Source organism: Anas platyrhynchos, chromosome 17 (genome assembly GCF_047663525.1).
Source record: "Anas platyrhynchos isolate ZD024472 breed Pekin duck chromosome 17, IASCAAS_PekinDuck_T2T, whole genome shotgun sequence".
Classification (NCBI taxonomy): domain Eukaryota; kingdom Metazoa; phylum Chordata; class Aves; order Anseriformes; family Anatidae; genus Anas; species Anas platyrhynchos.
Window position 1 is genome coordinate 678312 of NC_092603.1, and position 133898 is coordinate 812209.

At 58.6% G+C, this 133898-nt stretch overlaps 11 protein-coding genes and 1 long non-coding RNA gene across 20 annotated transcripts in view; 6 read left to right on the forward strand and 6 right to left on the reverse strand.

Moving 5' to 3' along the window:
• Nucleotides 1–3233: 3233 nt before the first annotated feature.
• Nucleotides 3234–4962, forward strand: LOC139998936 (uncharacterized). Its single transcript, XR_011803885.1, has 3 exons — nt 3234–4068; nt 4207–4787; nt 4866–4962. It is a non-coding gene; the product is annotated as an uncharacterized lncRNA (long non-coding RNA).
• A 5862-nt stretch (nt 4963–10824) lies between these two features.
• On the reverse strand, nt 10825–15250 carry LOC139998855 (uncharacterized). The gene is made up of 3 exons (XM_072024719.1): nt 15096–15250; nt 11740–13542; nt 10825–10851 (listed from the first exon to the last, which is right to left on the reverse strand). Exons 2-3 carry the CDS (start codon nt 13345–13347, stop codon nt 10825–10827), a joined length of 1635 nt encoding a protein of 544 aa, XP_071880820.1. The 5' UTR covers nt 13348–13542; nt 15096–15250.
• A 6376-nt stretch (nt 15251–21626) lies between these two features.
• Nucleotides 21627–26381, forward strand: PPP1R18 (protein phosphatase 1 regulatory subunit 18). The gene is made up of 3 exons (XM_072024947.1): nt 21627–22694; nt 24360–24564; nt 25213–26381. The coding sequence occupies exons 1-3, from the start codon at nt 21627–21629 to the stop codon at nt 25230–25232; spliced, it is 1293 nt and encodes a 430-aa protein (XP_071881048.1). The 3' UTR covers nt 25233–26381.
• A 172-nt stretch (nt 26382–26553) lies between these two features.
• DHX16 (DEAH-box helicase 16) lies at nt 26554–52809 on the forward strand. Its single transcript, XM_072024806.1, is given in 21 exon segments — nt 26554–26814; nt 27554–27801; nt 28932–29085; nt 30215–30271; nt 30351–30605; nt 33488–33712; nt 35600–35788; nt 37097–37207; nt 37623–37738; nt 38391–38601; nt 39051–39149; nt 39705–39857; nt 40309–40449; nt 41997–42159; nt 42988–43106; nt 43499–43566; nt 46014–46176; nt 48140–48301; nt 50317–50447; nt 50449–50467; nt 52546–52809. Coding segments are annotated over 21 exon segments (3135 nt in total). The 5' UTR covers nt 26554–26592; the 3' UTR covers nt 52675–52809.
• A 17-nt stretch (nt 52810–52826) lies between these two features.
• Nucleotides 52827–59108, reverse strand: C17H6orf136 (chromosome 17 C6orf136 homolog). 2 transcript variants are annotated; one of them, XM_072024870.1, is made up of 6 exons: nt 58892–59108; nt 56843–57409; nt 55942–56030; nt 55670–55870; nt 53136–53205; nt 52827–53034 (listed from the first exon to the last, which is right to left on the reverse strand). In XM_072024870.1, exons 1-6 carry the CDS (start codon nt 59006–59008, stop codon nt 52885–52887), a joined length of 1194 nt encoding a protein of 397 aa, XP_071880971.1. In that variant the 5' UTR covers nt 59009–59108; the 3' UTR covers nt 52827–52884. The 2 variants fall into 2 exon arrangements, with proteins under 2 accessions (XP_071880971.1, XP_071880972.1); XM_072024871.1 differs by lacking the exon at nt 56843–57409 and having other exon boundaries at nt 58892–59107.
• A 1198-nt stretch (nt 59109–60306) lies between these two features.
• ATAT1 (alpha tubulin acetyltransferase 1) lies at nt 60307–70561 on the reverse strand. 2 transcript variants are annotated; one of them, XM_072024900.1, is made up of 10 exons: nt 70296–70558; nt 68828–68888; nt 68618–68709; nt 68454–68514; nt 67459–67572; nt 65986–66087; nt 63495–63540; nt 62514–62585; nt 62199–62391; nt 60307–60462 (listed from the first exon to the last, which is right to left on the reverse strand). In XM_072024900.1, exons 1-10 carry the CDS (start codon nt 70391–70393, stop codon nt 60438–60440), a joined length of 864 nt encoding a protein of 287 aa, XP_071881001.1. In that variant the 5' UTR covers nt 70394–70558; the 3' UTR covers nt 60307–60437. The 2 variants fall into 2 exon arrangements, with proteins under 2 accessions (XP_071881001.1, XP_071881002.1); XM_072024901.1 differs by lacking the exon at nt 62514–62585 and having other exon boundaries at nt 70296–70561.
• A 739-nt stretch (nt 70562–71300) lies between these two features.
• On the reverse strand, nt 71301–73698 carry MRPS18B (mitochondrial ribosomal protein S18B). Of its 2 annotated transcripts, none has more exons than XM_072024884.1 (7): nt 73543–73698; nt 72941–73043; nt 72735–72832; nt 72036–72104; nt 71860–71926; nt 71696–71755; nt 71301–71578 (listed from the first exon to the last, which is right to left on the reverse strand). In XM_072024884.1, exons 1-7 carry the CDS (start codon nt 73630–73632, stop codon nt 71337–71339), a joined length of 729 nt encoding a protein of 242 aa, XP_071880985.1. In that variant the 5' UTR covers nt 73633–73698; the 3' UTR covers nt 71301–71336. The 2 variants fall into 2 exon arrangements, with proteins under 2 accessions (XP_071880985.1, XP_071880986.1); XM_072024885.1 differs by having other exon boundaries at nt 72941–73031; nt 73543–73667.
• Nucleotides 73699–74337: 639 nt separating this feature from the next.
• On the forward strand, nt 74338–94605 carry PPP1R10 (protein phosphatase 1 regulatory subunit 10). 4 transcript variants are annotated; one of them, XM_072024809.1, is made up of 19 exons: nt 74338–75375; nt 77050–77081; nt 79650–79767; nt 79855–79941; nt 80038–80173; nt 81164–81215; nt 81327–81404; nt 81485–81655; nt 82616–82718; nt 82804–82913; nt 83006–83106; nt 83196–83343; nt 83417–83572; nt 84705–84951; nt 87013–87088; nt 87225–87425; nt 87563–87674; nt 89338–89439; nt 92414–93222. In XM_072024809.1, the coding sequence occupies exons 3-19, from the start codon at nt 79661–79663 to the stop codon at nt 93181–93183; spliced, it is 2757 nt and encodes a 918-aa protein (XP_071880910.1). In that variant the 5' UTR covers nt 74338–75375; nt 77050–77081; nt 79650–79660; the 3' UTR covers nt 93184–93222. The 4 variants fall into 4 exon arrangements, with proteins under 4 accessions (XP_071880910.1, XP_071880909.1, XP_071880911.1 ...); XM_072024811.1 differs by lacking the exon at nt 77050–77081 and adding an exon at nt 94438–94605 and having other exon boundaries at nt 74343–75375; nt 92414–92842; XM_072024808.1 differs by lacking the exon at nt 77050–77081 and having other exon boundaries at nt 92414–93221.
• A 2414-nt stretch (nt 94606–97019) lies between these two features.
• On the reverse strand, nt 97020–113380 carry ABCF1 (ATP binding cassette subfamily F member 1). The gene is given in 27 exon segments (XM_072024721.1): nt 97020–97310; nt 97405–97477; nt 98449–98513; nt 100316–100484; nt 101342–101374; nt 102190–102260; nt 103148–103222; nt 104916–105087; nt 105167–105279; nt 105358–105482; nt 105723–105806; nt 105885–106033; nt 106105–106244; nt 106322–106407; nt 106480–106580; nt 107046–107165; nt 107265–107357; nt 107513–107587; nt 107676–107744; nt 107844–107912; nt 107988–108086; nt 108763–108797; nt 109745–109775; nt 109777–109881; nt 110769–110852; nt 110986–111032; nt 113243–113380. Coding segments are annotated over 27 exon segments (2517 nt in total). The 5' UTR covers nt 113310–113380; the 3' UTR covers nt 97020–97143.
• Nucleotides 113381–113548: 168 nt separating this feature from the next.
• Nucleotides 113549–124899, forward strand: GNL1 (G protein nucleolar 1 (putative)). Its single transcript, XM_072024835.1, has 12 exons — nt 113549–113703; nt 115758–115881; nt 115957–116087; nt 116174–116334; nt 116971–117042; nt 117120–117312; nt 117396–117491; nt 119708–119902; nt 120977–121155; nt 123363–123510; nt 123584–123724; nt 124604–124899. Exons 1-12 carry the CDS (start codon nt 113628–113630, stop codon nt 124810–124812), a joined length of 1725 nt encoding a protein of 574 aa, XP_071880936.1. The 5' UTR covers nt 113549–113627; the 3' UTR covers nt 124813–124899.
• Nucleotides 124854–126345, reverse strand: RPP21 (ribonuclease P subunit p21). Of its 3 annotated transcripts, none has more exons than XM_072025039.1 (5): nt 126264–126345; nt 125486–125577; nt 125320–125391; nt 125097–125201; nt 124854–124993 (listed from the first exon to the last, which is right to left on the reverse strand). In XM_072025039.1, the coding sequence occupies exons 1-5, from the start codon at nt 126276–126278 to the stop codon at nt 124870–124872; spliced, it is 408 nt and encodes a 135-aa protein (XP_071881140.1). In that variant the 5' UTR covers nt 126279–126345; the 3' UTR covers nt 124854–124869. The 3 variants fall into 3 exon arrangements, with proteins under 3 accessions (XP_071881140.1, XP_071881141.1, XP_071881142.1); XM_072025041.1 differs by having other exon boundaries at nt 124871–124993; nt 125321–125391; nt 126219–126343; XM_072025040.1 differs by lacking the exon at nt 125320–125391 and having other exon boundaries at nt 126219–126343.
• A 7-nt stretch (nt 126346–126352) lies between these two features.
• Nucleotides 126353–133898, forward strand: part of TRIM39 (tripartite motif containing 39) — a 10257-nt gene continuing 2711 nt past the window's right edge. The window contains 4 exon segments of the mRNA XM_072024856.1: nt 126353–126488; nt 127481–130604; nt 131962–132057; nt 132158–132388. Coding sequence (XP_071880957.1) covers nt 130182–130604; nt 131962–132057; nt 132158–132388 — 750 coding nt within the window. The 5' untranslated portion in view covers nt 126353–126488; nt 127481–130181.

The following is a 133898-nucleotide window of genomic DNA, read 5'->3' on the forward strand; positions in this document are numbered from 1 at the left end:
ATGGGGGGGGTGGGGACACTGGGGGGGTTGGGGACACTGGGGAGCACTGGGGGGTACTGGGGGGTACTGGGAGGTACTGGGAGGTACTGGGGGGTACTGGGGGGTACTGGGGGGTGGGAAGGGGGTGGGGGGGGTTGGGGACATTGGGGGGGGTTTGGGGACACTTGGGGGGGGTTGGGGACATTGGGGGCTACTGGGGGGTACTGGGGGGTACTGGGAGGTACTGGGAGGTACTGGGGGGTACTGGGGGGTACTGGGGGGTGGGAAGGGGGTGGTGGGGGGGTTGGGGACATTATGGGGGGGTTGGGGACATTGGGGGGGGGTTTGGGGACATTGGGGGGGTTGGGGACATTATGGGGGGGTGGGGACACTGGGGACACTGGGGGGTACTGGGGGGTACTGGGGGGTACTGGGAGGTACTGGGGGGTACTGGGAGGTGGGAAGGGGGTGGGGGGGCGTTGGGGACATTATGGGGGTGTTGGGGACACTTGGGGGGGTTGGGGACATTATGGGGGGGTTGGGGACACTGGGCACACTGGGGGGTACTGGGGGGTACTGGGAGGTACTGGGAGGTACTGGGGGGTACTGGGAAGGGGGTGGGGGGGGTTGGGGACATTATGGGGGGGTTGGGGACACTTGGGGGGGGTTGGGGACATTGAGGGTGTTGGGGACATTATGGGGGGGGTGGGGACACTGGGGACACTGGGGGGTACTGGGGGGTACTGGGAGGTACTGGGGGGTACTGGGAAGGGGGTGGGGGGGGTTGGGGACATTATGGGGGGGTTGGGGACACTTGGGGGGGGTTGGGGACATTATGGGGGGGTTGGGGACACTGGGGACACTGGGGGGTACTGGGGGGTACTGGGGGGTACTGGGAGGTACTGGGGGGTACTGGGGGGTACTGGGAAGGGGGTGGGGGAGGTTGGGGACATTGGGGGGGTTTGGGGACACTGGGGGGGGGAGGTGGCAGCGGGGCCATTGTCCCCAGACCTGGCAAAGGTCCCCCCCCTGTCCCCACCCCCCCCCCGTGTCCCCTCCCAGGGGACGTCCCCGTCCCCATCCTATAAAGGGGGGGACGCTGGGGGGGGGGGGGGGACACGCAGGTGGCACCATGGGGGGGACGGGGACACGAGCGGTGGCCTTGGGGACGCTGCTGCTGCTGCTGGGGGGTGAGGGGACGGGGGGGGGCAGTGGGGACATTGGGGGGGCGTGGGGGGGACATTGGGGACATGGGGGGGGGGAATGGGGGGGCAGTGGGGACATTGGGGGACATTGGGGGGGACGTTGGGGACATGGGGGGGGACATAGGGGACATTGGGGACATTGGGGGGGCATTGGGGGGACATGGGGGGACATTGGGGGGATGTAGGGGACATTTGGGGACATGGGGGGGTGTGGGGGACATTTTGGGGGACATTGGGGGGATATTGGGGACATTTGGGGACACGGGGACATTGGGGACACTGGGGGGACATTGGGGGGATATAGGGGACATTTGGGGACATGGGGGGGACATTGGGGACGTTGGGGACATTGGGGGGACATTGGGGGACATTGGGGAGATATAGGGGACATTTGGGGACATGGGGGGACATTGGGGGACATTGGGGAGATATAGGGGACATTTGGGGACATGGGGGGGACATTGGGGACATTGGGGACATTGGGGGGACATTGGGGACACGGGGGGACATTGGGGACGTTGGGGACATTGGGGGGACATTGGGGGACATGGGGGGGATGGGGGGGACATTGGGGACATGGGGGGGACACTGGGGGGACATTGGGGGGACATTGGGGACATTGGGGACATTGGGGGGACATTGGGGACACGGGGGGACATTGGGGACGTTGGGGACATTGGGGGGACATTGGGGGACATGGGGGGGATGGGGGGGACATTGGGGACATGGGGGGGACACTGGGGGGACATTGGGGACATTTGGGGACATTTGGGGACATGGGGGGACATTGGGGGACATTGGGGAGATATAGGGGACATTTGGGGCCATTGGGGGGCCATTGGGGGGATGTAGGGGACATTTGGGGACATTGGGGGGACATTGGGGACATGGGGGGACATTGGGGGGGGTGTGGGGGACATGGGGACATGGGGGGACACTGGGGGGACATTGGGGACATGGGGGAACATGGGGGGGACATGGGGGGACATTGGGGGCATAGGGGGACGTTGGGGACATTGGGGGGACATTGGGGACATTTGGGGACATGGAGGGATATTGGGGGGACATTTGGGGACATGGAGGGATATTGGGGGGGACATTGGGGACATTTGGGGACATGGGGGGATATTGGGGGACATTGGGGACACTGGGGGGGACATTGGGGGGGTATAGGGGACATTTGGGGACATGGGGGGGACATTGGGGACGTTGGGGACATTGGGGGGACATTGGGGGGGTGTGGGGGACATGGGGACATGGGGGGACACTGGGGGGACATTGGGGACACTGGGGGGGTGTAGGGGACATTTGGGGACATGGGGGGACATTGGGGGGGATATGGGGGACTTGGGGACATTGGGTGGACATTGGGGACAAGGGGGGACATTTGGGGACACGGGGGGACATTGGGGGGACATTGGGGGACATTGGGGACATTTGGGGACATTGGGGGACATTGGGGGGCCATTGGGGGGATATAGGGGACATTTGGGGACATGGGGGGGACATTGGGGACATTGGGGACATTGGGGACATGGGGGGACGTTGGGGACACTGGGGGGGACATTGGGGGACATTGGGGACATTTGGGGACATGGGGGGACATTGGGGGGACATTGGGGGACATTGAGGACATTTGGGGACATGGGGGGGACATTGGGGCCACGGGGGCCACTGGGGGCCACGTGGCACGGGGACACAAAGGGACTTGTCCCCATGTCCCCCCCCCGTCCCCATGTCCCCCCCCTGTCCCCCCCCTGTCCCCCCACAGCCTCGTCCGAGCGCGCCCCCCCCGGTGTCCCCGTCCCTGTCCCCAAACAGCCTTGGGACCGGGCGCTGGCCTCGCTGCTCCGCCTGCTGCTGCCCCCGGGGACAACGGGGACCCCAAAACCGTCCCCAAATTTGGGGACAGCGGGGACATCCCCCAGCTCGGGGACCATGCCCCAAGGAGCGGGGACCGGACCCCAAATTTTGGGGACGGGACCCCAAGGACCTGGGAAGGGTCCCCAAGGACCTGGGATGGGTCCCCAAATCTTGGGGTCAGGTCCCCAAAATTTGGGGACGGGTCCCCAAGGTTTAGGGACGCGTCCCCAAAATCCAGGGATGGGTCCCCAAAATCCAGGGACGGGTCCCCAAGTATTGGGGTCGTGGCCCCAAGGTTTGGGGACGCGTCCCCAAGGACCCCAAGGACCTGGGGTGGGTCCCCAAGGCTTGGGGACGGGTCCCCAAAATTTGGGGACACGGCCCCAAGGGTTGGGGACGGGTCCCCAAGGACCCCAAGGACCCGGGGTGGGGTCCCAATTATTGGGGTCGTGGCCCCAAGGATTTGGGATGTGGCCCCAAAGACCGGGGACGCGTCCCCAAGGGTTGGGGACGGGTCCCCAAAGTTTGGGGTCACGTCCCCAAGGTTTGGGGACGGGTCCCCAAGGATTTGGGATGGGTCCCCAAGTTTTGGGGTCATGGCTCCAAGGGCTGAGGATGTGGCCCCAAGGGTTGGGGACACGTCCCCAAGGTTTGGGGACACTTCCCCAAGGTTTGGGGTCACTTCCTCAATTTTTGGGGTCACTTCCTCAATTTTTGGGGTCACTTCCTCAAGGTTTGGGGTCGCGTCCCCAAGATTTGGGGTCGCGTCCCCAAGATTTAGGGTCGCGTCCCCAAGGACCCCAAGGACCGGGGATGTGGCCCCAAAGAGCGGGGCCGGGTCCCCGAGGCCGTCCCCAATCTTTGGGGACGTTTCCCCGAAGGTTGGGGACGTGGTCCCGGGATTTGGGGCCACGGCCCCAAAATTTGGGGTCACGGCCCCGCTGCCGGGGGTGCCCCGGGAGCGCGGGGAGGAGCTGGAGCCAGGAGGACCTTGGGGACATCGGGGACAGCGGCAGCCGAGGTATGGGGACAACGGGGACATTTGGGGTCGTGGGGGGACAATGGGGTCGTGGGGGGACAATGGGGACATTTGGGGACAATGGGGACGTTTGGGGACAATGGGGTCCCGGCCCCGTCCCTCACCGTGTCCCCTCTGCAGGTTGGGGACATTCGGAGGAGCTCCTGGACCGGTCGTAGGGACGGCCCCAAAAACGTGGCCCTAAATCCGTGTCCCCGTGTCCCCATCCCAATGTCCCCAACCCCATGACCCCAAACCCGTGACCCCAAACCCGTGACCCCAAATCCGTGGTGGCCCCATGTCCCCATCCCAATGTCCCTGTCCCCATCCCAATGTCCCCATCCCAGTGTCCCCAACCCCGTGGTGGCCCCGTGGCCCCAAACCCGTGACCCCAAATCCGTGGTGGCCCCGTGTCCCCAACCCCATGTCCCTGTCCCCATCCCAGTGTCCCCATCCCAGTGTCCCCAGTAAAGGAGGAAGCAGTGTCACTTGTGGCTCTTCTTAGGGTCATTTATGGGGTCAGGGAGGTCGTGGGTCTTCATGGGGTCATTTATGGGGTCAGGGAGGTCGTGGCTCTTCTTAGGGTCATTTATAGGATCAGGGAGGTCGTGGGTCTTCTTAGGGTCATTTATAGGATCAGGGAGGTCGTGGGTCTTCATGGGGTCATTTATAGGATCAGGGAGGTCATGGCTCTTCATGGGGTCATTTATGGGGTCAGGGAGGTCATGGGTCTTCATGGGGTCATTTATAGGGTCAGGGAGGTCGTGGGTCTTCATGGGGTCGTTTATAGGATCAGGGAGGTCGTGGGTCTTCATGGGGTCATTTATAGGATCAGGAAGGTCGTGGCTCTTCTTAGGGTCATTTATAGGATCAGGGAGGTCATGGGTCTTCATGGGGTCATTTATAGGATCAGGAAGGTCGTGGCTCTTCTTAGGGTCATTTATAGGATCAGGGAGGTCATGGGTCTTCATGGGGTCATTTATAGGATCAGGGAGGTCGTGGCTCTTCTTAGGGTCATTTATAGGATCAGGGAGGTCATGGGTCTTCATGGGGTCATTTATAGGATCAGGGAGGTCGTGGCTCTTCTTAGGGTCATTTATAGGATCGGGGCTCCCCGGGGCAGCTCAGGGGCGCCCCCCCCGTGTCTCCTCGCGGTTTGGGGGGGGCTTGGCCTTGTCCCCGTCGCTGTCCCCATTGCTGTCCCCGCTGTCGTCCCCGTTGTCCACCCAGGCGGGGAGGGGGGGCCACGGGGCCACGGGGATGCCGGGCTCCTCGGGGCCGGGGGGGGCTTCGGAGGGGGGGGGACGCGGCTGGGGGGGGGGCGCGGGTCGGCGCTCGGCCATGCTGGGGAGGGGGGGGCAAAAAGGGGGAGTCAGGGGGGGTCTGGGGTGCACGGGAGCCCCCCCAGTGCCCCCCAGTTTCACCCAGTGCCTCCCAGTTCCCCCCAGTGCCCCCCCCCAGTGACACCCAGTGCCTCCCAGTGCCACCCAGTGACCCCCCCAGTTCGCCCCAGTACCCCCTAGTGTCACCCGGTGCCCCCCCAGTGTCACCCAGTGCCCTCCCAGTTCACCCCAGTGCCCCCCAGTTCCCCCCAGTGCCCCTCCCAGTTTCATCTAGTGTCTTCCCAGTTCACCCCAGTGCCCTCCCATTTCTCCCCAGTGCCACCCAGTGCCTCCCAGTTCCCCTCAGTGTCCCCCCAGTGTCACCCAGTGACCCCCCAGTTCCCCCCAGTGCCCTCCCAGTTCCCCCCAGTGCCCTCCCATTTCTCCCCAGTATCACCCAGTGACCCCCTGCTCCCCCCAGTGCCTCCCAGTTCCCCTCAATGCCCCCCCAGTGCCCCCCAGCGTCACCCAGTGCCCCCCCAGTTCCTCCCAGTGCCCTCCCAGTCCCCCCCAGTGCCCTCTCCCCCCAGCCCAGCGGCCATACCTTGGGTCAGCAGCAGCACTGGGAGCACTGGGAGCGGCACTGGGAGCGGCACTGGGAGCACTGGGAGCACTGGGCTCTTATAGGTGCCCCCGGGGCTGGGTGGGGTCAGGGTGGGGGTGGCGGGGGCCACCCCCACCCTTGGGTGCCCCCCCCCCAATTTTCCCCCTGGGTGCGGCCCCGCCAGCTCAGCCGGTCCTGGGGACGTGGCAGCTGAGTCAGGGCCCCTATAGGTCCTGCCCCTATAGGTCCTGACCCTATAAGCCCTGCCCCTATAGGTCCTGCCCCTATAGGTCCTGACCCTATACGTCATGCCCCTATACGTCATGCCCCTATATGCCCTTCCCCTATACACCCTGCCCCTATATGCTCCTCCCCTATACGTCCTGCCCCTATATGCCCTGCCCCTATAGGTCCTACCCCATACATCATGCCCCTATAAGCCCTGCCCCTATACGCCCCTTCACTTATAGCCCTGTCCCTATAGCATCCCCTATATCTTGTCCCCTATAGCTCGTCCCCTATAGCCCGTCCCCTATATCTCGTCCCCTATAGCTCATCCCCTATACCTCGTCCCCTATAACTCACCCCCTATATGTCATCCCCTATATCTCGTCCCCTATAGCCCGTCCCCTATATCTCGTCCCCTATAGCCCATCCCCTACATCTTGTCCCCTATATCTCGTCCCCTATAGCTCATCCCCTATAGCCTCCCCCATATCTTGTCCCCTATACCTCGTCCCCTATAGTTCATCCCCTATACCTCGTCCCCTATATCTCGTCCCCTATATCTTGTCCCCTATATCTCATCCCCTATATCTCATCCCCTATATCTTGTCCCCTATATCTCGTCCCCTATATCTTGTCCCCTATAGCCCAACCCCTATAGCTCACCCCCTATACCTCATCCCCTATAGCCTCCCCTATACCTTGTCCCCTATACCTCGTCCCCTATAGCTCACCCCCTATATGTCGCCCCCTATAGCCTGCCCCCTATATCTTGTCCCCTATATCTCGTCCCCTATATCTCGTCCCCTATATCTCGTCCCCTATATCCTCCCCTATATCTCGTCCCCTATATCTCACCCCCTATATCTCGTCCCCTATAGCCCATCCCCTATATCTCGTCCCCTATACCCCATCCCCTATACCCCATCCCCTATATCCTCCCCCCAGCACCCCATAGCCCCCCCACCCCACAGCACTCACACACCCCCCTTTTTTTTTTTTTTTTGGGGGGGGGAGGGGGGATCCAAACCATTTATTGAGCCGGGGGGGGTCCCAAAATTTCCACCCCCCCCCCTTTACTGGGGGGGGGTTCAGGGGGGGCTGGGGGTGGGGGCCAGGAGGTCGCGGATTTCGGGGAGCAGCTCCAGGAGGGGTTGGGGGACGCCCCCCGCCCCCCCCCGGCGCCGGGGGGTTTGTAGGGCCGCCGCCAGGCGCCCCAAAGCCTCCATCACGCGGCCTTCGGCCTCCTCCTCCTCATCTTCATCCTCCTCCTCCTCCTCCTCCAGCGCCGGTACCGGGGTGGTGATGGGGGCGGTGGTGGGGATACTGGTATGGACACTGGGAGCACTGGTTTGGGTACTGGTGGGGGTACTGGGAGCACTGGGGAGGGTGGTGGGGGGCAGGCTGCGGGCGCTGGCACCTGGGGACAAGGGGACAGAGATGGGGACGGGGACCCCCCGGGGACCCCAAGCCCCCTGACCCCATTTGGGGACCCCGGTGTCCCCGTCCCCTTGTCCCCAGTCCAGCCCAGTTTAGGGATGGGTCCCAGTTCCCCCAGTTCCCACTCCATCCCAGTTTGGGGACCCTGGTGTCCCTGTCCCTTTGTCCCCATCCCAGACCCTTCTGGGGACCCCAATGTCCCCACCCCATCCCAGTTTGGGGACCCAGTTTAGGTCCAGGTCCCAGTTTCCCCCATCCCCGTCCCAGTTTGGGGACCCAGCTGTCCCCATCCCAGTTTAGGGCCAGGTCCCAGTTCCCCCTCTCCCCATTCCATCCCAGTTTGGGGACCTAGGTGTCCCCATCCCAGTTTAGGGCCAGGTTCCAGTTTCCCCCGTTCCAACCCCATCCCAGTTTAGGGCCAGGTCCCAGTTCCCCCCATTCCATCCCAGTTTGGGGACCTGTCCCCATCCCAGTTTAGGGCCAGGTCCCAGTTCCCCCTCTCCCCATCCCATCCCAGTTTGAGGACCCAGCTGTCCCCATCCCAGTTTAGGGCCAGGTCCCAGTTTCCCCCATTCCATCCCAGTTTGAGGACCCAGGTGTCCCCATCCCAGTTTAGGGCCAGGTCCCAGTTTCCCCCGTTCTGTCCCAGTTTGGGGACCCTGGTGTCCCCATCCCAGTTTAGGGCCAGGTCCCAGTTCCCCCCATTCCCACCCCATCCCAGTTTAGGGACCCGGCTGTCCCCATCCCAGTTTAGGGCCAGGTCCCAGTTTCCCCCATCCCATCCCAGTTTAGGGACCCCAGTGTCCCCATCCGAGCTTAGGGCCAGGTCCCAGTTTCCCCCATCCCATCCCAGTTTGGGGACCCAGCTGTCCCCATCCCAGTTTAGGGACCCAGCTGTCCCCATCCCAGTTTAGGGCCAGATCCCAGTTCTCCCAGTTTAGGACCAGACCAGTTTGGGGACCGGACTGGGAGGGCACCTACCGAGCCGGCCGGGCCCCAGCAGGGCGAGCAGACAGAGCAGGATGCCGAGGGTCCCGGGAGCACCCATGGGTGCTGCTGGGGAGCACTGGGAGCACTGGGAGCACTGGGAGCACTGGTTTTAAGGGCGGACGGGAGGTGCCCCCCCCCCACGCCCCTGTTTTCGGCCCAGCCCGGGTGCGGCCGCCCACGGCAGGGTGGGGACTGGGTGGCACTGGGATGGAACTGGTCCCGGTCCCGAGAGCCTTACTGGGGCCTTACTGGGCCATACTGGGCCATACTGGGCCATACTGGTCTCTGTGGGGCTGTATGTGTCCCTATAGGGCTCCTACTGGTCCCTGTAGGGCTTTTACTGGTCACGATGGGGCTCCTACTGGGCCCTATGGGGCCATACTGGTCTCTGTGGGGCCATACGGGTCACAGTGTGGCTCCTACTGGTCCCTACGGGGCCATACTGGTCTCTGTAGGGCTCCTACTGGTGGTTTTGGGGTTTCTACTGGTCCCTATGGGGCCATACTGGTCCCTATGGGGCTCTTACTGGTCCCTATGGGGCCATACTGGTCTCTGTAGGGCTCCTACTGGTGCCTATGGGGCTCCTACTGGTTCCTATGGGGCCATACTGGTCCCTATGGGGCTCTTACTGGTCCCTATGGGGCCATACTGGTCCCTTTGGGGCTCCTACTGGTCCCTATAGGGCTCCTACTGGTCCCTATGGGGCTCTTACTGGTCCTTATGGGGCCATACTGGTCCCTTTGGGGCTCTTACTGGTCCCTATGGGGCCATACTGGTCCCTGTAGGGCTCCTACTGGTGCCTATGGGGCTCCTACTGGTTCCTAAGGGGTCTTACTGGTCCCTATGGGGCTCCTACTGGTCCCTATGGGGCCATACTGGTCCCTATGGGGCTCTTACTGGTCCCTATGGGGCCATACTGGTCTCTGTAGGGCTCCTACTGGTTCCTAAGGGGTCTTACTGGTCCCTATAGACCTCCCACCTGTCCCTCTGGGGGCTTACTGGTCTCTTTAGGGTTCATACTGGTCCTGACGGGGCCATACTGGTCCCAGGTGCCCCTGTCCTTGTGGGTGTCCCCTTTCTGACCCCAAAATCCCCGTCCTGTCCCCGATGTCCCCACCCCAGTGTCCCCGTTCCCGCCCCAGTTGTTGTCCCCAACCCATCCCATTCCCAGTGTCCCACCCCAGTGTCCCCATTCCTGCCCCAGTTGGCGTCCCCAGTGTCCCACCCCAGTGTCCCCATTCCCGGCCCCGTGGGCGTCCCCGTCCTGGCCCCGATGTCCCCGTCCCCAGGCGTGGGTGCGGACCGGCCCCGCCGGCTCAGCCGGTGCCAGGACGCGCGGGGACACGTTGGGGACATTTTGGGGACACGTGTGGCCATGGGGACATGTTGGGGACATGTTGGGGACATTTGGGGGACACATTGGGGACATTTTGGGGTCATTTGGGGGACATTTTGGGGACATTCTGGGGACACATGTGGTCATGGGGACACCTTGGGGACATTTTGGGGACATTTTGGGGACACATGTGGTCATAGGGACACACTGGGGACATTTTGGGGACATTTTGGGGACACATGTGGTCATAGGGACACCTTGGGGACATTTTGGGGTCATTTTGGGGACATTCTGGGGACATTCTGGGGACATGTATGGCCATAGGGACACACTGGGGACATTTTGGGGACATTTTGGGGACACATGTGGCCATGGGGACACCTTGGGGACATTTTGGGGTCATTTTGGGGACATTTTGGGGCCATGGGGACACATTGGGGACATTTGGGGACATTTTGGGGACATTTGGGGGACACATGTGGTCATAGGGACACCTTGGGGACATTTTGGGGTCATTTTGGGGTCATTTTGGGGACATTTTGGGGACACGTGTGGCCATGGGGAAACCTTGGGGACATGTTGGGGACATTTGGCGGACACGTGGTCATAGGGACACATCGGGGACATTTTGGGGTCATTTTGGGGACATTTTGGGGACATTCTGGGGACACATGCGGCCATGGGGACACTTTGGGGACATTTTAGGGACATTTTGGGGACAGTTTGGGGCCATGGGGACACATTGGGGACATTTGGGGACATTTGGGGGTCATTTTGGGGACATTTTGGGGACACATATGGCCATAGGGACACACTGGGGACACATTGGGGACATTTTGGGGTCATTTTGGGGACATTCTGGGGACATTCTGGGGACACATGTGGCCATGGGGACACATTGGGGACACATTGGAGACATTTTGGGGACACATGTGGCCATGGGAACATGTTGGGGACACATTGGGGACATTTTGGGGACATTTTGGGGACACGTGTGGCCATGGGGACACATTGGGGACACATTGGGGACATTTTGGGGGACATTTTGGGGGCATTTTGGGGACATGGGGACACATTGGGGACACATTGGAGACATTTTGGGGACATGTGTGGCCATGGGGACACGTTGGCGACATTTGGGGTCATTTTGGGGACATTCTGGGGACATTTTGGGGACATTTTGGGGACATGGGGACACATTGGGGACATTTGGGGACACGTTGGGGACATTTGGGGGACATGTTGGGAACACCTTGGGGACACCTTGGGGACATTTTGGGGACATTTTGGGGACACACTGGGGACATTTTGGGGACACGTGTGGCCATGGGGACACCTTGGGGATATTTGGGGACATTTTGGGGACATTTTGGGGACATTTTGGGGACATTTTGGGGACATGGGGACACGTTGGGGACATTTTGGGGTCATGTGTGGTCATAGGGACACACTGGGGACATTTTGGGGACATTTTGGAGACACATGTGGCCATGGGGACACCTTGGGGATATTTGGGGACATTTTGGGGACATTTTGGGGACATTTTGGGGACACGGACGAGGCGGGCTCCGAGCTCCAAGGCCTTTATTGGGACACACGAACGGGGCCGGGGGGGGGGGGGGCTCGGGGTGCCCCCTACTCATCGCAGCCCCCGCAGCCGGACTGGGTTTGGTCGGATCCCGCCCCAGATCCCCCCCCAGATCCCCCCCCAGATCCCCCCTGGGATCCCCCCCGGGATCCCGAGCTGTAGGTCCCGCTCCCCGATCCCGATCCCGATCCCGATCCCGCTCCCGCTCCCGCTCCCGATCCCGTTCCTGCTCCCGATCCCGATCCCGATCCCGATCCCGATCCGTGAGTGGATCCCGATCCCACGGGGGGGCCGCGGCGCAGGGGGATGTAGCCCCCGATCCGGGCGGGATCCCGCAGCCCCGGCACGAAGGGGATCCCGGGGTTCTTGTATACGGGGCGCTGGGAACCCCCCTGGGATCCCGACCCCCCGTAGGATCCCAATCCCCCGTAAGGTCCCGATCCCCCATAAGATCCCGATCCACCCCCATAGGATCCTGATCCGCCCCCATAAGATCCTGGTCTACCCCCATAGGATCCCGATCCGCCCCCATAAGATCCCGATCCACCCCCATAGGATCCCGATCCCCCATAAGATCCCGATCCACCCCCATAAGATCCCGATCCCCCATAAGATCCCGATCCGCCCCCATAAGATCCTGGTCTACCCCCATAAGATCCCGATCCGCCCCCATAGGATCCCGATCCCCCATAAGATCCCGATCCGCCCCCGTAGGACCCCGAATCCCCCCCATAGGATCCCGATCCCCCGTAGAACCCCGAATCGTCCCCGTAGGACTCGGGGAGCCCGTAGGATCCCGAGCTGCCCCCATAGGATCCCGATCCGCCCCCATAGGATCCCGATCCGCTGCCTCCTTGGGACCCGCTGCCCCCCTGGGATCCCGGTCTACCCGATCCCGATCCCGACCCAAATCCCCCATGAGATCCCGGTCTACCCGATCCCGATCCAAATCCCCCTTGGGATCCTGGTCTACCAGATCCCGATCCCGATCCGGACCCAAATCCCCCTTGGGATCCTGGTCTACCCGATCCCGGTCTACCTGATCCCGATCCAAATCCCCCTTGGGATCCTGGTCTACCCGATCCCGGTCTTCCTGATCCCGATCCAAATCCCCCCTGGGATCCCGGTCTACCCGATCCCGATCCCGATCCGGACCCAAATCCCCCTTGGGATCCCGGTCTACCCGATCCCGATCCGGACCCAAATCCCCCTTGGGATCCCGGTCTACCCGATCCCGATCCAGACCCAAATCCCCCTTGGGATCCCGGTCTACCCGATCCCGATCCCGATCCAGACCCAAATCCCCCTTGGGATCCCGGTCTACCCGATCCCGATCCGGACCCAAATCCCCCTTGGGATCCCGGTCTACCCGATCCTGATCCCGATCCCGATCCCGATCCGGACCCAAATCCCCCTTGGGATCCTGGCCTGCCCGATCCCGAGCCGCTTCCCCCTTGGGGGCCGTAGCTCCCCGATCCGGATCCACTCCCGTAGGGCAGCAGTCCATAGGATCCCGATCCCCCATAGGATCCCGATCCCCCGGAGGATCCCGATCCGCCTCCATAGGATCCCGATCCGCCCCCAGAGGATCCCGAGCCGCCTCCATAGGATCCCGATCCTCCATAGGGTCCCGATCCCCCATAGGATCCCGATCCTCCGTAGGATCCCGAGTTGATCCCATGGGATCCCGATCCTCCATAGGGTCCCGATCCTCCATAGGATCCCGAGCCGCCTCCATAGGATCCCGATCCCCCGTAGGATCCCGAGTCGATCCCATGGGATCCCGATCCTCCGGAGGATCCCGAACCGATCCCGGAGGATCCCGAGTGGCTGTAGGATCCCCCGGGGGATCCGGCCCCGCTGGAGGGCAGCTGGGGGCTGAGGAATCCAGCGGGATCCTTGCAGGGATCCACCCCGGCCATCAGCGGGGCCAAGCGCGATCCCGAATCGCAGCCGTCGGCAGCGCCTGGATCTGGGGGGGGGGGGTCACAGGGGGGTCATCCCAGTCCGTCCCAGTTCGTCCCAGTTCATCCCAGTTCATCCCAGTTCATCCCAGTTCATCCCGGTCCTTTCCAGTTCATCCCGATCCTTCCCAGTCCATCCCAATCCTTTCCAGTTCATGATTCTTTCCAGTCCCTCCCAGTCCATCCCAGTCCATCCCAGTTCATCCCAATCCTTCCCAGTCCGTCCCAGTTCATCCCGGTCCTTTCCAGTTCATCCCGATCCTTCCCAGTCCATCCCAGTCCTTCCCAGTCCTTCCCAGTCCATGCCAGTCCTTTCCAGTTCATGATCCTTCCCAGTCCTTTCCAGTCCATCCCAGTTCATCCCAGTTCATCCCAGTCCATCCCAGTCCTTTCCAGTCCTTTCCAGTCCATCCCAGTTCATCCCAGTCCTTCCCAGTCCTTCCCAGTTCCCCTCAATCCATCCCAGCCCTTCCCAGTCCCCATCCCAGTCCGTTCCCACCCATCTCTTTCTCTCCCAGTTCCCACCCCAGTCCCTCCCAGTTTGCCCAGTCCTCAGCCCAGCCCCTCCCAGTTCCCTTTCCAATCCCTCCCAGTTCCCATCCCGGTCCATCCCAGTTCCCCTTCCAGTCCCTCCCAGTTCCCATCCCGGTCCCTCCCAGTTCCCTTTCCAGTCCCTCCCAGTTCCCATCCCAGTCCCTCCCAGTTCCCCTCCCAGTCCCTCCCCATCCATTCAGGATTTACTTCCAATCCCTCCCAGTCTCCATCCCAGTTCTTCCCAGTTGCTCCCAGTCCCCATCCCGGTCCTTGCAAATCACACCCAGTTCCTCCCAGTTCCCCCCAGTTCGCCCAGTTCCCCCAGATTCCTTACCAGTCCCTCCCCAGTCCCTTCCCAGTCTCTCCCAGTCCCTCCCTAATCTCTCCCAATCCCTCCCAGTCTCTCCCAATCCCTTCCCAGTCCCTTCCCAGTCTCTCCCAGTGCCCCCCAGCACCCTCCCAGTCTCTCCCAATCCTTCCCAATCACTTTCCAGTCTCTCCCAGTCCCTTCCCAGTCTCTCCCAGTCTCTCCCAGTCCCTTCCCAGTTCCTCCCGGTGTCCCCCAACACCCTCCCAGTCCCTCCCAGTCTCTCCCAGTCCCTCCCAATGCCCACCAGCACCCTCCCAGTCCCTCCCAGTGCCTCCCAATCCCTTCCCAGTCTCTCCCAGTCCCTTCCCAATCCCTCCCAGTGCCCCCCAGTAACCTCCCAGTCTCTCCCAGTCCCTTCCCAGTCCCTCCCAGTGCCCCCCAGTAACCTCCCAGTCTCTCCCAGTCCCTTCCCAGTCCCTCCTAGTCCCTCCCAGTGCCCCCCAGTAACCTCCCAGTCTCTCCCAGTCCCTTCCCAGTCCCTCCCAGTCCCTCCCAGTGCCCCCCAGTAACCTCCCAGTCTCTCCCAATCCCTTCCCAATCCCTCCCAGTGCCCCCCAACCCCTCCCAATCCCTTCCCAGTCTCTCCCAATCCCTCCCAGTGCCCCCCAACCCCCCTCCCAGTCCCTCCCAGTCCCTCCCAGTCCCTCCCAGTCCCACCTGGGAGGCAGAAGCAGAGCAGCAGGAGCCCGAGGGCCGAGAGCAGCCGGGGCCCGGCCATGGCCGGGGCCGTCGGGGACATCGGGGACACTTTGGGGCCGGCGGGGGACGGCCCTAAATAGGGCCAGGGGTGGGGTGGGGCACCCATGGGTGCCACCGCCCGGGGAGGGGACAGCGGGGACACCTGAGTCACCGGGCTTGACCCGCTTGGCAGGGCCACCCCAAAATGTCCCCCAAGACCCCAAAATGTCCCCATGGGACCCCAAAGTGTCCCCCAAGATCCCAAAATGTCCCCCAAGATCCCAAAATATCCCCCCAGGACCCCAAAATGTCCCCTAGACCCCAAAATGCTCCCCAAAACCCCAAAATGTCCCCCAATATCCCAAAATGTTCCCCAGGACCCCAAAATGTCCCCATGGCACCCCAAAATGTCCCCCAAGATCCCAAAATGTTCCCCAGGACCCCAAAATGTCCCCATGGCACCCCAAAATGTCCCCCAAGATCCCAAAGTGTCCCCCAAGACCCCAAAATGTCCCCCCAGGACACCAAAATGTCCCCCAAGACCCCGAAATGTCCCCCAAGATCCCAAAGTGTCTCCCAAGACCCCAAAATGTCCCCCCAGGACACCAAAGTGACCCCCAAGATCCCAAAATGTCCCCCAAGACCCCAAAGTGTCCCCCAAGATCCCAAAATGTCCCGCAAGACCCCAAAGTGACCCCCAAGACCCCAAAATGTCCCCCCGGGACACCAAAGTGACCCCCAAGACCCCAAAATGTCACCCCGGGACCCCAAAATGTCCCCCAAGACCCCGAAATGTCACCCCAAGACCCCAAAGTGTCCCCCAAGACCCCAAAATGTCCCCCAGGACCCCAAAATGCCCCCCAAGACCCCAAAGTGTCCCCCAGGACCCCAAAATGTCCCCTAAGACCTCAAAATGTCACCCCAAGACCCCAAAGTGTCCCCCAAGGCCCCGAAATGTCCCCCAAGACCCCAAAGTGTCCCCCAAGACCCCAAGATGTCCCCCAAGATCCCAAAGTGTCCCCCAAGACCCCAAAGTGTCACCCCAGGACCCCAAAATGTCACCCCAGGACCCCAAAATGTCCCCCAAGACCCCAAAATGTCACCCCGGGACCCCAAAATGTCCCCATGTGACCCCAAAATGACCCCCAAGACCCCAAAATGTCCCCCAGGACCCCAAAACGTCCCCCCAAGACCCCAAAGTGTCACCTTGGGACCCCAAAGTGACCCCCAAGACCCCAAAATGTCCCCCAAGACCCCGAAATGTCCCCCCAGGACCCCAATGTGACCACCAAGACCCAAAGTGACCCCCAAGACCCCAAAGTGTCCCCCAAAACCCAAATGTGACCCCCAAGACCCCAAAATGACCCCCAGGACCCCAATGTGACCCCCAAGATCCCAAAGTGACCACCAAGACCCCAAAATGTCCCCCAAGACCCCAAAATGTCACCCCGGGACCCCAAAGTGCCCCCCAAGACCCCAAAATGTCCCCATGGGACCCCAATGTGACCTCCAGGACCCCAAAGTGTCACCCCGGGACCCCAAAATGTCCCCCAAGATCCCAAAATGTCACCCCGGGACCCCAAAATGTCCCCCAGGACCCCAAAGTGACCCCCAAGACCCCAAAATGTCCCCATGGGACATTGGGGTCACATTGGGGTCATGGGGTGCCCTTGACCCTTTTGGGGTCACCTGGGGACCCCAAGACCCCTTTGGGGACCCCAAATTCCCTTTAGGGTCACCCCAAGGCCACCAAGCGCCCGTGTCCCTTTTGGGGTCACTTTGGGGTCACCGGGTGCCCGTGACCCTTTTGGGGTCACCTGGGGGTCACCAGCGCCCCTTTTAGGGTCACCTGGGGGCGTGTCCCTTTTTGGGGTCACCCCCTCGTCCCTCCCCCCCCCCCCCCAAAAGATTGGGGTCAGGGCGGCGCCGGCAGCGCCCAGGGTGGGGTCCCCTGGGGCTGGGGTGGGGACGGGGGACGCGGGATTTGGGGTGGGATTGGGATTTTGGGGGGGGGATTAGGATTTTGGGGGGGGGATTAGGATTTGGGGGAGGGATTAGGGGTGGGGTTAAGGATTTGGGGTGAGATTAGGATTTTTTTGGGGGGGGATTAGGATTTTAGGGGTGGGATTGGGATTTGGGGTGGGGTTAAGGATTTGGGGTGGGATTGGGATTTTGGGGGGGGGATTAGGATTTGGGGGGGGGGATTAGGATTTGGGGGAGGGATTAGGGGTGGGGTTAAGGATTTGGGGTGGGATTGGGATTTTTTGGGGGGGGATTGATATTTGGGGGGGGGATTAGGATTTGGGGTGGGGTTAAGGATTTGGGGGGGGATTGGGATTTTTGGGGGGGGCTTGGGATTTTTTTGGGAGGTCCCAAGGATTTGGGGGAGTTCTTGGGATTTTTTGGGGGGGGTCTTGGGATTTGGGGGGGGTCTTGGGATTATTTGGGGGGGTCCTGGTGTTTGGGGGGAGTTTTGGGATTTTTTTGGGGGGGTCTTCGGATTTTTTTGGGGGGTGTCTTGGGATTTTTGGGGGGGTCCCAAGGATCTGGGGGGACCTTGGGATTTTTTGGGGGGGGAAATTGGGATGTTTTGGGGGGGGTCTTTGGATTTTGGGGGGGTCTTGGGATTTTTTTGGAGGGCCTTATATTTTTTTGGGGGGGGGTCTTGGGATTTTTGGGGGGGTCCCAAGTATTTGGGGGGGTCTTGGAATTTTTTTGGGGGTTCTTATATTTTTTTGGGGGGGTCTTGGGATTTGGGGGGGGTCTTGGGATTTTTTTGGAGGGCCTTAGGATTTTTTGGGGGGGGGGGGTCTCGGGGTTTTTTGGGGGTGGTCTTGGGATTATTTGGGGGAGTCCTGGTGTTTGGGGGGAGTTTTGGGATTTTTTGGGGGGGGTCCTAGGGACTGGGGGGGTCTTGGGATTTGGGGGTGGTCCTAGGGCTTTGGGGGGGGTCTTAGGATTTTTTGGGGGGGGTCCCAAGGATCTGGGGGGGCCTTGGGATTTTTGGGGGGGGTCTTGGGATTTTTTTGGGGGGGTCTTGGGATCAAAGCGGGGGGTCTGGGGGGGTCCCGAGGGCGTTGGGGGGGGGGTTAAGGGGGATTTTGGGGGGGTTTAGGGGGATTTTGGGGGTGTGGGGGGGGTTGGGGGGCTTTGGGGGGGTTTTGGGGGGGTTTTGGGGGTTTTGGGGGTTTTTGGGGGGATTTTGGGGGGGGGGTCCTGAGATGCTGTAGGGGGGGGGGCCACCCCCAAATCCCCCCCCCCCCCCTGCTCCACCCCCCCACGTCCCCACGGTGGCGCTGCGGGGGCGACCCTACAATAACAAACCCCTCCCCCCCCCAAACCCCACCCCCCAAAAAACCCCTCCCCCCCCCAAACCCCACCCCCCCAACCCCCCCCTAACCCCCCCCCCTTTTTTTATCCCCCCCCCCCTTCCCCTTCCCGTACACAAAGACCCCCCCCAAAATCCCTTTTTTTTTAATTTTTGGGGGGGGGGCAGGGATCGGGGGGGCCTCCCACACCTCATCCCCCCCCCCTGGCCCCCCCCACCCCTTTTTTTGCCCCCCCCCGGATGCCCGAGGCCCCCCCCGGATGCTCCCCCCCCCTAAAGCCGGGTTCCGGGCGGATTTTTTGGGCGTTCAAACCCCGCCCCCCCCCTTCCAAAAATTTTAATTTTTTTTTTTGTTTCAACCCCCCCGGACCCTAAAGGAAAGGAATCAAGGGGGGGGGCGCTTCTCGTGTCCCCCCCCCCCGGAGGAAAAGCCGCTTTTATCCCCCCCCCCCCCCCCCCTTCATCCCCTTTAAGCCGCAGCCGCTCCGGAGCCCGCGGGTGAGTTACGAGGGGGGGGGGCGGGGGGGGGGCGCGGGGGGGGGTCCGAGGGTGAGGGGGGGGGGTCCCGGGGGTCCTGGGGGGGGGTCCCCAAATTTTGGGCCCCCCCCGATTTTTTTTGACTAAAGGGAGGGGCGTTTTGGATGCGCCCCCCCCCCCCCCACGAGGCACGCCCTGAATTTTGGGGGGGGGGGGGGGAGGATTTTGGGGGCCCCCCCCCCGGGTTTAAATTTGGGGAGGGGGCACGGGAAGGGGGGGAGAGGTTGGGGGGGGGTCGTTGTCACCCCCTGTCCCCCCCCCGCCCCCGGTTTTGTCCCCATCTCTGTGTCCCCCCCCCCCCCTTTTCCCGGTGCCGCCACGCTGCCGGAGCCGGGCTGGTGGCCCCCGGCCCCCCCCTGGTAGCCCCCAGCCCCCCCTGGTAGCCCCCAGCCCCTCTTGGTGGCCCCCAACCCCTCCTGGTGGCCCTGGTGGCCCCCGGTCCCCCCCAGTAGCCCCCGGCCCCTTCTGGTAGCCCCCATCCCATCCTGGTAGCCCCCATCCCCTCTTGGTGGCCCCCATCCCATCCTGGTAGCCCCCGGTCCCCCCCGGTAGCCCCCAGCCCCCCCCTGGTAGCCCCCAGCCCCTCCTGGTGGTCCCCCGCCCCATCCTGGTGGCCCTTGTCCCTGTTTTACTGGTCCCTGTCCCCTCTTGGTGGCCCTGGTGGCCCTTGACCTCCTCCTGGTAGCCCCCATCGCCTCTTGGTGGCCCCCAACCCCCTCCTGGTGGTCCTTGTCCCTGTTCTGGTGGCCCCCGACCCCATCCTGGTGGCCCTGGTGGCCCCCAACCCCCTCCTGGTAGCCCCCACACCCTCCTGGTAGCCTCCATCCCCATTCTGGTGGTCCTGGTGGGCCCTATCCCCTTCCTGGTGACCCCAAACCCTTCACCCCCGACCCCCGTTGACCCCAAATCCTTCACCCCCACCCTTGATGACCCCAAACCCTTCATCCCCAATTTTGATGACCCCAAACCCTTCACCCCTGACCCCCATTGACCCCAAAACCTTCATCCCAATCATTGATGACCCCAAAACCTTCCCCCCCACCCCAGTTGACCCCAAAACCTTCCTCCCAATTATTGATGATCCCACCATCCCCATCCTTGATGACCCTAAAATCTTCAACCCAATCGTTGATGACCCCCAAACCCTTCAGCTCTACCCTTGATGACCCCAAACCCTTCACCCCCGACCCCCGTTGACCCCAAATCCTTCACCCCAACTTTGATGACCCCAAAACCTTCTTCCCAATCGTTGATGACCCCAAAACCTTCAACCCAATCGTTGATGACCCCAAAACCTTCAACCCAACTTTTATGACCCCAAATCTTCACCCCCAAGCCCTGTTGACTCCAAAACCTTCACCCCCAACCCCCATTGACCCCAAACCCTTCACCCCCAATTTTGATGACCCCAAATCCTTCCCCCCCAACCCCCGTTGACCCCAAAACCTTCACTTGATGACCCCAAACCCTTCACCACCAACCCCCGTTGACTCCAAACCCTTGATGACCCCAAAACCTTCAACCCAACCATTGATGACCCCAAACCCTTCACCCCCATCCTTGATGACCCCAAACCCTTCACCCCAAACCCCCGTTGACCCCAAAACCCTTCACCTCAACCTGACCCCACAGCGATGGCGGTTCCGGGCTGGAAGCTGCAGCTCCTGGAGCGGCGGCGCCGGGAGGAGGAGGCGGCGCGGCGCCGGGAACGGGAACAACGCGAGCGGGCGGCCCAGCTCCCCCCCTGGAAACGGGAGCTACTGGAACGGCGCCGGGCCAAACTGGGAGGGCTGGGGGGGTCCCGAGGAACCGGGGGGGGGTCCCCGGCGGCGGCGTTGAGCCGGAGCGCCGAGGGGTTGGAGAAGTGCGGGGACAACGAGGACACCCCCGGGGTTGTCCCCGGCGGGGGGGGGCGCGTCAGTCGCTTGCTCGGGCGTTTCGCCCCCCCCCGGCCCCCCGGGCGCTCGCTCAGCACCGAGGGGGTCCCCGAATGTCACCCCCCAGGGGGGGATGGGGACGGAGGGGGAGTGGGGGACAAGGAGGGCGGGGGGGGTGAGGAGGGGTTGGGGGCGGTTGAGGGGTTGGGGACAAAAAAGGGGTTGGGGACAGCGGAGGGGTTGGGGACAACTGAGGGAAGGGGGGCGGTTGAGGGGTTGGGGACAAAAAAGGGGTTGGGGACAGTTGAGGGTTTGGGGACACCGAAGGGTTTGGGGACAACGAAGGGTCTGGGGACAAGCAAGGATTTGGGGACAGTTGAGGGGCAGGGGACAACGAAGGGTTTGGGGACAACCAAGGGTCTGGGGGCAAGCAAGGATTTGGGGACAGGTGAGGGACAGGGGACAACGAAAAATTTGGGGACAACCGAGGGCCAGGGGACAAGTGAGGGCCAGGGGACCACCGAGGGCCAGGGGACAACCGAAGGCCATCAGGTGGCTGTCCCCAAGCCCCCCGGCGTGGCCACCAGCCCGGTGACAAGCGGTGGCCAAAGCAAGGAGCTGGGGACGGCCGAGGGGACAGTGAGGGGGCTGGTGAGGTCCTGGGCGGTGGCCGAGGGCCGGGGGGGGACAACGGGTGGCCACGAGGGCTTGGGGACAGCCGAGGGACAGGGGACGGGCAGGGGAGGTGGGGGGGCCACAACGGTGGCCATGACGCCCTCAACAGTGGCCGTGACGGCCTCAACAACGGTCGAGAGGCCTACGGTGGCCACGACGCCCTCAACGGTGGCCATGACGTCGTCAACGGTGGCCATGACGTCATCAACGATGACCGTGACGTCCTCAACGGCCACCACGCCCTCAACGGTGGCCACCACACCCTCAACAACAGCCGTGAGGCCTACGGCGGCCATGACGCCCTCAACGTCAACAATGAGGCCTACAGCGGCCATGACGCCCTCAACGGTGCCACCAACGACGTCCCCAACGCCCTCAACGGTGTCCCCGACACCCTCAACACCCCCAACTCCTTCAGCACCCCCGCCCCCCTCAACGACAGCCATGACGCCCCCAACGACGTCTTCGACACCCCCGACGACGGCGGCAAGGCCTACGGCGGCCATGACACCCTCAACGTCAACAATGAGGCCTACGGCGGCGGTGACACCCTCAACGGTGCCACCAACGACGTCCCCGACGCCCTCAACGCCCCCAACTCCTTCAGCACCCCCGCCCCCCTCAACGACAGCCATGACGCCCCCAACGACGTCTTCGACACCCCCCACGACGGCGGCGAGGCCTGCGGCGGCCACGACGCCCTCGCCAGCGGCCATGACGCCCTCAACGTCAACAATGAGGCCTATGGCGGCGGTGACGCCCTCACCCCCCTCGGTGCCACCCCCGGCGGCCGTGACACCCCCGGCGGCGGTGACGCCGGCGCCGGGGCGTGGGGAGGGAGGCGCCGGGGAGGGCCCGACGCCGGGGGGGCCCAGCGGGCCGGCGGCCATGCGAGGGGCTCCCCGCCGCGAGCCCGGCCCCCCGCCGCCGGCCCACCCGGCCCTTCAACGCCGCAGCGGCAACACCATCACCGTACGGCCCCGGCGAGGGGGGACCACCGAGGGGGGGTCCCCGGCTGTCCCCACGCCCCCCGCGCCCCCCGTCGCCCCCCCGGGGCCCCCCAAAAAGCGGTACCCCACGGCCGAGGAGATCCAGGTCATCGGTGGCTACCTGGCCCTGCCCCGTTCCTGCCTGGCCAAGAACGACCCCCACCGTAAAAAGGTAGGGGCACCGCGTCCCCCCCCCGTGTCCCCCCCCCGTGTCCCCACCGTGTCCCCCGGTGGCACCCCGAGACATCCTGGGGCCCCTTGTGGTTTGTTTTGTTCCCCTTTCCGTGTCCCCAACCCCATCCCGTGTCCCCATCCCCGTCCCCATCCTCGTTTCCCTGCCCCCCCCCCCCCAGTCCCCCAAATTTTATTTTTTATTTTTTTTGGGGGGGGTGCAACGGGGCCCCCCCGTTACCCAGAATCCTTTGGGGCACCCCAAAAACAGGAACCCACACGGGGGGGGGAGGATGGGGGGGGGGGAAGGAAGCGGTTGCGGTGGTGGCAGGGAGGGGACACGAGGGTCCCCTGCCCCCCTCCCCCCCTTTCCTCTTCCCATTCCCCGCTCACCGTAGGGCCGCGTGACCCCCCCCCCCACCCCCCCCCCGCTCGTTAATGGCTTGACGTTAATTGCGATTAAGCTGGGAGGGGATTAATTACCATGGGAATCCTTATGGGGGGGGGGGACACGTCAATGTTGGTCCCCGCTGTGGTGTCCCTGTCCCCATGGGGTGTCCCAAAACGTCCCAAAATGTTCCCAAAATGTCCCAAAACATCCCCAAAATGTCCCAATATGTCCCAAAATGGCCCAAAATGGCCCAAAATGGCCTAAAATGTCCCAAAACACCACCGAAACGGCTCCCAAACATCCCCAAACATCCCTCAAACGTACCCAAAGCATCCCAAAATGTCCCAAAACGTTCCCAAAATGTCCCCAACCCCATGCTGACCCCCCCGTGTCCCTGTCCCATGGCATCCCCATCCCCATGGGGTCTTTGGGTGTCCCAAAACGTCCTGAAACATCCCCAAAATGCCCCAAAACGTCCCCCAAATGTCCCCAAATGCCCCAAAACATCCCAAATGCCCCCAAATGTCCCCCCAAAATGTCCCAAAACGTCCCCAAAACATCCCCAAATGTCCCCAAACGCCCCCCAAATGCCCCCAAATGCCCTCAAACACCCTGAAACACCGCAAACCATCCCAAAACGTCCCCCAAAACGTCCCCAAACGTCCGCAAACATCCCAAAACGCCCCCAAAACATCCCCAAATGCCCCAAAATGCCCTCAAAATGACCCAAAACACCCCCAAAACATCCCAAACGTTCCCCCAAAACATCCCAAAACGTCCCCAAAACATCCCAGAAGTCCCCAAATGTCCCCCAAAATGTCCCCAAATGTCCCCAAACGCCCTAAATGCCCCCCAAACGCCACCAAAACACCGCAAACCATCCCAAAACGTCTCCAAACATCCCCAAACGTCCCCCCAAACATCCCCAAACATCCGTAAACATCCCAAAACGCCCCCAAAACATCCCCAAATGCCCCCAAAACATCCCCAAAACACCGCAAAACGTCCCCAAACGTCCCCAGGTGTCCCCAAATGCCCCAAAACATCCCAAATGTCCCCAAGTGTACCCCCAAAATGTCCCCGAAATGTCCCCGAAACATCCCAAAACGTCCCCAAACGTCCCTAAATGCCCCCAAACGCCTCCCAAATGCCCCAAAGCATCCCCAAAACGTGCCCCAAAACGCCCCCAAACACCCCCAAACACCCCAAAACGTCCCCAAAACGCCCCCAACCTCGTGCTGACCCCCCCCCCGTGTCCCATTTCCCCCCCCCCAGCTGAAAATTTGGTTCAGCGAGCGGGAGCTGGAGCGCACCTTCTGCTACCCCTCCGAGGGGGCTCTGCTGGCGGCCTGGGGCCCCCCCGAGGAACCCACGCCCCCCCCGGCCCCCCCCGGGCCCCCCGAGGAAGAGGAGGATGAAGACGACCCCCCCCTGGCACGGGGGCTGCCGGGGGGGCTGCGGGCCCGCGCCCTGCTCGTGGGTGAGTGGGTGTCCGGGGGGGGTCCCAAAGGGGTTTGGGGTGGGTTGGGGGTCTCTAGGGGGGGATTTGGGGGGTCTGAGGGGGGGGTTGGGGTCTCTAGGGGGGGATTTGGGGGGTCTGAGAGGGGGGGTTGGGGTCTCTGGGGGGGATTTGGGGGGGGTTGGAGGGGGTTGGGGGTGTCTAGGGGGGATTTGGGGGGTCTGAGGGGGGGCTGGGGGTCTCTGGGGGGGGATTTGGGGGGGGTTGGAGGGGGTTGGGGGTCTCTGTGGGGGGATTTGGGGGGTCTGAGGGGGGATTTGGGGTCTCTGCGGGGGGTTGGGGGGGTCTGAGGGTCCTCTGAAGGGGGTCTAGGGGGTCTTGGGGGGGTTTTAGGGTCTCCTGGGGGGGCTAGAAGGGTTCTGGGGGGGGTTAGGATCTGCTGGGGGGGTTTAGGGTCCCCTGGGGGGGTTTAGGGCCCCTGCTGGCTTTTTTTCTGGGGGGGTCCTGGGGTGCCCTGAGGGATTTTGGGGGGTCCAGCGTCCTCTGGGAGATCTGGGGGGGGGGCAGGGGGGATTTTGGGGCGGGTTTAGGGTTTCACGAGGGATTTGAGGGGGGGTCCTGGGGGGGTTTTTGAGGCGCTCACCCCCCTTTTTTCCCCCCCTCTTCCAGACGAATCCTGCCGGCGGTAACCCCAGCCCTGGGGGGGGGTCTCGCTGGTGGGACCCCCCCTAAACGGGGCAGGACGCGCGGACCCCGACCCCAAAATGTGGCTGGGGGGGGGGGGGGGGCTCAGCTTCCCCCTCCCCCCCCCCCTTTTTTTATAGCTTTCTTTTTTAATTAGCAGCATCCGGGGGGGGGGGAGGGGGGGGATTTTTCTTAACGAGGTTTTTAGCCTAATTAAGGGCTTTTTATAGCCGGGGGGGGGGGGATTTGTCAGTATTGGGTCAGCCGGAGGTGGCCCAGTTAGGAACTGGGCCAGGCCCAGTTTGGGACTGGGCCAACTGGGGCCAAAGCCAAGCAGTATTAATGGAGGGGGGGAGGATAATGGGGGGGGGGGGGGGCTTGTGGGCGGGGCCTTTTTTTGTAGGCGGGGCCACGGAGGGAGGCGGGGCTTCCTGGTTTATGTGGGGGGGGCTGGGGGGGGCTTCATGATGCGGTTTTGGGGGGGGGGAGGCGATGATGAAAGGGGGGGGGTGAGGAAGAGGAGGGTGAGGGGGCACAAAATGGCTGGCGGGGGGTAGGCCGCAGCCAAGCCTGCGGCCTGGTGTCGTTGCTATGGAAACGCAGCCTGAGGCCTGGTGTCGTTGCTATGGAAATGAAGCCTGAGGCCTAGTTCTGTTGTCATGGAAACTAAGCCTGAGGCCTGGTGTTGTTGCTATGGAAACGAAGCCTGCGGCCTGGTCCTGTTGCTATGGAAACGAAGCCTGCGGCCTGGTGTTGTTGCTATGGAAACGAAGCCTGAGGCCTAGTTCTGTTGCTATGGAAACGAAGCCTGCGGCCTGGTGTTGTTGCTATGGAAACGAAGCCTGAGGCCTGGTGTTGTTGCCATGGCAACGAGGCCCTCGGCCTATCCCTGTTGCCATGGCAACGCAGCCTGCGGCCTGCTCCTGTTGCTATGGAAACGAAGCCTGAGGCCTGGTGTTGTTGCCATGGCAACAAGGCCCTCGGCCTAGCCCTGTCGCCATGGCAACGCAGCCTGCGGCCTGCTCCTGTCGCCATGGTGATGGAGCCTGCGGCCTGGCCCTGTTGCCATAGCAACGCAGCCTGCAGCCTGCTCCCATCACCATAGCAACGCAGCCTGTACCATGAAAAACACCAATAAAAACGAGACAACGGTGGCCGTGCCGAGTCGGGGAGCCACGGCGGGGCTGGGGTCGCTTTTTACTATTGTGGGGGGCTCAGTTTATATGGGGGGGGGGGCTCGGTTTGCGCGGCAGCGCACTTTTCTCATTTTATTGCGCTCCTACACGGGGTATTACGGTAGAGGGAGGCGGCGCGGCGCATGCGCGCTGCGCTGCTACGGGGGGGCACGGCGCATGCGCAGCCAAGATGGCGGCGGCGGCAGGGGGGCAGGCGGCGCTGGAGCGCTGGGTGTCCGGGGAGCTTCAGGAGCTGCTGGGGCTCAGCGGCCGCCACGTCCCCGCCTTCCTGGTGGCCCTGGCGAAGCGGAGCCGCAGCGCCGAGGAGCTGCTGGAGCGGCTGCGCGACACCGAGGCGCTGCGGGTGGAGGAGCCGCGGGTGCAGGCCTTCGCCAGGGAGCTCTGGGGGAAGGTGGGGGGGACTTCCGGCGGAAGGGACGGGGACTTCCGGTGGGCGGGGTCAAGGTGGGAGGGGGCGGGGCTTGGGTTGGGGGGGAGGGGGCTGAGGGTGGGGGGTTGGGGGCGGGGCTTATGGGGGTGGGCGTGGCCTAAATGGGCGTAGCCAATAAGGGGAGGGGTTTTGGTGGAGGTGGGCGGGGCTTGAGGGTGGGGGCGGGGCTTGGGGGTGGGGGTTCGAAGGTGATTGGTGGGCATGGGGTGGGGTGGGAGGGGCTAGAGAGAAGGGGCGGGGCTTGAGGGTGGGGGCGGGGCTTAGAGGTGGGGGCTTGAAGGTGATTGGTGGGCAGGGGGTGGGGTGGGAGGGGCTAAAGAGAAGGGGCGGGACTAAGAGGTGGGGGCTCGAAGGTGATTGGTGGGCAGGGGTGCGGTGGGAGGGGCTAGAGAGAAGGGGCGGGGCTTAGAGGTGGGGGCTTGAAGGTGATTGGTGGGCAGGGGGTGCGGTGGGAGGGGCTAGAGAGAAGGGGCGGGGGCTTGAGGGGGCGTGGCTTAAAGGGGGCGTGGTTTGCATAATTAGGGGCGGGGCTTGTGGGCTAGAGTGGCACCGAGGATAACCAATGGGGGGGGGGGAGTGTGGTTACAAAAGGGGCGTGGCTTAAAGGGAGGGGGCGTGGCTTAATGGGAAGGGGCGTGGCTTAACAGGAGGGGGCGTGGCTTAATGGAGGGGGCGTGGCCTGGCCTTTTTCCCCCCCCAGGTCCCCCGGGAGCCCCCCCGGGAGCCCCCCGGGCGCGCGGCCGAGAGGGCGGCGCTGGAGCTGCAGAGGCGGAGCCGCGGTTACCGATTGGTGGAGAGCGACGAGGAGGCGGGGCATGGCGGGCCTGGCCCCGCCCCCGACATGGCCGCCTCCCGCCACCGCCACCACCGGCGCCGCCATCACCTGCGGCGACGCCGCTCCTCCCAGTCCCCCGAGGCCGACAGCCCCGAGCCCCCGCCGCCGGCCCCGTGAGTTAATTGGGGTCCCCCTCATTAATTGGGGTCCCCACGGTTTTTGGGGTCCCCCCCATTATTGGGGTCTGACCCCATTAATTGGGGTTCCCCTGGTTATCGGGGTGCCCCCCATTAATTGGGGTCCCCCCCATTAATTGGGGTCTGACCCCATTAATTGGGGTTCCCCTGGTTATTGGGGTGCCCCCCATTAATTGGGGTCCCCACGGTTTTTGGGGTCTGACCCCATTAATTGGGGTCCCCCTCGTTAATTGGGGTCTGACCCCATTAATTGGGGTCCCTCATTAATTAGGGTCTCCCCAGTTATTGGGGTCTGACCCTATTAATTGGGGTCCCCCCAGTTATTGGGATCCCCCCAATTATTGAGGTCCCCCCCAGTTATTGGGGTCCCCCTGGTTATTGGGGTCTGACCCTGTTAATTGGCGTTCCCCCATTAATTGGGGTCCCCCCCAGTTATTGGGATCCCCCCAATTATTGAGGTCCCCCCCAGTTATTGAGGTCCCCCCCGTTATTGGGGTCTGACCCCATTAATTGGGGTTCCCCCATTAATTGGGGTCCCTCTTGGTTATTGGGGTCTGATCCTCTTAATTGGGGTCCCCATCATTAATTGGGGTCCCCCTGATTATTGGGGTCTAACCCGGTTAATTGAGGTCCCCCCCATTAATTGGGGTCCCCCTGGGTGTTGGGGTCTGACCTCATTAATTGGGGTTCCTCCAGTTATTGGGGTCCCCCTGGTTATTGGGGTAATTTTTAAACTTTTAGGATCCCCTTAAACTTTTAGGGTCCTAATAAACTTCTGGGATCCCCTTAAACTTTTGGGGACCCCTTAAAGTTTTGGGGACCCCTTAAACCCTTAGGATACCCCTTAAACTTTTAGGATCACTTAAACTTTTGGGATCCCAATAAACTTTTAGGCTCCCTTCAAACTTTTAGGATCCCCTTAAACTTTTAGGGTCCTAATAAGCTTTTGGGATCCCCTTAAACTTTTGAGGTCCCCTTAAACTTTTAGGATCCCCTTAACTTTTCGGCGATCCCTTAACCTTTCGGGCTCCCCTTAACCTAACCCTTTTAGGGCCCTCCCTTTGACCCGGGACCCTCCGAAACTTTTCGGATCCCCTCTTTTTTAGGGTCCCGGACCCCGAAGAGGAGCCGGAGGCGGAATGGGAAGCGTCGGAGCGCGAGCGCCTGCGGGATTTGGAGGAACGGGACGCCTTCGCCGAGCGCCTCCGCCGCCGCGACCGCGACCGCACCCGCCACGTCCTGGCCCGCCCCGACGCCAAGGTTCGCCCCCCCCCCAAATTTTGGGGTCTTTATGGGGCCGGGGGAGACGTTTTGGGGTCCCCCGTGGGGGTTGTGGGGTGCCCGGGGTGGGTTTTGGTTGGGTTCCGGGAGGTTTGGGGGCGTCTTGGTGAGGTTCTGGGGGGTTTTGGGGTGGGGTTTGGGGTGCTTGGGTGGGGTTTGGGGTCCTTGTGTGGGATTTGGGGTGCTTGGGTGGGATTTGGGGGCGATGCGGGGGCGTCTTGATGAGCTCCTGGGGGGTTTTGGGGTGGGGTTTGGGGTGCTTGGGTGGGATTTGGGGTGTCTGGAGGGAGTTGGGGGGGTCTTGGGTGGGATTTGGGGTCCTTGGGTGGGATTTGGGGTGTCTGGGAGAATTTGGGGCGTTGCTGGAGTGGGATTTGGGGCCCTTGGGTGGGATTTTAGGGGTCGCTGGTTGGGATTGGGGCTCCTGGATGGGATTTTGGGTCTCCTCGATGGGATTTTTGGGCTCCTTAATGGGATTTTGGGGCTCCTGGTTGGGATTTTGGGGGTCTTGGATAGGATTTTGAGGGTCTGTGGTTGGGACTGGGGCTCCTGGTTGGGATTTTGGGGCTCCTGTTTGGGATTTTGGGGGTCGGGTAGGATTTTGAGCGTCTGTGGTTGGAACTAGGGGTCCTGGATGGGATTTTGGGGTTCCTTGAAGGGATTTTGGGGGCTTCTGGTTGAGATTGGGGCTCTTGGATGGGATTTGGGGGTCTTGAATAGGATTTTGTGGGTCTTTGGTTGGGTCTGGGGCTCCTGGATGGGATTTTGGGGGCTCCTGTTTGGGATTTTGGGGATCTTGGATAGGATTTTGAGGGTCTGTGGTTGGGACTGGGGCTCCTGGATGGGATTTTGGGGCTCTGGGATGGGATTTTGGGGCTCCTGTTTGGGATTTTGGGGGTCTGTGGTTGGGTCTGGGGCTCCTGGATGGGATTTTGGGGCTCCTGGTTGGGATTTTGGGGTCTCTGCTTGGGATTTGGAGCCCTCACCCACCTCCCACTCAAGATTTGGGTTCCCTGGGCGTGCAACTTGAGTTTTTTTTGGTCCTTTTAGGGTTTCCTTCTCTTTTTAACTAAACCCATCCCCGTAATCCCCTTTTTCCCCCTCCCAGGCATACGAAGAAGCCCAAAAACGCCTGAAAGTCGCCGAAGAAGACCAAAAAACCATGGTGAGCCCCAAAACACCCCACGGGGGTGACATCCCTCGAATCCCCCCACCCCACCAACCCTTCCCCTTTTTGTCCCCAGGTCCCGGAGCTGCGAAAAAAATCCCGCCGGGAATATTTAGCCAAAAGGGAACGGGATAAATTGGAGGAGCTGGAGGCCGAAATCGCCGACGAGGAATATCTTTTTGGGGAGGAAACGTTGACGGGGGCCGAGCGGCGCGAGCTGGAGTACAAGCGGCGCGTGCGGGACCTGGCCCGCGAGTACAAGCGGGCGGGCGAGAAGGAGAAGCTGGAGAAGAGCAATCGGTACTACATGCCCGAGGAGACGCGGGGGAAGGTGAGAAAAAGGGGGTTTTTGGGGGGTTTGGGGGGTTTTTGGGAGGGTTTGAGGACTCTCGGTACAAAAAATCCATGGGATCGGTGGGTTTTGGGGTGATTTGAGGGGTTTTGGTACTGAAAATCCATGGGGTTGGTGGGTTTCAAGGTAGGTTGGGGCTCTAGGCAAAGAAAACCCATGGGGTAGTTGGGTTTTGGGGTGGTTTGGGGACTCTCAGTGAAGGAAATCTATGGGGTGAGTGGGTTTCAAGGTAGGTTTGGGGCTGTAGGCAAAGAAAATCCATGGGGTGGGTGGGTTTTGGGGTGATTTGAGGGGTCTTGAATGAGAAAATCCATGGGATGAGTGGGTTTTGGGGTGGTTTTGGGGCTCTCAGTACCAAAAATCCATGGAATGAGTGGATATCAAGGTAGGTTTGGGGGTCTAGGCAAAGAAAATCAATGGGGTGTTTTGGTTTTGGGGTGGTTTGGGGACTCTTGGTGCAGAAAATCCATGGGATCAGTGGGTTTTGGGGTGATTTGAGGGGTTTTGGTACTGGAAATCTACGTGGTGGTTGGGTTTCAAGGTAGGTTTGGGGGTCTTGAATGAGAAAATCTATGGGGTGGGTGGGTTTTGGGGTGATTTGAGGGGTTTTGGTACTGAAAATCTACGTGGTGGGTGGGTTTCAAGGTAGGTTTGGGGCTGTAGGCAAAGAAAATCCATGGGGTGGGTGGGTTTTGGGGTGATTTGAGGGGTCTTGAATGAGAAAATCTATGGGATGAGTGGGTTTTGGGGTGATTTGAGGGGTTTTGGTACTGGAAATCTACGTGGTGGTTGGGTTTCAAGGTAGGTTTGGGGGTCTTGAATGAGAAAATCTATGGGGTGGGTGGGTTTTGGGGTGATTTGAGGGGTCTTGGCACAGAAAATCCACGTATTGGGGGGTTTTGGGGTGATTTGAGGGGTCTTGAATGAGAAAGTCTATGGGATGAGTGGGTTTTGGGGTGATTTGAGGGGTTTTGGTACTGGAAATCTACGTGGTGGTTGGGTTTCAAGGTAGGTTTGGGGGTCTTGAATGAGAAAATCTATGGGATGAGTGGGTTTTGGGGTGATTGGAGGGGTCTTGAATGAGAAAATCCATGGGATGAGTGGGTTTTGGGGTGGTTTTGGGGCTCTCAGTACCAAAAATCCATGGGATGAGTGGGTTTCAAGGCAGGTTTGGGGGTCTAGGCAAAGAAAATCAATGGGGTGTTTTGGTTTTGGGGTGGTTTGGGGACTCTTGGTGCAGAAAATCCGTGGGATCGGTGGGTTTTGGGGGGATTTGAGGGGTTTTGGTACTGAAAATCTACGTGGTGGTTGGGTTTCAAGGTAGGTTTGGGGGTCTTGAATGAGAAAATCTATGGGATGAGTGGGTTTTGGGGTGATTTGAGGGGTCTTGAATGAGAAAATCCATTGGATGGGTGGGTTTTGGGGTGATTTGAGGGGTTTTGGTACTGAAAATCCATGGGGTGGTTGGGTTTTGGGGTGGTTTGGGGACTCTCGGTGAAGGAAATCCATGGGGTAAGTGGTTTTCAAGGTAGGTTTGGGGCTGTAGGCAAAGAAAATCCATGGGGTGAGTGGGTTTTGGGGTGATTTGAGGGGTCTTGAATGAGAAAATCCATGGGATGAGTGGGTTTTGGGGTGGTTTTGGGGCTCTCAGTACCAAAAATCCATGGGATGAGTGGGTTTCAAGGTAGGTTTGGGGGTCTAGGCAAAGAAAATCAATGGGGTGTTTCGGTTTTGGGGTGGTTTGGGGACTCTTGGTGCAGAAAATCCATGGGATCAGTGGGTTTTGGGGTGATTTGAGGGGTTTTGGTACTGAAAATCTACGTGGTGGTTGGGTTTCAAGGTAGGTTTGGGGGTCTTGAATGAGAAAATCTATGGGGTGGGTGGGTTTTGGGGTGATTTGAGGGGTTTTGGTACTGAAAATCTACGTGGTGGGTGGGTTTCAAGGTAGGTTTGGGGCTGTAGGCAAAGAAAATCCATGGGGTGGGTGGGTTTTGGGGTGATTTGAGGGGTTTTGGCACTGAAAATCTACGTGGTGGTTGGGTTTCAAGGTAGGTTTGGGGGTCTTGAATGAGAAAATCTATGGGATGAGTGGGTTTTGGGGTGATTTGAGGGGTTTTGGCACACAAAATCCATGGGATGAGTGGGTTTCAAGGTAGGTTTGGGGCTCTAGGCACATGAAATCCATGGGATGAGTGGGTTTTGGGGTGGTTTTGGGGCTCTTGACAAAGAAAACCCAAGGGATATGTGGGTTTTGGGGTGGTTTGCGGGCTCTTGGCTCAAAAAATCCATGGGATGTGTGGTTTTTGGGATGGTTTCGGGGCTCCTGGCACAAAAAATCCATGGGATGTGCGGTTTTTGGGGTGGTTTTGGGGCTCTTGGCTCAAAAAATCCATGGAACATGCGGTTTTTGGGGTGGTTTTGGGGCTTTTGGCTCAAAAAATCCATGGGATGTGTGGTTTTTGGGGTGATTTTGGGGGCTCTTGGCTCAAAAAATCCATGGGATGTGTGGTTTTTGGGATGGTTTTGGGGGCTCTTGGCTCAAAAAATCCATGGGATGTGTGGTTTTTAGGGTGGTTTTGGGGCTCCTGGCACAAAAAATCCATGGAACGTGTGGTTTTTGGGGTGGTTTTGGGGCTTTTGGGTCAAAAAATCCATGGAACGTGTGGTTTTTGGGGTGGTTTTGGGGCTCTTGGCACAGAAACCCCATGGGACATTTAGGTTTTGGGTCCCTTTTATGTCTTTCACCCTATCAAAACCCCAGAACGTGCATTTTTCGCGCCGTTTTCGCAGCTCTTCCCCCCAACCAACCCTCCGATAAGCCAGTTTTGGGTCGTTTTCCCCCTTTTTCCCCCTTCCCCTAGAAAATCCCCGAACGTGAGGAGCCGGGGATGGAAGAGGAGCGCCTGGCCCCGCGGGACGAGCAGCGGCGTTGGGAGGAGGAGCGCATGGGGGCGGCCGCCCTGAGGTTTGGGGCTCGCGACGCCGCCCGCCGCCGCCCCTCCCGCGACTACGATTTCGTGCTGGAGGAGGACGAGATGATCCAATTCGTCAGCGCCGTGCAGATGCAGGGCACCGAGCCCGATAAGGTGGGCTTGGGGGGGATTTGGGGTGATGGAGGGGGGGTTTGGGGTCCTGGAGGGGGTCCTAGGGGCACCTGGGTGTGAATAAGGGGGGATTTGGGGTGATGGAGGGGGTCCCAGGGGTGCTGGGGGGCACCTGGGAGTGATGGAGGGGAGGTTTGGGGGTCCTGGAGGGGGGATTTGGGGTGATGGAGGGGGGATTTGGGGTGCTGGAGGGGGTCCTAGTGGTGCTAGGAGGGACCTGGGAGTGATGGAGGGGGGATTTGGGGTGATGGAGGGGGGATTTGGGGTCCTGGAGGGGGTCCTAGGGGTGTTGGGAGGGATCTGGGAGTGATGGAGGGGGGATTTGGGGTGATGGAGGGGGGATTTGGGGTGCTGGAGGGGGTCCCAGGGGTGCTGGGGGGCACCTGGGAGTGATGGAGGGGGGATTTGGGGTGATGGAGGGGGGATTTGGGGTGATGGAGAGGGGATTTGGGGTCCTGGAGGGGGTCCCAGGGGTGCTGGAGAGGGTCCTAGGGGCACCTGGGAGTGATGGAGGGGGGATTTGGGGTGCTGGAGGGGGGATTTGGAGTGATGGAGAGGGTCCTAGGGGCACCTGGGTGTGAGTAAGGGGGGATTTGGGGTGATGGAGGGGGGATTTGGGGTGCTGGGAGGGACCTGGGAGTGATGGAAGGGGGATTTGGGGTGCCAAAGGGGGTTTTGAGGGCCCTGGGGACCATAAATGGGGGATTTGGGGTAGACAAGATGGGATTTGGGGTAGACAAGAGTGGATTTGGGTGGCCAAGAGGGGACTTGGGGTGGAAAAGAAGGGATTTAGGGCAACCAAGAGGGAATTTGGGGTAGCCAAGAGGGGATTTGGGTGTCCAAGAGAGGATTTGGGGTGGAAAAGAAGGGGTTTGGGTTGTTCATGGGGGGTTTTGGGTTGGCCAAGAGGGGATTTGGGGTGGCCAAGAGGGGATTTGGGGTGGAAAAGAAAATATTTGGGTTGGCCAAAAGGAGATTTAGGTGTCCAAGAGGGGATTTGGGGCGGAAAAGAAGGGATTTAGGTGTCCAAGATGGGTTTTGGGTTGGCCAAGAGGGGATTTGGGTGGCCAAGAGGGGATTTGGGGTGAAAAAGGTGTTTGGGGCAACCAAGAGGGGATTTGGGTTGACCAAGAGTGGATTTGGGGCGACCAAGAGTGGATTTGGGGTGGAAAAGAGTGGATTTAGGTGGCCGAGAGCGAATTTGGGGTGGAAAAGAAGGGATTTAGGTGTCCAAGAGGGGTTTTGGGTTGGCCAAGATGGGTTTTGGGTTGGCCAAAATGGGTTTTGGGTTGGCCAAGAGGGCGTTTGGGGTTGAAAAGATTGGATTTGTGGCAACCAAGAGTGGATTTGGGGCAACCAAGAGGGGATTTGGCGTGTCCAAGAGGGGATTTGGGGTGAAAAAGAAGGGATTTAGGTGTCCAAGGGGGGATTTGGGTTGGCCAAGATGGATTTTGGGTTGGCCAAGAGTGGATTTGGGGCAACCAAGAGTGGATTTGGGGCAACCAAGAGGGGATTTAGGTGTCCAAGAGGGGATTTGGGGTGGCCAAGAGGGGATTTGGGGTGGAAAAGAGGGGATTTAGGTGTCTAAGAGGGGATTTGGGGTGGAAAAGAAGAGATTTGGGGCAGAAAAGAGTGGATTTAGGTGGCCACGAGGGCATTTGGGGTAGAAAAGAGGGGATTTGGGGCAACCAAGAGGGGATTTGGGGCGGAGAAGAGTGGATTTGGGTTGGCCAAGAGGGGATTTGGGGTGGAAAAGAAGGGATTTGGAGCACCAGAGGCTCCAACAGGACTTCAAAGATGACGCCGGGGAGGACTCCACCGCCTCGGGGTGAGTTTTGGGGCTAAAAATGGTGGTTTTGGGGTCTGCAGGAGGCGCCGGCGGCGGTGCCGGAGGCGGAGAGGAGGCGGCAGTCGGCGCAGGAGGCTCGGCGCAGCCTCCCCATCTTCCCCTACCGCGACGAGCTGGTGGCTGCCATCGCCCGCCACCAAATCCTGGTCATCGAGGGCGAAACGGGGTCGGGGAAAACCACCCAGATCCCCCAGTACCTGCACGAGGAGGTGAGGGGGGGGTTGGGGGGGTTTTGGGGGGGGAATGGGGGGGTTTGGGGGGGGTTTGGGGGGGAGATGAGGGGGTTTGGGGGGGAAATGGGGGGGGTTTGAGGGGGAGATGGGGGGGTTTTGGGGTCATTGGGGGGGAAATGAGGGGGTTTGGGGGGTAAATGGGGGGGTTTGGGGGTGAATGGGGGGGTTTGGGGGGGAGATGGGGGGGGTTGGGGGGTAAATGGGGGGGTTTGGGGGGGAAATGAGGGGGTTTGGGGGGCATCAGGGGGGGAAATGAGGGGTTTGGGGGGGGCTGGGGGGGGAAATGGGGGGGTTTGGGGGGGAAATGGGGGAGTTTGGGGGGGTTGGGGGGGGAATGGGGGGGTTTGGGGGGGAGATGAGGGGGTTTTGGGGTCGTTGGGGGGGAGATGAGGGGGTTTGGGGGGGAAATGGGGGGGGTTTGGGGGGGAAATGGGGGGGTTTGGGGGGTAAATGGGGGGGGTTTGGGGGAGTTTGGGGGGGAAATGAGGGGGTTTTGGGGTCGTTGGGGGGGGAAATGAGGGGGTTTTGGGGTCGTTGGGGGGGAATTAGGGGGTTTGGGGGGGAAATGGGGGGGTTTTGGGGTCGTTGGGGGGGAAATGGGGGGGTTTGGGGGGGAATGAGGGGGTTTGGGGGGGAATGGGGGATTTGGGGGGGAAAGAGGGGGTTTTGGGGTCGTTTGGGGGGAAAATGAGGGGGTTTGGGGGGGTTTGGGGGGTGAATGGGGGGGTTTAGGGGGGGAAAGAGGGGGTTTTGGGGTCGTTTGGGGGGAAATGAGGGGGTTTGGGGGGGAAATGGGGGGGGTTGGGGGGGAATGAGGGGTTTTGGGGGGGGAATAGGGGGGTTTGGGGGGGAATGAGGGGGTTTGGGGGGGGTTTGGGGGGGAAATGAGGGGGGTTTGGGGGGAAATGGGGGGGTTTGGGGGGAAAATGGGGGGGATTGGGGGTGGTTTGGGGGGGAAATGAGGGGGTTTGGGGGGTAAATGGGGGGGTTTGGGGGCATTTGGGGTAATAGGGAGGGAATTAGGGGGGCAGATAAAGGGGTTGGGGGGCAGATAAGGGAGGTGGGGGGGTCAATAATGATTTGGGGGGGGGGCAATAGGGCGCCTATAGGGGACATGGGGCATTTATAGGGCACGCTGGGGGGGATTGGGGAGTGGGGGGCAAAAAAGGGGGCACGGGGGGCAATGGGAAGGACCTGGGGGGGTAAAAGGGGACGAGGGGACCCCCCCCAGGTGTCCCCAATGTCCCCCCCGGTCCCATTGTGTCCCCCCCCCCAAATTTTTAGGGTTACACGCGGGAGGGGCTGAAGATTGGGATCACGCAGCCTCGGCGCGTGGCTGCCATGAGCGTGGCCGCCCGGGTGGCCGTGGAGATGGGCACCAAACTGGGCAACGAGGTGATACTGGGAGGCACTGGGAGGAACTGGGAGGCACTGGGGGGGCGTGGGGACAGGGGGTTATAGAGTGCGAGGCGCCCCGAGGGGTGGTTTGGGTGGCCAAGGGGGGGATTTGGGGGTTTTGGGGTCGTGGGTTTGTCTCAAATTCCTCATTTTGGGAACAATGGGGGCGTGTCCCCAATTTTGGGGACAATGGGGGCGTGTCCCCAATTTTAGGGCCACCCAGGGGACATTGGGGACGCGCCCCCACCCCAAAAACCCCAAGCTTTGACCTCTCCAAGGGACCTTTTAGCATCCTAGGGGGACATTTGGGGACCCCAAACGACCCGAGGGACCCCGGGAGGGACCCGGGGGGGGGGTTTAGGTGACGTTGGGGACATTTGGGGACATTTTGGGGACATTTTGGGGTCCCCAGGTGGGGTACAGCATCCGTTTCGAGGACTGCACGTCGGAGCGGACGGTGCTGAAGTACATGACGGACGGCATGCTGCTGCGGGAATTCCTCACCGAGCCCGACCTGGGCTCCTACAGGTGACACTGGGGACACTGGGAGGGACACTGGGGACACTGGGGACACTACTGGGGACACTGGGGACACGGGTTTTGGGGTGTTAAGGGTGTTCTGGTTTTGTTTGGTGGGTTATTGGTGGCCGTCCCAGTGTGCCTGGGGATGTCCCCACGTCTGTCCCCTAATGTCCCCAAATGTCCCCTAATGTCCCCAAATGTCCCCAAATGTCCCCCCAAATGTCCCCAATGTCCCCAGATGTCCCCCAATGTCCCCAAATGTCCCCCCAATGTCCCCCCAATGTCCCCCTGTATCCCCTTGTGTCCCCATGTCCCCATACCCCCAACATCCCCATGTCCCCTAACGCCCCCAATGTCCCGAATGTCCCCAACGCCCCCAATGTCCCGAATGTCCCCAATGTCCCCAATGTCCCCAATGTCCCCAACGCCCCCGATGTCCCCAATGTCCCCAATGTCCCCAATGTCCCCAATGCCCTCAATGTCCCCAATGTCCCCAATGTCCCCCCAATGTCCCCATATCCCTCTGTATCCTCCAGTGTCCCCCCACCATCCCCATGTCCCTGTGTCCCCCAACGTCCCCAACGTCCCCAACGCCCCCAACGTCCCCAACGCCCCCGATGTCCCCGATGTCCCCAACGTCCCCGTTGTCCCCCCGCAGCGTGCTGATGGTGGACGAGGCCCACGAGCGCACGCTGCACACGGACGTCCTTTTCGGGCTGCTGAAGGACATCGCCCGCTTCCGTCCCCACCTGAAGGTCCTGGTGGCCTCGGCCACCCTGGACACCCAGCGCTTCTCCGCCTTCTTCGACCACGCGCCCGTCTTCCGCATCCCCGGCAGGCGCTTCCCCGTCGACATCTACTACACCAAGGTGTGGGGGGGGACATTTGGGGACGTTTGGGGACATTTGGGGACATTTGGGGACGTTTGGGGACACGGGGACATCAGGGGACATGGGGACATCAAGGGGATGTTGGGGGCATGGGGACATCAGGGGGCATTTGGAGACATTGGGGACATGGGGACATCAGGGGGACATGGGGACATTGGGGACATCGGGGGGCATTGGGGACATTTGGGGACGTTTGGGGACATTTGGGGACAAAGGGACATGGGGACATTGGGGGACATGGGGGGACACGGGGGGGGGACACGGGGACACGAAGACCCCGCATGAAGATGGGACCACCGGGAGCGAAGGGACAGAGGGACTTGGGGCCACGGGGGGGGGGACACCCGGCTCTGATGTCCCCCCCGGTGTCCCCCGATGTCCCCCGATGTCCCCCGATGTCCCCTGATGTCCCCCGGTGTCCCCCCCAGGCTCCCGAGGCCGACTACCTGGAGGCGTGCGTGGTGTCGGTGCTGCAGATCCACGTCACGCAGCCCCCCGGGGACATCCTCGTCTTCCTCACCGGCCAGGTGGGTGTCATCTCCCTGTCCCTTAATGTCCCCAACCCCCCCCCGATGTCACCCCCACCCCGTGGAGGGTCCCCATGTCCCCAGGGTGTCCCCAGGGTGTCCCCAGGGTGTCCCCGTCCTTCTCGTGCCCACCGTGTCCCCGTCCATCCCGGTGTCCCCATGCCCCCAATGTCCCCAATGTCCCCAAGCGTTCCCACGTCCCTGATGTCCCCAAGGTCCCCAAGTGTCCCCAGTGTCCCCAGGGTGTCCCCATGCCCCTGATGTCCCTTTGGTGTCCCCATCACCACGGCGTCCCCATACCCCCAATGTCCCCAAGCATCCCCATGCCCCCAATGCCCCCGATACCCCCAATGTCCCCAATGCCCCCAATGTCCCCAATGTCCCCAGGATGTCCCCATGTCCCTGGTGTCCCCGATGTCCCTGGGGTGTCCCCATCACCACGGCGTCCCCATACCCCCAATGTCCCCAAGCATCCCCATGCCCCCAATGCCCCCAATACCCTCAATGTCCCCAATGCCCCCAATGTCCCCAATGTCCCCGATGTCCCCACACCAGGAGGAGATCGAGGCGTGCGTGGAGCTGCTGCAGGAGCGCTGCCGGCGCCTGGGCTCCAAGCTGGCCGAGCTGCTGGTGCTGCCCATCTACGCCAACCTCCCCTCCGACATGCAGGCCCGCATCTTTGAGCCCACCCCCCCCGGAGCCCGAAAGGTGCGCGCTGCCCCTTTAAGAGCGGGGGTGGGGTCAGGGAGGGGGCGGGGCTAGGGAGGGGGCGGGGCTAGGGAGGGGGCGGGGCTTAATGGGGTGGGGTCTTAGGGGTGGGGCTTAATGGGGTGGGGTCTGGTTGGGGTGGGGCTTAATGGGGTGGGGTTGGAGGGGGTGGAGTTTAATAGGGTGGGGATTAATGGGGTGGGGTCTTAGGGGCGGGGATTAATGGGGTGGGGCTTAATGGGGTGGGGTCTTAGGGGTGGGGATTGATAGGGTGGGGCTTAATAGGGCGGGGCTTAATAGGGCGGGGCTCAATGGGGTGGGGCTTAATAGGGCGGGGCTTAATGGGGTGGGGCTTAATAGGGCGGGGTTTATTGGGGCGGGGCTTAAGGGGGCGGGGCCCAAAGGGGGCGTGTCCCCAAGGGGGCGTGTCCCAGGAGGTGGCCGCCCGCAGGTGGTGGTGGCCACCAACATCGCGGAGACGTCGGTGACGATCGACGGCATCGTCTACGTGCTGGACCCCGGCTTCTGCAAGCAGAAGAGCTACAGCGCCCGCACCGGCATGGAGTCCCTCGTCGTCACCCCCTGCTCGCGGGTAGGGGACCCGTGGCCCCATGTCCCCATGTCACCTAGGACCTCATCCCCATGTCCCCATGGACCCTGTCCCCGTGGCCCGTAGGACCTCGTCCCCATAGGGCTCGTCCCTGTGTCCCCATGGATCTCGTCCCCATGGCCCCATGGACCTTGTCCCCAGGTCCCCATGGATCCCGTCCCCATGGCCCCATGGACCCTGTCCCCATGGCCCCTAGGACCACGTCCCCATGGCCCCATGGACTTTGTCCCCATAGAGCTCATCCCTGTGTCCCCATGGACCTCGTCCCCACGGCCCCATGGTTCTTGTCCCCATTGCCCTCATCCCCATGGCCCTCATCCCCGTGTTCTCGTGTCCCCATGGATCTCGTCCCCATGTCCCCATGGACCCTGTCCCCGTGGCCCCTAGGACCCTGTCCCCATAGACCCCATCCCCATGGACCTCGTCCCTGTGGCCCCATGGTCCCATGGATCTCATCTCCATGGCCCTCGTTCCTTTGTCCCCATGGCCCTCGTCCCCGTGTCCCCATGGACCTCGTCCCCATGGACCCCATCCCCGTTTCCCCATGGACCTCGGTCCCATGTCCCCATGGACCTTGTCCCCAAGGACCTCATTCCCATCGCCCCATGGACCCCGTCCCCTTGTCCCCATGGACCTTGTCCCCATGGCCCCATGGACCTCATCCCCTTGTCCCCATGGTCCCATGGCCCCATGTCCCCATGGACCTCATCCCCATGACCCCATGGACCTTGGCCCCATGGCCCTCGTCCCCGTGTTCTTGTGTCCCCATGGACCTCGTCCCCATGGACCCCATCCCCGTTTCCCCATGGACCTCGGTCCCATGTCCCCATGGACCTTGTCCCCATGGATCTCGTCCCCATCGCCCCATGGGCCCCGTCCCCATGTCCCCATGGACCTCATCCCCATGGCCTCATGGCCCCGTGTCCCCATGGACCCCAACCCCATGGCTCCATGGATGCCGTCCCCATGTCCCCGTGTCCCCATGGACCTCATCCCCATGGCCCCATGGACCTTGTCCCTATGTCCCCGTGGACCTTGTCCCCATTTCTCCATGGACCCCGTCCTCATGTCCCCATGGACCTTGTCCACAAGGACCTCGTCCCCATTGCCCCATGGACCCCGTCCCCATGTCCCCATGGCCCTGGTTCCTATGTCCCCATGGACCTCGTCCCCTTGTCCCCAGGTCCCCATGGCCCTTGTCCCTGTGTCCCCATGTCCCCATGGACCCCAGCCCCATGGCTCCATGGACCCCGGCCCCGTGTCCCCATGGACCTTGTCCCTATGTCCCCGTGGACCTTGTCCCCATGTCCCCATGGACCTCGTCCCCTTGTCCCCATGGCCCTTGTCCCTGCGTCCCCATGTCCCCATGGACCCTGTCCCCATGGCCCCATGGACCTTGTCCCTATGTCCCCATCCTGCTGTCCCCTGTCCCTTGGCATCCCCTATCCCTTGATGTCCCCTATCCCCCCGTGTCCCCCCCGGTGTCCCCAGTGTCCCCAGCGGGTGACACCGGGTGCCGTTGTCCCCAGGCGTCGGCGAACCAGCGGGCTGGCCGCGCGGGCCGGGTGGCCCCGGGGAAATGTTTCCGCCTCTACACGGCCTGGGCCTTCCAGCACGAGCTGGAGGAGACCCCCGTACCCGAAATCCAACGCGCCGACCTCGGGGCCCTCGTCCTGCTGCTCAAGAGCCTGGGTGAGAGCGGGGGACGGGGGTTTGGGGACCCAAAGGGACGTCCCGGGGGGGGGTTTTGGGGTATCTCGGGGGGGTTTATGGCATCTTAGGGGTCGTCAGGGTGTCTTAGGAGGCATCTAGGGGGGCTTTGGGGTATCTCAGAGGGTTTTGGGGCATCCTAAGGGCCATTAGGGTGGTCAGGAGGCATCTAGGGGGGCTTTGGGGCATCTTTTAAGGGGTTTTGGGGTATCCTAGAGGCCATTAGGGTATCTCAAGAGACATCTTGGGGGGTTTTAGGGTATCCTAAGAGCCATCAGGGTGTCTTAGGAGGCATTTTGGGGGGCATTGGGGCATCTCAGGGGGTTTTGGGGCATCCTAGAGGCCATTAGGGTTTTTAGGAGGCATCTAGGGGGGCTTTGGGGCATCCTAAGGGCCATCAGGGTGTCTTAGGAGGCATCTAAGGGGGCTTTGGGGCATCTCAGGGGGCTTTGGGGCATCCTAAGGGCCATTAGGGTATTTCAGGAGGCATCTAGGGGGGCTTTGGGGAATCTCAAGGAACTTTAGGGCATCCTAAAGGGCCATTAAGATTTTTAGGAGGCATCTGGGGGGGCTTTGGGGCATCTTTTAAGGGGTTTTGGGGTATTCTAGGGGCCATTAGGGTTTTTAGGAGGCATCTAAGGGGGATTTGGGGCATCTCAGGGGGTTTTGGGGCATCCTAGAGTCCATTAGGGTTTTTAGGAGGCATCTGGGGGGGCTTTGGGGGATCTCAGGAGGCATCTAGGGGGGCTTTAGGGCATCTCAGGGGGCTTTGGGGCATCTTTTAAGGGGTTTTGGGGTCCCCCTCCCCAGGCATCAACGACCTGATCCACTTCGACTTCCTGGACCCCCCCCCCCACGAGACCCTGGTGCTGGCGCTGGAGCAGCTCTACGCACTGGGAGCCCTCAACCACCTGGGAGAGCTCACCACGGTACTGGGAGCACTGGGAGGCACTGGGAGGGACTGGGAGGACTGGGAGGGACTGGGGGGGTGGGGTTGGACACCGTGGATGGGGTTGTGGTGGTACTGGGGGCACTGGGAGGCACTGGGATGGTGGTGGTGGATCCTATGGGTGAGCACACCACGGTACTGGGAGCACTGGGAGGGACTGGGAGGGACTGGGGGGGTGGGGTTGGACACCATGGATGGGGTTGTGTTGGTACTGGGAGCACTGGGACGGTACTGGGAGCACTGGGAGGAACTGGGGGCGCTGGGGGGGGCTTACTGGGAGCACTGGGGTGGGTAACTGGGAGCACTGGGGCGGGTAACTGGGAGCACTGGGGCGGGTTACTGGGAGCACTGGTGCCCTGACGCTGTCCCCAGCTGGGCCGGCGCATGGCGGAGCTGCCGGTGGAGCCCATGCTGGCCAAGATGATCCTGGCCTCGGAGCAGTGAGTGTCCCCAAATGTCCCCAAAATGTCCCCAAAATGTCCCCAAGTGTCCCCAGGGTGTCCCCAAATGTCCCCTTGGTGTCCCCAGGTGTCCCCGGGTGTCCGCAGATGTACCCAGGTGTCCCAAAATGTCCCCAGGTGTCCCCAGATGTCCCCAAATGTCCCCGGGTGTCCCCAAATGTCCCCAGGTGTCCCTGGGTGTCCCCAAAATGTCCCCAGGTGTCCCCAGATGTCCCCTGGGTGTCCCCAGGGTGTCCCCAAACATCCCCAAATGTCCCCAGGTATCCCCAGATGTCCCCAGGGTGTCCCCAAATGTCCCCAGATGTCCCCCGGGTGTCCCCAAATATCCCCTGGGTGTTCCCATGTGTCTCCCAGGTGTCCCTGGGTGTCCCCAAATGTCCCCAAAATGTCCCCAGGTGTCCCCAGGTGTCCCCAAATGTCCCCAGGTGTCCCCCAGGTGTCCGCAAATGTCCCCAAACATCCCCAAATGTCCCCAGATGTCCCCAAATGTCCCTGGGGTGTCCCCAGGGTGTCCCCAAATGTCCCCAGGGTGTCCCCAGGGTGTCCCCAAATGTCTCTGGGTGTCCCTGGGGTGTCCCCAGGTGTCCCCAAATGTCCCCAAATGTCCCCAGGTGTCCCCAAATGTCCCCAGGTGTCCCTGGGGTGTCCCCAAATGTCCCCAGGTGTCCCCAAATGTCCCCAAAATGTCCCCAGATGTCCCCCGGGTGTCCCCAAATGTCCCCAGGTATCCTCAGATGTCCCCTGGGTGTCCCCAAATGTCCCCAGGTGTCCCTTGGGTGTCCCCAGGTGTCCTCGGGTGTCCCCAAATGTACCCAGGGTGTCCCCAAATGTCCCCTGGGTGTCCCCAAATATCCCCAAATGTCCCCAGGTGTCCCCTGGGTATCCCCGGGGTGTCCCCAGATGTCCCTGGGGTGTCCCCAGGTATCCCCAGATGTCCCCTGAGGTGTCCCCAGGTGTCCCCAGGTGTCCCCAGGGTGTCCCCAAATGTCCCCAAACGTCCCCAAATATCCCCAAATGTCCCCAAAATGTCCCCAGATGTCACCAGGGTGTCCCCAAATGTCCCCTGGGTGTCCCCAAATGTCCCCAGAATGTCCCCAGATGTCCCCAGGGTGTCCCCAAATGTCCCCTGGGTGTCCCCAAATGTCCCCAAAATGTCCCCAGGTGTCCCCAGGGTGTCCCCAGGTGTCCCTGGGGTGTCCTCAAATGTCCCCAGGTGTCCCCAGGGTGTCCCCTGGGTGTCCCCAAACATCCCCAAATGTCCCCAGGTGTCCCCAAATGTCCCCAGGTGTCCCCAAATGTCCCCGGGTGTCCCCAGGGTGTCCCCTGGGTGTCCCCAAACATCCCCAAATGTCCCCAGGTGTCCCCAAATGTCCCCAAATGTCCCCTGGGTGTCCCCAGGGTGTCCCCAAATGTCCCCAAAATGTCCCCAGGTGTCCCCAGGGTGTCCCCAGGGTGTCCCCAAATGTCCCCAGGGTGTCCCCATGTGTCTCCCAGGTGTCCCTGGGTGTCCCCCAGGTGTCCCCAAATGTCCCCAAACATCCCCAAATGTCCCCAGGTGTCCCCAAATGTCCCCAGGTGTCCCCAAATGTCCCCTGGGTGTCCATAATGTCCCCGGGGTGTCTCCAGGTGTCCCTGGGTGTCCTCAAATGTCCCCAGGTGTCCCCAAATGTCCCCAGGTATCCTCAGATGTCCCCTGGGTGTCCCCAAATGTCCCCAAAATGTCCCCAGGTGTCCCTGGGTGTCCCCAAATGTCCCCGGGTGTCCCCAGATGTCCCCTGGGTGTCCCCAGGGTGTCCCCAGGGTGTCCCCAAATGTCCCCAGGTGTCCCCAGGGTGTCCCCAGGGTGTCCCCAAATGTCCCCAGGGTGTTCCCATGTGTCTCCCAGGTGTCCCTGGGTGTCCCCCAGGTGTCCCCAAATGTCCCCAAACATCCCCAAATGTCCCCAGGTGTCCCCAAATGTCCCCAGAATGTCCCCAGATGTCCCCTGGGTGTCCCCAGATGTCCCCTGGGTGTCCCCAGGGTGTCCCCAGGGCGTCCCCAAATGTCCCCAAAATGTCCCCAGGTGTCCCCAGGGTGTCCCCAAATGTCCCCAGGGTGTCCTTGGGTGTCCTCAAATGTCCCCAGGTGTCCCCAAATGTCCCCAAAATGTCCCCAGATGTCCCCTGGGTGTCCCCAAATGTCCCCAAGGTGCCCCGGGGCTGTCCCCAAGTTGCCCTGGCACCGTCCCCGTGTTCTGGGGTGCCCCAAGACTGTCCCCAGGGTGTCCCCAGATGTCTCCCAGGTGTCCCCAAATGTCCCCTGGGTGTCCCCAAATGTCCCCAAATGTCCCCAGGTGTCCCCAAATGTCCCCAAATGTCCCCAGGTGTCCCCAGGTGTCCCCAAATGTCCCCAGGTGTCCCCAGGTGTCCCCAAATGTCCCCCCCCAGGTACGGCTGCACGGAGGAGGTGCTGACGGTGGCGGCGATGCTGTCGGTGAACAACGCCGTCTTCTACCGGCCCAAGGACAAGGTGCTGCACGCCGACAGCGCCCGCCTCGGCTTCCACGTGCCCGGCGGCGACCACCTCGTGCTGCTCAACGTCTACAACCAGGCACGGGGGGCATTTTGGGGACGTTTGGGGACGTTTTGGGGGTGTTTGGGGATGATTTGGGGATGCTTGGGGACGCTTTGGGGACGTTTGGGGATGTTTCAGGGGTGCTTGGGGATGATTTGGGGGTGTTTGAGGACGTTTTGGGGATGTTTGGGGACGTTTGGGGACCACCTCGTGCTGCTCAACGTCTACAACCAGGTAGGGGGGCATTTTGGGGACGTTTGGGGACGTTTGGGGACGTTTGGGGACGTTTCGGGGGTGTTTGGGGGCGATTTGGGGGTGCTTGGGGATGCTTGGGGACATTTGGGGACACTGGGGATGTTTGGGGACACTTTGGGGATGTTTGGGGACGTTTGGGGACGTTTTGGGGACGTTTGGGGATGATTTGGGGGTGTTTGGGGATGTTTGGGGACGTTTGGGGACGTTTTGGGGATGTTTGGGGACGCTTTGTTTGGGGATGTTTGGGGACGTTTGGGGACCACCTCGTGCTGCTCAACGTCTACAACCAGGCACGGGGGGCATTTTGGGGACGTTTGGGGACGTTTGGGGACGTTTTGGGGACGTTTCGGGGGTGTTTGGGGACGATTTGGGGGTGTTTGAGGATGTTTTGGGGATGCTTGGGGACACTTTGGGGATGCTTGGGGACATTTGGGGACACTGGGGATGTTTGGGGACATTTTGGGGATGTTTGGGGACGTTTGGGGACATTTCAGGGGTGTTTGGGGATTATTTGGGGGTGCTTGGGGATGTTTTGGGGACGTTTGGGGACCACCTCGTGCTGCTCAACGTCTACAACCAGGCACGGGGGGCAAGGGGGGCACTTTGGGGACGTTTGGGGATGATTTGGGGATGCTTTGGGGATGTTTGGGGATGTTTGGGGACATTTTGGGGATGCTTGGGGACGCTTGGGGACACTTTGGGATGCTTTGGGGACACTTAGGAACGCCTGGGGGGGCTTTGGGACACTTTGGGGACATTTTGGGGATGTTTGGGGGCATTTTGGGGGTGTTTGGGGATGATTTGGGGGTGCTTGGGGATGTTTCAGGGGTGCTTGGGGATGATTTGGGGGTGTTTGAGGACGTTTTGGGGATGTTTGGGGACGTTTGGGGACCACCTCGTGCTGCTCAACGTCTACAACCAGGCACGGGGGGCATTTTGGGGACGTTTGGGGACGTTTCGGGGGTGTTTGGGGATGTTTGGGAGATGTTTGGGGACATTTGGGGGATGCTTGGGGACATTTGGGGACGTTTTGGGGATGTTTGGGGACGCTTTGGGATGCTTTGGGGACACTGGGGATGTTTGGGGACATTTTGGGGATGTTTGGGGATGTTTTGGGGATGCTTGGGGACATTTTGGGGGTGTTTGGGGATGATTTGCGAATGCTTGGGGACGCTTTGGGGACACTGGGGACACTTAGGAACACCTGGGGGGGCTTGGGGACACTTTGGGGACACTTTGGGGATGTTTGGGGACACTTTGGGGATGCTTTGGGGACACTTTGGGGACATTTGGGGATGCTTGGGGACACTTTGGGGATGTTTGGGGACATTTTGGGGATGCTTGGGGACACTTTGGGGATGCTTGGGGACACTTTAGGGACACTGGGGGTGATTTGGAATGCTTTGGGACACTTTGGGGACACTTTGGGGATGTTTGGGGATGTTTTGGGGACACTTAGGGACACTTAGGGGATACTGGGGATGCCTTGGGATGCTTTGGGGACACTTTGGGGACATTTGGGGACACGTTGGGTGGCACCGGGCTGTCCTAGGGCCATGGGGCCGGGTGCTTGGGGCGTTTGGGGGATCCAGGTCCCGGTTCTGACCTGTCCCTGTCCTGTCTGTCCCCTCCTGTCCCCATGTCCCCGTGTCCCTCTCCCTGTCCCCGTGTCCCCCGTTGTCCCCCGTTGTCCCCGTTGTCCCCGTGTCCCCCGTTGTCCCCGTGTCCCCCGGTGTCCCCGCAGTGGGTGGCGAGCGGCCACTCGGTGCAGTGGTGCTACGAGCACTTCGTGCAGGCGCGGTCGCTGCGGCGGGCGCGGGACGTGCGGGAGCAGCTGGAGGGGCTGATGGAGCGCGTGGAGATCGCCCCCGCCTCCTGCAACGGGGACCTGCTGCCCGTCCGAAAGGTGCCCCCAAAAGCCCACCCCAAAAAAAGGAGGAGGACCCCAAAAAAAGGAGGAGGAGCCCCCCAAAAAAAGCAAAAAAAACGACGCAGGAATCCCAAAAAACGCAGAAAAAACAGGCAGGAAACACCCAAAAACGCAAAAAATGCACAGGAAACCCCAAAAAACACGCAGGAAAACCCTAAAAAATACACAGGGACCCCCCCAAAAAACACGCAGGAAACCCCAAAACCCACCCAAGGATCCCAAAAACCCAACCAGAGACCCCAAAACCTCACACAGGGACCCTAAAAACCTATCAAGGGACCCAAAAACCCACACAGGGACCCTAAAAACCCAACCAGAGACCCCAAAACCCCACCAAGGACCCCTAAAACCTCAACCAGGGAACCCAAAACCCCACCAAGAGACCCCAAAACCCACCCAAGGATCCCAAAAACCCAACAAGGGACCCCAAAACCCAACCAGGGAACCTAAAAACCCAACCAGGGACCCCAAAAACCCACCCAGGGACCCAAAAACCCACCTAGGGACCCGAAAAACCCAACCAGGGACCCTAAAACCCAACCAGGGACCCCAAAACCCAACCAGAGACCCTAAAAACCCAACCAGGGACCCAAAAACCCCACCAAGGGACCCCAAAACCCAACCAGGGACCCTAAAAACCCAACCAGGGACCCCTTTTATCCCCTCCTGGGTCCCCCAGGACCCCATTTCCCCTCTCAGGACCCCAATTCCCCCCCCAAGCTTCCCATTTCCCCCCCAGGACCCCATTTCCCCCCCTTGTGACCCCCAATTCCCCCTTGTGACCCCCATTTCCCCCACCAACCTCCCTGAGTCCCCCCTGGGGACCCCAATTCCCCCCAACCTCCCCGTGTCCCCCCCCCCAGCACCCCATATCCCCCCTCAGGACCCCCATATCCCCCCCGGGGACCCCATTTCCCCCCCCAAACTCCCCATTTCCCCCCCCAGCACCCCATTTCCCCCTCAGGACCCCCATTTCCCCCTTGGGGACCCCATATCCCCCCTTGGACCCCCATTTCCCCCCCCAGGACCCCAATTTCCCCCCCAAGGACCCCAATTCCCCCCCCAGCACCCCCAATTCCCCTCTCAGGACCCCAATTCCCCCCCCAAACTCCCCATTTTCCCCTTCCTGGGTCCCTCAGGACCCCATTTCTCCCCCCAAGCCCCCCATTTCCCCCCTTGGGACCCCCATTTCCCCCCTAGAACCCCCATTTCCCCCCCGGGGACCCCAATTCCCCCCCCAACTCCCTATTTCCTCCCCCAAACTCCCTGTGTCCCCCCTCCTGTGTCCCTCAGGACCCCATTTTCCCCCCTTTAGGACCCCCATTTCCCCCCTCCTGGGTCCCTCAAGACCCCATTTCCCCCCTTGTGACCACCATTTTTTCCCCGGGGACCCCAATTCCCCCCCGGGGACCCCAATTCCCCCCCCAAGCCCCTCCTTTCCCCCCTGGGGACCCCAATTCCCCCCCCAAACTCCCCATTTCCCCTTTCCTGGGTCCCTCAGGACCCCATATCCCCCCTCAGGACCCCATTTTCCCCCCCAGGCCCCCCCTTTCCCCCCCCAAGCCCCCCATTTCCCCCCCCAGCACCCCCATTTCCCCCTTTGGGACCCCCATTTCCCCCCCAAGGACCCCAATTCCCCCCCCAAACTCCCCATTTCCCCCCTGGGGACCCCATTTCCCCCCTTAGAACCCCCCATTTCCCCCTTGGGACCCCCATTTCCCCCCCTTGTGACCCCCATATCCCCCCCAGAGACCCCATTTTCCCCCCAAGGACCCCAATTCCCCCCTCCTGGGTCCCTCAAGATCCCATTCCCCCCCCCCCCCAGGACCCCATTTGCCCCCCCAAGTACCCCATTTCCCCCCCCAGGACCCCATTTCTCCCCTCCAGGACACCATTTCCCCTCTCAGGACCCCATATCCCCCCCCAGGACCCCATTTTCCCCCTGGGGACCCCAATTCCCCCCCCAACTCCCTTTTTTGCCCCCCCCCCAGGCCATCACCGCCGGCTTCTTCTACCACACGGCGCGGCTGACGCGGGGGGGGTACCGCACGGTGAAGCACCAGCAGACGGTGTTCGTGCACCCCAACAGCTCCCTGTTCCACGAGCAGCCCCGCTGGGTGCTCCAAGGAGTTCATGCGCCAGGTGGGGGGGGAAATGGGATTTTGGGGGGGTTTGGGGGGAAAAATGGGGTTTTGGGAAAAAGGGGGGAAAAAGGGGAAAAAGGGGAAAAATGGGGGTTTGGGGGGGAAAAATGCAGGTATGGGGGGGAAAAACGGGGAAAAAAAGGGGTATGGGGGGGAAAATGGGGAAAAATGGGGTTTGGGGAGAAAAGGGGTTTTGTGGGGAAAAATAGGGGGGTTTTGGGGAAAAAGGGGGAAAAAGGGGTAAAAAATGGGGGTATTGGGGTAAAAAATGGGGGTTTGGGGGAAAAAAGGGGGGGAAATGGTGGGTTTGGGGGGGGAAAATGGGGTATGGGGGGAATAAAAGGGGGAAAAATGGGGGTTTTGGGGGGAAAAATGGGGGTTTGGGGGGGAAATGGGATTTTGGGAAAATCGGGGGGAAAAAGGGGAAAAAAAGGGGGTTGGGGGGGAAAAATGGGGGTATGGGGGAAAAAATGGGGGTTTGGGGGGGAAATGGGGGGATTTTGGAAAAATAGGGGGGAAAAAGGGGGAAAAATGGGGGTTTTGGAGGAAAAATGGGGGATAGTGGGGAAAAAAGGGGGGGAAAATGGGGTATGGGGGGAATAAATGGGGGTTTGAGGGGAAAAAATGGGGGAATGGGGGAGGAAAGGGGGAAAAATGGGGAAAAAAGGGGATTTGGGGGGAAAAATGGGGGTATTAGGGGGAAAAATGGGGTATGGGGGAAAAAGGGTGGTATGGGGGGAATAAAAGGGGATATGGGGGAGAAAAATGGGGAAAAATGGGGGGGAAAACTGGGGGTTTGGGGGAAAAAAAGGGTATGGGGAAAAATGGGGGAAAATGGGGGCATAGGGGGGAAAAAGGGGGGAAAAGGGTATGGGGAGAAAAATGGGGGTTTTGGGGGAAAAAGGGGAAAAAGGGGTGTTGGAAAATGGAGGGAATGGGGGTGGGGGGAAAAATAGGGGTTTTGGAAAAAAGGGGGAAAAAGGGAAAAATGCAGGTATGGGGGGAAAAACAGGGAAAAAAGGGGTATGGGGGAGGAAATGGGGGAAAAAAGGGGGAAAAAGGGTGTGTGGGGAAATGGGGAAAAATGGGAGTATGGGGGAGGGAAAGGGAAAAAATGGGGGTTTGGGGGGAATAAATGGGGGTATGGGGGGGGAAATGGGGTATTGGGGGAAAAAAGGGTATGGGGGGGAAAAAAGGGGGAAAAAAAGGATATGGGGAAAAAGAGGGGGTACAGGGATAAAAAAAGGGGGTAAAGGATAAAAAACGGGGGTATGGGGGAAAAATGGAGGTATGGGGGGGAAAGGGGGGAGAATAGGGATTTTTTGGGGAAAAAATGGGGAATGGGGGGAAAAAAGGGTCTGGGGCTGGTGCCAAGGGGTGAGGGGGGGGTGCGGGTATGGGGCTAACCGCAGGGTTATGGGGACGAGGAGGGGCCCTGGGGAATTTTGGGGTCACGGGACCCCCCTTGACCCTATTTGTCCCCCCCGACCCTATTTGCCCCCCTTGACCCTATTTGTCCCCCCCTTGACCCTATTCATCCCCCCCTGACCCTATTTGCCCCCCCGACCCTATTTGTCCCCCCTGACCCTATTTCTCCCCCCCGACCCTATTTGCCCCCCTTGACCCTATTTGCCCCCCCTTGACCCTATTTGCCCCCCCTTGACCCTATTTGCCCCCCCGACCCTATTCCATCCCCCTTGACCCTATTTGCCCCCCCCGACCCTATTTGCCCCCCCTGACCCTATTTGTCCCCCCTGACCCTATTTGTCCCCCCTGACCCTATTCATCCCCCTTGACCCTATTTGTCCCCCCCGACCCTATTTCTCCCCCCTTGACCCTATTTGCCCCCCCTGACCCTATTTGCCCCCCCTTGACCCTATTTGCCCCCCCTTGACCCTATTTGTGCCCCCCTTGACCCTATTTGTCCCCCCTTGACCCTATTTGCCCCCCCTTGACCCTATTCATCCCCCCCTGACCCTATTTGCCCCCCCTGACCCTATTTGTCCCCCTTGACCCTATTTGCCCCCCCTGACCCTATTTGTGCCCCCCCCGACCCTATTTGTCCCCCCCCCCCAGGTGATCGAGATCGACAGCGCCTGGCTGCTGGAGGTGGCGCCCCATTACTACCAGGCCAAGGAGCTGGAGGACGCCGGCACCCGAAAAATGCCCAAAAAATTGGGCAAAACCCGCGAAGAATTGGGTTGAAAACCCCCAGGAAGGGGTTTTGGGGTCACCAAGGGGGTTTTGGGGACATTTGGGGGGTTTTGGGGCCATCCCAAAGCCCCTAATGGAGTTTTGGGGGACGAAAATCTCGCTGTCCCCCGCGCCGCGCCGTTTTTGGGGTGAAATCCGGAATTTATATATTTTTTTTAATTCTGTACATTAAATTATTTTTTTGGGGTGGGGTGGGGGTCTTCATGCGGCTCCCGGGGGTCCCGAAGCTCCCGGGGGTTTTAGGGTGAGGTTTAGGGCCGGCCCCGACCCCGATTCGGCCACCGCCAGCGCCACGGCGGCGGCCACCAGCAGCTTCTTGGGCTCCGTCACCGCCGGGGGGGCCGGCATCAGCTTTGGGGGGGGGGGCAAAAATTGGGGGAAAAAAAGGGGATTTTGGGACAGGAGGGGCTCGGGGTTGTCCCTGGTGTCCCTTTTTGTCACCGTCCCCTTACCTTGTCCACGCGGTGGCAGCGGATGAGGCCCCGGGAGTCGAGGAAGAAGGTGGAGAAAGCGTCGTAGGATCTGGGGGGGGAATTTTGGGGAGATTTTGTGGGGATTTGGGACATTTTGAGTAAATTTGGGGTGTTTGGGGTGTTGGGGGCAGGGGTTGGGGTCTCAATGCGGGGGGATTTGGGATGTAGGGGGGGGATTTGGGGACATTGGGGAGGGTTTGGGGACATTTTGGGGGGATTTGGGACATTTTGGGGGGATTTGGGGATAATTTGGGGTGTTTGGGGGGGATTGAGGGATAATTGGTGTTTTTGGGGGGGATTTGGGGATAATTTGAGGTATTTGGGGGTAATTTGGGGTGTTTGGGGTGTTGGGGTCTCAATGTGGGGGGTTTGGGGACATTGGGGGGGGTTTGGGGACATTGGGGGGAATTTGGGGACATTTGGGGGGATTTGGGGATAATTTGGGGTCAATTTGGGGTGTTTGGGGTGTTGGGGGCAGGAGTTTGGGGTCTCAATGGGGGGGGTTTGGGGGCGTTTGGGGGGATTTGGGACATTTTGGGGGGATTTGGGGATAATTTCGGGTGTTTGGGGGTGATTTGGGGGTGTTGGGGACATTGGGGGCAGGGGGTTGGGGTCTCAATGTGGGGGGTTTGGGGACATTGGGGGGGATTTGGGGACATTTTGGGGGGGGTTGGGGGTAATTTGGGGTGTTTGGGGGGATTTGGGGATAATTTGGGGTGTTTGGGGGGGATTTGGGGTCAATTTGGGGTGTTCGGGGTGTTTGGGGGTGTTGGGGACATTGGGGGCAGGGGGTTGGGGTCTCAATGTGGGGGGTTTGGGGACATTGGGGGGGATTTGGGGACATTTTGGGGGGGATTTGGGGATAATTTGGGGTCAATTTGGGGTGTAATGGGGCCGTAAGGGGCCAAGAGGTGACAACGGGGACAAAGGGGAACAAAATGGGCTAAAAGGGGGCCAAAATGGGCCAAAAGGAGGGCAAAATGGGTTAAAAGGGGCCAGAAATGGGTCCAAAGGGGGCCAAAACGGGTCCGAAGGGGCCTAAAACGGGGCCAAATTGGGCCATAAGGGGCCAAGAGGTGACAATGGGGACAAAGGGGACCAAAATGGGGCTGAGGGGTTACGAAATGGGATGAAGGGGCACAAAATGGGGAGAAATGGCACAAAATGGGGAGAAAGAGCAACAAAATGGGGACAAAGGGGCAAAAAATGGGTCCAAAGGGGCCCAAAACGGGTCCAAAACGGGTCCAAATGGGGCCATAAGGGGCCAAGAGGTGACAATGGGGACAGAGGGGGACAAAATGGGCCAAAATGGAGAGAAAAGGGGCCAAAATGGGATGAAGGGGCACAAAAATGGGGAGAAATAGGGTCAAAAGGGGGCGAAGATGGACACAAAACGGGGCCAAATGGGCCCAAAACGGGTCCGAAGGGGGCCTCAAACGGGGCCAAGAGGTGACAATGGGGACAAAGGGGAACAAAATGGGGACAGAGGAGAACAAAATGGGGACAAAGGGGTTACAAAATGGGATGAAGGGGAACAAAATGGGCTAAAAGGGGCACAAAATGGGTCCAAAGGGACACAAAATGGGGCTAAAGGGGCACAAAACGGGTCCAAAGGGGTCCGAAACGGGTCCGAATGGGGCCATAAGGAGCCAAAAGGTGACAACGGGGACAAAGGGGAACAAAATGGGGACAAAGGGGAACAAAATGGGACTATGGATGTACAAAATGGGATGAAGGGGCACAAAATGGGGAGAAAGGGGCACAAAATGGGGAGAAAGGGGCCCAAAACGGGTCCAAAGGAGCCCAAAACGGGTCCAAATGGGGCTAAAACGGGTCCAAAACAGGTCCGAATGGGGCCATAAGGGGCCAAGAGGTGACAACGGGGACAAAGGGGACCAAAATGGGGCTGAGGGGTTACAAAATGGGATGAAGGGGCACAAAATGGGGAGAAAGGGGAACAAAATGGGTCAAAAGGGGGCAAAAACGGGCACAAAAGGGGGCCAAACGGGGCCAAAACGGGTCCAAAACGGGTCCAAAGGGGGCCGTAAGGGGCCAAGAGGTGACAACGGGGACAGAGGGGAACAAAATGGGGACAAAGGGGACCAAAATGGGACAGAGGGGTTACAAAATGGGATGAAGGGGCACAAAATGGGGAGAAAGGGGGCGAAAACGGGCACAAAACGGGTCCAAAGGAGCCCAAAACGGGGCCAAAAGGGGCCTAAAACGGGTCCAAATGGGGCCAAAACGGGTCCAAATGGGGCCGTAAGGAGCCAAAAGGTGACAATGGGGACAAAGGGGGACAAAATGGGATTATGGAGGTACAAAATGGGCTAAAAGGGGCCCGAAATGGGTCCAAAGGGGCACAAAATGGGGAGAAAGGGGCAAAAAATGGGTCCAAATGGGGCCAAAACGGGTCTGAAGGGGGCCAAAACGGGTCCAAAACGGGTCCGAATGGGGCCAAGAGGTGACAAGGGTGACAAAGGGGACAAAGGGGACAACGGGGGGGTGCTGACCGCAGCAGCTCGCGTTTGTCCTTGCGGTAGAAGCGCAGGAGGCAGAGGTGGAAGGGGAGCCCGGTGAGGCGCCAGCGGGCGCGGATGCTGCAGTCCTCGGGGTGCTGCGTTAGGGCCAGCACCTCCAGGCGCAGGCTGGCGAAATAACCCCAAGCAGCGACCCTACAGAGGGTGACGGCCACCTGGTACATGGCCCGGCCCCTGTGGGGACAGCAGGAGGTGAGTTTTGGGGTCCCCAAATTATTGGGGGGGTCCCCAGGGGGGGCGCTTACCGGGTGTGGAGGCGCAGGGGGTGGTTGACGAATTCGATGTCCGGGGAGTAGAGGGCGTAGTCGGGGATCTTGAGGAAGAAGTTGGGGAGCTGCCGGGGAAAAAGGGTAAAAATGGGTGGAAAGGGTGAAAAGGGGTAAAAAGGGATGAAAAGGGGCAGAAAAGGGGACGGGGAGGGGATGGGGAGAGAAAAGGGGATAAAAAGGGGATAAAAAGGGGATAAAAAGGGGATAAAAAGGGGATAAAAAGGGGATAAAAAGGGGATAAAAAGGGGATAAAAAGGGGATAAAAAGGGGATAAAAAGGGGATAAAAAGGGGATAAAAAGGGGATAAAAAGGGGATAAAAAGGGGATAAAAAGGGGATAAAAAGGGGATAAAAAGGGGATAAAAAGGGGATAAAAAGGGGATAAAAAGGGGATAAAAAGGGGATAAAAAGGGGATAAAAAGGGGATGGGGACAGAAAAGGGACAAAAAGGGACAGAAAAGGGTCAGAAAGGGGATGGGGACGGAGAGAAAATGGGATGGGGAGAAAAAAGGGATGGGGAGAGACCCTTTATAGAGACCCCCAGGACCCCAAATCCACCCCACCCCCTTTATAGGGACCCCCAGGACCCCAAAACCCTCCTCCCCCTCTTTATAGGGCCACCCAGCACCCCGAAAACCACCCCATCCCCTTTATAGGGCCACCCAACCCCCCTCCCCCCTCTTTATAGGGCCACCCAGAACCCTAAAACCACCCCACCCTCTTTATAGAGACCCCCAGGACCCCAAAATCACCCCATCCCCTTTATAGGGCCACCCAGGACCCCAAAACCCCCCCCAACCCCCCCCCGTACAACCCCAACCCCGAGGGGACCCCAAAACACCCCCAAAAAGGGGGCTTTTGGGGTCGCCCCCGGTTACCTCGTGCCGCAGCTTGTCGTGCATTAGGGCCAGGTGCTCCTCCATACTGGGGTTGGGGCGGCGGGGGGGGGCGGCGGGGGCGAGTAATGGGGCCGGGGGGGCTCGCAGCAGCAGGAGGGGGCCGGTTATGGGGCCAGCACCCGTTATAGGGCCGGGGGGGGCGTTTATAGGGCTGGTTGTGGCATTTATAGGGCCAGAAGTGCTTATAGGGCCGGCGGTAGTTATAGGGCCGGCAGTGGTTATGGGGCTGGCAGCCGTTATGGGGCTGGCAGCACTTATGGGGCCGATTGCCGTGGTTATGGGGCCGGTTGCGGTTATAGGGTCGGAGGTTTTTTTAGGGCTGGAGGTGTTTTTAGGGCTGGAGGTGGTTATAGGGTCGGAGGTGGTTATGGGGCTGTCCCGCACGGCGATGTCGTCCTCCCGGCGGCCGTCCACGGTGGTGATGGCCCCGGCCATGCCCTCCGGTGGGGCCAAGGCTCGGGGTTTGTAGGATTGGGGTGCCCGGGGGGGCGGCGGCGGCGGTGGTGGGGGGGGGAGAAGAGGCAGCAGCCAGCCCCGCGGCAGGTCCTGCGGGAGGGGTGCTGTGGGGCCGGCCCTACAGAGCGTGGGGCTGGCCCTATAGCATGTGGGGTGGCCCTATGGGGTGTGGGGCTGGTCCTATAGGGGTAGGGGTGGCCCTAGAGCTTGTGGGGTGGCCCTATAGGGGTGGGGGGCTGGGCCTAGAGCTTGGGGGGTGGCCCTATAGCTTGTGGGGCGGCTCTAGAGCATGTGGGATGGCCCTATGGGGGTATGTGGCTGGCCCTATAGCTTGTGGGGCGGCCCTATGGGGGTATGGGGCTGGCCCTAGAGCTTGTGGGGCGGCCCTATGGGGGTGTGGGGCTGGCCCTATAGCATGTGGGGTGGCCCTATGGGGTGTGGGGTGGCCCTATAGCATGTGGGGCTGGCCCTACAGAGGTGGGGGGTGGCCCTATAGGGGTGTGGGGTGGCCCTAGAGCATGTGGGGGTGGCCCTATGGGGGTATGGGGCTGGCCCTAGAGCTTGTGGGGTGGCCCTATAGGGGTGGGGGTGGCACTATAGGGGTGTGGGGCTGGCCCTATAGGGGTAGGGGTGGCCCTATGGGGGTGTGGGGCGGCCCTAGAGCATGTGGGGCTGGCCCTATAGGGGTAGGGGTGGCCCTATGGGGGTGTGGGGCGGCCCTAGAGTATGTGGGGCTGGCCCTATAGGGGTGTGGGGCGGCCCTAGAGCTTGTGGGGTGGCCCTATAGGGGTGTGGGGCTGGGCCTAGAGCTTGTGGGATGGCCCTAGAGCATATGGGGCAGCCCTATAGGAATGGGGGACGGCCCTATGGGGGTGTGGGGTGGCCGTACAGCATGTGGGGCTGGCCCTATAGGGGGGTGGGGCAGCCCTAGAGCTTGTGGGGTGGCCCTATAGGGGGGTATGGCGCGGCCCTATAGGGCTGTGGGGCTGCCCCATAGGGGGCTGGAAGTGACCCACAGGGGACTGGGGCTGCTCTATGGGGGTCGGGGCTGCCCTATAGGGGCCAGAACCGCCCCATAGCGGGTGGGGGGAGCCCCATAGGGGGCTGGGGGCTGCCCCATAGGAGACCCCATAGGGGCCGGATCCACCCCTAGGGGCCACCAGGCCCCGCCCCCTCATTTCCATAACCACGCCCACCTCTTCTAATTTGCATAACCCCGCCCCAACCCCATAGAACACCTCAGCACCTCATTTACATAACCCCGCCCACCCAAACAACCCCATTTGCATAACCACGCCCCACTGCACCACCTCATTTACATAACCACGCCCACCCAAGCCACTCAATCTACATAACCACGCCCCCTGCACGACCTCATTTACATAACCACGCCCCACATCGCCTAATTTACATAACCACGCCCCAAACCACCTCATTTACATATCCCCGCCCACCCAAACCGCCCCCAATTTACATAACCACGCCCCAAAACACCCAATTTACATAACCACGCCCCCTAATTTACATAAAATCACCTCAGTTTTGCCCCCCCCATCCCCCCCCTCCCCTCACCTGCGGCCTAGCCCGGTACCGGCGTCGCTGAGGCCCCGGCCGGCTCCAAGAGGAGGCGACCCCGGGCCAGGCGGGCAGGAGGCGGCGTCCGGCGGCGGCGGGGCCGTTTCGGAGCATGGCGGAGCCCCCCCGGCCCCTTCCTCGCCTCACGGCGCCTCAGCGGCCGGCGGGAGCGCACTGCGCATGCGCGGCGCAGGGGGAGGGGGCGCAGTGCGCATGCGCCGCGCAGCCCGGGAAGGTGACCGGGCGGGAAGGGCGGTTGCGCATGCGCAGTAGGAAGATGTCGGGAAATGGGACCGAGTGCGCATGCGCAGTGCGGGTAATTCATTCGCTTGGCGCAGGGGGGCGGGGCTTGATGATTGGCAGCGCGGAGTGGGCGTGGTTTAAATGGAAGGGGGCGTGGTCTCTACGCGGATTGGTGGGTGTTAGCAAAGGGGGCGTGGTGAATCGCGGCCCCGCCCCCAAGTGGTGACGTCACGGCGCGCCCGGAGGAAAGCGCGGGAAACGAAAGAAAAGCGCGGGAAACGAAAGAAAAAGCGCGGGTTTATTGAAACGGTACCAAAAGGGGGGGGGGCGGCACCCATGGGTGCTGGGGGGGGAGGGGGAGCACCCACAGGGTGGGGAGGGGCACCCATGGGTGCTGGGGGGCGGGGGTGGCACCCACGGGGTTGGGTTTTGGCAGTTATGGGGTTGGGAGGGGCACCCATGGGTGCTGGGGGGTGGGGACAGGCACCCACAGGGTGGGGAGGGGCACCCATGGGTGCTGGGGGGCGAAGAGGAGTACCCACAGGGTGGGGAGGGGCACCCATGGGTGCTGGGGGGCAGGGACAGGCACCCACAGGGCATGGGGAGGCACCCACGGGGTGGGGAGGGGCACCCATGGGTGCTGGGGGGTGGGGGTGACACCCACAGGGTTGGGTTTTGGCACCTATGGGGCTGGGAGGGGCACCCATGGGTGCTGGGGGGCGGGGGTGGCACCCACAGGGTTGGGTTTTGGCACCTATGGGGCTGGGAGGGGCACCCATGGGTGCTGGGGGGCGGGGACAGGCACCTATGGGGCAGGGACAGGCACCCACAGGGTGGGGGAGGGCACCCATGGGGTGGGGAGGGGCACCCATGGGTGCTGGGGGGCACGGGTGGCACCCACAGGGTTGGGTTTTGGCAGTTATGGGACTGGGAAGGGCACCCATGGGTGCTGGGGCACTGGGACAGGCACCCATAGGGTGGGGAGAGGCACCTATGGGGTGGGGAGGGGCACCCATGGGTGCTGGGGGGGGAGGGGAGGCACCCACAGGGCAAGGGGAGGCACCCATAGGGTGGGGAGGGGCACCCATGGGTGCTGGGGGGGGAGGACGAGCACCCACGGGGCAGGGAAAGGCACCCCCAAAATTTATGGGGCAGGGCCAGGCACCCATGGGTGCTGGGGGGTGGGGATGGGCACCCACGGGGGGGCGAGCACCCATGGGGGGCCATGGGGGGGACCAGACCCCCCAGGGCCCCCCCCAAATCCCCTCTCTGTGGGGTCGGGGGGGATCCGTGATCGGGGTCAGCGGCCGGCCCGGCCGAGGGAGCTGTGGGGAGAGGGGGGAAATGAGGTAAAAAAGCCCCAAATCCATAAAAAAGCCCAAAACCCATAAAAAATCCCAAAACCCAATAAAAAATCCCCAAACCCAATAAAAAATCCCCAAACCCAATAAAAAATCCCAAAATTCAGGAAAGAAAAATCAAAACGTAACAAAAAGGGCCCAAAACCCCAATAAAAGAGCCCAAACCCAATAAAAGACCCCAAACCCCAATAAATAAAACCCAATAAAAGACCCCAAAACACAACAGAAAACCCCAAACCCCAATAAAAGAGCCCCAAACCCCAAAAAAGAGCCCAAACCCCAATAAAAAGACCCCAAACCCAATAAAAGTGCCCAAAACCCCAATAAAAATCCCCAAGCCCCAATAAAAGACCCCAAACCCATTAAAAAACCACAAACCCCAAAAAATAAAACCCAATAAAAGACCCCAAAACACAACAGAGAACCCCAAAGCCCAATAAAAGACCCCCAAATCCAATAAAACCCGAAACCCAATAAAAAAAATCCCATAAAAGACTCCACAACCCAATAATAAACACCGAGAACCCAATGGAAGACCCCAAAACCCAATAAAAACCCAATGAGAGACCCCAAAACCCAACAAGAGACCCCAAAACCCAATAATAAACACCAAGAACCCAATGAAAGACCCCAAAACCCCATGAGAGACCCAAAAACCCAATGAAAAAAACACTAAAACCCAACAAGAGACCCCAAAACCCAAGGAGAGACCCAAAAACCCAACAAGAGACCCCAAAACCCTACAAAAGAAACAGTAAAACCCAACGAGAGACCCCAAAACCCAACAAGAGACCCCAAAACCCAACGAGAGACCCCAAAACCCAACAAGAGACCCCAAAACCCAACGAGAGACCCCAAAACCCAAGGAGAGACCCCAAAAACCCAACAAGAGACCCAAAACCCAACAACAGACCCAAAAACCCAACGAGAGACCCCAAAACCCAATGAGAGACCCCAAAACCCATTGGAAAAAACACTAAAACACAACGAGAGACCCCAAAACCCAAGGAGAGACCCCAAAACCCAATGAGAGACCCAAAAACCCAACAAGAGACCCCAAAACCCTACAAAAGAAACGGTAAAACCCAACGAGAGACCCCAAAACCCAACGAGAGACCCAAAAACCCAACAAGAGACCCCAAAACCCAACGAGAGACCCCAAAACCCAATGAAAAAAACACTAAAACCCAACGAGAGACCCCAAAACCCAATGAGACACCAAAAACCCAACGAGAGACCCCAAAACCCAACAAGAGACCCCAAAACCCAACGAGAGACCCCAAAAACCCAACAAGAGACCCCAAAACCCAACGAGAGACCCCAAAACCCAATGAAAGAAATAGTAAAACCCAACGAGAGACCCCAAAACCCAACGAGTGACCCCAAAACTCAACGAGCGACCCCAAAACCCAACAAGAGACCCCAAAACCCAACGAGAGAACCCAAAACCCTATAAAGGCAACCCAAAACCCTATAAAACGCCCCCCAAACCCAATAAAAGACCCCCAAACGCAACGAAAAAACACTAAAACCTAACGAGCGACCCCAAAACCCAATGAGAGACCCAAAACCCTATAAAGGCAACCCAAAACCCTATAAAACGCCCCCAAAACCCAATAAAAGACCCCCAAAACCCAACAAAAGACCCCAAAACCCAACAAAACGCCCCCAAAACCCCATTAAACCCCCCCAAAACTCGCCTGGCGCGGCGCTGCCGCTCGCCCTCGCCCCCCCCGTTGAGGGTCCTTATGGGGTCGGCGCCGTCCGACCCCGTAGGGCGCCGCGGACCCCGTTCGGCCAGGAAGGGGCGGAGGCTGCCCCGTACCGGGGACCCCCCCGCGCGCCCCGTTGTCAGGTTGAAGGGCCAGGGGGGCTCCGCTTCTTCCCTTAAAACTACGGGGCGACCCCATAAAATAATGGGGTGGGGGTGTGGGGACGGGAAATCCACCCCCCGGCCCCGTTATGGGGTCGTGTTTTGGGTTTTTTGGGCACCCCCCCAATATCCCGCGCCTTACAGTCGCGCTCCGGTAAGGAGTAGGGTTTGATCTCCTCCTCCGGGCGTTTTTGGGGTGGGCGGCGCTGGGGGGCTGTAAGGGGGGGGGGTTATAGGGTGGGGGTGCCCCTATAACCCCTCTAAGTCCCCTATAAGCCCCCTAAAGCCCCTAAATGCCCCTAAATCTCCTAAATCCCCCATAACTCCCCTAAATGCCCCTAAATCTCCTACAACCCCATAAATCCCCTACAACTCCCTAAATCCCCATAAGTCTCCTACGACCCCCTAAATCCTCAAAAATCCCATAAATCCCCTACAACTACCCTAAATCTCCTATAAGCCCCTATAACCCCCCTAAATCCCCTATAACCCCCTAAATCCCCTACAACCCCCAAAATCCCCTAAACACCCCTAAATCCCCTACAACTCCCTATAACCTCCTAAATCCCCTAAATGCCCCTAAATCCCCTATAATGCCCCTAAATCCCCTACAACCTCCTTAAATCCCCCTAAATCCCCTACAATGCCCCTAAATCCCCCTAAATCCCTTACAACCCTCCCAATCCCCTATAACCCCCCTAAATCCCCTAAGCCCCCCAAAACCCCCCTAAACACCCTACAACCTCCCTAAATCCCCTACAATCCCCTATAACCTCCCCTAAATCCCCTAAATCCCCCATAACCCCCCTAAATCCCCTACAACCTCCCTAAATCCCCCATAACCCCCCTAAATCCCCTACAACCTCCCTAAATCCCCCATAACCCCCTAAATCCCCTATACCCCCCTAAATCCCCCATAACCCCCCTAAATCCCCTAAGACCCCCAAACCCCCCTAAATCCCCTACAACCTCCCAAAATCCCCTATAACCCCCTAAATCCCCTATAACCTCCCAAATCCCCTATAACCTCCTAAATCCTCTAAATCCCCTATAACCCCCTAAATCCCCTATAACCCCCTAAATCCCCCAAAACCCCATAAATCCCCTAAATCCCCCCGCTCACCGGGCCGGTTGCTGAAGAAGCCCTCAAAGATGACGAAATTGTTCACCTAAAAGGGAAAAAGGGGGCGATCCCAAAAAATTAATAGGGTTTTCCTCCACCCCCGGTGTCATTTCAGAGCTCTGCACCCCCATGGGGCAGATTTTGGGGTGTTTACCCCCAAAAAACAACCGTGAGGGGTCTTTTTGGGGTTTGGGAACATATGGGGGCAAAGTTTGGGGTTTTTTGCCTCGTTTTGGGGTCGACCCTATAAAGGAGGGCAAATCTCAGAGGAGTTTCCCCCCCATGGGGTCAAATCTTGGGGCATTTTCCCTCTTTTTGGGGCAAAATTTGGAATTGTTTGCCTCTTTTTGGGTCATTTTCAGGGATTTTTAGGGTGTGAGGCCACGTTTTGGTGCTTTTTGGGTCATTTTCAGGGTTTTTTGGGGTGTGAGGCCATGCTTTGGGGCTTTTTGGGTCATTTTCTGGGCTTTTGGGGTCATTTTCTGGGCTTTTTGAGTCATTTTCTGTTTTTTTGGGGGTGTGAGGCCACACTTTGGGGCTTTTTGGGGCATTTTCTGGGCTTTTGGGGTCATTTTCTGGGCTTTTTGGGGCATTTTCTGGGCTTTTTGGGGTGTGAGGCCATGCTTTGGGGCTTTTTGGGTCATTTTCTGGGATTTTGGGGTCATTTTCTGGGATTTTTGGGTCATTTTCTGGGCTTTTTGGGATGTGAGGCCACGCTTTTGGGGTCTTTTTGGGGTAAATCCTATAACTTTACCTAAAATAAACGAAACTTTGAAGCCATTTATTCTTCTTTGGGGTGTTATTTGGGACCAATAACTCTTTTTAGGGCAAAATTTGGAGGCGTTTGCCCCTTTTTGGGTCATTTTCAGGGATTTTTGGGGATGTGAGACCACACTTTGGGGCTTTTGGGGGCATTTTCTGGGCTTTTTGGGGTGTGAGGCCACGCTTTTGGGGCTTTTTGGGGCATTTTCTGGGATTTTCGGGGGTGTGAGGCCACGCTTTGGGGCTTTTTGGGTCATTTTCTGGGCTTTTTGGGTCATTTTCTGGGCTTTTGGGGTCATTTTCTGGGATTTTTGGGTCATTTTCTGGGCTTTTGGGGTCATTTTCTGGGCTTTTGGGGTCATTTCCTGGTCTTTTTGGGATGTGAGGCCACGCTTTTGTTTTTTTTGGGGGTAAATCCTATAACTTTACCTAAAATAAATGAAACTTTGAAGCCATTGGGGTGTTATTTGGGACCAATAACTCTTTCTAGGGCACAATTTTGAGGCGTTTACCCCTTTTTGGGTCATTTTCAGGGCTTTTTGGGATGTGAGACCACACTTTGGGGGCTTTTGGGGGCATTTTCTGGGCTTTTTGGGTCATTTTCTGGGATTTTCGGGGGTGTGAGGCCACACTTTTGGGGCTTTTTGGGGCATTTTCTGGGCTTTTTGGGATGTGAGGCCATGCTTTGGGGCTTTTTGGGTCATTTTCTGGGCTTTTGGGGTCATTTTCTGGGCTTTTTGGGTCATTTTCTGGGCTTTTTGGGGTGTGAGGCCATGCTTTGGGGCTTTTGGGGTCATTTTCTGGGCTTTTTGGGTCATTTTCTGGGCTTTTTGGGTCATTTTCTGGGATTTTTGGGATGTGAGGCCACGCTTTTGGGGTCTTTTTGGGGTAAATCCTATAACTTTACCTAAAATAAACGAAACTTTGAAGCCATTTATTCTTCTTTGGGGTGTTATTTGGGACCAATAACTCTTTTTTAGGGCAAAATTTGGAGGCATTTGCCCCTTTTTGGGTCATTTTCTGGGCTTTTTGGGGTGTGAGGCCACGCTTTGGGGCTTTTTGGGGCATTTTCTGGGCTTTTGGGGTCATTTTCTGGGATTTTTGGGTCATTTTCTGTGCTTTTTGGGTCATTTTCTGGGCTTTTTGGGGTGTGAGGCCATGCTTTGGGGCTTTTTGGGTCATTTTCTGGGCTTTTTGGGTCATTTTCTGGGCTTTTTGGGGTGTGAGGCCACGCTTTGGGGCTTTTTGGGTCATTTTCTGGGATTTTTGGGTCATTTTCTGGGCTTTTTGGGTCATTTTCTGGGATTTTTGGGTCATTTTCTGGGATTTTTGGGATGTGAGACCACACTTTTGGGGTCTTTTTGGGGTAAATCCTATAACTTTACCTAAAATAAATGAAACTTTGAAGCCATTTATTCTTCTTTGGGGTGTTATTTGGGACCAGTAACTCTTTTTAGGGCAAAATTTGGAGGCGTTTGCCCCTTTTTGGGTCTTTTTCAGAGATTTTTGGGATATGAGACCACACTTTTGGGATTTTTTGGGGTAAATCCTATAACTTCACCTAAAAAAAACAAAACTTTGAAGCCGTTTGCTGCTCTCTGGGTCATTTTTCGGGACAAAAACCCCCTGGGAAAAGCTCTTGGGGACGGGAAAAACCCCAAAAATTTTACGGAGGGGGGTCGGGGACCCTAAAAAGGTTTTTGGGGTGGGGGCCGACCCCAAAACTCACCTGTGGGATGGGGTGGCAGAGCCCGTAGTGCTTGCGGAGGAAGGCCAGCAGCTTCTCCGAGGGGCGGTCGACGGCCAAGCGCCACGGCTCCATCCGCTCGCTCTGGGGGGGGGGGGGGGACAATTTTGGGACCCCCCCGGGACATTTTGGGACCCCCCGGGTCTTTTTGGGACCCCCCCCGGGTCATTTTTGCCCCCCCCCCCCGGTCATTTTAGGGCTTTTTGGGTCACTTTTGGGTCCCCCCCCGGTCATTTTTAGCCCCCCCAGGGTCATTTTGAGTCCCATGGGGTCATTTTTGGGGTCCCCTGGGTCATTTTTACCCCCCCCGAATTTATTTTTGCCCCCCCCAGATTTATTTTTACCCCCCCCAGCTCATTTTAACCCCCCCTGGGATCATTTTAGCCCCCCTGGGGTCACTTTTAACCCCATTTGGGTCATTTTACGCCCCCCCAGGGCCATTTTTACCCCCCCCAAAATTAATTTTTGCCCCCCCCCAAATTTATTTTTGCCCCCCCCAGATTTATTTTTACCCCCCCCAGCTCATTTTAACCCCCCCGGGATCATTTTAGCCCCCCTGGGGTCACTTTTAACCCCATTTGGGTCATTTTATGCCCCCCCAGGGCCATTTTTCCCCCCCCAAAATTTATTTTTGCCCCCCCCAAATTTATTTTTACCCCCCCCAGATTTATTTTTGCCCCCCCAGATTCATTTTTGCCCCCCCCCGGGGTAATTTTGGACCCCTTTTGGTCACTTTTAACCCCATTTGGGTCATTTTACGCCCCCCCAGGGCCATTTTTACCCCCCCAAAATTTATTTTTGCCCCCCCCCCAGATTAATTTTTGCCCCCCCCAGATTCATTTTTACCCCCCCCAGATTCATTTTTGCCCCCCCCGGGGTCATTTTTGCCCCCCCCGGGTCATTTTTAGCCCCTTTTAATCACTTTTAACTCACTTTTAACCCCATTTGGGTCATTTTACAGCCCCCCAGGGCCATTTTTCCCCCCCCAAAATTCATTTTTGCCCCCCCCAGATTTATTTTTGCCCCCCCCAGATTAATTTTTGCCCCCCCCAGATTAATTTTTGCCCCCCCAAAATTTATTTTTGCCCCCCCCAGGTCATTTTTAGCCCCCGTGGGGTCATTTTTGACTCACTTTTAACCCCATTTGGGTCATTTTACGCCCCCCCAGGGCCATTTTTCCCCCCCAAAAATTTATTTTTGCCCCCCCCAAATTTATTTTTGCCCCCCCAGATTTATTTTTGCCCCCCCCAGATTAATTTTTGCCCCCCCAAAATTTATTTTTGCCCCCCCCAGGTCATTTTTAGCCCCCGTGGGGTCATTTTTGACTCACTTTTAACCCCATTTGGGTCATTTTACGCCCCCCCAGGGCCATTTTACCCCCCCCAAAATTTATTTTTGCCCCCCCCAAATTTATTTTTGCCCCCCCCCGAATTATTTTTGCCCCCCCCCGGGCACCTTCAGCATGTGCTGGAACAGCTCCCGGCCGTAGCCGTGCCTCTGCAGGGACTCGTGGACGTAGAAGTCGAGGACGCAGAGCGGCTCCGCCTCGTTGTGCGCCCCGCTGTGATCCTGGGGGGGGCACAAAAAATTTGGGGGGGGGTCAAAAAAATTTGGGGGGGGTCACAACAATTTGGGGGGGAAAACAAACATTTGGGGGGGCACAATAATTTGGGGGTGGCACAATAATTTGGGGGGGGCACAACAATTTGGGGGGGTCACAAACATTTGGGGGGGTCACAACAATTTGGGGGGGGCACAAATATTTGGGGGGGTCACAACAATTTTGGGGGGGCACAAACACTTGGGGGGGCACAAACATTTGGGGGGGGGCACAAATATTTGGGGGGGCACAAACATTTGGGGGGGGCACAAACATTTGGGAGGGCACAAAAATTTGGGAGGGATCACAACAATTGGGGGGGTCAAAAAAATTTGGGGGGGGCACAACCATTTGGGGGCGGCACAACAATTTGGGGGGGGTCACAAAATTTTGGGGGGGGGCACAACAATTTGGGGGGGGCACAAACATTTTGGGGGGGCACAAACATTTGGGGGGGGTCACAACAATTGGGGGGGGTCACAACAATTGGGGGGGGTCAAAAACATTTGGGGGGGTCAAAAAAATTTTGGGGGGGGCACAACAATTTGGGGGGTCACAAAAATTTGGGGGGGGCACAAAAATTTGGGGGGGCACAAACATTTGGGGGGGGCACAAACATTTGGGGGGGCACAACAATTTTGGGGGGTCACAACAATTTGGGGGGGGCACAAACATTTGGGGGGGTCACAACAATTTGGGGGGGTCACAACAATTTGGGGGGGGGGCACAAACATTTGGGGGGGCACAAACATTTGGGGGGGTCACAAAAATTTGGGGGGGGCACAACAATTTGGGGGGGGTCACAAAAATTTGGGGGGGTCCCAAAATTTGGGGGGGGGTCCCAACTCACCAGCAGGAAGAGTTTCTTGTAGCCCACCTTGAGGAACCCGATCACCGCCGCTTTGCTGCTCCTGGGGGGGGCCAAAAAAAATTTGGGGGGGTCCCAAAAAATTTGGGGGGGTCCCAAAAAAATTTGGGGGGGTCCCAAAAAAAATTTGGGGGGGTCCCACTCACCCCCCCCCCTCGGCGCCCCGCAGGATGTAGAGGACGTGGCGGTTGCTCTCCATCCGCGCCGCGCTGGTGACGGGGGCCGGCAGCCCCTGAGCCTGGGGGGGGGCAAAAAAATTAAAATTTGGGGTGAAAAAATGAAAAATTGGACAAAAAATTGAAAATGAGCCGATTCGGGCTTTTTTTGACCTAAAAATTTGGGGTTTTTTTGCCTACCTTGGCGGAGGCTTTGCCCAGCTCGTCGATCAGCGTCCGCAGCTGCTGCTCCAGGTCCCCCCTGTGGGGGGGGTTAATGGGTGGCCCCTCCCAGTATGGACTGGGATGATACTGGGAGCCTCCATCCTTCCCAGTATGGACTGGGGGAGGTCAATGGGACTCCAGTATTCCCAGTATGTACTGGGGAGGGGTAATGGGAGCCTTCATCTTTCCCAGTATGTACTGGGGAGGGGTACTGGGGCCTCCGTCCTTCCCAGTATGTACTGGGATGATACTGGGATGATACTGGGATGAGGCCATTTGGCTTCCATCTTTCCCAGCATGTACTGGGGGAGGTCAATGGGCCTCCATCTTTCCCAGTATGTACTGGGGAGGGGTAATGGGGCCTCCATCCTTCCCAGTATGTACTGGGGGAGGTCAATGGGCCTCCAGTATTCCCAGTATGTACTGGGGAGGGGTAATGGGGGCCTCTGTCTTTCCCAGTATGTACTGGGATGAGGTCAATGGGCCTCCAGTATTCCCAGTATGTACTGGGGAGGGGTAATAGGGCCTCCATTATTCCCAGTATGTACTGGGATGATACTGGGATGAGGCCAGTTGGCCTCCATCCTTCCCAGTATGCACTGGGGAAGGCTAATGGGGCCTCCATTATTCCTAGTATGAACTGGGATGATACTGGGATGAGGCCAGTGGGCCTCCATCCTTCCCAGTATGTACTGGGATGAGCTCAGTGGGCCTCCAGTATTCCCAGTATGCACTGGGGAGGGGTAATGGGGCCTCCAGTATTCCCAGTATGTACTGGGAAGGGGTAATGGGGCCTTCATCCTTCCCAGTATGTACTGGGATGATACTGGGATGAGGCCAGTGGGCCTCCATTATTCCCAGTATGTACTGGGGGAGGTCAATGTGCCTTTATTATTCCCAGTATGTACTGGGGAGGGGTAACGGGGGCTTCTGTCTTTCCCAGTCTGTACTGGGATGATACTGGGATGAGGCCAGTGGGCCTCCATCCTTCCCAGTATGTACTGGGATGAGCTCAGTGGGCCTCCAGTATTCCCAGTATGCACTGGGGAGGGGTAATGGGGCCTCCAGTATTCCCAGTATGTACTGGGATGAGGCCAGTTGGCCTCCATCCTTCCCAGTATGTACTGGGGATGGGTAATGGGGGCCTCCATCCTTCCCAGTATGTACTGGGATGAGGTCAATGGGCCTCCATTATTCCCAGTATGTACTGGGGAGGGGTAATGGGGCCTCCATCCTTCCCAGTATGAACTGGGATGATACTGGGATGAGCCCAGTTGGCCTCCACCCATCCCACAATGCACCGGGGCTCGCCCCACCCTTCCCAGCATGCCCCGCGCCCCCTCCCGTTACCCTCCCCCCCCCCCTTTTTTATTTTTTTCCCAGCATGCACCGGGGCGGGCCTAGCCCAGGCCCGAGCCTGAGGCCTAGGCCCGCGGCCCGGTACCGGTGGGCGGGCCCTCGGCGCCCGTTGGGCCGCAGGTGCTGGTCCACCACGGAGACTCGCTCGCCCAGCACGGCCGCCACGTCGAACGGGAACTCCATGGCCCCGTTATCGGTGCCGCCGCAGGGCCCGGCCTGGCCCCGGGCCTCGTCGGTGCCGCCGCCGCCGCCAGGCCCAGGCCCGGCCCTTAGCAACCGCCCTTAGCAACAGGCCACGCCCCTCCCGGAGCCGCCTGGCCAATCACAGGGCGTCCTTTGCATGGCAGGCCACGCCCCTTAGCAACCAAACCCCGCCCCTTAGCAACGCCTTAGCAACAAGCCCCGCCCCTTAGCAACCAGCTCAATCCCTATTGGACCTTTACCAATAAACCCCGCCCCCTAGCAACCAAACCCCGCCCCTTAGCAACCATCCTGGACCCCTATTAGCCCTGTACCACTAAGCCCCGCCCCTTAGCAACCATCCTGGACCCCTATTGGCCCTTTACCAATAAGCCCCGCCCCTTAGCAACCATCCCTGGACCCCTATTGGCCCTTTACCACTAAGCCCCGCCCCTTAGCAACCACCTCCGGACCCCTTAGCAGCCCTGTACCACTAAGCCCCGCCCCCTAGCAACCCCTTAGCAACAAGCCCCGCCCCTCGCAACCTCCCCACCAATCCCCGCCCTCCACCAACCCCTCCCACCCAATCCCCGCCCCTTAGCAACCCCTCCACCAATCCCCGCCCCTTAGCAACCATTTATTAACCAATCCCCGCCCCTCGCTGCAAGCCCCGCCCCTTAGCATCCCCTCCACCAATCCCCGCCCCTTAGCAACCATTTATTAACCAATCCCCGCCCTTCGCGGCAAGCCCCGCCCCTTAGCAACCCCCTTAGCAACAAGCCCCACCCCTCATCCCCTTGAAGAAGAAGCCGGCCGCCATTTTGTGCACACCCGGCGGCCATTTTGTGTGCCCGGCCGCCATTTTGTGCCACGTTCCCCTTGGCTCCTGCCCACAAAAGAGTGCACCCAGTGGGGCTCCAACCGCTTTATTCCTCCCTCCGGCCCCTCACGAAGCCTCAGGGGTTGTTCCCGGGCTTGGGCCGCCCTCCTCCGGGCGGAGGTAGTCCTTGTAGAGGCGCCTGAGGCGAGCGATGGCGGCGGGGGGCGGCTGCTGCCACTCGTACCACGGGTACCAAGCGGTGCCGGCCGCTAGCTGAGGGGCCGGAGGGGTCTTCCCCACGGCCGGGGGGCGGGCGGCGAAGTCGTCCTGAGGCACGGGCACGAAGGGGACGCGCAGCCACAGCAGCCCTGCGAGGAAAAAAATGGAAAAAAATTTGGGTTTAAAAAGGTTAAAATTGGTTAAAATGGCACCCATGGGTGCTGGCACCCTTGGGTGCTGCCTCCTGAAGGGGTCTGGGGGCTCACCGTGGTCTTGGGCTTTGGTGATGGCCTTCAAAAGGAGCTTGTGCTGCTTCATGCAGACCCCTGGGGGGGGAATTAGGGGGGAAAAAGGGGGTCCCGAGGGGGTCAGGGGGGTCCCACAGCACCCATGGGTGCCCCCCCCCCAGCACCCATGGGTGCCCCCTGACCTGTGTGGGTGGGGTGGAAGATGGAGCCCGAGTGGGGGCAGACGAATTGGTCCAGGAGCTTCACGTTCTGCGAGGAAGAGGAAGGGGGGGGAGGAAGATGAGGAAGAGCAAAGGGGGGGGGGGGAAAGAAGGGGGGAGGGTTCCCGAATTTGGTCCCAAAATCCCCAAAATCTCACCCGAAAATCCACGAAGAGGTGGCGGTCCCGGCAGATGGGGCAGGGGTTCCCCACCTGCTTCCCCTTGCGCTGGGAGGGCAAAAGATGGGGAATTGCTCCCAGTTCTCTCCCAGTTCCCTCCCAGTATCCCCCAGTTCCTCCTCAGTGTCCCCCAGAGCCCTTCCAGTTCCCGCCCAGTGTCCCCCAGTTCCCTCCATGTCCTTTCCAGTGCCCCCAGTGTCACCCAGTTCCCTCCCAGTGTCCCCCAGGGCCCCCCAGGTCCCTCCCAGTGCCCCTCCAATTCCCCCCAGTTCCTTCCAGTGTCCCTCAGGTCAATCCCAGTACCCCCCAGTTCCCCCCAGTCCCTCCCAATTCCCTCCCAGTTCCCCCCAGTTCCTTCCCAGTGTCCTCCAGTTCCCCCCAGTTCCCTCCCAATGCCCCTCAGATCCCCCTTAGTGTCCCCCAAAACCCCCCCAATCCCTCCCAGCCCTTCCCAGTTCCCCCCAGTCCCTCCCAGCATCCCCCAGGGCCCTCCCAGTTCCCCCCAGTTCCTTCCCAGTATCCTCCAATTCCCCCCCAATGCCCCTCAGGTCCCCCTTAGTGCCCCCAAAGCCCCCCAAACCTCCCCCAATCCCCCCCAGCTCCCTCCCAGTGCCCCCCAGCACCCTCCCAACCCTTCCCAGTCCCTCCCAGTCCCTCCCAGTACCCCCCCCACCTCACCAGACAGGCCTTGCGGGTGCGCTGGGGCGGGACGGCGCCCTTGTGGTTGCGCCGGTAGCCGAACCAGACGGGTTTGTCCCCGTACGCCTCCTGGTACTCTGCGGGGTGGGGGGCGCAGGACCTCAGACACCCCAAAATTGGTGCGACCGACCAAATTTTGGGGACAAAAACGAAGATTTTGGGAAAAAAAATTAAAAAACCCCTACCTGCGCTCTCCAGGTACTCCCAGGGCTTCTCCTTGTAGGGGGACGGGGGCTCCGAGGGTTTGGGGGGGGTCTCGGAGCTGCAGGGCCGGGCCTGGGGGACCCCCTGGGGACATGGGGGGGGTGATGACGTCATAGGGGGCACCCTAGGGTGCTGGTGACGTCATAGGGGGGCAATGACGTCATTGGGGGGGTATTTTAGGGTGGGGGGGTATTTTAGGGGTGTGACGTCACGGGGTGGGTTGGGGGGTGGAGGGGTTGATGTGTGACGTCACGCGGGGGACGTAGTGACGTCAGCGCGCCTCGGTGACGTCACCGCTCCTTCCGGTGACGTCATCACACCCCCCGGTGACGTCATAACGCGCCGTGACGTCACCGCGGCCCCCCAAACCTCCCTCTGCCTTCGCGAAACCCTCTCCAATAAACAAAATAATGAAATAAACGTCCAAATAAATAATTAATTAATTAAATAAGCGATGATGTAACCTCCCCGCCGCATGACGTCACGCCCGCACGTGACCAGCGCGCTGACGTCACATCCGCCCGGCCCCGTTAGGCCCCGGTAACCCCCGGAACCCCCTCCCCGAGCCCCCCCCCGGCCTCACCTGGCCCCACAGCGGCCTCCCCGCTCCCCTCAGCGCCCCCCCCGCCGCCGCCGCCGCCCTGAGCAGCGCCAGGCCCCCGCCCGCCGCCATCTTGCCGCCGCTCTGCGCATGCGCGGGGCGCGGTGAGGGAGGGGCGTGGGCGCCGCCATTTTGTTGTACGGCAAAGCCGAAACTCCCCCTCAGTTCTTTTAATACCCCCCCCATCGCGGTTTTTACTCCTTTTTTTAATCCTTTTCCCTTCATTAAGGAGCCCCCGGGGGTTTTGAGGCGATTACTGACTAAAAAAAGAGAGAAAAAAGGGGAATAGTCAGTGCGCATGCGCGGGGCGCGGCTCGCCCCCTCCCTTCTGGCAACTCGCGCATGCGCAGTGCGCGCGGCCGAATAAAAACTGCGCCACACGGCCCGGGGAACAATAGCGGGCGGCGTCCGCGCATGCGCGCCGCGCCTGCTCCCCCCTCCCTTCCCCCCCCTCTGCGCATGCGCAGCCGGCCTCAAGGTCGCGCGGCGGTTGCTGAAGGGCGGGCGGCCGGCGGGGCGTGGCCAATCAGCGCGCGCCGGGGGGGCGGGGCCGGGTATAAAAGGCGCCGCCCGCGCGGCCCCGCCGCCATTCTGGGGTCTGGGTAGAGGTGAGTACAGAGCTCCCGCTGCGGGGGGGGGGCCGTGGGGAGGGGGCGGCGGGCAGCGATTTGGGGGGGGGTCCTCGCCTCAAAACCCCCCCCCTTGTTGCGGAGGGCCCCGGGGTCACCCCCCCAGCGTTTTTTTTTCCCCCCTTTCACCCAGCGGCGGCCCCCCCCCCCCTTTTCCAGCCACGCGGGGGGGGGTGGGGGGGGGCCTCCAGGCTTTTTTCCCTCAAAACTGAGGAGAAAATTTCCGAAAAATAACCCCAAAAGCCCCTTTTCCGGCTTTCACAGCCTCCAAACGACGATTCCCGTCGTTTTTTTGGTGTTTTTCACCCCTTTTCCCACTTAAAGCCACGCCGGGGATGCTGAGTGCTAATCGCGTCGTGTTTTTTTTTATGATTTTTTTTTATTATTTTTACCTTTTAATTTCCTTTTTTACTCACTGTCGTGTCCCCCCTTCCCCCTCGCTTGTTCTCCCCGCTCCAGGTTTGGCTGCTCTCGAGAGAGAAAAAAAAAAAAATACAAAAAAAATACAAAAAAATCTCCAAAAAAAACAAAAAATACAAAAAAAAAAAAGCCGCCGACGCCTTTGCCAAGAGAAAAGCCCGGGGACCAAAAAACCAAAGCGAAAACCCCCCCCTGCTGCCCCCGAAGACCCCAAAAATCAACCCAAAAAAAAAGCCTCGGACCGTCCTGGGGAAGCCGTCGCAAACTCTCCTTTGTGAAGGAAACTTCGCCACTTAAACATAAATCCCTCTCTTTCCCCCCAAAACAAACAACCCTCTCCCCTTCCCCCTCCCCCTTTTCCTTTACCTCCCTCTCCTCGATCAGATTTTTCTCTTTTTTTTTTTTTATTTTTGTTATTTTTTTGGGAAACAAAAGCAACTTTTTTTGTTTTTTTTTGGTTTTTTTTTTCCCCCCCTTCCCCCCAAGGTTTAGCTCGACAAAAAGACGCAATTTACCTCTCCTTCCTCTCTCCCTCCTCAAAAAAAACAACGTAAATACAAAAAAAAACATCAAAAAAATACAAAAAAAATACAAAAAAAAAAAAACAAGGACCACCAGGAGAGAAACAAAAAAAAGTTGCTGTATTTTTTATTTTTTTATTTTTTTTAAGAGCCATGAGCAAAAACAAAGAATTTTTTTCGCTAATACACCACTAATGCCAAAATCCAAACCTTGAAGCGCTGTCGCCGAGAAAAAAAATTGGATAGTAAGTGTTGCCTTTCCCAAAAAAAAAAAGCCCCAAAAAGGGGTAAAAGCGCCCCAAAATGAAGCCCTCCTCGGTGCCCAGAGGAAGGGGAGGACGAGCCCCCGAGTGTGTGGTTCGAGGAGGGCGTTTTAGGCTTCGTTTCAGGTGGTTTACCCTTAAAAATCGGGGGCGTTTTGGTTAAAAAACAAACAAAAAAAGAAAAAAACACTAAAAAAAGGGAAAAATAAGGTTTTTTTGGGGGGAAAAAAGGGGCTCCGGGCGCTTTCCGAAGGGTTCATGAGCTCCCACGCAAAAGCTGGCGGTGTTTTGAGCCGAAAAACTCGCTTTTTTTTGTGTGGGAGACCCCAGTTTTTGGGCCGAAAAAGGGAGCAATCTGTACATAAAGATTGCGGCAGCTTTTTTTTCGGAGGGAGGGGGGTTGGTTTTGGGGTGGTGGGGGGGGGGGGGGGGGTTGGGAAGCGAATTTTGGGTTTGGGGGGGGTTGAATTGAAGCTTTTTAAACTTGGAAATGTTGCCGTTTTGTTGATTTAATCTATTTTTATATTTTTTGACGTTTTTTTTTTAGGAGTTTTTGCGCGGCGGGGAAATGGCGTCGGGTGGATTAGGAGAGGGGGGGGGGATAAAAAAAAAACAAGTTTCGGGGAAAAATCGCGGTTGCAATCTAGCAATAAAGATTGCTAGGCAGGTTTTTAGGCCCAAAACAGCCCATTTTGGGGTTTCAAAAGGAAAAAAAGCCCAAAAATGGGGGGAAAAAGGGGGTTTTAAGACAAAAAGCCACGCTCCGCACGCGCTCGGCCCCAACATGGCGCGGCCAAGCGCCCGCTCTTTGTCCCCTTTTGCTTTTTTCCCTTTTTTTTATTTATTTTTTATTTATTTCCTTGCAGGTTTCTCGCCCTCCTGACCCCCCCCCCCCTCCGGGCTCGGTTTCGCCCCCCCCTTTTCTCTTTTTTTTTTTTTTGGGAAATTTAACTTGATTTTTTTTCAAAAAAACCCAAAAAAAACAGGTTTACGGATTTGGGGTGGGGGGGGTCGGTGCTGTCGCTCTTAAACCCATATTTTAATTTTTTTAACCTCTCCCCCCCCCCCTTTTCCACCTTTTTCTTTGTTTTCTCGCCTAACCCCCCCGACCCCAAAATCCTTCTTTTTCCGCTTAAAATGGCGCCGGGGGCCTCGGGGAGGCCCTGCCCGCGTCGCTGCCGCCGCTCCCGGCAAAACCCCTCCCACCGTGGCCGCCCTCGCCCGGGGGGGGCCCCCCCTTTTCCCCCCCTTCCCCCCCCCTTTTTCCCCCCTCCCCAAATCCCCCAAAACCCCCCCAAATCCCCCAAGACCCCCCCCAATCCCCCCACCCCCCCCCTCTTTTAACCACCCCCCCTGGCTTTCATCTGCAGGACCCCAGCACCTTGTAGGATCCAGCTTTGCCCCCCCCCCTAAACAAAAACCTCTATTTTTTTACATTTTTAACCGTTTATTAATTTTTTTCCCTACTTTCTCCCCCGCCAGCCGTCTCGCAACCCGGGATTTCTTGTGCCAGGAGGGAAATGCTACCACCGCCCCCCCAAATACCCCCAAAATACCCTTTTTTTTGGGTATTTTTGGGGGTAATGAGGCTCGGGGGGGGGAGCTCAGCCTCCCCCCAGCCTCATTTTTGACCGTTTTTGCCTTTTTTTTAACCAGCAAAAGGGAGGGGAACGGCCACAACCCGCCGGGTAAGCGAAAAACCAAACATTTCACAACCTTCATTCCTAAAATTTAAGTTATTTCCCCCGCTTTTTAAGATTTTCCTCTATACTTTAATCGTTTTTATAGATTTTTAATCATTTTATAGATTTTAAATCATTTTTATGTATTTTTAATCATTTTTACGTATTTCTATACATATTAATGCATTTTTAATATATTTTTCGATATTTTTAGGCATTTTTTAACATTTTACCTCTTTTTTCTCTGCCATCGCCCTCTCCATGCAGCAACAGCTCCCGTGGCAGACCCTCGACGCCAAATTTGGGTTAAAAAGAGCCCGAATTTGAAGGATTTTGGTTAAAAAGAGCTCCAAAATCGCTATTTCCTCCCTTTTTTTTCCTTTTTTTTTAATATTTCGCCCCAAAATTCCAGCAGGGCCACTCCCGGCGCAGTGGTAGCATTTCCCAAGGGGGGTGGGAGCAAATTTGGGGGGGCAGCCCCCGTGCCCCCCCCCTCACACCCCATTTTTGGGGTCTCCCCCCTTCTTCTCTGTGGGGTGAGGCGGTTTTGCAGCCCGGCCTCCGGCTCGGGATTGGGCAAAACTGGGCTGGAAAAGGCAGAAATGGGGATTTTGGTGGTTCCTATTGTTGGCGGGGGGGGTCGGGGGGGTGTTTTTGGCCCTAAACCGAGTGGTTTTGGGAAAAAATGGGCAAAAAAGGCCTAAAAAATGGGGTGAGGTGGGGCCAGGCTGAGCCAAACCCCCCTGGACAGGGCCTGGGGGGGGGATTTGCCCCCCCCCAAGGGTTGATTTGCCCCCCCAGGGGTGATTTATCCCCGTTTTGGGGGGGTTTGGGACATTTTTGGGACCCCCCTGTGGTGTTTTTGCCCCCCCCTTGGTGGTGGCGGGGCTGTGCTTGGTGTTGGCTTCTGTGCCTGCCCCTAAAAATGGGGAAAAACACTAAAAAGGGAGGAAAAAATACCCCAAAATGGGGGAATCCCCCCCAAAAGGGGTGAAACCCCCTTAAAAATGAGGAAAACCCCCTAAAAATGGGGAGAAAAACCCTAAAAATGGGGGAAAACTCCTAAAAATGGGGGGAAAACTCCTAAAAATGGGGGAAAAAAACCCAAATTCCTCCTTTAAGGGCGTTTTCCGTGTGGAAAATCCCCCCCAAACAGGGCCACGGCCCCCCAGGGACCCCAACCACAGGGGCACGACCGCCGTCAGCCCCCTTAAACCCTGAAATTTTAGGTTAAAAAGCCCGGATTTGGGTTAAACTCGCCCCCCCTGTTTTTTTCAGCGGGGGAGGAACGCTTTTAGGGTTTTTTTTTGGTGCTGGATTTTAACTTTTCTTGTGTCTTTGCAGAGGGGGCCGTGGCCGGCGAGGGGCTCCGCCGCCTGTATCCTTTACCATGAGGCTTAACGAAGCGCGGCTCGTTAATTCGGCTGTGTTAATTAGAGGGGCTTCGGGGTTTTACCCCCCCAAAAAAACCCCAAAAGATGAAAAGAAAACCCCACTGAAATCCTTCCCGGCCCTATTTAGGGCCGTGTTTCCTCCCCGTTCCCCTTCGTTAGCCAACCCTGCACGTAACGAGGGCAGCGTTAAGCCGGAGAAGCTCTTAATTAGCGCTAATTAGGAGGTGGCTTGACGTCAGCCAGGCCGAAATCCCCTCGGATCGAGGTCGGGGCCGGCTGGTCGGGTCATTAATGGGGTGTGGGCACCCCAAAAAGGAGCAGAGGGGGGGAAAAAAACCCTTTAGAGCTGAGCTAGCTCGGCTTAATGAGTGCTAATTAGGATTAATTACAGCCTCGATGGCCTGGGTGACGCACGGCGACCCCGCTGCTGCTTTAGGGGCGCTTTTTGGGGTGAGAAATGGGGGATGTGGGGACATTTGGTGTCCCCGTGGTGAAATATTAGGGGATGGGTTTGTTCGCCCCCGCCGCAACCTTCGGACCCGTCGTTTTGGGGCCAAAAAGGGGAATTATGGGGCCGAAACAGGGCCTTTTGGGGTAAAAAGGAGGCCTTTTGGGGCCAAAAACGGGCCTTTTGGGGTAAAAAGAGGGCCTTTTGGGGCCAAAAATGGGCCTTTTGGGATAAAAGAGGGCCTTTTGGGGCCACAAAGGGGAATTTTGGGGTGAAAAGGGGCCTTTTGGGGCCAAAAAGGGGGACTTCTGGGGGAAAAAGGGGCTTTTGGGGTCTGAAATCAAAACCCCAAACTGCCCATGGGGTCGGGGCACCCCATTGGGGTTTTGTCCCCTGGGGATTGTTGGCCCCACAAGCCCCAAACCACCTTCTGGAAGCTTCTTTGGGGGGATTTAGGGGAGGGGAAGGTTTTGGGGTAGATCCTGGCTCCGATCGTGTCGTTTTGGGGCATCCCATGGATCCCCTCGTGCATCATGGCTGCGTTTTTGTAGGGAAAACGGCATTTTGGGGCAAAAAACGTTGGGTTTTGTCCTTTAAACATATATTTTAGTGGTTCTGTTGAATTTTTAGACTTTTGGGGGGTTTCAGTAGCGAAATAGGGGCGGGACGTGCTCACCCCATCCTCATCCTGCCCCTAATCCCCCATTTTTTTATTTTTTCCCCCTTTTTTAGGGCTTTTTGCCATGGGCTCCGGCCCCATCGACCCCAAGGAGCTCCTCAAGGGCTTGGACTGCTTCCTGGGCCGCGATGGCGAGGTCAAGAGCACCGAGGGCATCACCAAAATCTTCAAGTGAGTCCTCCCCTTCCTCCCCGACCCCATTTTGCCCCCCCCGACCCCAAAAAGGGGGTCTCACGCCCCTTTTTTCCCCCCCCCCAGCCTGATGAAGGACTCTCAGAAGCTGGTGAGCCGCTGCATCTACCTGAACATCCTCCTGCAGACGCGGGCGCACGACATCCTCGCCAAGTAAGACCCCCAAAAACCACCCCCCCCCGACCCAAAACTCCTCCCCGGGGGATAATTTAATTTCATTTTGACCTTTTTTCCCCTTTCTGCCCCCAGATTTATCCGGGTGGGGGGCTACAAGCTGCTCAACACCTGGCTCACCAGCTCCAAGGCCTCCAACAACGTCCCCTTCCTGCAGCAGATCCTGCTCACCCTCCAGCACCTGCCCCTCACCGTGGACCACCTCAAACAGGTGAGGGAAGCCCCCCCCGGACCCCCCCCAAAATTTTTTGGGGCCCCCCCGGTTGATTTGGGGTACCCCCGGGGTGTTTCGGGGGCCCCCGAGTGGGTTTTGTGCCCCCTTGGGGTGGTTTTTGGCCTCCTTGGGATGGTTTTTGGGTCCCCCCTAGTGGTTTATGCCCCCCCCAGATTTTTTTTGCCCCCCCCCTCGGTTGCTTTGGGGTCCCCCCGGGGTGTTTTGGGGCCCCTCGAGTGGGTTTTGTGCCCCTTTGGGTGGTTTTTGGCCTCCCTGGGGTGGTTTTGGGTCCCCCCCAGTGGTCTCTATCCCCCCTGGGGTGTTTTTTGGGTCCCTCCTAGTGGTTTGTGACCCCCCCGATGATTTTTGCCCCCCCCGGGGGTGTTTTCGGTCCCCCCATGTGGGTTTCGTGCCCCCTTGGGGTGGTTTTTGGGTCCCTCCCAGTAGTTTTTGGATCCCCTGGTGCCTTTTGGGTCCTCCCAAGTGGGTTTTTTGCCCCCTTGGGGTGGTTTTTGACCCCCCCGGATGGTTTTTGGGGCCCCCCGGGGTGGTTTTTGCCCCCCCCAGGGTGGTTTTTGTGCCCCTCAAGGTGGTTTTTGCCCCCCCAGGGTCCTTTTGGCCCCCCCAGGGTGCTCTTTGTGTCATTTGGGGTCGTTTTTGTCCCCCCAGGTATGGATTTATGCCCCCAGGGTGATCACTGTGTCCCCCCCAGCGATTTTTCTGCCCCCCCCGGGGTGGTTTTTGACCCCCCCGGGGTGTTTTTTCCCCCCCCAGCATGGTTTTTGTCCCCCCCTGGGGTGCCTTGTGTCCCCCCTGGGTAGGTTTTTGTCCCCATGGGGTGGTTTGGGGTCCCCCCTGGGGATTTTTATGCCCCCCCCCAGGAGGTTTTTGTCCCCCCCATGTGGTTTGTGCCCCCCTGGGGAGGTTTTTATGCCCCCCCGGGGATTTTTTTGTGTCCCCCCCTCACCCTTTTCCCCCCTCTCCCAGAACAACACCGCCAAGCTGGTGAAGCAGCTCAGCAAATCGAGCGACGACGAAGGTGAGCGGCAGCGCCCCCTCCCCAAACCCCAAAACCCCCCTGAATCTCCCCAAAACCCCCCCAAACCCTCTCGGGACCCCCCCGAACCCTTTTTCTTGCCCCCCCCCCCAGAACTTCGCCGCCTCGCTTCCATCCTGGTCAGCGACTGGATGGGCGTCATCCGCTCCCAGAGCAGCGCCCAGCCCGCAGGTGAGCCCCGACCCCATTTTTTCCCCCTTTTCCCCCTTTTTTCACCCCCCCAGACTCATTTTCCCCCTTTTTTCCCCCAGAACGGGACAAAAAGAAGCGGAAAGAGGAAAGCAAAAGCAAAACCCCCGTCCAGGAGAAACCCCAAGAGGCCAAATCGGAGGCGAAAACCGAGGAGGCGCCCGAAAAGAAGAGGGAAAAACCCAAATCCCTGCGCACCACCGCCCCCAGCCACGCCAAGTTCCGCTCCACCGGTAGGGTTCTGCCCCTTTTGGGGGGGGTTTAGGGGGTTTTGGGGTCATGGGGTGGGGATTTAACGGTAAAGGGATGGGGTTTGGGGGGTTTAGGGGTAATGGGGTGGGGGTTTGGGAGGTTTAGGGGTAATGGGATGGGGGCTTGGGGGGTTTTGGGGTAATGGGGTGGGGGTTTGGAGGGTCTAGGGGTAATGGGGTAGGGGTTTGGGGGGTTTAGGATTAATGGGATAGGGGTTTAGGGGTATTGGGATGGGGATTTTAGGGGGTTTAGGGGGTTTAGGGGTAATGGGGTGGGGATTTTCGGGGGTTTAGGGGTAATGGGGTGGGGATTTTCGGGGGTTTAGGGGTAATGGGGTGGGGTTTTGGGGGGTTTAGGGGCTTAGGGGATATGGTTTGGGGGTTTTAGGGGGTTTAGGGGTAATGGGGTGGGGGTTTTGGGGGTCAGGATGCAGGTTTTGGGGGTGTTACGGGGTTTAGGGGCCATGGTTTAGGGGCAGGTTTTGGGGGGGTTTGGGGTAATGGGATGGGGGTTTGGGGGGTTTAGGGGTCATGGGGTGGGGGTTTGGGGGGATTTAGGGGTAATGGGATGCAGGTTTTGGGTGTTTAGTTGTAATGGGATGAGGGTTTAGGGGTTGGGTATGCAAGTTTTGGGGGGTTTAGGGGTTATGAGATGCAGTTTCTGGGGTCAGGGACGTAGGTTTTATGGCTCGGTGCAGGTTTTTGGGGTTTTAGGGCTCAGGGGCTGCAGGTTTTTGGGATTTCCAGTGTCCTGATGCAGATTTTGGGCATTTTAGGGGTTGGGATGCAGGTTTTAGGCATTTTCAGTGAGAAGATGGAGATTTGGGGCTTTTTAGGACTCTGGATGCATTTTTTAGGGCTTTTAAAGACTGTGGGATGCTCCCGACCCTACTGGGACCCCCATATTTCCCCCCTACCCCCCCTAATTTTATCTCCCCGCAGGGCTGGAGATGGAGACCCCTTCGCTCGCCCCCTCCAAAAAAGCCAACTCCTCCTCGGTGGCCGACAAATACAACCCGAAACCCATGCCCATCAAGAGGCAAAAGTGAGTTTGGGGGCTTCCTTTAGGGGGGAGACCTTTGGGGTCTGTTTTTGGGGCCGTTCCTCACCTCCACCCCTTTATCCTACAGCACCTCGTCCCTTCCTGGCGACAACCCCCCCGCCGAGAAGAAATACAAACCCCTCAACACCACCCCCAACGCCACCAAGGAGATCAAAGTGAAAATCATCCCCCCGCAGCGTGAGTGGGGCACGAAATGGGGCCGGGCAACCCCCCCGATCCTTTTAGGATAATAACATTTTAATAATTTCCCTTTTTTTCAATTTTTTTAGCCATGGAGGGGCTCGGTTTCCTCGACGCCCTCAACTCCGCGCCCATCCCCGGCATCAAAATCAAGAAGAAAAAGAAAGTTTTATCCCCCACGGCGGCCAAAGTAAGGAGATTTTGGGGCTGGATACAAGCCTAAAGACCTCCGGGAAGGGCTGCAAAACCCTAAATCTCCCTTTTTTGCCCCGTTTTCAGCCCAGTCCTTTCGAGGGGAAGCCGGCAACCGAAAGCAGCTCTGCCAAACCTTCCTCCCCCGAGCCCGCTGCCGCCTCGGAGCCGATGGAGACGGAGCGGCCGGGCACGCCGGTGCCAGCGGTGGAGGTGCCGGAGCCTCTGGATGCAGGTAAAAAAGACCCCAAAAAGGGGCTTTTGGGGTCGGTGCCGACCCCGTGGTGCTCAATCCTTGACCCCAAAAGGTTCGGCGGAAGCCGGAGGCGAAGCCAAAGCGGCCGAGAGCCCGGCCGAGGGGGCGCAGCTGACGAAAAAAGGGAGAAAAAAGAAAACGGTGAGCTGGGCCGACGAGGGCAAGCTGAGGGAGTATTTCTACTTCGAGCTGGATGAGACCGAGCGAGGTGAGCCCCAAAAACAGCGGCCCCACAGCCCTCACCCCGTTGGCCCCATATCCCTTTTCTTGCTGTCCCCGTGTCCCTTTTCCTTCTGACCCCATTGTCCCCGTGTCCTTTTTCCTTCCATCCCCATGCCCCTGACCCCATTGTTCCCGTGTCCCTTTTTTTGTTGTGCCCATGTCCCTAACCCCGTTGTCCCCACATCCTTTTTCCTACTATCCCTGTGTCTCTCACCCCATTGTCCCCATGTCCCTTTTCCTGCTGTCCCGTTGTCCCTGACCCCATTGTCCCCACGCCCCTGACCCTTCGTCCCTAACCCTGTTGCCCCCACATCCTTTTTCTTGCTGTCCTATTGCCCTGACCCTATTATCCCCGTGTCCCTAACCCCATTGTCCCCATGTCCCTTTTCCTGCTGTCCCATTGCCCCTGACCTCGCTGTCCCTGTGCCTCCGACCCCACTGTCCCCATCTCCCTTTTACTGCTGTCCCATTGACCCTGTGCCCCCGACCCCATTGTCCCCGTGTCCCTTTTCCTGCTATCCCGTTGCCCCTGACCCCATAATCCCTATGCCCCTGACCCCATTGTCCCCATGTCCTTTTCCTGCTGTCCTGTTGCCCCTGACCCCATTGTCCCCATCTCCCTTTTACTGCTGTCCCATTGTCCCCGTGCCCCCGACCCCATTGTCCCCGTGTCCCTTTTACTGCTGTCCCTGTGCCCCCGACCCCATTATCCCTGTGCCCCTGACCCCATTGTCCCCATATCCCTTTTACTGCTGTCCCTGTGCCCCCGACCCCATTATCCCTGTGCCCCTGACCCCATTGTCCCCGTGTCCCTTTTACTGCTGTCCCCGTGTCCCTGACCCCATTATCCCCGTGCCCATGACCCCATTGTCCCCATGTCCCTTTTCCTGCTGTCCCCATGCCTCCGACCCCATTGTCCCCGTGTCCCTTTTCCCGTTGTCCCTGACCCCACTGTCCCTGTGCCCCTGACCCCATTATCCCCGTGCCCCTAACCCCATTGTCCCCGTGTCCCTTTTCCTGCTGTCCCGTTGCCCATGACCCCATTATCCTCGTGTCCCTTTCCTCCACCCCCCTTTTCCCTTTCCCCCCGCCCCCCTGACCCTATAACCCCCCCGCAGTGAACGTCAACAAGATCAAGGATTTCGGCGAGGCGGCCAAGCGGGAGATGCTGAAGGACCGCGAGGCCTTCGAGACGGCGCGCCGCCTCAGCCACGACGCCATGGAGGAGAAGGTGCCCTGGGTGTACCCCAAACTCCTCGATCTTCCCGCGCCCCTCGTCGTGCCGGGCAGCGGCAGCCGCGAGCGGTTCACCCAGGCCGAGCGGGAGAAAGGGATCCTGCAGGAGATCTTCCTCTCCAAGGATCGGTGAGTGGATCCCTCCTCGGCTTCTCTTTCTGGAGGATCCCCCCGGGGGGGGTCTTTTTGGTTGGATTTGACCCCTCTGGAGGTGTTTGGGGTGGAGCTGGGGAGATCCTGGAGGCTGGGGGGTTGTGGAGTAGATCCCTGGATCCCCGATCCCTTGGGATCACCGAGGGTTCCTTAAATCCAGTGGGAGAATCCACAGGAGGAGGACAGATTCACCCCCCAGGGCTGTTTGGGGTGGATCCAAAGGGATCCTGGGGCTGGGTTGGGGTTGTGGAGTGGATCCCTGGATCCCCGATCCCTTGGGATCACCGAGGGTTCCTCAAATCCAGCAGGGGGATCCAGTGGGGGAGGCTGGATCCACCTCCCAGGGCTGTTTGGGGTGGATCCGAAGGGATCCTGGGGGCTTGGTAGGGGTCATAGAGTGGATCCCCAGATCCCCAATCCCTCGGTATTACCAGGGATTCCTCAAATCCAGCGATAGGATCCACTGGGGGAGGATCCACCCCCCAGGGCTCTTTGGGGTGGATCTGGGAGCATCCTGGAGGCTGGGGGCTGTGGAGAGGATCCCTGATCCCTCAGGAGCACCAGGGATCCCTTAAATCCAGCGGGGGGATCCACTGGTGGAGGCCGGATTAATCCCCCCCGGAGGTGTTTGGTGTGGATCTCGAGGGATACTGAGGCTGGGTTGGGGTTGTGGAGTGGATCCCTGGATCCCTGATCCCTCTGGATCACCAGGGATCCCTTAAATCCAGCAGGAGGAACCACTGGAGGGGCTGGATTCAACCCCCAGAGGTGTTTGGGGTAGATCTGGAGGGATCCCGAGGGCTTGGTTGGGGTTGTGGGGTGGATCCCTTGATCACCGATCCCTTGGGATCAGCAGGGATCCCTTAAATCCAGCAGGAGGATCCACTGGGGGAGCCCAGATCCACCCCCAGGGTTGTTTGGGGTGGATCCGGAGGGATCCTGGGGCTGGGTTGGGGTCGTGGAGTGGATTCCTGGCTCCCCGATCCCTTGGGATCACTGGGGGTTCCTCAAATCCACTGGGAGAGGATCCACTGGAGGAGGATCTACTGGGGAAGGCTGGATCCACCCCCCAGGGCTGTTTGGGGCGGATCTGGAGGGATCCTGGGAACTTGGTTGGGGTCACAGAGTGGATCCCTGGATCCCAGATCCCTTGGGATCACTGGGGGTTCCTCAAATCCAGTGGGGGGATCCACTGGGGGAGGACAGAGGGTGCTGGAGGCTGGATCCCGCAGCAGCCCTAAGGAATCCAGAGCCTGGAGGAAGCTCTCTGGGGCCCAGATCCCTCGGGATCCCTTGGGATCCACTGGGCAGCAGGGCCCCTGTAAGGCTGGGGGCACCCCGAGCACTGCTGTGAGGGATCCTGTGGGGTTTGGGGGGTGATTATGGGGTTCAGATCCTCAGGATCCCTGGGGATCTACTGGGGGGAGCTGGGCAGATCCCAAATCCCCTTAAAGGAGCCTGGATCCCAAATTTTGGGGGATCTGAAAGGGGTAGGGGGGGCAAAGTGACGGGGCTTGAATTTTGTGGGGTCTTGAGGGATCCAGAGCTGGGATCCCTTGGGATCTGCAAGGATCTGGAGGCCGTGATCCCATTGAGGGAGGGGGATCCCAAACCAGATCCAGGACCCCAAATCTCCCAGTGGGGACCTCGAACCCCAGAAGGAGGCTTCAGGAAACCGGATTTAGGGGGATCCTAAACCTGGGGGGAGGCCGATTGTGGGGCTTCGACTTTTGGGGGATCCTGAGGGATCCTTTAGGATCTCAATATGGGTTTGGGATCCCTTTTGGGGTGGTTGGGATCCCTTTTGGGGTGGTTGGGATCCCTTTTGGGGTGGTTAGGATCCCTTTTGGGGTGGTTGGATCCCTTTTGGGGTGGTTGTGATCCCCTGGGGGTGGTTGGATCCCTTTTTGGGGTGCTTGGGATCCCTTTTGGGGTAGCGAGGATCCCTTTTGGGTACTTGGGATCCTCCGGGGCTACTTGGGATCCACCGAAGTGATCCACTGGGGAATCTAACGCCCCTTTTCCCCCCCTTTATAGGGTCCCGGACAGCCCCCACGAACCCGACCTGGAACCCTACGAACCGCTGCCCCCCAAGCTGATCCCTCTGGACGAGGTAAGCCCCCCCGACCCACACCGCTCCCCGCCGCGCCGCCAAAACAGGGCCCCCCCCCCCTAAAAAAAAAACCCCAAAACCCAAAAAAAAAAACCCAAAATCCCCTAAAATCCCCCCAAATCTCTGCCCTCCCCAGGACTGCTCCGCCGAGGAGGCCTCCTACCCCGACGGACCCTCGCCCGGAGCCTCCTCCTCGCCGGCCCCGGATGCCCCGGGGGGCTCCAAGCTCCCCCCGGTGCTGGCCAACCTGATGGGGAGTATGGGGGCGGGCAAGACCCCGCAGGGCCCGGCGCCCCCCGCCCCCATCAACATGCAGGAGATCCTCACCTCCATCATGGTAACGACACCCCAAAAAAAAACCCAAACCAAAAAAAGGGGGAGGGGGCGGCGGCGGCGGCGTTGGAAAAGGGGTTTTGGGGGGTTTTTAAACGGTTCCGTGTTGATTTAGGGTTTTTTTTCTTCCCGATCCTATAGGGTGGTCCTAATAACCACAAGACGGAGGAGCTGTTGAAGCAGCCGGATTATTCGGAGAAAATCAAACATCTGCTGGGGAACCTCCAGGGGCAGCCGCCGGGACCCTCGGGAGGTGAGCGTCCCCCTTTTTGGGGTCGTTTATAGGGTCAGGGCTCTGCCCCCGCTGTTTTTTTCCCAAAAAAACGGGGTTCGGGGGTGGTTTTGGGGCTGATTTGTGGCAAAATAGGGTCGGGGGTGCTACCTCTAGGCACCGTGGGGGGGTCTTTTAGGGTTTGGGGACATTTTAGGGACCTTGTGGCAGAGATTGGGGTGTCCCCAAAGTTTGGGACCCCCCTGTTCTTGTCTCTCGGGTGGTTTTGGGGTCCCCTAAGTTTGGGGGCACCCTCTAGGTGATGTCCTGTGCCTTAGGGTGACATTTAGGGTCCCCTGGGGTGCCATTTGGGGTCCCCTGGCCTTGGGGACACCCCCAAGGTGACATTTGGGGTCCCCTGGGGTGACATTTGGGGTCCCCTGGCCTTCGGGACACCCCTCAGGTGACATTTGGGGTCCCCTGGGGTGACATTTGGGGTCCCGTGGCCCTGGGGACACCCTCTAGGTGACATTTGGGGTCCCTTTGATTTGGGGACATGCCACCAGCCCTGTCCCCTATAATTTGGGGTGACACGGGGGGGGGCTGTGGGGTTTTGGGGACAAGTGACAAACCCCATTGCGCTTTGGGGGGGCTCTGAGGCTGTTTTGGGGTGACAGGGCGGGTTATTGGGGTCCCCACAACTCGGGGACCCCCTCCGGGTCCTGTCCCCTTTGGTGACATTTTGGGGACACTTTTTGGGGTCCCCTTTCCTTTAGGGGACACTTTTTGGGGTCCCCCTTCTTTTTGGGGACACCTTTTGGGGTCTTCGCCCCCTGCCTGGACACGGCTGTCACCTTGGTGGGGGGATTTGGGGTGAAATTGGGGGGATTTGGGGTGACAAGGGGTGGATTTGGGGTGAAATTGGGGGATTTAGGGTGACAAGGGGGGATTTGGGGCACCCCATAGCTTGGGGACCCCGGTGACAGGATGCCTGGGGGGTGACGCCGAGGGGTTTTGGGGTCCCCTCGTTTTGTGGACAAGCTGTGGGTGCTGTGGGGACCCTAAAACCCCTTTTTTGGGGTGAAATCAAAGGTTTTTGGGGTCCCCTTTTATAGGGGACAAGCTCAGGACCCTGCTGGGGACCCCAAACCCTTCTTTTGGGGTAACACCGCCTGGTTTTGGGATCTGCTTTTATAAGGGATGAGGTCAGGACCCTCTTAGGGCCCCCCAAACCCCTTTTTTGGGGTGGAACAGGGGAGTTTTGGGGTCTCCTTTTATTGGGAACAACCTCAGGACCCTGTTGGGAACCCCAAAACTCCTTTTTTGGGGTGACACCGAGGGGTTTTGGGATCCCCTTTTATAGGGGATAGGCTCCAGGCTCTGTTGGGGACCCCAAAACCCCTCTTTTGGGGTGACACCAAGGGATTTTGGGGTCTCCTTTTATAGGGGATGAGCTGTGGGTGCTGTTGGGGACCCCAAAACCGCTTTTTTGGGGTGGAACCGGGGGATTTTGGGGTCTTCTTTTATAGGGGATGAGCTGTGGGTGCTGTTGGGGACCCCAAAACCCCTTTTTTGGGGTGGAACCGGGGGGTTTTGGGGTCTCCTTTTATAGGGGACGAGCTCAGCACCCTGCTGGGGACCCCAAAACCCCTTTTTTGGGGTGACGCCGCCCCCTCCTCACTAATTTTTCCCCCCCACCCCACAGTGCCCCACGGATTGCTGGGTCCCGGCCCCATGGCCAACGGCTTCGCGCCCGGCCCCAAAGCCATGCAGCACTTCCCGCCGGGGGGCCCAGGCCCCATGCCAGGTAAGGGGGTGCTCCCTGACCCCAAATCCCCTTTTAGGACCCCAAATCCCCCTCCCCAATCACAAAAACCCTCTTTAGGACCCCGAATTCCCCCTTTAGGACCTTAAACCCCCCTTTAGGACCCCAAAACCTCCTTTAGGACCTTAAATCCCCCGTTAGGATCTCAAATCCCCCCTTTAGGACCCCAAAACCTCCTTTAGGACCTTAAATCCCCCTTTAGGATCTCAAATCCCCCCTTTAGGACCCCAAAACCTCCTTTAGGACCTTAAATCCCCCTTTAGGATCTCAAATCCCCCCTTTAGGACCCCAAAACCTCCTTTAGGATCTTAAATCCCCCTTTAGGATCTCAAATCTCCCCTTTAGGACCCCAAAACCTCCTTTAGGTCCTCCAAATACCCCTTTAGGACCCCAAATATGGCTTTTAGACCTCAAATCCCCATTTATGACCCCAAAACCTCCCTCCGTGATGCAAAATTCCCCTTTTAGGACCTCCAAAACCTCTGCTTTAGGACCCAAATCCTCCCCTTTATGACCCCAAAACCCCCCTTTAGAACCCCAAATCCTCCTTTTAGTTCTCAAATCCCCCCTTTAGGACCCCAAATGACTCTTTAGGTCCATGAATACCCCCTTGAAACCCCCAAATACCCCTTTTAGGATCTGGAAACTCCTTTTAGGACCCCCAAAATCCCCTTTAGGTCCCCAAATCCCTCCTCCCCGACCCCAAAACCTCCCTTTAGGACATGAATACCTCCTTTTAGGATTCGAATACTTCTCTTTAAGACCCCAAATCCCCCTCCCCAATCCCAAATCCTCCCATTAGGGCCTCATAAACCCCCTTTAGGTCCCCAAAAGCTCTCTTTAGGACCCCAAATCCCCCTCCCCAGTTTTGAAACCACCCTTTAGGGCCCCATAAACCCCCTTATGGGCCCCATAAACCCCCATTAAGACCTCAATATTCCCCTTTTGGACCCCCAAACCCCCTTTTTTGGTCCCTAAACCCCCCTTTAGGACCCCAAATCCCCCTCCCCAGTCATGAAACCCCCCTTTAGGGCCCCATAAACCCTCTTTAGGACCCCAAACCCCCCTTTAGTGCCCCATAAACCCCATTTAGGGCCTCAATACTCCCCTTTTGGACCCCCAAATCCCCTTTTTAGGACCCCAAACCTCCCTTTAGGACCCCAAATCCTACTCCCCAATCCTGAAACCCCCCTTTAGGGCCTCCATACTCTCCTTTAGGACCCCATAAACCCCATTTAGGACCTCAATACTTCCCTTTAGGACCCCAAATCCCCCTCCCCAATCCCAAATCCTCCCTTTAGGGCCCCATAAACCCCCTTTTGGACCCCCAAACTCCCCTTTAGGTATCCCCAATCCCCCTATAGGACCCCAAATCCCCCTCCCCAATCCCAAAATTCCCCCTTTAGGACCCCATAACCCCCTTTTGGACCTCAATACTTCCCTTTAGGACCCCAAATCCCCCTCCCCAATCCCAAATCCTCCCTTTAGGGCCCCATAAACCCCCTTTAGGTCCCCAAATCCGCCTTTAGCACCTCAATACTCCCCTTTTGGACCCCCAAACCCCTTTTTTAGGTCCCCTAACCTCCCTGTAGGACCCCAAATCCCCCTCCCCAATCCCAAATCCTCCCTTTAGGGCCCCATAAACCCCCTTTTGGACCCCCAAACTCCCCTTTAGGTATCCCCAATCCCCCTATAGGACCCCAAATCCCCCTCCCCAATCCCAAAATTCCCCCTTTAGGACCCCATAACCCCCTTTTGGACCTCAATACTTCCCTTTAGGACCCCAAATCCCCCTCCCCAATCCCAAATCCTCCCTTTAGGGCCCCATAAACCCCCTTTAGGTCCCCAAATCCGCCTTTAGCACCTCAATACTCCCCTTTTGGACCCCCAAACCCCTTTTTTAGGTCCCCTAACCTCCCTGTAGGACCCCAAATCCCCCTCCCCAATCCCAAATCCTCCCTTTAGGGCCCCATAAACCCCCTTTTGGACCCCCAAACTCCCCTTTAGGTATCCCCAATCCCCCTATAGGACCCCAAATCCCCCTCCCCAATCCCAAAATTCCCCCTTTAGGACCCCATAACCCCCTTTTGGACCTCAATACTTCCCTTTAGGACCCCAAATCCCCCTCCCCAATCCCAAATCCTCCCTTTAGGGCCCCATAAACCCCCTTTAGGTCCCCAAATCCGCCTTTAGCACCTCAATACTCCCCTTTTGGACCCCCAAACCCCTTTTTTAGGTCCCCTAACCTCCCTGTAGGACCCCAAATCCCCCTCCCCAATCCTGAAACCCCCCTTTAGGTCCCCATAAACCCCCTTTTGAACCCCCAAACTCCCCTTTAGGTATCCCCAATCCCCCTATAGGACCCCAAATCCCCCTCCCCAATCCCCAAATTCCCCCTTTAGGTCCCCATAAACCCCCTTTTGAACCCCCAAACTCCCCTTTAGGTATCCCCAATCCCCCTATAGGACCCTAAATCCCCCTCCCCAATCCCCAAATCCCCCCTTTAGGGCCCCAAATCCCCCTCTAAAGTCATGAAACCCCCTTTTAGGTCCCCATAAGCCCCCTTTTGGACCCCCAAACTCCCCTTTAGGTATCCCCAATCCCCCTTTAGGACCTGAATACTCCCCTTTTGGACCCCCAACCCCCTTTTTTAGGACCCCAAATCCCCCTTTAGGTCCCCAAAGGCTCTCTTTATGACCCCAAATCCCCCTGTAGGACCTTAATACTTCCCTTTAGGACCCCGAATCCTCCCTTTAGGGCCCCATAAATCCCCTTTTGGTCCCCAAATCCCCCTTTAGCACCTCAATACTCCCCTTTAGGACCCCAAAACCCCCTTTTTATGACCCCAAACCCCCTTTTTTAGTTCCCCCAACCCCCCCTTTAACCCCCAAACCCCCTTTTTAGCACCCCAAACCCCCTTTTTTCCCCCATCTAACCCCATTTCTCCCCCCCACAGGCCCTCACGGCGGCGGCGGCGGCCCCGGCCTTCCCCCTCTCCCCGGCGGCCCCCGCCTTTTGGGGCCGCCCCCCCCTCAACAACAACAACCCCCTCCCCAACAACAACGAGGCGGCGGCGGCGATTTTTGGGACCCCCCCGACGGCGGCGGTTTACGGGGCAACCCCCACGGCGGGGGGGGCCCCATGCGTGGCGGCGGCGGCGGCGGTGGTGGCCCCTTCCACCGGGCTCGTGGCCGCGGTGGCAACGAACCCCCCTACCGACCCCGCGGCGGGGGGGGGCGCAATGGGGGCCCCCCCGGTGGCGGAGGAGGCGGTCGGGGACCCTCCGGAGCTCACGGGGGTCACGGCGGCCACCACGGAGGCGAGCACGGCAGAGGCCACCCCGGCGAACACCCCCGGGGCCACGGCGGAGGCCACGGAGGAGGAGGTAAATGCGGGGGGGCGCCGGCGCCGCCGCCCTCGCGGGGGGGGGGTTGCGGAGGGGCCTGGCTTTGGGGCGGGCCCCCCCCTCCTCCGCCTCCCGGTGGGGGGGGGCCGCCACCGGCTTGGGACGGGCCGGTGGGGGCGCCCTCGCCCCCTCCCCCTCCGCCTCCCCCTCCCCCTCCTCCTTTCTTACCCCCCCGTTGGAGAGGAGGAGGAGGAGGAGGAGGAGGGGGGGGGGGAGGAGGCCACGGCCCCCCCCCCGGGGAACCCCCCCACCACCCCCTCGAGCCCCCCGGGCCTTGGGGGCGCGGGCCCGATTGGCGCCGGCCCCCCATGGGGCTTTAGGGGCCCCCCCCATGGGGCTTTTAGGGCCCCCCCAAGGGGTTGGAGACCCCCCCAAGGGGCTTTTAGGGCCCCCCCCCCGGGGTTTGAGACCCCCCCAAGGGTTTTGGAGCCCCCCCAAGGGGTTTGAGACCCCCCCTCAAGGGGTTTTAGGGGGCCCTGTGGGGCTTTGAGGCCCCCCCAAGGGGTTTAGGGGTCCCTCAAGGGTTTTGGGGCCCCCCCAAGGGGTCTTTGGCCCCCCCCCAAGGTTTTTGGGGCCCCCCCCGGGCCCTGGCGGCGGCTGCAGGGAGGGAGGGGAGCTGGAGGGGCAGCAAGGCATGCTGGGAGTTGTAGTCCCGGCCCTGGAGGAGAGGCCGCAAGGCATGCTGGGAGTTGTAGTCCACACCCAATGGGGCAGCAAGGCATGCTGGGAGCTGTAGTCCATCTGTAGGCCTCTATATGAGGCCGCGGGGGATGCTGGGAGTTGTAGTCCTGCCCCCCCATGGCTCTAGGAGAGGGAGTGAGGCATGCTGGGAGTTGTAGTCCATCTACAGGCCTCTAGAGGCCGCGGGGTATGCTGGGAGTTGTAGTCCAGCCTCAAGATGGCCCCGGAAGCAGCAAGGCATGCTGGGAGTTGTAGTCCAGCTTCAGGAGAGGCACTGGGGGATGCTGGGAGTTGTAGTCCACACCCAGTGGGTGCCGCAAAGCATGCTGGGAGTTGTAGTCCACACCCAGTGGGGGGCAGCAGGGCATGCTGGGAGTTGTAGTTCGGCCCTGGGAGGAGCCGCAGGGCATGCTGGGAGTTGTAGTCCACACCCAGCAGGGCATGCTGGGAGTTGTAGTCCCCCCCCCCAGCACTCCTGGGACGGGGCCGCAAGGCATGCTGGGAGCTCCCCCCTGCCGCAAGGCCTGCTGGGAGTTGTAGTTCCACCCTATAGGGCCAGGCTATGGGGCAGGAAGCAGGGGGGAGGCCCCAAAACCGACCCCCGACCCCCCAAACAACCTCCAGGACCCCACGGGGGGGCCCCACCCGGCTCCATTCCCCCCCCCCCAATTTTTTTTGGGGGGCAAAACCACAACCAGCGCAGGGCCGAAAGCCGCGTCCCCCCCTCCCCCCCCACCTCCCCAAATTCCTCCCCCCTTTTCCTTTTCTTCCTCCTCCTCCTCCTCCTCCTCCTCCTCCGCCGCCGCCGGGGGGGCCACCGCCAGGGGGGGGGGGCGCCGGCGCCTGACGCCATTTTCCCCCCCCCCCCCCCCTTCCCGTTTTGTCTCACGCAGACATGTCGAGCCGCGCCGTGTGTCGCCACTTCATGCTGAAGGGCAGCTGCAGGTACGAGAACAACTGTGCCTTCTACCACCCCGGCGTCAACGGGCCCCCCCTGCCGTAGCGCCGCCGCCCTTCCTCCCGCGCTCCTCCTCCTCCTCCTCCTCCTCCTCCTCTTCCTCTTCCTCCTCCTCCTCCTCTCGGACTCGCGCTGCAGCCGCCACTTTTATGGCTTCTGTGAGGCCTCCATGACGCCCTGGCGCCCGATCTCCTCCTCCCCCCCCCTTCTCAAAACCCCGTTTTCACCCCCAAAAATAGGGAGTAAATGCCCCCCCCCGGGGCGTAAGTACACCCCCCATGGTGTAAATGCCCCCCTCTGGGTAATAAATGCCCCCCCCAGGGCGTAAATGCCCCCCTCCAGGGCGTAAATAACCCATATGGGACATAAATACCCCCCCCAGGGCGTAAATACCCCCCTGTGGGGTGTAAATGCCCCCCCTCCAGGCAAGAAATACCCCCCTGTGGGGCGTAAATGCCCCCCTGTGGGGTGTAAATGCCCCCCCCAGGGCGTAAATACCCCCCCCCCAGGGAATAACTACACCCCTGCGGGGCGTAAATACCCCCTGCAGAGTATAAATGCCCCCCCCTCCAGAGCATAACTACCCCCCCAAGGGTGTTAATGCCCCCTGCCGGGTGTTAATGCCCCCCCCCAGGGCATAAATACCCCCCCCATGGGGAATAAGTACCCCTCCAGAGCATAAATACCCCCTGCAGGGTGTAAGTACCCCCCCTGCACAGCGTAAATACCCCCTGCAGGGCGTTAATACCCCCCCGCAAGGCTTAACTACCCCCCTCCAGGGCACAAATACCCCCCTCCAGGGCTTTAATAGCCCCCTCCATGGCATTAATGCCCCCCCGTAGGGGTTAAATACCCCCCCCCGGGCATAAATACCCCCCAGAGGGCACAAATAACCCCCCCCCGAACATAAATACCCCCCCATAAGGCATAACTACACCCTGCAGGGTGTAAATACCCCCCCTGGGGTGTAACTGCCCCCCCTGGACTGCACATGCCCCCCCTGCAGGGTCTAAATGCCCCAGCAGGGGGTAAATGCCCCCCCCCCAGGCTCTCAGGCGCACATCCCCTTACCGGGGGGGCAAAAAATACCCCCCATGGGCAAAAACACCCCCCCACCAGGCACTAATACCCCCTTGCAGGGCACATTTACCCCCCCCAAGTGCACAAATACCCCCCTAGGGTGAAAATGCTGCTGCTGGGGTGTAATTGCCCCCCCCCGAGGGCATAAACGCCCCCCTCGGGTGTTTTTCCCCCAGCTGGGGCAAAACTTTCCTCCTCCAGGGCCCAAATCCAACCCCAGCGGGGTCTAAATACCCCCCCAGGGGCAAAACCCATGCCGGGGGGGTGTAAAATACCCCCCCAGGGGCAAAATCGGGGCAGTTTGGGGGCCAAAATGCCCCCCCGGGGGGCAAAATGGATCCATCTCCAGGCAAAACTGCCCCGTTGGGGGGGCAATAAACCCCCCGGGGGCATCAATTACCCCGCTCCTGGGGGCAAATAACATCAGGGTGGAGGCAAATACCCCCCTAGTGGGGGCAAATACGCCCCCAGTGGGGGCAAATAACCCCCCCAGCAGTGAAAATACCCCCCCAGAGGGGTAAATACCCCCTTGGAGGGGCAAATCCCCCCCCCAGCAATGAAAATACCCCCCCAGGAGGGGCAAATCCCCCCCAGCAGCACCAAAATACCCCCAGGAGGGGCAATTAACCCCCCAGGAGGGGCAATTACCCCCCCCCAGCAACCAAATCCCCCCCCCAGCAGAGCACAACCCCCCCCCCAGGGCCCAAATCTGCCCCTGCTGGGGGCAAATCCCCCCCCCTTTCCGCTTTTGGGGGTGCCCCCCTCCCTGGCACCCCCAAATCCCCCCCCCTCACCCCTTTTCTGCCCCCCCCTTTTTACCCCCCCCCCTCTTTTTTTCCCCTCTCCTTGCGCCTGGGGTCCCAGACACACGTGCGACACACGCCGCCGCCCGGGGCTGCGCCGCTCTCACTTTTTTGGGGGAAAAAAGGAGTATTTTGTTTTTTTTTTTTGGGGGGGGGGGTGGGAGGCTGCGCCGGATGCTGTTTTCTGTGAAAACTTGGCCGGGGGGGGCAGCGCCCGCCCCCCCCTTTTGTATATTTTGTACATTAGTAATAAACTGTTGGAAAAGAGGCGTTAATTGGTGTTAATTAAGGTCCGCGTTAACTCTGGAGCCTACCGATGGCATTGGGGGGGTTATGGGGTCCCCAAAAAGGGTCGCGGGGACCCCACAGAGGCTAATGGGGTCCCCATAGGGGATTTATAGGGTCCAGGACCCCCTCCCTGTACCCCCAAATATTGAAACACAACCCTGTTAACTCTGGAACCTACTGATGACCATCATCGTGCTGTCAACCAGGAGAGGGTTTGGGGTTATGGGGTCCCCAAAAAGGGTCACGGGGACCCCACAGAGAATAATAGGGTCCCCATAGGGGCTTTATAGGTCCCAAAACCCCCCAAATTAACCCCAACCCACCCCCAATCACCACTCAGCCGCTCTCCTTGCACCATTCCCCTCTTTATTCCCCCAAGGCGTGAAGGGAAGATCTCGGGGCGAGGGGTCGGGACAGAACCCCGACACCCCCCGGGACCCCAAAAAAAACCCCAAAACGCCCCAAATTTTTCAATCGCGGGGCCGGCTGATGACCACCTCGCCCAGGGCCTCGAGCACCTCGCGCTTGTAGTCGTCGAAGTCGCCGTCGATTTGGCTCAGCCCCCGCTCCTCCACCACCCAGAGCTGGCACGCCGTCTCCGTGATCAGCCGCGCGTCGTGGCTCACCACGATGACGGCTGCGGGTGACGTCACCGATGACGTCATCACCGTGATGACGTCATCACCGTGATGATGTCATAGTGATGATGTCATAGTGACGTCATAACTCACCCCCCCGGTACTCGTTGATGGCGTCGGCCAAGGCGTCGATGGATTCGATGTCCAGGTTGTTGGTGGGCTCGTCCTGAACGGGGGGGGGGGGACACCACTTTTGGGACCCCCCCCCTATGTCCCCAAGACCCTTTTGGGGACCCCCCAATGTCCCCAGGACCTTTTTGGGACCCCCCCCATGTCCCTTTGTGTCCCCAGGACCCCTTTATGTACCCAGGACCCTATATGGGGACCCCCCCCCAGTGTCCCCAGGACCCCCTTGGGGACCCCCCGATGTCCCCAGGACCCCCCCAGTGTCCCCAAGACCCTTTTGGGGACCCCGTAATGTCCCTAGGACCCCACTGGGGACCCCCCGATGTCCCCACGACCCCCTGATGGCCCCAGGACCCTGTTGGGGACCCCCCCGGTGTCCCCAGGACCCCCCAATGTCCCCAGGACCCCATTGGGGGACCCCCCGATGTCCCCACAACCCCCCCAGTGTCCCCAGAACCCTTTTGGGGACCCCCCCGGTGTCCCCAGGACCCCCCCAGTGTCCCCAGGACCCCCCCAATGTCCCCAAGACCCTTTTGGGGACCCCCCCGGTGTCCCCAGGACCCCCCCAGTGTCCCCAGGACCGCCCCAGTGTCCCCAGGACCCCCTTGGGGACCCCTAAAGGACCCCCCCAATGTCCCCAGGACCCCATTGGGGGACCCCTTGATGTCCCCAGGACCCCCCCAGTGTCCCCAGGACCCTTTTGGGGACACCCCAATGTCCCCACAACCCCCCCAGTGTCCCCAGGACCCCCCCAATGTCCCCAAGACCCTTTTGGGGACCCCCCCAGTGTCCCCAGGACCCCCCCAGTGTCCCCAGGACCCCATTGGGGACCCCTAAAGGACCCCCCAGTGTCCCCGTGACCCCCCCAGTGTCCCCAGGACCCTTTTAGGGACACCCCAATGTCCCCAGAACCCCCCCAGTGTCCCCAGGACCCCCCCAATGTCCCCAAGACCCTTTTGGGGACCCCCCCAGTGTCCCCAGGACCCCCCTGGGGACCCCCCCCGTGCCCACCAGGATGAGGACGTCGGGCTCTCTGCACGCCAGCTCCGCAAACACCACCCGGGCCTTCTGCCCCCCTATAGGGGGGGGGGGGAAGGGGAAGAATAAACCACACCCCAATAAACCCACCCCAAATAAACCACCCCTCAAATAAACCACACCCGAATAAACCACACCCCAAAATAAATCACCTCAAAATAAACCACACCCCAAATAAACCACACCCAATAAACCACACCCTAATAAACCCCACCCCCAATAAACCACCCAAATAAACCACACCCAAATAAATCACCCCAATAAACCACCCCCCAATAAACCACCCCCAATAAACCACCCCTAATAAACCACCCCAAATAACCAACCCAATAAACCACCCCAATAAACCACCCCCAAATAAACCACCCCATAAACCACCCCAATAAACCACACCCAATAAACCACCCCTGAATAAATCACCCCAAAATAAACCACACCCCAATAAACCACCCCAATAAACCACCCCCCAAATAAACCACACCCCCAAATAAACCACACCCCCAAATAAACCACACCCGAATAAACCATACCCCAAAATAAATCACCCCAAAATAAACCACCCCAAAATAAACCACCCCCAATAAACCCCACCCCAAATAAACCCCACCCCAAATAAACCACACCCTAATAAACCCCACCCCAATAAACCACCCCCCAAATAAACCACCCCAATAAACCCCACCCCAAATAAATCACCCCAATAAACCACCCCCCAATAAACCACCCCCAAAATAAACCACACCCCAATAAACCACCCCAATAAACCACCCCCTAATAAACCACCCCAATCAACCACCCCCCAAATAAACCACCCTAAAAACCACCCCCCAAATAAACCACCCAAATAAACCACACCCCAATAAACCCCACCCCAAATAAACCACCCCAAAATAAACCACCCCCAATAAACCACACCCCCAAATAAACCACACCCCCAAATAAACCTCACCCCAAATAAACCACCCCTAAACAAACCACCCCCCCAATAAGCTCCACCCCCAAATAAACCACCCCCAATAAACCACCCCCCAAATAAACCACCCCAATAAACCACACCCCCAAAATAAACCACACCCCCAAATACCCCAATAAACCCCAACCCCAATAAACCATTCCCCCAAATAAACCACCCCCCTAATAAACCACCCCCAATAAACCACCCCCAATAAACCACACCCCCAAATAAACCACCCCCAATAAACCACCCCAATCAACCACCCCCCAAATAAACCACCCCAATAAACCACCCCCCAAATAAACCACACCCCAAATAAACCACACCCCCAAATAAACCACACCCCCAAATAAATCACCCCAAAATAAACCACACCCCAAATAAACCACCCCAATAAACCACCCCAAAATAAACCACACCCCAATAAACCACCCCCCAAATAAACCACCCCCAAATAAACCACCCCAACCAACCCCACCCCAAATAAACCACCCCAATAAACCACCCCAAATAAACCACACCCAAATAAACCACCCCAATCAACCACCCCCAATAAACCACCCCCAATAAACCACCCTAAAAACCACCCCCCAAATAAACCACCCAAATAAACCCCACCCCAAATAAACCCCACCCCAAATAAACCCCACCCCAAATAAACCACCCCAATAAACCCCACCCCCAATAAACCACACCCAATAAACCACCCCAAAATAAACCACACCCAATAAACCCCACCCCAAATAAACCACCCTAATAAACCCCACCCCAAATAAACCACCCCCAAATAAACCACCCCAATAAACCACCCTAATAAACCACCCCCAATAAACCACCCCCCAAAATAAACCACGCCCCCCCTGTGGGATAACCCCGCCCCCTTACCCGACAATTTGGCGATCTGCAGGGTGTGGGCGTGGCCCTCGAGGCCGAAGCGCCCCAAACACTTTCGGGCGTCCTGGTGGGGGAGGTTGAAGCCCCGCTGCAGGTACTCGGCCGCCGTCTCCTCCAGCCGCAGCTGCTCGGCCGCCTGCTGGTTGAAGAAGCCCACCTTCTGCGGGGGGGGGGGGGACAAGGGGGGGGGTAAAAGAGTCAGGGGCGGGGCCAAAAAGGAGGCTCCGCCCCCTTGACCCCAAAAAAATCGGTTAAGGTGGTGGGAGGGGGGCACATCGCCAGGCAAAATCGCCCTATTGTTAAACCACGCCCACTTTCTGGGAAGCCACGCCCCCAGCATTAAGCCACGCCCCTTACCGATAAGCCACGCCCCTTACCATTAAGCCACGCCCCCTTTTACTTAGGCCACGCCCCCTCGATATCAAGCCCCGCCCCCTTATACCCATGCCCTTTACAACCCATTCATTCCCAGGCCACGCCCCCTTTTCTGAGAAGCCACGCCCCCTACCATTAAGCCACGCCCCCTTACCATTAGGCCACGCCCCCTCGATATTAAGCCCCGCCCCTTACACCCATGCTCTGTATAGCCCATTCATTCCCAGGCCACGCCCCTTTCTGGAAGCCACGCCCCCTATCATTAAGCCACGCCCCCTACCATTAAGCCACGCCCCTATCATTAAGCCACGCCCCCTCTATATTAAGCCCCGCCCCTTACACCCATGCCCTTTACAACCCATTCATTCCCAGGCCACGCCCCCTTTCTGGGAAGCCACGCCCCCTATCATTAAGCCACGCCCCTTACCATTAAGCCACGCCCCTTACCTTTAGGCCACGCCCCCTCGGTGTTAAGCCCCGCCCCTTATACCCATGCCCTTTACAACCCATTTGTTCCCAGGCCACGCCCCCTTTCTGGAAAGCCACGCCCCCTTTATTGGAAGCCACGCCCCCTCATTTAGCCCCGCCTCTTTAGGCCCCGCCCCCTTTAGGCCCCGCCCCCTTTAGGCCCCGCCCCCTCACCAGCCGGTGGTTCCTGCGCATCTCCCCCCGCGTCTGCAAGGGAATTGGGGTCAGCGGGGGGGGACCCCAAAATCCTGCCCCCCCCCCGTATTTTTGGGGTCCCCCAAACCCCCCTCAACCTCCCAGAGGGTCCCCAACCCCCCCAAAAAAAACCATAACCCCAAAACCCCAAATCCCTCCTTTTTGGGGGTGTCTCAGCCCTATTTTTGGGGGGGGATCCCCAGCCCTTTTTTGGGGGTCCCAGTCATTTTTGGGGGGGTCCCAACCCTTTTTTTGGGGGGTCCCACCCCTTTTTTGGGGTCCTGGTCATTTTGGGGGGGTCCCAACCCTTTTTTGGGGGGGTCCAAGCCCTTTTTGGGGGATCCCACCCGTTTTTGGGGGGTCCCACCCCTTTTTCGGGGTCCCGGTCATTTTGGGGGGGTCCCAACCCTTTTTTTGGGGATTCCCCACCCTTTTTTGTGGGGTCCCACCCCTTTTTTGGGGATCCTGGTTATTTTTGGGGGGTCCCAGCCCTTTTTTGGGGTCCCGGTCTTTTTTGGGGGGGGTCCCAGCCCTTTTTTGGGGTCCCAGTCATTTTGGGGGGTCCCAACCCTTTTTTGGGGTCCTGGTCTTTTTGTGGGGTCCCACCCAGTTTTTGGGGTCCCGGTCTTTTTGTGGGGTCCCACCCAGTTTTTGGGGTCCCGGTCATTTTGGGGGGGGGGGTCCCAGCCTTTTTTTGGGGCATCCCACCCCTTTTTTGGGGTCCCGGTCATTTTGGGGGGTCCCACCCCTTTTTTGGGGTCCCGGTCATTTTGGGGGGGGTCCCAACCCTATTTTGGGGTGGTTTCAGCCCTTTTTGGGGTCCGTACCGGTGTCAGCTGCCCCGTCAGCAGCAGCAGCAGCGTGCTCTTGCCCACGCCGTTGGGGCCCACGATGCAAACTGGGGGGGGGACAAAAACAAATTTGGGGGGGGCCCTTTGTTATTGTAGGGTCTCCCAGGGGCCCCGTTGTTATTGTAGGGTCTCCAAAAAGCGTTGTTTATTATAGGGTTTTCCCAAATTTGTGCGTTTTGTTGTGGGAGCTGTGCGAATCCCTGTTGTTATTGTAGGGTCGCAGAGCTCTTTGTTTACCCCAAAATGCCCCCGTGTTATTGTAGGGTCTACTAAATCTGTGTTATTATACGTTATCCCTATGTTTTTGTAGGGTCTCCTATCCCATATTCCATGTTTTTGTAGGGTCTCCTGCCCAATATTCCCTGTTTTTATAGGGTTTCCCACCCACCCTACATCCCATATTTTTGTAGGGTCTCCTACCCCACATCCCGTGTTTTTGTAGGGTCTCCTACCCAATATCCCATGTTTTTATAGGGTCTCCTACCCAATATCCCATGTTTTTGTAGGGTTTCCTGCCCTATATTCCATGTTTTTATAGGGTCTCCTGCCCAATATCCCATGTTTTTGTAGGGTCCCCTACCCAATATCCCATGTTTTTATAGGGTCCCCTACCCAATATTCCATGTTTTTGTAGGGTCTCCCACCCAATATTCCCTGTTTTTATAGGATCTCCCACCTACCCTATACTCTATGTTTTTATAGGGTCTCCCACCCAATATCCCATGTTTTTGTAGGGTCTCCTACCCAATATCCCATGTTTTTGTAGGGTCCCCACCCAATATCCCATATTTTTGTAGGGTCTCCCACCCAATATTCCCTGTTTTTATAGGATCTCCCACCCACCCTATATCCCATGTTTTTATAGGGTCTCCCACCCCCCATCCCGTATTTTTATAGGGTCTCCCCCCCCCTCTCTGCTCCTGTAGGAACTCACTCCTCGAGTCCATGTCGATGCCGAAATCGAGGTTTCGGAAGAGCAGCTCCTGCCCCTCGTAGCCAAAATCCACGCCTGAGGCCAAAAAGGGGATTGGGGGGAGGAATTGGGGCCCCCCCAAAATCCCCCGGACCCCAAAATAACCCCACAGAGCCACCCGGGTCCCAAAATGCCCCCACATTTCCCCACATCCCCCCCAATTTTCCCTAAAGCCCCCCAATTGTCCCCAAAGCACCCCATAACCCCCCAAAAAGCATCCCCAAATGCCCCCAGTTCCCCCTAATACCCCCAAACCACCTCCTAACCCCCCCAAACCACCCCAAAACGTGCCCCCTGTCCCCCCAATTATCCCCAAAGTGCCCCAAAACCCCCCCAAACGCCCCCAGTTCCCCCCTAACACCCCCAGAAACACCCCCATATGCCCCCAGCGCCCCCCAACCCCCCCAAACCACCCCAAAATGTGCCCCCTGCCCCCCCAATTACCCCCAAAGTGCCCCATAACCCCCCAGAAACACCCCCATATGCCCCCAGTTCCCCCCAACCCCCCCAAACTGCCCCCAAATGCCCCCAGTTCCCCCATAAACCCCCAAACTGCCCCTAAATGCCCCCCAATTCCCCCATAAACCCTCCAAAATGCCCCCAAATGCTCCCAGTTCCCACCTAACACACCCATAACCCCCCCAAACCACCCCCAAATGCCCCCAGTTCCCCCATAAACCCCCCAAACTGACCCCAGTTCCCCCATAAACCCCCCCAAACCGGCCCCAAATGCCCCCAGTTCCCCCATAAACCCCCCACCCCCCCAAAAACTGCCCCCACATGCCCCCAGTTCCCCCATAAGCCCGCCAACCCCCCCCCAAATGCCCCCAATTCCCCCATAAACCCCCCCAAACTGCCCCCTAATGCCCCCAGTTCCCCCATAAACCCCCCAACCCCCCCAAAAACTGCCCCCAAATGCCCCCAATTCCCCCATAAACCCCCCCAAACCGCCCCCAAATGCCCCCAGTTCCCCCCCAATACCCCCAACGCCCCCAAACCGCCCCCAAATACCCCCAATTCCCCCATAAATCCCCCAACCCCCCCCAAAACTGCCCCCAAACGCCCCCAATTCCCCCATAACCCCCCTCAAATCCCCCCAGTTCCCCCCAGACCCCCCCAAAACCGCCCCCAAATGCCCCCAGTTCCCCCCCTAACACCCCCAAACCTCCCAAAAACTGCCCCCAAATGCCCCCAATTCCCCCCTAATCCCCCCAAACCGCCCCCAAATACCCCCAATTCCCCCATAAATCCCCCAACCCCCCCCAAAACTGCCCCCAAACGCCCCCAATTCTCCCATAAACCCCCCCAAATGCCCCCAGTTCCCCCCGAGCCCCCCAAACTGCCCCCAAATGCCCCCAGTTCCCTCCTAACACCCCTAAAATCCCCCCCAAACGCTCCCAATTCCCCCATAACCCCCCCCAAACCCCCCCAGTTCCCCCCAGACCCCCCCAAACCGCCCCCAAATGCCCCCACTTCCCCCATAAACCCCCCCAAACCACCCCCAAACGCCCCCAATTCCCCCATAAACCCCCCAAATTCCCCCAAAACCGTGCCCCAATTCCCCCATAAACCCCCCCAAATCCCCCCCAAATGCCCCCAATTCCCCTATAAACCCCCCCAAATCCCCCCCAAACACCCCCAATTCCCCCATAAACCCCCCCAAATTCCCCCAAAACCGTGCCCCACACCCCTCCAACCCCCCCCAAAAACCCCGGGGGGGTTTTCTCACCGTGGAGGCCGAGGATGGGGGGGCTGAGGGGGGGCGGGTTGGGGAAGGTGAAGCGCACGGTGTACTCGCGGGGTCTCTTGAGCAGCTCGGGGGCTTCGGCCGCCTCCTCGGCCGCCGTCTTCCGCCGGCATTTCTGCTGCTTGCGGGTCAGGGCCTCCTTCGTCTGCTTCTCCTACAAAATTTGGGGTCGGGGGGGGCTCCCGGGGATCCTAAAAAGGGGGAGGTTTAAGGCTCGGAGCCCCCCCGCTCACCGCTTGCTTGGTGGATTTGCCGCCGGCTTTGAGGTCGCGCAGTTTCTTCTCCTGCTTCTCAAACTGCTTCAGCAGCTCCTTCTGCTTCTGCTGGTACATTTTCTTAAAGGTCACTGCCGGGGGACGGAAAACGGGTTTTATTAACCCAAAAAAAAGCCTCAAATAACTCAGTTTGGCCCCAAAACACTCACTGTAGTTGCCCCGGTAGTAAAAGAGGCGCTGGGCGTCCAGGTGGATGATGTCGGTGCAGACGTCGTCGAGGAAGCCCTGGTCGTGGGACACCACCAGCAGCGTCTTCTTCCACGTCTGTAGGTAGCTGGGGGGGGGAAACGGGGACATTTTGGGGTGTTTTGGGGTCATTAGGAACCCCCTGCGACCCCACCCTATAAAAAAGCCACCCCGGAAAGAAGCCACCCCAAAAAAACGCCGCTTTTCACGCTCCCACCCCAAAAAAAAAACCACTTTAGGGCCGCCCCGCGTTTTAGGATCGCCCCCATCTTTTGGGGACATCAATCCTAATCCCTCCCGGTCCCAAAATCGGGCTTTTTTCCCCCACTTGTTGAGCCAGATGACGGCGTTGAGGTCCAGGTGGTTGGTGGGCTCGTCCAGCATCAGCAGCGTCGGCTCCATGAACAGCGCCCTGCGGGGTGCGAGCGTCACTTTGGGGTGATTTCACCCCAAAACGATGCCCCAGAAAAACCCCATTTCCACCCCTTACCGGGCCAGGGACACCCTCATGCGCCACCCCCCCGAAAATTTCCTGGTGGCTCGGTTTTGCATCTCGGGGTTGAAACCCAAACCGGCGAGGATCCGGCGAGCTTTGGCCTCGGCGGCGGCCGCCCCGATCGCCCTCAGCTCCTCGTAAACCTACAGGGGGGGCATTTAGGGTTTTTTTGGGGTCCCCAAGGGGTTCCCCGAGGTGCCCCCACCCCAAAAACCTTCTCCAGGCGCTCGGCAGCGGCGTCGTCGCCTCCTTCCAGCAGCGCCTGCAGCCGCTTCTCCTCCTCCAGCAGCCGCAGCCGCTTGGTGTCAGCGCGCAGCACCGCCTGCACCGCCGGCGTGTCGTCGGCCACCACCTCTTTTTGGGGGAAAAAATGAAGATTTTAGGGTTCTGCGGGGGTTTACTAAGGGTTTTGGGGGTGGCGGGGGGCTCACCTTGCTCACAGAGCAGCACGTCGATGTTGGGGGGGATGCTGAGCGCGCGGTTGGCGATGTGCTTCAGCAGCGTCGTCTTGCCCTTGCTGGCGGTGAAAATTGGGGTTAAAACATGAGATTTTGGGGTTTTTCACGCCCCCTTTCCCCGTGCTCCTCACCCGTTGGGCCCCACGAGGCCGTAGCGGCGGCCGGCCACGATGTAGAGGTCGGCGTTGACGAAGAGCTCCTTGCCGTGAGCCGAGATGCTGAACTTCTCCAGCTGCGGGGTGGGGGGACCCGGGGGGGTCAGGGGGCCCCAAAACCCCCCCAGGGACCCCATTTCCCCTTCCCCTTATACCAACAAACCCCAAATCCCCCCTAATTTTTTATAAGGGGGCTCCAAGCTTGACATCACACCCTAATTCTGTGTTATTTCTCAATAAAATGGTAAAATTTAATTCTGCATTGTTTAATCATAAAATTTTCCCAAATTTAGGACTTTTTTAAGGAAAATAGTGCCCAGTTCTGACCCTAAATCATTAATGGGATGCCCCCACTATCAACCCACGACCCTAAACTTGTTATTTTTAAAAACGTGCCCCTATTCTCACTCTTTAAACCCAAAAAAACCTCGTGGGGTGAAGCCACCCCGGGGTGATTTTAGCCCCAAACGGGGGGGTATTTTTACCCTATAAAAAGGGTTTTTTTTGCCCAAAAAGGGGCGTTTTCGCCCCGAAAGGGTCACCTTGATGTCGGAGGCGTTCTCCAGCATGGCTTGGCGCGAGGAGAGCTCGGCCTGGGACACGGAGAAGTCGTCCCCCGCCGCCGCCGCCTTCATGGTGGCCACTTGCCGCTCGTACTCCATCTGGGGGGCGGAGCCAATCCAATTAGCCCCGCCCCTAATTTGCATAACCCCACCCACTTCGGATTTAAGCCCCGCCCACTGGGGTTAAGCCCCGCCCACCTGTTTTTTGAGCTTTTTCTTCTCTTTTTTGCTCACGCGGGCGTCGGGCTCGGCCTTCCTCCCGGCCTCCTCCTCCTCCTCCTCCTCGGAGACCTGCGGGGGGGCATTAGGACCCCTCCCCCCACCCTAAATCCCCCCTTCCGACCCCAAAATCCGCCCCCAGACCCCAAAATCCGCCCCCAAACCCCAAAATCCCCCCCCAGACCCCAAAATCCCCCATTCCCACCCCAAAATTTCCCCCTTCTTACAGCCTCGTCGCCCTTCTGGCGCTCTTCGGCCTCCTCCTCTTCCTCCTCTTCATCCCCCAGAGCCGAAAATTTATTCTGGGGGGGGGAAATTTGGGGTCAAAAAGGCCCCACCCTATAAAAATTTTAGGGTTTTTTTATAGGGTCGCCCCCTCCCCGGCCTCACCTTCCCCCCTTTGGGGCCAGCGTCTTCCTCGGAGCCTTCATCCTCCTCCTCCTCGGCTGCTTTTCCCTGCTGGGGGGGGATTTATGGGGTCAGACCCCCTTTTTTAGGATCCCCCCGACCCTAAATGCGCCACCCCCCCGGCCCTAAATGTGTCCCCCCCCCCCTCACCGGCCTCCTGCCCTTGTTCTTCTCGTTCTTGCGGTTCTTCTTCTTCCTCCCGTCCTCCTCTTCCTCCTTCTGCGAAAATAGGGTCATTTGGGGCCCCCACCCCAAAAAAATCCTATAATTTTGGGGTCTTTCCCCCCCCCAAACCTTGTTGCTCTTCCCTTTCCCCGCCCGGGGCCCTTCGGCCTCCTCCTCCTCCTCCTCCTCGCTCTGCTCCTGGTTCAGCGCCGCGAAGACGTTGCCGCCCTACAAGAAACCCCAAAAACCTCCTTTTTTGCCCCATTTCTGGGTCCCCCCAACCCCCCCCTGCCCTCCTTTGACAGGATTTCCCCCCATTTTGACAGAATTTCCCCCATTTTTCATAAAATTTCCCCCATTTTTAACACTTTTCCCCCATTTTGGGGCCCCAAACCCCCTTTTCCCACCCCGCTCCTCCTTTTAGGGTTTTAGGGTCCCCCCCCCTTTGAACACTTCTCCCAGTTGTAAAAAATCCCCATTTTTATCCAAATTTGGGGTTTTTACCCCCAATTTTCCTGTCCTGATTTGGAGTTCCTTCTCCCTAGTATTTAGGGTTCCCTTCCCCAATCTTTGGGGTCCCCCCCCAGGTATTTGGGGTCCCCTCAGTATTCCCCCCCCAATATTTTGGGGTTCCCCTCCAACATTTGGGGTCCTCTCCCCCGATATTTAGGATCCCCACCCCAATATTTGCCCCCCCCAATATTTAGGATCCCCTCCCCCCAATATTTGGGGTCCCCCCCAAACATTTGGGGTCTGCCCCCCTATATTTGCCCCCCCCCACTTTTTAGGGCCCCCTCCCACAATATTTAGGATCCCCCCCGATATTTAGGACCCCCTCCCCATGACATTTGGGTCCCCCCCTATATTTTGGGGTCCCCCCCAAACATTTAGGGCCCCCACTCACCTTCCTCCTCCTCCCCCCTTTCCTCGGGGCTGGCGCTTGTGGGGGGAAAACCCCAAAAAAGAAAAAGAAAGAGTGGGAAAAAAGGGTTCAAAAAAAAAGGAAAAAAAAGGGGAAAAAAAAGAGGAATAAAGGGGAAAAAAAGAGGAAAAAGGAAGAAAAAAGGAAAAAAGAGGAAAAAAGAAAAAAGAGGGGGGAAAAGGGAAAAAAGAAAAAAAGGGGCAAAAAGGGGAAAAAAAGAGAAAGAAAAAGGGAAAAAAAGGGAAAAGAGCATAAAAAAGGGGAAAGGGGAAAAGAGGGGGAAAAAAGGGGAAAAGAGGGGGGAAAAAGGGGAAAAGAGGGGGGAAAAGGGGGAAAAGAGGGGGGAAAAGGGAAAAGAGGGGGAAAAACAGGAAAAGAGGGGGAAAAAAGAGGAAAAATGGGGAAAAGGGGGGAAAAAAGAAGGAAAAAAGAGGAAAAAGGGAAAAAAAGGGGAAAAAGGGGAGGAAAAAGGGGGAAAAAAAGGGGGAAAAAGGGGAAGAAAAAGGGAAAAAAGAGGAAGAAAAACGGAAAAAAGAGGAAGAAAAAAGGAAAAGAGGAAGAAAAAGGGATAAAAAGGGAAAAGAGGGGAAAAAAGGGAAAAGAGGAAAAAGGGAAAAAAAGGGGGAAAAAGGGGAAAAAGGGGGGAAAAAAGGGGGAAAAGGGAAGAAAAAGAGGGGAAAAAGAAAAAAAGAGGAAGAAAAAGGGAAAAAGAGGAAGAAAAAGGGAAAAAAGAGGAAGAAAAAGGGAAAAAGAGGAAGAAAAAGGAAAAAAGAGGAAGAAAAAGGGAAGAAAAAGGGAAAAAAAGGAAAAAAAAGGGAAAAAAGGGAAAAAAATCAACACCAAACCGTCGAGCTGCACCCCCCGCCCAGAGCGCCCCCCCCAGGGGCTGGCGACGCTCCGGGCGGGATGAGGAAGATGAGGATGATGAAGGGGGGGGGGGGGGGGGGGGAGCCTTCGGCCTCACCTTCCTCCTCCTCCTCCTCTTCCTCGGCTGGCGGCCGCCAGCTCGCGCAGCCTCCGGCTCAGCTCCTCCTCCTCGGGCTCAGGCTCGGCCCCGGGGCGCCGCCGCTCCTTGCGCCGCTCCCGCTTCCTCCGGGAGGCCTGGGGGGGGAGAACTCGTTAATTAACTTGCTAATTAACCCCTTAATTAGCCCCTTAATTAGCCCTTTAATTAGCCCCAAACGCTCGGTGTCATCGCGTCCCCCCCAGCCCCACCCTACTGCCACCCCCATCCCTTACCCCACCCCTTAGCCCCGCCCCCTAATTAGCCCCGCCCCTTAATTAACCACACCCCCTAATTAGCCACACCCTCCTTAATTAGCCACGCCCCCCTAATTAGCGCTAACGAACCTTCTACCCCCATCCTTTAGCTCCGACCCCCTTTAGGCTTATCCCCCTTTAGCCATGCCCCCTTAGGCCACGCCCCTTAATTAGCCATGTTCCCCTTAATTAGCCACGCCTCCCTAATTAGCCACACCCCCCTAATTAGCACTAACAAACCTTCTACCCCCATCCCATACCCCACCCCTTAGCTCTGCCCCCTTTAGGCTCCTCCCCTTAGCCACGCCCCCATTTGGCCACGCCCCCTTAATTAGCCACGCCCCCTAATTAGCCACGCCCTCCTTAATTAGCCACGCCCCCCTGATTAGCGCTAACGAACCTTCTACCCCCATCCTTTAGCTCCGACCCCCTTTAGGCTCATCCCCCTTTAGCCATGCCCCCTTAGGCCACGCCCCTTAATTAGCCACGCCCCTTAATTAGCCATGTTCCCCTTAATTAGCCACGCCTCCCTAATTAGCCACACCCCCTTAATTAGCGCTAACGAACCTTCTATCCCCATCCCTTACCCCACCCCTTAGCTCCGCCCCCTTTTAGGCTCCCCCCCTTTTGGCTCCTCCTCCTTTAGGCCACTCCCCCTTAATTAGCCACACCCCTAATTAGCCCCGCCCCCCTAATTAGCCCCGCCCCCTTAATTAGCGCTAACGAACCTGCTGGGGCTGCGCTTCCTTCTCGGGGGGCGGCGGGGCCTCGCTGGGGGCCGGCTTCTCGTCCTCCGCCAGCTCCTCGAAGAACTTTTGGGGGGCAAAGGTCAAAGGTCAGGGGTCAGGGTTAGGGTTTAGGGTCAGGGTCAGGGTTTAGGGTCAGGGTTTAGGGTTTAGGGTCAGTTTTTGGGGTCAGGGGTCAGGGTTTGGGGTCAGAGCTCACCGATTTCTTCCCCCGCCGGTCCTTGCGGCCCTTCTTCACCGGTTGCTCTGTGGGGGGGGATTAATGGGGTCAGCGGCCCCAAAGGGATCCACTTTGGCCCCGTAGGGATCCACCCCGACCCCATAGGGATCCCCCCTGACCCCATAGGGATCCCCCCACCTCCTCGCCCCATAGGGATCCGCTCTGACCCCAAAGGGATCCACCCCGGTCCCGTAGGGATCCACCTACCCGCTCCTTACCCCATAGGGATCCCCCCCCTCACCCCATAGGGATCCACCTCGACCCCATAAGGGATCCCCCCTGATCCCTAAGGGATCCACCACCCCCCTCACGCCCCATAGGGATCCACTCTGACCCCATAGGGATCCACCCCCCTCCTCACGCCCCATAGGGATCCACCCCAACCCTATAGGGATCTGCCCTAACCCTATAGGGATCCACTCACCCCATAGGGATCCACTCTGACCCCCTAAGGGATCCCCCCCTCCTCCTCACGCCCCATAGGGACCCACCCCAACCCTATAGGGATCTGCCCTGACCCCATAGGGATCCACCCACCCCCTCCTCACCCCATGGGGTCCACCCAGATCCCCTAAGGGATCCACCTCACCCCCACCCCACAGGGATCTATGAGGATAGATCCCTGTGGGGTGGGGGTGATCCCTGACCCTATAAGGATCCACCTCAACCCCATAGGGATCCCCCCGTCACCCCATAGGAATCCCCACCCCCTCCTCAGACCCCATAGGGATCCACCCGCCCCCTCCTCACGCCATAGGGATCCACCCTGACTCCTTAAGGGATCCACCCCCTCCTCCATCACCCCATAGGGATCCACTCTGATCCCCTCAGGAATCCACCACCCTCCTCATGCCTCATAGGGATCCACCTTGACCCCATAGGGATCCACTCTGACCCCATAGGGATCCACCACCCCTCCTCACCCCATAGGGATCCACCCAGATCCCCTAAGGGATCCACACCCCCTCACCCCATAGGGATCCACCCCAACCCCATAGGAATCCCCCCACCTCCTCCTGACCCCATAGGGATCCCCCCTGACCCCATAGGGATCCCCCCACCTCCTCCTCATCCCATAGGGATCCACCCTGACCCCATAGGGATCCACCTCGCCCCCACCCCATAGGGATCCCCCCTGACCCCAAAGGGATCCACCCGCCCCCTCCTCACCCCACAGGAATCCACCCTGACCCCATAGGGATCCCCCCCCTCCTCCGTCACCCCATAGGGATCCACTCCAACCCCATAGGGATCCACCCCGACCCCCATAGGGATTCCCCCACCTCCTCCTCACCCCATAGGGATCCCCCCTGACCCCAAAGGGATCCACCCGCCCCCTCCTCACCCCATAGGGATCCACCCTGACCCTATAAGGACCCACCCCCACCCCATAGGGATCCCCCCTGTCACCCCATAGGGATCCACCCCAACCCCTAAGCGATCCACCACCCTCCTCACACCCCACAGGGATCCACCCTGACCCCATAGGGATTCCCCCACCTCCTCCTCACCCCATAGGGATCCCCCTGACCCCATAGGGATCCACCCACCCCCTCCTCACCCCACAGGAATCCACCCTGACCCCATAGGGATCCCCCCCCTCCTCCGTCACCCCATAGGGATCCACTCTGACCCCATAGGGATCCACCATCCTCCTCACGCCCCATAGGGATCCACTCCCACCTCCTCACCCCATAGGGATCCACCCAGAACCCCTAAGGGATCCACCTCACCCCCACCCCACAGGGATCCACCCTGTCACCCCATAGAGATCCACTCTGGCCCCATAGGGATCCCTGCCCCCCCCCTCACCCCATAGGGATCCACCGTGACCCCATATGGATCCACCCAGATCCCCTAAGGGATCCACCCCCTCCTCCATCACCCCATAGGGATCTACCTCAACCCCATAGGGATCCCCCCTGACCCCAAAGGGATCCACCCGCCCCCCCCCTCACCCCATAGGGATCCACCCTGACCCTATAAGGACCCACCCCCACCCCAGAGGGATCTACCTCGACCCCATAGTGATCCCCGCCCCCCCCCCCTCACCCCATAACCCCCCCCCCTCCCCCCATAGCGATCTCCCCCCTCCCCCCTGCCCCCCCCCACCAGGGATCCCCTCCCCCCCCATAGGGATCCACTGCCCCTCCCCCCCCCCAACCCCCCTCCCCCCCCCATTTTCCCCCCCCCCCTCCCCCTCCCCCTCCCCCTCCCCGCCCCCCCCCGGCCTCACCCTGCCCCTCGCCCTCCCCCCGCCATTCCTCCTGCCGGGCCGCCGCCGGCCGAGCTCCCTTCGGCATGGCCGGGCGCCTGCGCACTGCGCCTGCGCGACCACCGAGACGAGCCTAGAGCGCCGCTCCCACTTCCGGTCCTCCACGCCGCTCCGCCTCTCCCATTGGCTCGCCGCCTCTAAGTCCCTCCCCTTCTCCGGCCGAGCCACGCTCCCATTGGCTCCTCCCCGCCCTTCATCCCGCCCCTCCCTGAGGTGATCTCCTCTCCCATTGGCTGCCGCGCGGCTTCCCTCTCGCCGCCCCCCCATTGGCCCGCGCGAGACCACGTGCCCCGCAGGACGCGATCCAATTGGCCGAGGCTGGCCCCGCCCCCTGAGCTTTCCCGGCATGCCCCGCAAGCGGCCGTTCAGCGCCAAGCAGAAGCGGCAGCAGCTGAAGGAGCGGCGGGAGCGGCGGAGGGGCGGTGAGGGGGGGGGCGAGGCCCCGGGGGGGGCTTCGAGGGGGTTTTAGGGGCTTGGGGGAGGGGCTTTTAGGGGCCTGGGGGGGGCCTCGAGGGGCCTGGGGGGCGGTTGAGGGGTCTGGGGGGGGCCTGGGGGGGGCTGGGGGGGTTGAGGGGCCGGGGGGGGTCTTTAGGGGCCGGGGGGGGCTTTTGAGGGCCTATGGGGGGCTTTGGGGGGGCTTTGAGGGGCTTTGAGGGGCCGGGGGGGGGGTTTGGGGGTCTTGGGGTGGCTGGGGGGGGTTTTGAGGGGTCTTTTAGGGGCCTTGGGGGGGGTTTAGGGGCCGGGGGGGGGGTTAGGGGACCCGGGGGGCTTTGAGGGGCTTGGGGGGGGGGTTAGGGGCCGGGGGGGGGGTTTAGGGGCTTGGGAGGGGCTTTTAGGGGCCTGGGGGGGGCCTCGAGGGGCCTGGGGGGCGGTTGAGGGGTCTGGGGGGGGCTGGGGGGGGTTGAGGGGCCGGGGGGGGGCCTGGGAGGGGCCGGGGGGGGCTTTTGAGGGCCTATGGGGGGCTTTGAGGGGCTTTGAGGGGCCTTGGGGGGGGTTTAGGGGCTGGGGGGGGCTTTGAGGGGTTTGGCGGGGGGGGGGGTTAGGGGCTTGGGGGGGGTTTAATGGCTTGGGGGGGGGTTAGGGGCCTGGGGGGGGCTTTGAGGGGTCTTTTAGGGGCCTGGGGGGGGGCTTTGAGGGGCCTTGGGGGGGAGTTGAGGGGCCGGGGGGGGGCTTTGAGGGGTTTTGGGGGTCTTTTAGGGGCCATGGGGGGGCTTTGAGGGACTTGGGGGGGGGGCTTAAAGGGGCTGGGGGGGGTTTAGGGCCTTGGGGGGGGGCTTTTAGGGGCTTGCGGGGGGGTTTTAGGGGCTTGGGGGGGGCCTCGAGGGGCCTTGGGAGGGGGTTTAGGAGTCGGGGTGGGCTTTGAGGGGTTTTGGGGGTATTTTAGGGGCCTTGGGGGGGGGTTAGGGGTCTTGGGGGGGGTTTGGGGACCGGGGGGGGGGGCTTTGAGGAGCCTGGGGGGGCCTTTGAGGGGTTTTGGGGGTCTTTTAGGGGCCTTGGGGGGGCTTTTGAGGGCCTGGGGGGGGGGTTGAGGGGCCTTGGGGGGGGTTTTGAGGGGCCTTGGGGGGGTTGGGGGGCTTGGGGGGGGCCTTTTAGGGCCCTTGGGGGGGGGGGGGTTGAGGGGCCTGGGGGGGACTTTTGGGGGCCTGGGGGGGGCTTTAGGGGCCTGGGGGGGGCTTTTGGGGGCCTTGGGGGGGGTTTAGGGGCCGGGGGGGGGCTTTGAGGGGGCTGGGGGGGGCTTTGGGGGGCCTTGGGGGGGGTTTAGGGGCCGGGGGGGGGGGGTTTAGGGGCTTGGGGGGGGCTTTGAGGGGCCTGGGGGGGTCTTTAGGGAACGAGGTGGGTTTTTAGGGGCCTGGGGGGGCTTTGAGGGGGGACTTGGGGATTTTGGGGTTGTTTTGGGGAACTTGAGGGGTCCTGGGGGGGTTGGGGGACTTTTGGGGGTGTCCCGGGGGGGGGTTGAGGGGGATTTGGGGGCTTTTGGGGTTGTCCAGGGAAGTTTGGGGGGGTCCTGGGGGGTGCTGGGGGGGATTTGGGGGCTTTTGGGGTTGCCTCAGGGAATTTAGGGGGGGGTCCCGGGGGGGTTGGGGGGCTTTGAGGGCGTTTTAGGGGCTTTTGGGGGGGGTCCTGGGAGACTGGGGGGGGACTTTGAGGGCTTTGGGGGGGGATCCTGGGGGTTTTGGGGGAGGCTTCGGGCGTTTTGGGGGAGTTTCAGGGGCTTTTGGGTAAGGGCTTGGGGTTTGGGGGGGCCTCAAGAGGTTGAGGGGGGTCCTGGGGCCTTTTGGGGGGGGCTTTGTGGGATTTTTAGTGCATCCCACAGCCTTTGGGGTCTTTTTGGGGGGGTCCTGAGGCCTTTCGGAGCGGTTTCGAGGGGCTTTTGGTGGCGTTTGGGGATTTTGGGGTGTTCCTGGGGGATTTTGAAGGCTTTTAAAGGGGCTTTGGGAGCTTTTTGGGGTCTGACCCCCTTTTTTCCCCCGCCCAGATGCCCCCCAGGGGCCGGATTCTCACCCCGAAAGCCGCAGCGGGAGCCGGGAGCGGGGCAACGCCGCCCCCCCTACAGACCCTGGGGACCCATCCACGGCCCCACGCCGCCATGACCCCACCAGGTGACCCCAAAACCCCCCTGGGGGGGTGCCAACGACCCCCCCAGACCCTTTTTAAGACCCCAAATCTTTTTATAGGTTCCGGCTGCAGCTGGGGGGGCCGCGGGCTGAGGAGCTGGCGCGGCGGCGCCGCCGGGCGCAGGAGGAGCTCGTGGAGCTGCTCCCCGAAACCGCCCTCGAGCTCGACCCCGATACCATTTACGGGCCGGGTGAGACCCCAAAACGGGGCAAAAAAAGCTAAAAAAGGAGTTTTGGGGGCGTGAAGAGGGTCAGGATTTAGGATTTTTGGGTTTAGGGTTGGATTTCCCCCGCCGGCCGCCCTGGAGTTACGCCATGAGCCCCGAGGAGCTGCGGGGGAAGGAGGAGGCGGCTTTTGGGGTTTTTCTCGAGGCCCTAAAGGACCAACGGGGTCGCGACGGGGACGGGGACGTGGCACCCTTCGAGCACAACCTGGAGGTGAGCGCGGCGAGTTTGGGGTGAAAAAAGGGGATTTTGGGGCAGCGGGGGAGGATTGGGGATGTGCGGGTTTAAGGGGGTGGAATGAGGAGGGATTGAGGGGGGTTGAGGGGATTTGGGGTGGGGTTTGGGGGTTTTGGGGGTTTTGGGGGGTGTTGAGGGGGTTTGGGGGAGGTTTTGGGGTGGTGAGGGGGTTTAGGGGGAGGTTTTGGGGTTTTGGAAAGGTTTGGGAGGAGCGTGGTGGGGGGATTTAGGAAATTTTGGGGGCGTTGAGGGGATTTGAAGGGTTTTTGGGGGTATTGAGGGGATTTGAAGGGTTTTTGGGGGTGTTGGGGGGGGCTTGGGGGGATTTGGGAGTTTTGGAAAGGTTTGGGAGGAGCGGGGTGTGTGGATTTGGGGGATTTTGAAGGGATTTGGGGGATTTTTTAGGGTTTTGAATAGGTTTGGAAGGAGGAAATGGGGAAAGTTGTGAGCTAAGGAAAGAAAAAAGAGGGGAAAAAGGGGGGAAAATGGGCCATTAGGATGCAAAATAACGAATTTTGGGGTATGTTTAGCGGTGTAGATGATCGAAAAGGGTTTGGGGATGAACAAAAAAACCCTAATTGAACCAAAAAACCTCTTTTTTTCCCCAAACAGACGTGGCGCCAGCTGTGGCGGGTGCTGGAGATGTCGGACGTCATCCTCCTCATCACGGACGCCCGGCACCCGGTGAGTTCCGTCCCCCCCCGGGGCGGGCTAAAACCCACCCCAAAACCCTAATTTTGTTTTTTTTTCCCCCAAAACAGGCTCTGAACGTGCCCCCCGCGCTGGCGAAGCACGTGACGGAGGATTTGGGGAAGGGTTTGGTGCTGATCCTAAATAAAATCGATCTCGCCCCCCCCTCCGTCGCCACCGCCTGGAGCCACCTCCTGCGCGCCCGCCTCCCCTCCGCCCGCGTCGTCCCCTTCACCTCCTCCCCCCGCCGACCCCAAAAGCCTGGTAGGAGCCCGAAAAGACCCTAAAAGCCTCGATTTTGGGGTCGCGGGGGTTATTTTGTTAATTTTTTGTCTGTTTTTTTATAGGGTTGCAGCGGAGGCAGCGGCGAGGGGGGGGTTGGAGCCGCGCTGTGGGGCCCTGGCAGCTGCTGGAGGCTTGCGAGAGCATCGTGGGGGGGGAAGGTGAGCGGGATCCCGAAGGTTTTGGGGTTTTTTTGGGGTGTTCTGTCGTCCTATAGGTGCTGTAGGGTGGCCCTGTGGGTATTATGGGATGTCCTGTGGCCCTATAGGTGCTATATGGGTGTTGTGGGGCGCCCTATGGTGCTGTAGGGTGGCCGCGTGGGTACTGTAGGGTGTCCCATGACCCTATAGATGCTATAGGGTGGCCATATAGGACCTGTGGGGTGTCCTATAGGTGCTGTAGGGTGGCCACGTGGGTATTATGGGATGTCTTGGGGTCTTATAGGTGCTATAGGGTGGCCATATGGGTGTTGTGGGGCGCCCCATGGTGCTGTAGGGTGGGTGTGTGGGTGCTGTAGGGTGTCCCATGACCCTATAGATGCTATAGGGTGGCCCTATAGAAGCTATGGGGTGTCCTATAGGTGCTGTAGGGTGGCCCTGTGGGTGTTGTGGGGTGTCCCATGACCCTATAGGTGCTGTAGGGTGGCCATATAGGAGCTATGGGGTGTCCTGTGGTGCTATAGGGTGGCTATATGGATGCTGTGGGGTGTTTTGTGACCCTATAGGTGCTATAGGGTGGCCATATAGGAGCTATGGGGTGTCCAGTGGTGCTGTAGGGTGGCTGTGGGGTGTCTTGTGGCCCTATAGATGCTATAGGGTGGCCACGTGGGTATTTTGGGATGTCTTGTGGCCCTATAGGTGCTATAGGGTGGCTATAGGGGTGCTGGGGGGTGCCTTGGGGTGGTCCTATAGGTGTTGTGGGGTGTTCCGTGACCCTATAGGTGCTGTAGGGTGGCCATATAGGAGCTATAGGGTGTCCCGTGGTGCTATAGGGTGGGTATATGGGTGCTGTGGGGTGTCTTGTGACCCTATAGATGCTGTAGGGTGGCCATGTGGGTATTATGGGATGTCCTGTGGCCCTATAGGTACTATAGGGTGGCCATATGGGTGTTGTGGGGCGCCCCATGGTGCTGTAGGGTGGGTGTGTGGGTGCTGTAGGGTGTCCCATGACCCTATAGATGCTATAGGGTGGCCTTATAGAAGCTATGGGGTGTCCTATAGGTGCTGTAGGGTGGCCCTGTGGGTGTTGTGGGGTGTCCCATGACCCTATAGGTGCTGTAGGGTGGCCATATAGGGGCTATGGGGTGTCCAGTGGTGCTGTAGGGTGGCTGTGGGGTGTCTTGTGGCCCTATAGGTGCTATAGGGTGGCTATATGGGTGCTGGGGCGTGCCTTGGGGTGGTCCTATAGGTGTTGTGGGGTGTCCCGTGACCCTATAGGTGCTGTAGGGTGGCCATATAGGAGCTATGGGGTGTCCCGTGGTGCTATAGGGTGGGTATATGGGTGCTGTGGGGTGTCTTGTGACCCTATAGATGCTGTAGGGTGGCCATGTGGGTATTATGGGATGTCCTGTGGCCCTATAGGTACTATAGGGTGGCCATATGGGTGTTGTGGGGCGCGCAATGGTGCTGTAGGGTGGGTGTGTGGGTGCTGTAGGGTGTCCCATGACCCTATAGATGCTATAGGGTGGCCATATAGGACCTGTGGGGTGTCCTATAGGTGCTGTAGGGTGGCCACGTGGGTATTATGGGATGTCTTGGGGTCTTATAGGTGCTATAGGGTGGCCATATGGGTGTTGTGGGGCACCCCATGGTGCTGTAGGGTGGGTGTGTGGGTGCTGTAGGGTGGCCCATGACCCTATAGATGTTATAGGGTAGCCATATAGAAGCTATAGGGTGTCCTATAGGTGCTATAGGGTGGTTGTGTGGGTATTATGGGATGTCTTGTGACCCTATAGGTACTATAGGGTGGCCCTATAGAAGCTATGGGGTGCCCTGTAGATGCTATAGGTTGGCCCTGTGGGTATTATGGGATGTCCTGTGACCCTATAGATACTATAGGGTGGCCATATAGAAGCTATGGGGTATCCTATAGGTACTATAGGATGGTTGTGTGGCTATTATGGGATGTCCCGTGACACTTTAGGGTATCCTGTGGTGCTGTAGGGGCCATATGGGGTGTCCCATGACCCTATAGATGCTATAGGGTGGCCCTATAGAAGCCATGGGGTGTCCTATAGGTACTATAGGGTGACCGTATGGGTATTATGGGATGTCCCGTGACACTTTAGGGTGTCCCATGGTGCTGTAGGGGCCGTGCGGGCCCTGTGGGGTGTCCCATGACCCTATAAGCCCTATAGGGTGACCCCATAACCCCACAGTGGACCTGAGCAGCTGGCGGGCCCGCCTGGAGCGAGCGGCGGCGCGGGGCGAGGAAGAGGAGGAGGAGGAGGAGGAAGAGCGGGCGGCCGCCGCCGGGGGGGACACCGAGGCCACCGAGGACGGGGACGACCCCACAGGGCCCCCCCGGCAATGGGAACGCTACCGGCACGGGGTGCTCACCCTGGGCTGCGTCGGTACGGGACCCTAAAATCACTTCTAGGACCCCAAAACCCCGTATAGAACCCTAAAACCCCGTATAGGATCCTATAGGACCCTAAAACCCCATATAGAACTCTAAAACCCCGTATAGGACCCTATAGGACCCTAAAATCCCCTATAGGACCCTAAAACCCCATATAGGACCCTATAGGACCCTAAAACCCCATATAGGACCCTAAAACCCCCTCTAGGACCCTATAGGACCCTAAAACCCTCTCTAGGACCCTCTAGGACCCTAAAACCCCCTATAGAACTCTAAAACCCCATATAGGACCCTATAGGACCCCAAAACCCCCTATAGAACCCTAAAACCCCCTCTAGGACCCTATAGGACCCTAAAACCCTCTCTAGGACCCTCTAGGACCCTAAAACCCCCTATAGAACTCTAAAACCCCATATAGGACCCTATAGGACCCCAAAACCCCCTATAGGACCCTAAAACCCCCTCTAGGACCCTATAGGACACTAAAAATCCCGCAGCCTCGCTCTTTATTCTTCCTGGTCCCTATAGGGCCCTAAAATCCACCCCCAGGACCCCAAAATGCCCCCCAAACCCCACTATAGGACCCCGAAACCCCCCTATAACCTCACTCTTCATCTTCCCTGGTCACTATAGGACCCCAAAACCTCCCCTTAGGGCCCTAAAATCCACCCCCGGGACTCCAAAAACCCCCAGGGCCCCCCCAAAACCCTCCCCTGCCCCTATAGGACCCCAAACCCCCCTATAGGACCCCAAAACCCCCTATAGGACCCCAAAACCCCCTATAGGACCCCAACCTCCCCCCACAGATCCCTCCCACCTGGCGCGGGGTGGGCGTGGCCTCTGGGGGCGGTGGGCGTGGCCTGCGGGTGGTGGGCGGGGCTTGGGCATTGTGGGCGTGGCCTGATGGCCAAAGGGGGCGTGGCCTCGGGGTGAGCACTGGGAGTGCTCCATTGGGGCTGTCTCAGAGGGGGCGTGGCCTCCACCGAGTGGGCGTGGCTTCTACCGAAGGGGGCGTGGTTTCCACCGAAGGGGGCGTGGCCTGCAGCGTGTCCCCGCCCCCTCCCAGGCCTGCCCAACGCGGGGAAGTCGTCGGTGCTGAACGCGCTGGTGGGGCGCAGCGCCGTCAGCGTCTCGCGGGCCCCCGGCCGCACCCGTTACTTCCAGACCCACTTCCTCACCCCCCGAGTGCGTCTCTGCGACTGCCCCGGCCTCGTCTTCCCCTCCCGAGCACCCCCGGCTCTGCAGGTGAGTCCCAAATTGAGGCTTTTTGGCCCCAAATTGAGCCGTTTTCCCCCCTGGTTGCTTCGTTTCCGCCCCAAATTGACCTGGTTTCCCCCCGGGTTGACCCATTTCCACTCCAAACTGACCTGTTTCCATCCCAAATTGACCCTTTTTCCTCCCAAATTGACCCTTTTCCCCCCAGGTCAACCCTTTTCCATCGCAAATTGACCCATTTTTCCCCCGGGTCGACCCATTTCTGCCCCAAAGTGACCTTTTCTCCTCCCACATTTAACTTTTTTCCCCCCAAAATTGATCCTTTTTTCACTCAGGTCAACCCCTTTACACCCCGAACTGACCCTTTTTCCCCCCAAGTTGACCCTTTTCTCTCCCAAATTGACCCTTTTACCCCTGGGGTTGCCGCTTTTCCATCCCAAATTGACCCTTTTCCCTCCAGGTCAACTGTTTTCTGTCCCAAATTGACCCTTTTTCCCCTTGGGTCGCCATGTTTCCAATCCAAATTCACCCTTTTTTGCCCCAAATTGGCCATTTTTTCCCCCCTGGCCGACCCATTTCCACCCCCAAACTGATCCTTTTTCCCCCCAGGTTGACCCCTTTTCCCCTGGCTTGACCTGTTTCCACCCCAAATTGCCCTCTTTTCCCCCAGGGTTGCCCCATTTCTGCCCCAAATTGACTGTTTTCCCCCCAGATTGACCTGTTTTTGCCCAAAATTGATTCTTTTCCTCGGGTTGACCCATATCCGCCCCAAATTGACCCTTTTCCACCCCGGGTCGACCCTTTTCAGCCCCAAATTGAGCATTTCTGTTCTAAATTGAACCTTTCTCCCACTGGGTTGACCCTTTTCCACCCCAAATGGACCCTTTTCCACCCAAATTGCCCCCTTTTCCCTCAGATTGACCTGTTTCCACCCCAAATTGCCCCCTTTCCCCCCAGGTCGACCCATTTCCACTCCAAATTGCCCCCTTTCCCCTAAGGTCGACCCATTTCTGACCCAAATTGACCCTTTTTTCCTCCAGGCCAACCCGTTTCTGACCCAAATTGACCCTTTTTCCCCCCGGGTTGACCTATTTCTGCTCCAAATTGAACCTTTTTTCTCCAGGTTGACCCATTTCCCCCCCCAGGTTGACCCTTTTTCGCCCCAAATTGCCCCTTTTTCCCCCAGGTCAACCCATTTCTGTCCCCCCACCTCCAGTCTGACCCTTTTTCCCCCTGGGTCGCCATGTTTCCAATCCAAATTCACCCTTTTTTGCCCCAAATTGACCATTTTTCCCCCCAGGTTGACCCCTTTTTCCCTGGCTTGACTTGTTTCCACCCCAAATTGTCCCCTAAATTGCCCCCTTTTCCCCTGGGTTGACCTGTTTCTGCTCCAAATTGACCTGTTTTCCCCCCGGGTTGACCTGTTACTGCCCAAAATTGACCCTTTTTCCCTCCGGGTCGACCCTTTTCAGCCCCAAATTGAGCATTTCTGCTCCAAATTGAACCTTTCTCCCACCGGGTTGACCCATTTGCTCCCAAATTGACCCTTTTCCACCCCAAATTGACCCTTGTCCCCTGGGGTCGATCTGTTTCTGCCCCAAATTGACCCATTTTCCCCCTGGGTTGACCCGTTTCTGCCCCAAATTGACCCTTTTTCCCCCAGGTCGACCTGTTTCTGCCCCAAAGTCACCCTTTTTGCCCCCAGGTTGATCCTTTTCCACCCCAAATTGACCCTTTTTCCTCCCAGTTTGACCCTTTTCTGCCCCAAATTGACCCTTTTTCCCCCTGGGTCAACCCATTTCCACCCCAAATGGACCCTTTTCCACCCAAATTGCCCCCTTTTCCCTCAGATCGACCGGTTTCCACCCCAAATTGCCCCCTTTCCCCCCAGGTCGACCCATTTCTGCCTGTAACTGACCCTTTTTCCCCCTGGGTCAACCCGTTTCTGACCCAAATTGACCGTTTTTTCCCCCAGGTTGCCCCTTTTTTGCCCCAAATTGACCCTTTTACCCCCAGGTTGCCCCTTTTTCGCCCCAAATTGACCCTTTACTACTCTGGGTCAACCCTTTTTCCCCAAAAATCAACCCTTTTCCCCCCGGGCTGACCCTTTTCTCCCCCAAATTGCCCCGTTTTTCCTCTGGATTGACCCTTTTTCCCCCCAGATTGCTTCTTTTTCCCCCAATTGACCCGTTTCTCCCCTTTTTTACCCCAAACTACCCCTTTTTTCCCCCCTACAGGTTCTGGCGGGCGTGTTCCCCATCTCCCAGCTCCAGGAACCCTACTCAGCCGTGGGCTTCCTGGCCTCGCGCCTCCCCCTCCCCGACCTCCTCCAGCTGCGCCCCCCCACCAACCCCTCAGGCTGGACCGCCTGGGACATCTGCGAGGGTAGGTTCCATTTTGGGGCGAATTCACGCAGAATTAGGGCTTTTTTAGTTTATTTCGGGTTTTTTTTTGGCAGCCTGGGCGGAGAAACGGGGCTACAAGACGGCCAAAGCGGCTCGCAACGACGCCTACCGGGCGGCCAACAGCATCCTGCGCCTGGCGGCCGAGGGGCGCCTCCGCCTCTGCCTGCGGCCCCCCGGCTACGCCGCGCAGAAGGGTGAGCACCCCAAAAAATATAGGGGATCCTTTTGGGGTGGGGGTTTTTGGGGTCCTGACCCCCTTTTTTGGGGTCACAGCCTTTTTTTTGGGGTCATTTTGTGTCATTCTGTTACGTCCCTGGAGTATTGAGTGCACCCAGGGGACCTCAGAGGCTATTTAGGGTGGGGGTTTTGGGGTCCCAGTCCCCCTTTTTGGGGTCCTGACCCTCTTTTTGGGGTCTCAGCTCCCCTTTTATGGAGTCTTGGCCTCCTTTTTTGGGGTCACAGCCCTTTTTTGGGGTCATTTTGTGTCCCTCTGTTCTGTCCCTGGAGCACTGGGAGCACCCAAGGGACCTCAGGGGCTTTTTAGGGTGGGGTTTTTGGGGTGTTGGTTCTCATTTTGGGGTCCCAGTCCCCTTTTTTGGGGTCCTGACCCTATTTTTGGGGTCTCAGCTCCCCTTTTATGGTGTCTTGGCCTCCTTTTTTGGGGTCACAGCCCTTTTTTGGGGTCATTTTGTGTCATTCTGTTCTGTTGTCGGAGTATTGGGTGACCTCTGGGGTTTTTTAGGGTGGGGTTTTGGGGTCTTCGTTCTCTTTTTGGGGTCCCAGTCCCCTTTTTTGGGGTCCTGACCCTCTTTTTGGGGTCTCAGCTCCCCTTTTATGGAGTCATAGCCCCCCTTTTTGGGGTCCCAGCCCTTTTTAGGGTCCCCTCACATCCCTCCCTTCTATCCCCAGAGCACTGGGAGCACCCAGGGGACCTCAGCGGCTTTTTAGGGTGTTTTTTTGGGGTCCAAGTCCCCTTTTTTGGGGTCCTGACCCCCTTTTTTGGGTTCTCATCCCCGTTTTGGGGTCCTGACCCCTTTTTGGGGTTCTCTCACCCCCTCCCCATATTCCCGCAGAGCACTGGGAGCAGCACCCCGACACGGCGGCGCTGGCGGCCCTACAGGACCAAGGGGACCCCGAAAACCGGGGCCCCCCCCCCCCCGAGGCCTTGACCTCGGAGGAGGAGGAGGGGGACAGCGGGGAGGAGGCGGGGCCTGGGGAAGCTCCGCCCCCTGCCAGCACCGCAGCCAATCCGTTCGCTCTCCTGGCTGAGGATGAGTGTTAGCCCCGCCCCCTTCGGCACGGACAGCCAATGGGAGGCCGAGCTGCATGGCACTACAATCTATAGAGAATAAAGAGCTTTATTTCCGCAGCTGGCTGCTGATTGGTTCCTGCGAATCGCAGCCAGCCAATGGGGAGCCGCGTCACCACGCTGTTGCCAGGTAGAACTCACTCGGGGGCGTGGCCTGCACGAGGTGACACCATTCATCAACCAAGCCCCGCCCCCTCCCGCCACAAGCCACGCCCCCTTTCATTCATAAACCCCGCAAGCCCCGCCCCTTTACTCACTTGTGGGCGTGGCCTGGCGGCGGGGGCGTGGCTTGGGCGGGCAGAGGAGGCGGCGCTGGAGGCCGCAGGTCCGGCAGCGCAGCACGATGCGGGGCTGCCCCCCCCCTGCGGGAAAACGCCCCAAAATCTGCGTTTTTCACCCCAAATTTCTGCTCCCCTCATTCCCAAATTTACCCTTCCCCTTTTTTAGGGTCCCCTCTTTTTTTTAGGGGGGTCGCACGCACCCCGCAGCCGTTGGCAGCCCAGCAGCAGGGAGCAGCAGCGGCGGCAGACGGCGCGCTTCACCGCCGGGGCCCTATAAGTAATAGGGGAAATTAAAAAAAGGGGGGGGGTCGACCCTATAAAGAGCCCCCCCACCCCAAATAATTTGGGGTCTCCCCAAACCTCACATGCGCAGGACCAGGCGGCGCGCGGCCGTGCGCTGGGTGCTGCAGTAGAAGCGGGCGAGGGCCGGGCTGTGGGGGAGCACCCAGTGGGCGGCCTGGGGGGGGGGAGAAATGGGGTCAGGGTGCAGCCCCCCCGCCCCTATAACCCCATAACCCATCCCACAGCCCTATAAATGGCCCTATAAGCCTCTCTTTGTCCCCCCATATCTCCTCCCTGGCCCTATAGGACCCCAAAACCCACCCCATGAGCCCTCAAACCCACCTATAGCCCACCCTAAAGTGTCCCCAGCCCTTATAGGACCCCAAAACCTACCCCATGGGACCCCAAAACCCACCCCTAGACCCCTCTTTATTCTCCCTGGTCCCTATAGGACCCCAAAACACCCCATGTGGCCCCAAAATCTACCCCTGGAGCTCCCAAATCCCCCCATAGTTCCCTGTTACCCCCTGCAATTCATCCCTGACCCCTCTATGCCCCCAAAACCCCTCCGCAGCCCCCATAAATCCTCCCCAGCCCCTATAGGACCCCCCAAATCCCCTATAGGACCCCCAAAACCACCCCTGGACCCCCCAAATCCCCCCATAGCCCCCCCCTTCCCCCCTCCCAATTCATCCCTGGCCCCCATAGGACCCCAAAACCCCCCCCACAGCCCCCCCAAATCCTCCCCAGCCCCTATAGGACCCCCAAACCCCCCTATAGGGCCCCCAAAATCCCCTATAGGGTCCCCCCACACACCTGGAAGAGGAAGCTGAGCCTCTGCAGGGCCTCGCGGTCCCGCACCGGCGCCGCCGCCATCGCCGCCGTCCCCGCTCCCCATTGGCTGCGCCGCCCCGCGGTGGGCGGGGCCGCGGCTCCCCATTGGCCGCTTTTGCCCTGAAGGGGGCGGGGCCGCTGAAGGGCGGCCTGCGGGTTACTTCCGCCCGGCGCCGGGCAGGCTCGGCGCCTTCACTTTCCGGCGCTGGGTTTTTTTACGTCACTTCCGGCGGCCGGTACGGCGTGGAGGCGGTGAGTGAGGGCGGGGGAGGGGGGTGGGGGGCGCCCTATAGGGACCGGGTCCTATAGCGGCCATATAGGGTCCTATAGGGTCCTATGGGGTTTTATAGCGGCCCTATAGGGGTTCTATGGGGGTTCTATGGGGTCCTATAGGGGTTCTATGGGGTCCTATAGGGCCCTATAGGGGTCCTGTACGTCCCCGTCCCTATAGGGGCGCTGCTGTGGGGCTGTCGGCACTGCCCCTTCCTATAGGGGCCCTGTGGGGTGTCCCCTATAGGGTCCTATAGGGCGTCCCCTATATATGTCCCCTATAGGGTCCTATGGGGTGTCCCCTATAGATGTTCCTTATAGGGTCCTATGGGGTGTACCCTATAGGGTCCTATAGGGCGTCCCCTATACATGTCCCCTATAGGGTCCTATGGGGTGTCCCCTATACATATCCCTTATAGGGTCCTATAGGGTGTCCCCTATATATGTCCCCTATGGGGCGTCCCCTATGGGGTTTCCCCTATAGATATCCCCTATAGGGTCCTATGGGGTGTCCCCTATAGATGTCCCCTATAGGGTCCTATAGGGCATCCCCTATAGATGCCCCTTATAGGGTCTTATGGGGTGTCCCCTATAGATGTCCACTATAGGGTCCTATGGGGTGTACCCTATAGGGCCCTATAGTGTGTTCCCTATGGGGTGTCCCCTATAGATGTCCCCTATAGGGTTTCTTTAGGGGCTTCCCTATGGGAATCCAGACCCAGCCCCCTTCCTATAGGGTCCCCTATGGGGTGTCCCCTATGGGGTGTCCCCTACAGATGTCCCCTATAGGGTTTCTTTAGGGTCTCCCTATGGGAATCGGGGCCCAGCCCCCTTCCTATAGGGTCCCCTATGGGGTGTCCCCTATGGGGTGTCCCCTATAGGGCCCCTATGGGGGCTCCCTTATAGGGATTTGGAGCCAGCCCCCTGCCTATAGGGTCCCCTATAGGGCCCTTTCCATACGCTCTCTCCTATAGGGCGCCTCTCACCGGCACGACCCCGAAATCGGGCGGATTTCACCCAAATCGAGCGGATTTTCCCCAAAACTGGGTGGATTTCACCCAAATCGAGCGGATTTTCCCCAAAATCAAGCGGATTTCTCCCACATCAAGCGGATTTTCCCCAAAACCGAGCTGATTTCACCCAAATCGAGCAGATTTTCCCCCAAATCAAGCGGATTTCACCCAAATCAAGCGGATTTTCCCCAAAACCGAGCTGATTTCACCCAAATCAAGCGGATTTCACCCAAATCGAGCGGATTTTCCCCCAAATCGAGTGGATTTTCCCCAAAACCGAGCGGATTTCACCCAAATCAAGCGGATTTTCCCCCAGAACGCCGCCGCCCTCACCCCAAATGACGTCATCGCCTGGACCAAACCTGCCCGATTTCACCCCAAAACCGCTTTGAATCCACTTCGGGACCATCCTGCCAAAATCCCATTGTGGCTTTGACAGAATCGAGCTGTTTTTCCCCCAAAACTTCTTCGAACCCACTTCGCACCTTCCTTCCAAAATAAAACTGTAGCTTTGACAGAATCCAGCATTTTTTTCCCCAAAACCTCTTTGAACCCATTTTGGCACCTTCCTCTGAAAATCACACTGCAGCTTTGACAGAAAACAGCCGTTTTTCCCCCAAAACCTCTTTGAACCCACTTTGGAACTTTCCTCCCAAAATCCCATTGTGGCTTTGACAGAATTGAGCCGTTTTTCCCTCAAAACTTCTTCGAATCCATTTTGCAACCTTCCTTCCAAAATAACAGTGTGGCTTTGACAGAATCGAGGTGTTTTTCCCCCAAAACTTCTTCCATTCCACTTAGGGTCTTTCCTTCCAAAATGACACTGCGGCTTTGACAGAAAACAGCCGTTTTTCCCCCAAAACCTCTTGGAATCCACTTTGGAACTTTCCTTCCAAAATCCCATTGTGGCTTTGACAGAATCGAGCTGTTTTTGCCCCAAAACCTCTTTGAACCTTTTGAACATTTTGGCACCTTCCTCCCAAAATTACACCGCAGCTTTGACAGAATCCAGCATTTTTTTCCCCAAAACCTCTTTGAATCCACTTTGGAACTTTCCTCTGAAAATCACACTGCAGCTTTGACAGAAAACAGCTGGTTTTCCCCCAAAACCTCTTGGAATCCATTTTGCAACTTTCCTCTCAAAATCCCATTGTGACTTTGACAGAAAACAGCCGTTTTTCCCCCAAAACCTCTTTGAACCCCCTTTGGCACCTTCCTTCCAAAATAACACTGTGGCTTTGACAGAATCCAACATTTTTTGCCCCAAAACTTCTTTGAACCCATTTTGGCACCTTCCTTCCAAAATAACAGTGTGGCTTTGACAGAAAACAGCCGTTTTGGCCCCAAAAGTGCTTTTCATCCACGGTGGCACCTTCCTTCCAAAATGATGCTGTAGCTTTGACGGAATCAAGCTGGTTTTCCCCCAAAACCTCTTTGAATCCACTTTGGAACTGTCCTCCCAAAATCCCATTGTGGCTTTGACGGAAAACAGCTGGTTTTCCCCCAAAACCTCTTTGAACCCTTTTTGCCACCTTCCTCTGAAAATCACATTGCGGCTTTGACATAATCGAGCTGTTTTTGCCCCAAAACCTCTTTGAACCCATTTTGCAACCTTCCTTCCAAAATCACACTTCGGCTTTGACAGAATCAAGCCGTTTTTCCCCCAAAACCTCTTCGAATCCAATTTGCAACCTTCCTCCCAAAATCCCATTGTGACTTTGACAGAATCGAGCCATTTTTCCCCCAAAACCTCTTTGAACCCATTTTGGCACCTTCCTTCCAAAATAACAGTGTGACTTTGACAGAATCAAGCTGGTTTTCCCCCAAAACCTCTTTTAATCCACTTTGCAACCTTCCTTCCAAAATGACACTTTGGTTTTGACGGAATCAAGGTGTTTTTGCCCCAAAACCTCTTTGAACCCTTTTTGGTACCTTCCTCTCAAAATCCCATTGCGGCTTTGACATAATCGAGCTGTTTTTGCCCCAAAACTTCTTCGAACCAACTTTGCAACCTTCCTTCCAAAATGAGACTTTGGTTTTGACGGAATCCACCCGTTTTCCCCCCAAAACACCTTCGAAACCCTACACCCATTCCGCCGCCTCCCGACCCATAAAAAAAAACAATTTTTTTTTTCCCCGAATCTCCCCGTTTCTCCCCCAAAACTGCTTTGAATCCACTTTGGAACCTTCCTCCCAAAATCCCATTGTGACTTTGACCAAAAACAGCCGTTTTTGCCCCAAAACCTCTTAGAACCCTTTTTGGCACCTTTCTCCCAAAATCCCATTGTGGCTTTGACAGAAAACAGCCGTTTTTCCCCCAAAACCTCTTTGAACCCACTTTGGAACTTTCCTCCCAAAATCCCATTGTGGCTTTGACAGAATCGAGCCATTTTTCCCCCAAAACCTCTTTGAACCCACTTTGCAACCTTCCTTCCAAAATAACACTGTGGCTTTGACATAATCGAGCTGTTTTTGCCCCAAAACTTCTTGGAACCCACTTTGCAACCTTCCTTCCAAAATGACGCTGTAGCTTTGACGGAATTGCACCGTTTTGTCCCCAAAACACCTTCGAAGCCCTACACCCATTCCGCCGCCTCCCGACCCCAAAAAACCTTCAATTTTTTCCCCGAATCTCCCCGTTTTCCCCCCGAAACCCCCCACCATGTCTTCCTCCGACCCTCTGGAGACCCTCCGCGTGGAAGCCAGCTGCTCGGTGTGCCTGGGCTACCTTCGGGACCCCGTCCTCCTGGAATGCGGCCACAATTTCTGCCGCTCCTGCATCACCCGCTGGTGGGCCGAGCTCTCCCGGGATTTCCCCTGCCCCGTTTGCCGAAAAACCTCGCGCCGCCGCGCCCTGCGCCCCAACCGCCAGCTGGCCAACATGGTCGAGGCCGCCCGGCAGCTCCGCGGCCCCAAAAGGAAAGCCAGCCCCGAAAACCCCGAAATTTGTTGTCAGATCCACGGGAGAGCCCTGGTGAGGTTTTGTCGCGAGGATCAAGCCCCCGCCTGCCGGCTCTGCGGGATTTCCAGCGCCCACCGCGCGCACCAAATGGTGCCCCTGGAGGAGGCGGCCCGGGAGTATAAGGTCGGGGGGTTTGGGGTTAGAATGAGGGGTTTTGGGGTTAGTTTGAGGGGTTTTGGGGTCGCTAGAGGGGGTTTGGGGCGGTAGGAGGGGTTTTGGGAGGGTACGAGGGGTTTTGGGGTTAATTCAAGGGGTTTTGGGGGGGGTACAAGGGGGTTTGGGGTTGCTCCTTCACCCCCCTCCTCTTTTTTTTCCTTTTTTTTTGTTTTTTCTTCTTTCTTTTTGTCTTTTTTATCTTTTTTTTTTCTCTTTTTCTTTTTTTTCTTTTTCTTTTTTTTCCTTTTTTTCCCTTTTCCCCTTTTTTCCTTTTTTCTCTTTTTTCTTTTTTTTTCTTTTTCTTTTTTCTTTTTTTCCTTTTTTCTCTTTTTCTTCTTTCTTTTTTCCTTTTTTTCTTTTTTCTTTTTCTTCTTGTTTTTTTTGTTTTTCTTTTTTTCCCTTTTTTCTTTTATTTCTTTTTTCTCTTTTTCCTCTTTTTTCTTTTTCTTTTTTCTTTTTCTCTTTTTTCTTGTTTTCTTTTTCTTTTTTTCTTTTATTTTTTCTGTTTTCTTGTTTCCTTTTTTCTTTTTTTCCTTTTTTCTTTTTCCCCTTTTTTTTCTTTTTTTCCTTTTTTCCTTTTTTCCTTTTTTCTTTTTTCCTTTTTTCTTTTTTCCTTTTTTTCTTTTTTCCTTTTTTTCCTTTTTTCTTTTTTCCTTTTTTCCTTTTTTCTTTTTTTCCTTTTTTTCTTTTTTCCTTTTTTTTCTTTTTTCCTTTTTTTCCTTTTTTCCTTTTTTTCCTTTTTTCTTTTTTTTTCCTTTTTTCTTTTTTTCCTTTTTTTCCTTTTTTTCCTTTTTCCTTTTTTTCCTTTTTTCTTTTTTCCTTTTTTCTTTTTCTCTTTTTTCTTTTTTCCCTTTTTTTTCTTTTTTTCCTTTTTTTCCTTTTTTTTCCTTTTTTTCCTTTTTTTCCTTTTTTTTTCCCTTTTTTCCTTTTTTCTTTTTTCCTTTTTTTCTTTTTTCCTTTTTTTTTCTTTTTTCCTTTTTTTCCTTTTTTCCTTTTTTCTTTTTTTTTCCTTTTTTCTTTTTTTCCTTTTTTTCCTTTTTTCTTTTTTCCTTTTTTTCCTTTTTTCTTTTTTTCCTTTTTTTCCTTTTTTTTTTTCCTTTTTTTCTTTTTTCCCTTTTTTTTCCTTTTTTCTTTTTTTCCTTTTTTCTTTTTTTCCTTTTTTCTTTTTTCCTTTTTTCTTTTTTCCTTTTTTCTTTTTTTCCTTTTTTTCTTTTTTCCTTTTTCCTTTTTTCATTTTTATTTTTTCATTTTTTCTTTTTTCCCTTTTTTCCCTTTTTTTCTTTTTTTCCTTTCCTCTAATTTTTTAAATTTTTCCCTCTTTCAGGAAAAGCTCCAAAATTTCCTCGAATCCCTGGAGCGCCGCCTCCAAGCCGTCTCCAGCTGCCGCGCGCGGGAGGAGAAAAAACCCAGCGAGCTCAAGGCAGGTGCGGGGCATTCCCTATAGGGTCGGGGGGTGGGAACCCCATTTCGGGACCTGCTTTTTAGGGTCTTGAGGCTCTCAAAACCCCCGTCCCCGCCAGAGGAAGGTGGCTTTGAGGCGGGAGAGGATCGCCCGCGAGTTCCAGGAGCTTCATCAGCTGCTGGAGGAAGAGGAGCGGCTGCTTTTGGGGCGGCTGGAGGAGGAGGAACGGGAAATCCTACAAAGGCTCCAGGCCAACCTGGAGCTCCTGGGGGAGCAGCGGAGGGCGCTGGGGGCCCTGGTGGCCGAGCTGGAGGAGAAATGTTTGCAGCCGGGGGCTGAGATGCTCAAGGTGCGACCCCAAAAGGGGGTTTTGGGGTCGGGGAGGGGGAATTTGGGGGATTGGGGGGGGAGCATTAGGAATGGGATCGTTGATTGGGGATGGGGTTGTCGGGAATGGGGTTGTTGATTGGGGATGGGATCCCCAGGAATGGGGTTGTTGATTGGGGTTGGGGTCATCAAGAATGGGATCATTGATTGGGAATAGGATCAGCAGGAATGGGGTCGTTGATTGGGTATGGGATTGTCGGGAATGGGGTTGTTGATATGGAATGGGATCACCAGGAATGGGATTCTTGTTTGGGGATGGGATCGTTGGGAATGGGGTCTTTGGGGATGGGATCAGCAGGAATGGGGTTGTTGATTGGGGTTGGGGTCATCAGGAATGGGATCATTGATTGGGAATGGGATCGCCAGGAATGGGGTCGCTGATTGGGAATGGGATCATCGGGAATGGGATCATTGAGTGGGAATAGGATCATTGGTAATGGGGTCTTTGGGGATGGGATCAGCAGGAATGGGGTTGTTGATTGGGGTTGGGGTCATCAAGAATGGGGTCGTTGATTGGGAATGGGATCACTGGGAATGGGGTCTTTGTTTGGGGATGGGATCATTGGGAATGGGGTCTTTGGGAATGGGATCAGCAGGAATGGGATCGTTGATTGGGTATGGGATTGTCGGGAATGGGGTTGTTATTTGGGGTTGGGGTCATCAGGAATGGGATCATTGATTGGGAATGGGATCGTCAGGAATGGGGATGTTATTTGGGAATGGGATCATCAGGAATGGGATCGTTGTTTGGGGATGGGATTGTTGGGAATGGGGTCTTTGGGGATGGGATCAGCAGGAATGGGGTTGTTTTTTGGGGTTGGGATCATCAGGAATGGGATCATTGATTGGGAATGGGATCATCGGGAATGGGATCATTGAGTGGGAATAGGATCATTGGTAATGGGGTCTTTGGGGATGGGATCAGCAGGAATGGGGTCGTTGATTGGGAATGGGATCATCGGGAATGGGGTCTTTGTTTGGGTATGGGATCATTGGGAATGGGGTCTTTGGGAATGGGATCAGCAGGAATGGGATCGTTGATTGGGTATGGGATTGTCGGGAATGGGGTTGTTATTTGGGGTTGGGGTCATCAGGAATGGGATCATTGATTGGGAATAGGATCAGCAGGAATGGGGTCGTTGTTTGGGGTTGGGGTCATCAGGAATGGGACCATTGATTGGGAATGGGATCATTGGTAATGGGGTCTTTGGGGATGGGATCATCAGGAATGGGATCATTGATTGGGAATGGGATTGTCGGGAATGGGGTCTTTGTTTGGGGATGGGATCATTGGTAATGGGATCTTTGGGAATGGGATCATCAGGAATAGGATCGTTGATTGGGTATGGGATTGTCGGGAATGGGGTTGTTATTTGGGGTTGGGGTCATCAGGGATGGGATCATTGATTGGGAATAGGATCAGCAGGAATGGGGTCGTTGTTTGGGGTTGGGGTCATCAGGAATGGGGTCGT

Coding starts and splice junctions, on each gene's coding strand:
- LOC139998855 (XM_072024719.1), bottom strand. CDS start 13,347: ATGGGATCGACTCGGGATCCTACGGGGGATCGGGATCCTATGGAGGCG. Junction 10,852..11,739: donor ATCGGGATCGGGATCGGGGA/GCGGGACCTACA, acceptor ATGTGTCCCCAG/AATGTCCCCAGAATGTCCCC.
- PPP1R18 (XM_072024947.1), top strand. CDS start 21,627: ATGACGCCCTCAACAGTGGCCGTGACGGCCTCAACAACGGTCGAGAGG. Junction 22,695..24,359: donor ACGACCCCCACCGTAAAAAG/GTAGGGGCACCG, acceptor CCCCCCCCCCAG/CTGAAAATTTGGTTCAGCGA. Junction 24,565..25,212: donor GGCCCGCGCCCTGCTCGTGG/GTGAGTGGGTGT, acceptor CCCCTCTTCCAG/ACGAATCCTGCCGGCGGTAA.
- C17H6orf136 (XM_072024870.1), bottom strand. CDS start 59,008: ATGCTCCGAAACGGCCCCGCCGCCGCCGGACGCCGCCTCCTGCCCGCC. Junction 57,410..58,891: donor GGTACCGGGCTAGGCCGCAG/GTGAGGGGAGGG, acceptor CCCCTCCCGCAG/GACCTGCCGCGGGGCTGGCT. Junction 56,031..56,842: donor ACGACAAGCTGCGGCACGAG/GTAACCGGGGGC, acceptor TTTCCCCGGCAG/CTCCCCAACTTCTTCCTCAA.
- ATAT1 (XM_072024900.1), bottom strand. CDS start 70,393: ATGGAGTTCCCGTTCGACGTGGCGGCCGTGCTGGGCGAGCGAGTCTCC. Junction 66,088..67,458: donor TGTTCCAGCACATGCTGAAG/GTGCCCGGGGGG, acceptor CCCCCCCCCCAG/AGCGAGCGGATGGAGCCGTG. Junction 63,541..65,985: donor TCTGCCACCCCATCCCACAG/GTGAGTTTTGGG, acceptor TTTCCCTTTTAG/GTGAACAATTTCGTCATCTT.
- MRPS18B (XM_072024884.1), bottom strand. CDS start 73,632: ATGGCGGCGGGCGGGGGCCTGGCGCTGCTCAGGGCGGCGGCGGCGGCG. Junction 71,927..72,035: donor ACCTCTTCGTGGATTTTCGG/GTGAGATTTTGG, acceptor TCTTCCTCGCAG/AACGTGAAGCTCCTGGACCA. Junction 71,756..71,859: donor CTTCCACCCCACCCACACAG/GTCAGGGGGCAC, acceptor TTCCCCCCCCAG/GGGTCTGCATGAAGCAGCAC.
- PPP1R10 (XM_072024809.1), top strand. CDS start 79,661: ATGGGCTCCGGCCCCATCGACCCCAAGGAGCTCCTCAAGGGCTTGGAC. Junction 80,174..81,163: donor CCGTGGACCACCTCAAACAG/GTGAGGGAAGCC, acceptor CCCCTCTCCCAG/AACAACACCGCCAAGCTGGT. Junction 87,089..87,224: donor AGCTGATCCCTCTGGACGAG/GTAAGCCCCCCC, acceptor TGCCCTCCCCAG/GACTGCTCCGCCGAGGAGGC.
- GNL1 (XM_072024835.1), top strand. CDS start 113,628: ATGCCCCGCAAGCGGCCGTTCAGCGCCAAGCAGAAGCGGCAGCAGCTG. Junction 116,335..116,970: donor CCTTCGAGCACAACCTGGAG/GTGAGCGCGGCG, acceptor TTCCCCAAACAG/ACGTGGCGCCAGCTGTGGCG. Junction 123,725..124,603: donor CGGCTACGCCGCGCAGAAGG/GTGAGCACCCCA, acceptor ATATTCCCGCAG/AGCACTGGGAGCAGCACCCC.
- RPP21 (XM_072025039.1), bottom strand. Junction 125,392..125,485: donor CGCCGCCTGGTCCTGCGCAT/GTGAGGTTTGGG, acceptor TATTACTTATAG/GGCCCCGGCGGTGAAGCGCG. Junction 125,202..125,319: donor GGCTGCCAACGGCTGCGGGG/TGCGTGCGACCC, acceptor GTTTTCCCGCAG/GGGGGGGGCAGCCCCGCATC.